Genomic DNA, 141,516 nt, shown 5'->3' with positions numbered 1-141,516 from the left:
CCTATTTTCTGAGTACGATTCGTAATAAATGAACGCTCGCACGAAACTCCGCTGCATGTACTCGTGTACTTTGAGATGTAATAAAAAGTCGACCGCTTAATTATACCTAAACGGCGAAATATCACAACAGAGGACGGTCTCGAGTTCACAACCTACGTGATGAAATCAAAGGAACCCTCAAGATCGAAAGCAACTTGGACGAAGTTGACTACCGAGAATAATCGCTCGACTGGAATATTCTCCTTCGCGAATCTGGAACATAAATGTATAACGAACTTTCTTGGACCGGAAGGAACTTTCGTGAAACTGGAACTTGATCGTGAACTTAGGCTTCAACTATTCAGGACGACAACACTGTCTCACGCTCTTTCGGATCGCCATCCAATTGTACTTAAAACAAACGCTTGAAACAATTTTCTATTTAAGTCCGTGTGTCTTTGACTCGTACCACCGTTATTATTCCATTCTCTGCTTCTAAGGGAAAGTTTGAACTACAGAACAGAAGAAATTTCTACGCTAATTACCATGCGTTTCATTCGATAGACATCGTACATTTCGCTTATTCGTTTTAACCTCGCCCCGTTTAAACAACGAGTCGACGTTCCAGTTGACAGCCAAAGCTACACGTACGCGATCGAACGTTCGTCGAAAGATCCTTCGATTTTCTGGCATCGAACTATTAGAAGACCCTTTCATTCGTGGAGAATAAACTGCGTATCTGCGTAAGAGATGTACTTCTCGATCGACGTAGAATCGTAGCTATATATAGTATATTTTAATGGAGCGAATTTTATTTTCCAAACGAAGCGTGAATATGTAAACGCGTGACATAGTTCGGCGAACCGTACAAGTCGTAGGTCTTGGATCGTTAAAATTTAAGGATTAATCTGTAACGTCTCGTCGATGCGGATACGTATATCATTGCCAACGTCGAAATTCCTGCGATAAAGATTACCGTTCGAAGCTGCTGTATCGCTGATCAAAGAGTGTCTCGACAGTCTGTGAGCTTGCCTGGCTGCTAAATTTTTGCTTTCTAAACTCACTATTTCACTGCAACGACCACAAGAAAAAAAAAAAAAAAAAGAAGAGAAAGAAGGGAAAAGGCAAGGAAATACCTCGGTGTGTAAAGAATTTTACGATAAAGCTAGAAATTTCGGTTGTCGTGCAATGTTGTACCCGTCGTGAAAATCGATCGGCAAGACACGATACCTATACACGATTCTGGCCGCCCGGCCAGCTGTTAACCGACTAGAAGCAAAAACTTATCAACGTATTGAAACGTATTTTACGATTTACGTGTACTCGTACTTTAACCACGATCGTTTCACCGCCAACTCGATAGCGATCGAAGCTCGAGCAGACTTTTCCGTTGTTATTCAGAACCGTGTACACTTCGGAATAGCTGGCGGTCGTTTTTATCCCACTGGGACATAGGTGGACATTAAAGGTGTAGGGTATTCGGTATCTCGATGCAAAATTATTGGTTCCGTGTAGATACGGAATATCGTGAACGATGATAGACCGCGGTGAGACAGAGCCACAGGCAACGAAAAACGATCGTAAGCTAACGATATTCGAATAGCTCTCGATTTCTTTTCGGACACGTTCGTTCGTCCGCTGTTTTTCAGAATCAAACTCGCGTATAAAAGAATATCTGCCATATTATATCTTCAGATTGTAAATAACATTACCTATATCGTTTACAGCTCGTAAAGATTTCCTTTGGTCGTAACAGTTGTATATGCATTTTTCGCGCGGTCGGAATACAGTGTATCTTCGTCAAGTACAGAGTATCACTCGGATAACTAAGTTTACTGGTATTTCCTCGTCTAGAGTTTGTCGCTGCCTCGCCTCGCCGTTTGCTAATTACGCGACTGCAATTACGTGACTACAATACGATAAAAACAGCTTATCGGTATTCGATCGAACGTTGTCAGAGACGTCGTTCTAATTTCTAAAGTCAAACTTTCGACGAGAAAAACCACGATCCATAGCTCGGCTCGTTATCGAAAGTAACCGACGTTCCGTGACTGAGAGACGTCTTAAATTCGTCCCTCGATACCATCAAAATCCTGTTTCTCAAACAGCACGAACGATATCTCTCTTTCGATCGGCCAACCAACAACGTTAAGCATTCTCGTTGGTGACACGATACTCGAGACATTCTTTATCCAGTTCGAGTCTACACAAACTTTTTCCTATTCGGTATATAAAACGGAATAGAAATGCCAACTTTGAAATAATAATCGATAACTATATATATATAATGCTCTCTAAAGTAAACGAGCAAATTTTTAGTCGACGCTCCTATGCTAAAGTTAATAATTCGTGTCAACAATTTCAGTTGCTGGCGTTAAAAGACACACTTCGTCTCTCGCGAAAGTACAGAGAGGCAAATTTAATGATACGATAAGATACGTGCGATGAACGAATTTTACTTTATGAAACGCAAAGACGCTATACTGACATTTACAACCGATAGACGGGCTCGTTGAGAGTGAAATCACTCAAGATCTCGCTATAATAACATCGGTAGCGTGACAGAACATAGAAATCGTACAAAATATATATATTTAGCCGGTTTAGCTGGTCCAGTTGATTGCACGTCGTACGCGGTCTTGCGCACGTGCATCGCGCCGCAACTCGGCGGAGCTCGCTTGGAAAAGATGAGAAGCCCGCGCGACGAGATTATTTTTCCGGCCGAGTGTACCCTGTGGAATTCCACGGTCACCCCGGTCGAGAAAGGTGACTGCACCTTGAATCGGCTCTCGCGCGCGGATCCCAACCGCGGAGAAGCTAAATTCCAGTTCAGGCCTTTGAACGAGCTTCGATTCCGGAATAGGTTTCGAGCAGCCATTCGCCAGCTATTGTTTTCGAAGAAGAACGAGAAAGTCCTGTGCGTGTTTCCCAATCGCTCTCTTTCACGCGGGAAAACGCGCGTGCAAATTCCCTATTTAAGATTTTTTTACTTCAAACGGACATTTTCAAAGAACTTTACTTCTTCGGGCGTGTCGCTTTAAATTGACGATATTTAATAATTTCGTTTGCTCGAAGAATTAGGAATCGTCGAGCGATTATACAGCGATAGGCGCGCGGTACGATCAGTTGCGTCGATGCTGGTAAATGCAAAGAGCAATTCAAACAGTTCACCATTCAACGCTTCATTCAGAATCGAACAAACTTTGTCCGACGAAATATGTCAGTATAGTATCTGTGTTGGCAACAAGTAGCTTTTAAAAATTCAGTATCTATCCGGTACATGTCAGTCCGACCCATCCGTTTCGATCGCACTATCGTGTTTGGGAAACTTTTCATTCATAAACGTCAGTGAAAAACATTTATTAACTCGAAAATGGATTAACACGCGTGTACGTAGTATTTTACATTTTGTTTGTTGGGAACGTTAAATCGATGACGGTTAGAGGCTTCCCAATTCTATACACGAGAGAGAAAAAATTGTGCACCGATATGCGTACCTGATACGTTTGATGTTTCGTTTAATCCCGACCGGTATCCATTCGCTTTAACTTGCGACAAAATGGTAAAAATAATTAAGCAATCCAAAAAGTTGTCCCGTAGATTTCGTTAAACTAATTATCTAAAATTACAAACGTTTCGTTTCATACAACCGAGAACGATTGAATTAAACACATGGATTAAATTATCAGGCGATAATTCTATATTCTCGAATAGTCGAGATTAAGTGACGGATCTATTAAATTTTGTATTTCGTAAAACGAACATATATATCATATGCTTCGTTCTCTTGCGTGATCCTTTAAATTATATATTTAAATATGATACTAGAAATCGCGTGCCATTGCAATTTACCCCAACAATTTGAAACATACGTACGTAGATTACGAGTCTTTCGTTCTATTCTATATTTTTTTGCCTACTAATCTATTTATTCTAATTAAAACTTGTTATCTCGTACTAAATTGGTATTTTTATGTCGCAATGTATGTTTCTTTTAACGTAACCGTTTAAATCTCCAAAGTGATTAATAAAATGTCGACTATTTCTTCAAAAATATGTTCGATCGATGTCTCGAGAAGCGTTACGATCAATTGTTCGCTGTTATAGATCAGCAATTAAATACCAATTACGAACGGACGATAGAAATATAAAAGGAAAAGATATGCGTATATAAAACCTCGATGTAGCGTGTCAAGACGTGTTTTCAACAAGTGGTTGAGAGATCATCGAAAACGGAATGAGTAATCAAAGTTGCGGCATATTTTACGAAGCAACCTAATATCTGTAATAAAATATTCATAAGCATCTATTATGCGGACACGCGTACTTTAAGAAACTCCTTTTTTTTTTTTTTTTTTTGTAGAAACGTTCGTATTTCAATTTTCGTACTTAATCTGGAATCCGTGCCAATCGAGTACAGATCGCCTTTACACGTGCACACGTGCACACACAAAAGTAGACATAAAATTTATCTCGAGGCAAAAGCCTTTGATATTTAAGATTTTACAAAATGTTCATATCCTAGCAGGAAGCAACGAGGAAGATAAATAAAGTTTACGTGAAAAGGCTGCAAGTTACATCGTTTCGCTCCGTTCGCTTTCAATTTTGTATCGTCACATGTACTGCCACTTAACCGAAATATCCGACACCCTCTGTGTTCATAAGAATCATCGTTTCGCGGCATTTTAGAAATGATTTTAACGCGAAATCGAATCGCCATTGTCACTCGAACGTAAACGGAATCTCGAGTGTCGACTGTTTCTCGTTATTCATTGTCGATTCTCGTCTGAGAAATCAAGAGACTAAATACGAAAAACAGGAAATCGAAGGTGATTCGCGTTCGAACTGTCAAACGGATCGTCATACGCGTTAGATCCATATAAAAGCGATCGGCCCGTGAGTAACGATGCATCTAGTTCCGTAAGTTGGACGCTTTCCAAAATACTCGCACAAATCTTATCGCGCGTAGCTTTTCAGTGGCTGAAGTTCGCTAACACCGGTAAAAGAGTATCGTATCGAGAAATCGACATGAACGCGTTCACTGTTGATCAATTTCCATTGTCGATGCCACTGTTCGCCAAATTATAATCTTACGTCATAAAATTATATCTTCCTTTCGTGCAAAATTTTGCATACGCATTGTGAAGAACTCTATGCCGATTTGAATCCGAGACATGATCTGTGAGCGTGTTGACCCGTTATTTTTTTTTACCTGATTCGTAATCATTTTCCCTTTATACCTAATATCGGATATGTATGTCTACATCACGTTGGCAGAATAATATTTATCTCGAACGTTCTTCTCTATACGTTGAGCGCATTATTGTCAAACGTTTATCAACGTACTGAAATTCGTTTGAGCGCGATATGTCGTGCGAAACGTATAGAATCGCGAACGTGAATCTTATCGATCGTCTCCGTTATCGAAAATGTAGTAAAAATTCGCTGATAAATTCGTGAAATTTCTTCGCAGAGATCGCGTAACAGGCGTGGAAGAAATGACGAAACGTGTTCGCAAAACGTCCCTAACGCCCCTGTTCTGTATGAGGGAGAAACTGCTGATATCCTATCCAATGTATTCCGACGAGATGGTCGGGATCGAATTCAAGTAACTCAAAAATTAATGTAGTGGTAAGTCAGCATTAAGTATATCAGATCTTATTTTTTAAGCAGCGCAAGAGTTTGCGGGCGCAAAGGTGTGACGCCGTGAGAGCGAGAATGTAAGAAAACACAGGGAACCGATGTCTGAATTTCATTCCTCGACATTGTTCACCCGTGTTTTCCACGATCGAATCTGCGAATGCATTGAAAGAACCCTAAGTAGAATGTCCGATTGTAATTAAATATATTGTAAATGTCGGGTCAAATGTCGTAGATAGACGGGGAAATATGTAGAAAAACAGAGTATTACTCTATCATGATAAAAAAAAAAGACAAAAAAATGGGCGAAGAAAATTGTATATTTTAGGATATGGCTGTCGTGTTAAGCAGAAAGAAGAAATAATTACGTAAACGAATTGTGTCGTATCGTATCGTGTTGCTAGTCAATCGACACGTGTTGAAAAATAAAGACGAAGGAACGACGATTCGGCGAGAGTGGTGTAAAGAGCAAGATCGAGTAAGTTAATCATCTCACAAATATTAAATTATTGTACAAAATTTAATGCCGATAGTATGTAAGGCCTATCGTTTTACTTGTACGAGATCCATTTATGTTTATAACGTACGACCTATACTACGATACTATCGCGCTAAGTTGAATGGCGCGTAAACTCGTATCTATGCACACGATTTATTCACGTTCCTTTCGCGTACGAGAGACAAGCTGGAGTTCCGACTGGTTCCCAAGTTTCTTCAACTATCGTACGCATTATGATTCCGATTCAACAAACGCAGATTATATAATATTTGAAACAGAATATACCTTCAACTATGATTTGATGATAATTTATCCATATTTTATATCTAACATGTCGTTGAAACAGCGAACGGCTAAAGTTGACTTTGGTAGCTTTTAAAAAATCGTGAGACAGGATTATATCAATGTATTTTATACCGACCATTTTTTCCAAAATCACGATCAATGACAATATTCCTACCAAATACCAAATTCTTTTTCCTTTCTTCTCTCTCTCTTTTCTTCTTTTTTTTTTTTTTAATACGTAAATAGATAAATTTTGACTATATTTAGCAAGATTTCTTCAAGTATAATCTTCGTATAAACATTCGTAGATACTTTTTATACACGAAAATGGTATTATCATTGAAACCGCAATCGATAGAATTAAAGAAAGATATAACAGACTGGAACAAGTAAGAACTCTCGCTCGTTTATCTATGCAGTAGCGGCTGACTTCGATGTCCATCCCAATTCTTCGACCACGTGCACTCTGAATCGTTTCCAATTTCAAACAGAAAAGACTAAAGGACTCGCGAGGCTTCACGAAACTGTCAACATGGGAAGGAAGGAGCGAGGAAACGCGTTAGAGGAGCAGCCGGCAAACGAAATCTAACATGCACGCGGACACACTGTACATTCGTGTAAAGCATAGCGGAGCCTTATTGAGAAAGCAATATGCATCCTTTAAAAAAAAAAAAAAACTGCTTAAAGTATTTTCAAGCTGCTAATTCTACTCGAATAATTAATTCCTATGCTAAGTAATATCGAGGCAGTCTGGATTCTCGAAAAATGGAGATCGTCTTCTGCGGCTTCGTCATCGCGAAACTCACTGAAGAAGATCACCTTTTTGGAGGACCACTGATGTAACCCACGGATAGCGCTTCAAACTTTACACGTACATTCTCTTCTTCACAACTAACTGGTCGTTTCGATCGTTCACACTGCCACCTAATTTTTTCACTATCCGTGTATTTACTTTTACAAAAAATTACCAAATTTAATATTTCTTTTCGAACGTACCAAACGAAAATTATATCGTATCGCGCAATATAATATTTGCATACATATACATATTTTTCGCTACCGTGGGCGCCAGTCAGAGCCCTCTCCACCCCGTATGTAAATACACTACCGAAAATAGTACGTATAAAAATTATTCATCGCCTATACGATACAATTTTCTCCTACTTATTGAATCTTTATTAAAGTATATAATAAAAACGTGAGTGCAGCCCCGGTTCCACCAGCTTCCTCTTCGCCGCTTTTGCCGCGGCTCAACACCGTCGAACATGTAAATATGTGTCGTGAAAAGACAAAATAGAGAGGAGGCCGAGGGAAACACGGCGGTGCTCGAGAAAAATAGTAGCGGCGCTCCGTATTTTGGCGTAAAAATTAAGCGAACGTGTAAACTCGTAAAACCAAACGGGGAGAAAGTGGTTTTAGCGAGTCCCTGGGCCATAACATAGGTCACTAAATATAATAATATTATAGGGATATCTCAGCGTTATTTTGTACATAAACAACTTTATCAACGGATATTAAGAAGTCATCAATAAATCTACATATAAAAAGACAATCCGTATAATTCTCTTTTCGACATCTGTTCCCCTATTTCATATATTTTCTCAAAAATATACTCGCTCCATACATCGGATTAATAAAACCAGATCGTTAAAGTGTTAGATTGATTCGTTTTAAACCTATTAAATTTATTAACAAACATATATTGTAGAAAAATTGGTATATAGTTTGTGATGTGTCTCGTGTGTGAGAATATGTTAATCGTATTATACGAATAATACAATATTTATTTAAGTATTCAAGGCGTAACGTAGGCATTGGGCATAGTTATGGAATATAGATCAGTGAACATAAGATGTAATACAGACGTAATATATTTATTTCATCAAAGATTTAAGTAACAATACACATAAATAAGACAATACAATACTTTTATTTTTATATACAAAAGCTATGTTTATCTGCACTGCGGTTTTGGCATAAATATATATATATATATATATTTCTTTTCACGTACGTGGATTTAAATTAAACTTTAAATCATCGATATCTTATTTATAAACAACTAAACACAGAGCAAAACACGAAACATTCGGAATGTCTTTCTTTTATAAATTAACGTATATATTATTAAAAAATTATTTTTGACAATCTAAAAAGAGGATACATATGATTTTATGATACATGAGAGAGTGTAATTGAGTTTACGAAAATCTAAAAAATAATACACATAAATATTTGTTACTATGTATTGCTTATATGACGTATTATTTGTTTTTCTTTTTGTAAAAATAAATTTGACATTCTACATTACGAATCGCATTGCAGTTTACTTAATTTGAACACAAGACTATTTCTTTCGTCCTGTCTCTTTTTTTTTAAATAAAATCTTTGGTGATGTTAATTAACAAATTGTATATAACACATTGTACAAAGTAACTATTTCACATCACACGATAGTCATAAGCTTTTTCACGTGAATAAATTAGTTTCTTTTGACCATAGCAAAGCTGAGGCCGAGAATACTTGCAATACCGATAATAACCCCTCCTGCAATGGCCATACCGTACAGACCTTCTGTAAAAAAAAAAAGGAATCCTTGTAATAATTAAAAAATTAACATTTTTGTCCTTTTTGCTTCATTCATATTACAAAATGCCATAAAGAAAAGTATATGCTTGCGATTAGAATCAAAGTATATGAAACAAACACAAGTTGAATACTGTAAAGGTATTGAAAAAATTTCATATATAATACTACTTTTATCAAATATGTAAAATATAGAAAGAGTAGAAAACACGGTTTTCTTTCTAGTATTAACACGAAGAGCTAATATAATTATATCGATAAGGAAAGGTCAACAGTGTAAAATGAATGCTCCTAATAAAATTGTATCAAGACCCATGTGATAAATACCGCCATCATTTTAGATGTACGCAAGTCCATTCTTTATTCGTTTCATTAAAATAATTCAGATCAAAGATATGCAAAATCCAATTTCTGTATCATTCAATACATACGTGTGTACATGTATACACAGGTACAGAGCATTTGTACTTTCCTAGTATAGAAAACATAACGAAATTATCATGTTCGTAATGTGCAGACTTCTTGATTCATTCGTGGTATAACATCTAAGTTATTTAGAGGTATAAGATATTAAACGAAATTAATATCAGTTAACTTTGACTAGAGGGAATGTAATAACTATTAACCCATGAAAGTATTACTATTGTAAGAAATAAAGATAAAATGATCGATTTATACTACATGCTGACTGTAAAAGCATCAAACTGGAACGAATAACAAACTTTATCTGTCTAAAGCAATAGTAATTTATAGAAAGGAAACCTTTTTCCATCTTTTTCTTGATCAACGTTTCCAGATGTTGTACTTGTTGATTTCCAGGTTCGACCTGAAGAAACGATCTGACATATGCTAAAGCTTTCGTATATTCCTATAAAGAAAATAAGTAAATACTAATTAAACGGTGCTGTTTATTTTGAAAAATTTCAGCAGGCTCGTAAAAGTCCATACCTTTATTCTAGCATTTCCAATAGCTAAATAATAGAGGCAATCTCGTTTCTCGCTGTCGTTATGATTGCAATATAAATCTTCCAATAACATTATTCCCTTTCTGATGTCTGCAGGATATTTGCTTCTAACAAGACACCAAGCGTATTCAAATTGTGCTTTTTGTGTTATAACTGATGAACGTAATTGTTCATTATATATACGTTCAAATTTCTGAAACAAACAGACAAATCATTTTTTAATCTCTCGGTTTGAGATGCAATACTTTTGTGTATCTCTGAAGTACAAGAAAACAATGAATAATATTGTCATTTTATTTCGATTAGAGCTTAATATATAATCTCATTACAAGCTTCGTACAAAAGCTATTATGTATTAAATATGACTACAAAATCTCTTAGAAAGCCTACCATAACTTTATATCAAAAGAAAAATGAATAGAAATCACATAACCTTTATTACTGTACAGACACATTCAGTGTTATTTTACAGTATAAGCAACTAAAAACTTTATTTCCAAATTTAATAATCAAATATTTAAAAATATTTCATACTACATACTTTAATTATATGCTATTATATTACTTATTATATATTTAAGATATGTGATTGAAACATTAAGGAGTCGACAAGTAAGAATGGTTTTCGTGTATCCTTTATCAAGAGAATGTACCTTTAAATCGTCAGACGAAACAACCTCTTCAAGAACGTCCTCCATCTTCTAATACAAATCCGCAAGGAAACTACGAAAAACAATTTATCCTGCTCTAAATTCTACCTTAAAAGCAAAGAACTCATTACAAAACTACCAACTTCGGTCCGGCAATTGAGCTGTCAAAGCCAAAGAAACAAGCAAGTGCACATATGCGCTTCCACTTACAGTCGCTACTTATTGGTAAGAATAGCAAGGCGCCATTATATGTATAGTTTAAACGACCATAAAGATGTACATGTATATTGAACTTTGTTCTTTTAACAAAACATTTTGATTTTAAGATGTTGGCAGTGCCAAACTAAACCAAACGTCTCTAGATTAAAAAATACGACTTTTCGCTTAATAACACAATAGGTATATGTTTAATCTTAAAATAAAGGAAAGAAAAAGTTCGTTTAATCATGCGCTGTGGTGATAACTCAAAGATATTAACAATTGATTTAAAAGTAAAGAAATTAATCTATTTTTCATAAGTTATATGTAAAAAGTGTTTCATATAAAGAATAAAAGATGATATAAAAAGAAATATACGCTGCTGCTGCAGATAAAATCCTAATGTGTATTTTGTGTTAAAATTAATATAAATAAGAAAATGGGAGACTGAGCGAAAGAAGATACAAATAACACAAGCTATCCTGTTTTCTAAACATTTATTATGAAGCCAAATAGTCGTAATTCGTTAATAATATGTATTTTTTCGTGTTAGTTATTACCAAACATTTCGTTTAATCGTTTTGTCAATGAATACAATGGCAAGCCCATTACTGTATAAAAATCACCGTCTATTTTTTCTATTAAACAACCGCCAAGTCCTTGTACGCCGTAACCTCCAGCTTTATCTCTGCAAAGAAAGAGACAATTAGCAATATTTTCACATTATTAAGATTATAACATTTACAAAACGATGAAATATTTTACTCACAGTGGTTCCCCTGATTTTATATATGCCCATATCTGTTTTTCTGATATGTCACCAAATTTTACTTTTGTAGATTCATAAAAATTTACTTCTTTCTTTGGCGTTTTTAAACATACTCCGGTATAAACTATGTGTTCCCTATTTGCCAAACTAAAATCATATTTTTTTCTTAAATTAAGTTGACGTTAAACTTGACTTATGTGTAAAGTAATATATAGTTATATCTTACCTTGATAACATTTCAAATGCATGTAAGTTATTCTTTGGTTTACCATAAATGACATCACCCATTGTAACCAAAGTATCTGCACCAATTATTAAGGAAGGTGGCTTAACATCTTCCTTTAATCTGTCATATACTTCTTGCACTTTATATTTTGCCAAGTCTTGCACATAGTCACCAGAATTTTTATACGCCGATCTATCTAAATTTTCATCATACGTAGATGGTACTACTTCTATATTTATACCCTAACATACAAAATAGATATATCCATGTACTACAGTACTAGTATAGTTATATTAGTACAGTTATAGTACTGTCGCAAATTAGTAATATTATTTTAATTAATCTAATATATTAAGGCTTATGACAAATTAAACTTATGTAAAGTTTGCTTTTTTAAATAGGTTATTATGTTATTTACTAAGGTTACAATAATACATAAATATTTCCTTATATTATAGTAACTGTGTTTATGAATGTTATAAAGAAGTTACCAATTGCTTCATTATTTCATATCGTCTAGGAGATCCGCTGGCTAATACAACTCTACCTGCTGCCAAGACTTGCACTGCTTGTTCAAACATTATTTTCTCTTTTCAGATTGCATTAATGAACTGGCTTTAGGAATAAAGTTTTGCAAAAGTTCAATATTATAGTTTCCTATGCAATCTTTCTATCGATGTCTTTTTATCATTTTTAAGAATACAAATTAATTTATTATTCAATCAACATGGTTATATAACCACTCATGAGGTACAGAATACAGAATGCATAATAGACCTATCATTGTATGGGTCAACCGACGAGGTACTGACTCACAGATTACAGACGTACAGAACTGTCCTTACAATTAGTCAATGCTGTCACATTATTGTTACATGATAAGATAAATGCAATGTTTCCAGATGTCGCTAGTTACGAAGTTTTCTGCTAACGAGTTTAATACTCCATAGAAAACTATTTGGCATTTTGAGTTGAAAGGAACATTTCATTTTTCACTGCAACAAATCAGATTTAATTTTCGATTTCAAGATCTTTATTTCTTTATCTATCTTAATATGATTATAGAGATTACGTTTTTTACTTATCTAAGTTTGGTTTCATTTATAGCATTCATAGAAAAATAAAAATAATTTGTTTGTTACGTAGGTAGACTATGTTTATGAAAAATTATATTTCAATTGGAAATTTGAAATTTAATCAGTAATAATTGGAGGCACATATGTTTAATTAAACACATATCTACATAAATAAATAAAAGTACACGAAATGTTGAACTTCTAGGAGATATCGCCGGTTGCATCGAAACAATTTCAGAAATACAAACGAGGTGGCATATAACAAGACATCGTGTAACCGTTTTGTCAGGTCGATCAAATTAAAATCGACTAAAAGTGCGTAAAAACGACGGGCATGGCAACACGCACTCGTGATATTCATTAACGGCTGTTACGAGAAAGCGAAGTGGAGGATAAGCGGACGGTTCATATCGTTCGAGCTTAGTCTTACACCTTAGTATACCTTTTTATTACTTGCTATCATAAAACGTATTTTCAGTGTTACATGTTTAATTTGTAAGTCAAATATTTTAATATTAATGGAATTACGGAATGGAATTAATTAATGGAATGACGTTTTAATGGAATCATCCAAAAGTTGGGATGGTAATCGAACGTGGATGACAAAAGAGAAAACGATTAAAAGCGTAAAGGATAAGTAAAAGGGGAATAGGGTGAATATATAGCGCAGCTTAAAAATATTAGAGCGGGAAGGAGAGAACTATTTTCTAGACACAGAAGATTCTAATACATCGTAATCGGTAAATTACGTAAATGCCGCATGCCATGAACGAACCTAAAGGTCAGTCAGTCCGAGGTCTTACATAATCGCAAGGCGAAAGGTTGACCCATCTTTACGCCGTAGCCTTCCAACTGAACAAAGATTTCGTGGCATTTTTTCGCCATACCTCGCATTGTTTCGACGGTGCAACGATCTTAACAGTTACATTAATTAATTCAAAACGATTTCTTGAATGGCGGGGGGGCGGGGGGAGGGGGGAGGGGGGGGGGAGTTTGTCACGATTCTTTTAATTAGCCTTACTTCTAACAGCATCTGTGATTCTTATCTGTTGTGTTATTTTATTTCATTATGATTTTTATTGTACAACAGACATTTCATAGTGATATTTGATTGACCGTACTCGAGATAATATCATAAAATTGAGTTCATTGTGAATAAATTACTCGTGTACTTAATTCTGTCTAGAATCATATTGCCGTTGAATTTGAAGACATTAAGAAATTATATAGTTTCAGTTATATAGTTATATCTAATTTACGGAAAAGATTCGAACCGATTAAAATATGTACTTTCTTTGCATAAAGACTACTATAATTTCAAAGAAATTGAAATCTCCGGAAACGTATTGATTGCAGCTGAAGATGCAAATTACCCGGAATTCTCGAAGATGATTTCATGAAAACAACATTGGTTATCTGAAGATCTACATAATCAAAGACTATGACGAGCAGGATATTAAAAACCAGTTATTAAAGAGTATTCATAGACAGAATGCCAAGATAAACGTAGATGATGTACGCTATTGTTACTTCATACGTTTGCCTCTTTACGGAATTGTAAATGGAAACAAAGATGTTGGGAGAGCGGGAAACATTCTTCAATAAGAGGAAATTTGTTGCAATTTTTGTAAAAACAGTGAAACTTAGTGTAAATTCTGCTAAAGCAGCCCCTAATAAACAAATCTGAGGTGTATCTTTGAAAGAAAGGAATAAAACTAAAGGAAGAACCTTTAGAATCCTTTTGTTCTCGATTACTTTTAGTTAAGGAAACGCGTAACAATAAGATATAGGATCTCGTTTTCTGTAAACCAAACATTATACTGATATATATCATATGATACTAATGTACTACGATACAACCAAATATACGTATATTAAAAGAGAAGGAGAAAGGAAGAAGAAAATATGATAGGTACATGTCGCTTTCTTTTTTTCGTTTTTCATATATTTATTTTCTGAACATTGTAACTTCCAATGAATGACCAATGATGGTAAGATATTATGAAAATTAAAAATTATGAAAGTATTCTCGGTCCCACGGAGAAATAAATTACGTTAATAAGCACGAAGCGTCTTCTCGTACTTTCACTAACTTTACATATCCTTCTTATCTCTGTCGAGTCTGAATTTGCCTCGTCCGTATCCTGGAAGTTGTTCCTTACCATATAATCAAGGTTAATAGGAAAATTAAGTTAAATAAGACAATTTTGGTTAAAAACTATGAAACGATGACAAGAATTGCATCATAAGTATGTGGTATGCAATCCTTGAGCCGACAATTGGAAAAGAAAGTGAGATGTTCTGGCTCGTCCAGTTTGGCGGATTTGCGAAGTCGTGTACTAAAAGTGGTGAAATTAGCGAATTAGCTAATAAGTGAAATTACTGGTATAGGTCAACCTCTATTTCCACGCGTATGATGAAACATTGCGTGGATATCGTAAAAATCGTTCGAGTAATTAATTATCACCATGCTGCACCGCATTTCTGCATTGGATATTACATAACAGTATTATATATCGAGTTTGCAACGTTATCGAATACAAATAACGAATTCTGTTGATACAAATTTGCAACAACTCGTGTTGGTTTTATCGCTGTTCTTCTCCTCTCGTTTTGTCTCTTCGCGTTTACACACCGTCCTACGCTTAGGCTAAAGTTATTGAAAGTTTTATCTCCAAAATTGTTCACTTTTTCTTCTATCGATCGCCATACCAAAGAACAGATACTACATAAACGATTGTACGGGAATTTTACGTCGCCAATCAACTTGCAATTCGTAAAATTCATTCGTAGAATTTTGCATATTTTATTACGAAAGTTGCTATTATGTAAGCAAATTTATTAGCATTGCTAATTTATACCTTGTCACTCGTAAAACGTCGCTGATTATACTAGTTCAATCGTGGGAAAAAAGTGCAGATAATTTTATCGAAGGAAAATGAACTTTTTTCAAAATAATTGTACAAAAGTCTCGTTATTGACTAAAAAGGTGATTCTTTAAAATTTCATTGCTCGTTTCATTAATCGTTACTACGAATTCGTATACTGCTCATCCCGTCTGTGAGTTACTGTCATTGGTCAGCACATTTTGAAATGTGCTTTTTCGCAGCAATTTATGATTATTTAATTCGACGTTGAAGCAGTAAAGATTCACCTTCCCGACATCCCTTAAGCCTTAAGGCGTCGTATGGTAAAATCAGGTAAAATCGTGGCTGGTGAGTCGAGATGCAGCGGTAATCGCCAGGCTGTCGTTATTAAATGTGATTACGCAACTCGAAAAGTGGCTTCAAAGGACGCGCATTATGACACTATGGCACGTAGCCGTTTCTATGGGGCGCTACGTCATGCCTCGAGGTGTCTGCGTTTAGCATTACAGCTAATACGCCTGCGAACAGGGGCGTATTCAGACGGAATTCGATCCCGGAAAACGGAGATCTTTTTTTTTTTTTCTTTCTCTACCGCGATTATACCTCGCGGATAATAAAATCACTTTGTTAGACTGGATACTATTGCGTCGTTTTTTATTTTCGTATAAGTTTTCCAGTGGAATTTGATACCGTAGGTAGTTTCAGAGGGTTATCGTTTACACATATATAGTAGTAGTTTACTATTATAATTAGAATTATAATTTTCATATTGAAAACTGTGTATCAGTAACTTCTTTCTTCCAAATGATGTGTCACGCAGTGTAGGTGTGTCTTTGCTCCGAAAGTGGAGGCGTTTCTAATATTTGAAGGACGTCAAATTTTTTTAACGCAGCTGCGGAATGGAATTTTTTCATATATCAATCAAAGTATCCCCTAGTTTTGTATGAAAAACGTATATATAAAATACTGGTGTCCGAAAACCATTGGTTTAAAGGGTGTTTTAACTTTAACGATGTAAGAATTAACGTAGGACGAGCAAGGTCCTAACTAACGTGTATACATACAACGTATCCGTAACGTTACGAACGAAGGAGAACAAATAAACGATCTGTTATATCTATTTTACGAATAACTTTTAGATATACTTTACAAAATTTTAACGAGATAATCTTTCGAAATACATCGCACAGAATGAATTTAAATAAACGAAACGAAATAAAAATAATTAAATCTACCATAAGCCAAGAATTATTTGCGGATTTATAGTTATTAGTTAATGGCATTTTGTTCAAACAGAGATTATCGAAAGTATTATAAGAAATAATTATTATTAATCCGCTCGTATCCGTCGATACTGGTGCTTGCATGATGTATATGAAAGATCTATTCGTATATAACTTACCTGATCGTCTTCTCATCTTCTCTCAGCTGACTCTACAGGCTATAGACAGCTGCATGATTTGTCCATACTTGCGTGTACAGTCTCGTTAGGCAGTTGCGCTTGATCGACACCTACTTTGAAATAGAAATGGAATGTAAATTGCACTTTTCGAATACGGGAAGATGGATTAAAATATCTCCAAGCGAAGAATGCAACATAGCTATTAAAGAAATTCTGCAGTCACATGATTAGGTAATATTACAAAATAATTACGAAGTGATGTAAAATGGGTTTGAAAAATAAATAACCGAAAATTGTTTGCTCAAAAATATTCGTTTACAGAGATGTTACATATGTACATACACTATACGCTATATCTGTTATAATTTCGTTATATGAAACGAATTGAAAGAACGTACCACTTCCCTTTCTACGTAACTTAACATTTCAAAGCACATTATGACTTTTAATTAGTCTTACTCTGATCGTTAAAAGCTACTGTGACCGAAGAGATTAAGCGGTCTTTGAGCGGATCATCCAATCGATGGATGTTGTTTCTTTCGACTGTCATCAGCAGCAGACCGATGGGAATTAATGAAAAAAAAAGAGCGCAACAATTGAAATCACGAATGATTTGTTGCAACGAATTGTTGCGATTCGACAAATTACCTATTGTCGAAAACATTCAGAATCACGAGATACTATGCGTCTCGCATAAATTTATTGCTGCCTGTTCCTCTGTAACATGTAACTTAAGCAGCATCAGCCTTCTTTTCGTCATAGTTGGTAACCTAATCTTTCTAGGGTTGTTAGATAGAAGAATCTTCCCTCGCGTATGCGTTAACGGCCCGCGCCTCCTCTTTGTACCTGAGTTTCATCATCAATGATATCACGTATATTTTCTCTCTTTCTTTCTTAATATTCATTAACTTCTTTGCATTCGCAACTAAGACAACTGCCAAACATTTATTGACTAATTTCTTTACTTTTACGATCACGATAATTGTGATATTAAACATTAGTGTACATGTATTTCAATCTACCATGATTCCTCCGAAAATTTCAAGACTAAAGGAACAAATAAATACGTTTCACATTATCACCATTGTCTCTGATAGATAGATAGATAGATAGATAGGTCGAACATCAAAGGCGCATTCGCAGACTTCTCGAGCATCTACATGACACACCTTCTGTCACAATAGCGAGTATTTTTCTGACCTTTCAGTTGTCATTAAAAAGAAAGAAGAAGCTCGGCTGACGTGAAACGGAATTGCGGTTCGACTAGTTTCAAAGCAGCGGTCGACCGCCGCGAAGGACTGAAAACACTGGCATTTCAATCTTCAAACAGATATACTCTGTCTACCCTTCGTTTCCATTTGTTTCTCTAACGATTCAAGGAAAAGGTCCTACCTACCATTATTCTATTAGGTCATCCCATAAGTAACGCTCTTCTTTTTAGAACTGAATTTAAAACGATAAGATAATACCAATACAAATAGCTATTAACTCTTAACGATCGGCAATTGCTGAACTGGATAGTGATTAATATTATCTTATTACATAGTCATGATAAATAAAATGTACCGAAATATAAGAAATTCTTCGTGCGTTTCCGTTTCTTTTGTTTTCTATAACGCAAGCGAGATGTATTAACAGCGGGGCTTCTCGATTTTTAAAGATTAATCGTTTATTTGCGCTTAATATATGTACATACCGTAAAAATCGTACTGCTTATGAGGCGAGCTAATTTCGCTTTTCATCCTGAACTGTAGCGCACGGTATGTAAAATGTAAAACGTCCTCGTTTGTCGCCTTGGTGATTTCCACTCGAAAAGACGTACAGATTCCAGGAGCCTAGTTGCGTCTAACAGCTGAATAGATGAACTTGTTACATTTATTAAGCGTACACGATTTCTCTAATTCGTGGAAGCAGATTGTTTTCCAAATGATCGTGCATACTGTACGACTATACTGTATAGTGTAGGACGTCGTGTCGCGTCACATGAATGACACGATGTAAATGTCGGTATATGACCGTGGAATCCTACGAGAAAGGCTGGTACATTCGAGCCGAACATTAATAACAAATCAAGATCTCCGGTCAGCATTAACGTCACAAATGAATTTCACCGAAAACCTCCACGCGATGATTTCGTACCGTACATATTTCAGTGACAAATTACGTAACGAATGCTCCCGTTTTGACTTTATGCGATCAACGTCGATCGCGCGCCGAATTTTTAAAAGCATAAAGTTGTACGACGAAGACGAGTGTGTAAGATATCAGCGAAACACGAATCTAACGAGAAATGAAAGTGATTGATCGTTGACTCTATCGAACAATTTAACGAACAACTTTGGTAGCTGTGATCGTTCTCGATTTAATTAAAAAAAGGAAAGATACGAGCGATAGAAATGGAAGATATAATTTGTGTTTTATTGTTTTCATTATTTAAAGTTTTGTATGATATTTTTAGCAACTTGTATTCAAAGATTTTTAAACAACAGCATAGCGGCGAAGTTTCACGTATACGCGGATTAAGACAATCTCCATGTACTTACATAATGAACTATTACCATTCGAAAATATTAAACAAATTGTCTGTAGTTAAATAGCTCGTGATCATTTCTCCTCTTTATTTTACAATTTATTTCGAGCTTGTTTTCTAAATCTTAAGTACGTTAGCGAAATCTCCATCGAACGATAATAAATTAATTTATTTACCGACGATTTTGAAAATACATATTACGATATTTATATACAGATGAAATTAGCGTTATCCGAGCATGTTAATTACCAATATACAAAATGCCTGTACGAGGTAAGATGATTTTACATGTCGAGATAAGAGATACGAAATCGGATACAAGTAAAATGTTCCTTTGTCGCGAGAGTCGATCCTCGAATCACTGAACGATATAACAGTGATTCATAATGCAAAATCGTCGATGATTGCTAACGATATAAATAAAACAGTTAGTTAATCTCGTATTAGAATTTATCCTTTAAATTATGACGCAAAAGCTAATAAACTTTACATCGTTCAATTTAATTGCGTAACAACGCAACATTGGACATAAAATCGAATTTTATATGTACATAAAAATCGTGGTATTACCACGACAGCATCAAACACGTAATATTTTACATTGTTCTCAATGTTCCGTCCCACGTTTCATTTCTATGCAAATTATTAACAAATTCAAAGATTACACGAATGAAAAGAGTGTCTACACAGTGAATTTCTTTTATTAAGAATTCGCTACAATTCCCAATCAAACAAAAGATTCGTACGATCATACCATATTCACCACGTATACAATATATCCATGGAACCGACAATTCGGTTCGTTATACTCGGATTCATGCGAATTCTAATAATTAAGTTACGAATCGATGGTCGAACCATTAATTTTCATGTTCACAAAACAATATACCTGGCGTGTATGTACCTTTCTCTTGTTTCGTGGCACACTGCCATGTAGATATGTTCATGTCTGCCGCAGGAAACGAAGACTAATAAAAATCCGTTGCACCTTTTTGCGTTATACTCGTCTTACAATGGTTCTGCAACGGTTAATCATTACGAGATCAAATCTATCACGTAACAAGAAATCGAAGAAGCATCGTACAGATTGCTCGTGCTATTCAAGGCGACGAAAAAAAAAAAAGGAAAAAAGAAAAAGGATAAAAAGAATAAAACCGATGCACGGAATACGCGAAATTACATCTTAATAACATGCGGGTGGGGACTTTGATCTGAGATAACAGGCGGTTATTTTTAAGACAAGAGTAAAGTTGTAATTTTTTAACTACGAACGTTGTTTGCTTAAATTAATGCCGTTAATTACCGTGATTCTTGAAAGGAAATCAATCTCTATTAAAAGCACAATTAAAAGCGATATTACGGTTTTTAACGATATTAGGTAAATTTCTCATTATCCAAGCGTAATCGATCTTCTATCGGTTAGTATATTTTCGATTAACGAATAAATAAATAATTCGGCCACGTTTATCCAAATTTGCTTGATATTATTTAGAAAATCATGCCGTGTTAGATGTAATTTTCACTTTGCATGTTTCATTCTGTAGTAAATGAGAGAAAGAAGGAAGGTTTGTATTTGGTAACTTATAAAGCGAGAAAAGTTACGATTCTATTAAAGGAAAAGGCATTTCTAATTATTATCGTATCTACTTGATGAGGCAAGAAAGACAATTATTGGCGAATTTATGAAAATTACGTTCAAATAGTCGTTGATGCATTATCGCCGATTGTAACGTACGCCGCAAATGTCAGGGTTAAGCAAACGACCGTTGCATTAGAACACCGATATTCCAATATCGCGGGAAATTCTGGGTAATTTACTTTTTTTTTTTTCGTTCGAGTTTCGTTTCGGTATCGCGTGCTTGAAACGTTGCAAATATTTTAATAGTAGAGGTGATACGTAGTTGTTAAATGTCAGCGTGTACTTATTGAAAATATTTTACAATTAAGACGAAGAAACGGCAGAAGTAACAAACTCGAAAGTGCAACGATAAGGAAAAGAGTTGCGTTGACCCTTTACGTCGATTCCTGCTGTCAATTTTTAAATCTCATTGTCGTTAAAAGTCGCTTCGATTGATCGGGAAAAGGATTCTATCTAAATATTATTTTAAATCGGCGAAACCTCAAAAGGAAGTTTTAATTCTGGGAATCTAGGTAGCAGATATAAATAGTTCTAGTGAAAAGACCACGTCGTTTCTACTTAATCAGATACTAAAAGACTTTCACTTGTTGGATTATCGAAGATTTTTGCTAAATAAATTTACTAAGGAAAAGAAGCCAAAACTCTGTCTTTTGAATATCATATTATTTCAAATATGCAATTTATTGTGAAATGGATATTTTTATTTGAAAATTGCTAAACAAATTATAATAACGATTCGTTATTTTTTTGCAACATTTTTAAACTCTCAATTACTATTCAAACATTAGAGTACGCTGTTATTCGTGTTAATTTTGCTAAAAGCAACGACAAAGCGCGAACTCTATATCGAAATTGCTTTTAAAAGTAATCGAAATGAAATTAATATTGCGTCAGATAAATGCAATGTTAATAAATGACGCTATATGTATATAACTCGTACATGTATACGTATAAACGTGTCATGAGCCGTGCGTGCAGAAACGATTCAAGGAAACGAAGATTTCCTCTTCTATAATCGCAGCTAACACAATTGTACGTGACCTAGACACTGCATCCCTTCATACATTCAATCATAGCCTGTTTCGTTCGACTTTATAAAAATTCTGAACAAATATCCGGTAGAACCTTGCAACAAATGGCAATTATCTTCCTACTTCTCTCGTATCTTTTGTATTTCTTGTTTGTATTTCTCTGTTATATCGCTGCATTTCACAATTGATGCTATCGACGAAATTGAAATTAAGACTCTGTCCAATGAATCATAAACTCGGGTTTGTTCATTGAAACACAGTTTTCACGCTACTTTTTTTACCGTACGTTATTTAATTCCGAATTTTCACATTCTGTCTTATTTCTTTATCCCAGTTCCCAGTAATTATTTAAAATTAATTGTAATTACTTAAAATTTCGATTTTGTTTAACGACCTATTCTTTGTATCATACGTTTATACGGATTTATTACGGTGACGCGTAAATTTGATCGCTTTTGAATAATATTTTGTTTCTTCTTTTGTTCGTAAAATAATTTATTCCTTAATACATTTTTTATCCAAGACTGATAAAAACATCTTTCATTTTAATTCTCGTCATTATATTTGGCATATATTTTTTTATTTAATTAATTTTACAGCTTGCTCCATACGCACAAAAAGTTTCTTCAATTTGCTTTCACATTTTAACGATCGTCTTGCTTTATCTGATATTTAAATCCTGAAATGTTTCATCCGTAAATCATTCCTTTAAACGGTCGAAAAGCAGCTTTTAAAAAATCTTTTGCCGATGTATAAGGCGACACCCGTCACTCGATTTCTGGTCCTCGTATGTTTCTCGAAACGTCCGAAATTCTTGGACGCGCTGCTCTTCCAGAGGACGAGCGAAGAATAAATCCGCCATGAGGATGATATCATCCGTAGTTACGAGTGATATAACGGATAATTTCGCTGCACCGAAATTAATAGACGGGCCATGCACCATCGTTGTACGTATCGCGCGTCAAGATAAAAAATTCCAATTCCTCGATTCATCCGAGCACATTTTTCCGAAGATGCACTGGTCAGAAGAAGTACATTGTGAAGAGGGCAGGGATGACCCCTTTCACTGTACCACGTTGCTACGGTCGTGTATATAAAGAGGCGAAGCATCTGACGAAGAAGCACAAGTACCAACCCATCTGCATCCTAACCGCTTCATCGCCGGTGTCCGTGTGACAGAGAGATTATGTTCACTATCAAGGTAGGTACTCAGTCCGTAATACACGCGCCCGACAGTAGTCCGCGATACACGGTTTTCATACGGCGAGATAAGTCCTCTGACTTGAACGCCACCGACTTGGCCCTGAATTACCATCGGTGTTAGGTACACGGGTCGGAGCTTTGATTTACGCTGGCTATGGGGAAAAATTGGCTACTCTCGTTGGTAGCGCGTCCCTCGTCACCCGTACATTTCCCGCGATCGGTGTAACACTCTAACGATAAGCACACAGCAAGGCCTATGGATATCGAGATATCGCTTAAACGTGATTTCAACTTGATTTCGAGTCACTGTTCGTTGTTACTTATATCTATGAAACAACTATCATATATTCTTCTTTCGTTCCTTTGTAGTTTGACAAGCCTGAAATAATATTCAAGTAGGTGTAGCAATCATTTTTTCTTTATTGATTATCTGGAATTTTGGACTTTACTTTCGATCGAATCGTGTAATTATTCTTATTTCATTCTTGAAACATGTCGGCCATGTGCATGCGAATAATCGATGTCGTATTAATAGGATTGATCAACGAACGAGTATTCCGTCATGAAATAGTTGTGCTAGCGATAAACGCGGTTATTTCAGAATAGAAGCAACAAACATTCGAAAACCCTTAGCGTTTGTTCCCAGTGATATAATATCGCATTTCGAATCGTATAATTTTTTATAAGTTTCATTTTTTGTTGTTGTTGTTGTATCGCCCTCCATTAACGCGATAGTGACACGCCGTACCGCGTTGCTATCAAAATTATCTACGTATTGTGAAACAAAACACGAAGGACAAACACAGGACGCGCGTGTAACGAAACGGTTTCCTCGATCGATACGTGTTTCTAAAAAATAAAAGGGATAGAAGGCTTGGAACGCGACGGTACTAGTGGGATATGTACCTGTAACATCGAAGTTCCCGCGAAATTCGATATTCGCGTTATAAATGTTAATATTGTATATTTATATGGTAAGAATTGAGTTTGCTGATAACGGAAGCTCTTCCGCGTGAATCGATCCGATTAATTTTTATAATTCTTGAAATATTTCGTATTACATCGTACAATAACCACAGTAACACAATACCAATATCGATCGTACACGCAACGTGGATGACATTTTTTACGTGCTCATTTTATCAATCTTTGTATTAATTTGTTCTTCGTTTCGGTGATCGCAAACGATAGCGAAAATCTTCGTGCCGCGCAAATGGAATTGCGCGTATACCCAAAATATTTAAATCGATACTGTTCTATTACAGAAATAACGAGACAGACAAATGATCATTGATTAATATCTATGGTTTTGCGTAAGAAAAAAAAAAAAAAAATACCGAGTCACGATACTTTCGCGTTCGAAATATCTGTCGTTATCGAATTTTGAAACTTGATTTCATGCACGAATCTGGCTTATTGACAGAAGTCGTTACTATCCCATCGCTCAGTGTATGTAGCTTTCGAATTAGATAGCTGTTACATCAGGATAACTTTAAAGCCGATTACTTGCTCGTGCGACTTTGATGCTGTCGTTATGTCACTTATATACGGATACGACTTTTCTCTTTTGTTCGTATAGCAGTGTCTTCGTCGCATCGCTGTTGCCTTATTAGCATCGAGCTAAAGATATTTTTACATACATCGTCAAGAATATTCTACGCGCAGGTATTCCATTCGAAATTTTTTTTCGTAACAGAATCGTCCTTCCTCTTCATTTACTCAACAAATTGTAGAAATTGTACATAAAATATTCTCGCAACGATAGTTGAAACGAACCTGTTAATCGAATTGAGCTGAAAATATATTTTATTAATAGAACTCGTAGTCAAACATGTACAAATAACACTTTGTGAATGATACGAAAAATATTCAGACTCGGCAAGATAAGCTCGTTATTCTTCTCTTACGCTACATGCGTATCTTTTTTTTCAAATCAACGATTCGTTCTCGATGCAGGATTTAAAAGGAGGCGTTCGAAGATCTTCATTAGCAATCGCTGTTGCGACTGCATACAATCAAAATTAACGGAATTCGAACGAGGGAACAGAGGACAGGCGTGAAATTAAGAATAGAATTATCATAACAATTACGAACGACTAGCACGATTGCGTCACCTTACACTCGTGTCGACACCTTTTTCTTCGAGGTAGGACAATTGCGATGGAATAAAGCATGACACCAACGAACATCCCGAATACTTTCGTATACGCGTACACACACACACACACACGCGTGCATTCCAATTGTGTCATCTCTCGCGCCATTTTGCCATTTAACTGGGCCAGGTAATACGCTCAACAAACGGCTATCGAACAATGAAAGAAATATTATTCATAGTTTTTTATGAAAAAAAAAAAAACAATCGCCGCTATCCCAACTAAAATCTTTTGTGTCTTATGTACGTTTTCCGCGTTGACGATCAAATTTCTCGCGAGTCTCAATAATGGAAAATCGTTCTTCCGCATTATCGAGGTTACAAATGATTGCTTATTGCAGTCGTGACAAGAAAATAATAGCTAGTTTCGAAGGCGACTTAACTAGTTTTAATATGCGCATATACATACACACACACACACACATTTCTATATGTATAATGTATAGGTAACTATACGGACAAAGTATAGCAAGGAAGTAAAGTATGAAACAAAGTATCAACGAAACAGCAGAAAAAGTATTGCAAATAGTATTATTTGCGAATTTTGAATAGCTAAAATTGATTAGAAAGAAACAATAGATTCTCGTTGTTTTCAATTGTTTGTCGTAAAACACAACCTGCAAAAAAAGAAGGGAAAGAAAATCTAAGGGAAAATGTTCGATGAAAAACAACGAATAAAATTCGACAGAAAGATATATGCATCCGTATCAAAAACATCGATCGCATATAAAAGTAAATACGAAAAAGGTACCACCGTCGAAGATCAAAAATGGTTTTGAATTAGTTTTTCGATTCGAAATCCAATACCAATATCGTTGCTGCACAACTACGACGGGTGGCGGAGCGATGGCGGAGCGATGGCGGAGCGAAATTGACAATCAACGAACGTATCGAAACGCGTCGGTGCACCTCTCAGACAGGGTCTCCTCGGTGATCGTTTGACCTTATGAATGAGAAGAAGAAGCGCCTTCGCGTCTCTCCGGTTCTTTCATAATCCGTGTGATTGCACGTTACGCGGCGCATCATTACAGCCACTGGTAATTCCTCCTTCGTTCCGCGCGACACTTGCGAAACTTTCCACGCCTTGTCATTTTCGCGGCTGAACCGCGTAACAACGGGGTCCGGTGCAATTAGCGTTTCAAGTAGCGATTCGTTCGTATCGAGATATTCGTATCGCGCGTCGCGATAAAGAGAGGAAAATCAAGACAGGCTACGTCCGCTTGTACGCTCCGGCATACCTCTTCGATTTCCTTCCTTGTCCTCTCCCCCTTGGTGACTGGCTTCGCTTGGCCTTCCGCGCGTTCCATTGTCTACGCGGTGAACACGACACGTAGGAAGCGATCGCTTGTTTCAGCTCGGTCATACGGTCAAGGAGAATCGAAATATCGATTACATTGTTACGAGAATGAAATCTCGTCTCGGATAGCGTTTCATTGATGTGGCGCTGTTGCTCGGGATTGGTAATTAGAAACGCGTTACGGACTCGAATAAGAGCCACGAGCCCGTAATTCGATCTCCGATCGTGCTAGACCGTCAGCACCTTGTCATTTGCGCGCGTCATTCACGAGTGCAAGTTTAAACAGTCGGAGACGGACGTCGGCAAAAATTTCTGTATTTCGCGAAACAATTTTGTGAAAGTTCGTCAGATCGGTTCGTACGTTTAGCGGTGAATAGAAGTGAAAATGTTTCATCGTGTTCGAAGACCGGTATAGAGTGCGATCTACGAAGATGGCCGTGCATACTTGCAGAGGACAAGAGTCAACGATGAAAAGCGATCCGATCGGGCTGACATTTAATTCGCGAATGTTTCCTCGAGCAGATTCACGGTTGACGGAATTCTTGAATGAAATTACACGCTCCACGGTCGTGCGGAGAAAAACGGGCACATTACACGGGTACCGCTTTCGTCCTGCCATTACGTTGTATTTCATAATGTCATTTGCAACTGATGTAACCGCGTCGTGCAGTCTCTAGACATTATCGTCTTCGCTTGCCCTTTGCAGCCGCACCACACACTGCCACGCCATCGTCGCCAAGCGCTACTTTCACGAATTCTATGAATATTTGAACGAAAGGTTTTACAAATGGTGTTAGCGATCGGCATTTCTCATGGTCTACGGATTTCCCAGGCGCTACCCCACTTTGCCAGTCACGAGAGACAATGCAAGTTAAAAACTCGTATTCCAATTAAACTTAATTGGTGCGAATCCCATTTCGACGCCAATTCAACAACGACGCTCACTCTATCGCGCTTATTTACGACGGCTTTGTTGTAACGTACGCCGTGCAACGTGTAACACGAGTGCTCGTAATACGATTGTTCGTCGAATTAAGACAATTGCAGGTTGGGTATGCGAGATTTCGCGCGATTTGTATATTCCGTTCGTAGCGTGGTCAGTGTAGCCGCGATCACTTTGCTTCGCAATTATTTTTTCACAAAACGGCCTTTATTCTTCTCCTCTTAAAACTACGTATTCCTTCGTTGTCCGATTATTTTATACGTATATACATATATATATATAAGTTCTTCGAAATTGAAAGATACATTAACGAGAAACATGATTGTTTCAGGTGTTAGTGGCGGTCGTACTTTGTACGACGGCGATATTAGCTCTTCCTCAACGACCTAGCGGTGGCGCTGACAAAGATGCGGTAATTACATCTCAGCAGCTCGAAGTCAACTTTGACGGCACTTACGTCAATAAGTAAGTTCATGGGAGAACATCATCGAAAGAAGTAATTTGTTGCAACTGATTTCTTACGGAAAGGTTTACAACTAACGGCAAACTCACCTCGTCGTTTTGTTTCTTAATGTAGGACGCTAGTTTTACAGAAGAAAAGTAGGTCAGGGCAACGCGGGAGATATAGAAAGGTGTAGCTTCTGTATAAGAGAAATTATATAATAGGCTTTTAATTTAAATGAGACGGGGACGATATTTTTTGCTTTCTACAAACAAATACGCAACATCCAAATATAATAAATGAAATTTTCTTAGCTAGATTTCTTTTTAGAAATTGAAGTTTCGATTTCATTAACATACTTTGTATAAGATAAATGTCGTGTGCCATTTCCTAAAACTTAAAGGATTTAATACGAAGTTAGTTCCTATTATTTTCGAGAGAATTTCGTTCTCATCGTTATTTCGTTCGCCACGGTAGAAACGTAATTTCATACCAGACCAGTTGCACGGATTACAAACGATCAACTTGCGGAAAGCGTAAAGAAAATCGAGTTCAAAGTTGAATTGTCTGCCGGACACTTTGCCACGTAACGAGTCAAGACGAGACCTTTCATCATTGCTAGAACGCGAACGTGCAACGAACAAAGTAATCACAAACGTTGAAGACAATAGACAGAGGATAACAGGTATTTGAGTCTAATGGCACTGGCTTATTCACACGATTCGCAATTGTCGCCAACTGCAATCTCTGTTTTGCATAAATACGTAGCTATCCGTAGGTAGGAGTGACGGGCTACCGAGCTGAATGTTTTTCTTTCAATTAGAATGCTGTGCCTCCTTTTTTTTCTTTTTTTAACGCCGTTGGATTCTTGATACGACAATTATTGTCGATTACTCTCATGCATCTTTACACTCAAGATCGACGAATTCGCTAAAAAATAAACCTCAGCTTCTCTTTATCGAATTCGTTCAATTCGTCAAATTCGTTTGCTCGTTCGTTCGTTCAAAATTTACCGAATAAATTTGTTATATCAGCGATCTTCTACTCGACATTTATATATGTTATTCGTTAGTCGGATATTTAAATGACATTATATTTACACAAGCGTTTGATAAAATAATTAAAGCGTGATTCTTTAAAATGTCGTAGCACTGGTCTGAAAATGAATACCGCCCGAGTTATGAAAGTTTAAAGTGTCTGTTTGGAAGAGCGTTTTAGCGTTACGTCAGCGTTGTATTTAGCTTCGCTCGACGTCTCGACGCGGCATCGGTACAGCATCGGTATCGTGTTAATGAAGCTAAATGTAGTACCGATGAAACATTAGTCTGCTGTTCCGAAAGGACGTAGCCTTCGCTGCAGACATTAAGCAGCGTCAAGCGTTAATCAAACTACAAATTATTGTTCAGCTTCGAGACAAGCAACGGAATCAGTCACCAAGAATCGGGACAACCTAAACAAGTAGACAACGAGACACCGGTTGTTTCGCAAGGCTCTGATTCTTACACGGCGCCGGATGGTCAGCAAGTCAGTATCACGTACGTGGCTGACGAGAATGGCTTCCAAGTGCAAGGATCTCACATCCCCACGGCACCACCGATACCGCCAGAGATTCAAAGGGCGCTCGAGTGGAACGCGGCTCACCCAGAAGAAGACGACGGTGGCCAACCACGACCACCTGGCCGAGGTACGTCTTCTTTTCCTGCCCTAATGACTAACGACGCATTTACGCTCTCCGGTTAGATTGTCCGTTTTCGCGGTTATTCTTACAGAATGCCAATTTTAGAGCAAAAAGTATTTCTTATCCTCTGGCATGCTTTTACATTTTCTACTTCACCGGCATATGTTCGTATTTTATATTATGGCCGAATGTTACTTCGTAATCGAGTGAAATAAATCGTAACGATACGTGGACTAAAATGAAATTTCTTGGCGATAGTATACGCAGTGACGTTCGGCTATGACAGTCAAAATATATGTTTTCCAACGATCGAGTCTAACAGGTTTCTCGTCCCGTAGGTTAATCAGCCCAACTATACCTCAAACGTGACCTGATTTCGAGCCAGCTTGCCATGGACAGAACCGACCCTGAGCCTTCGATGCGACCATAAAAATAAATATAGTGTGGTATATTAATCTAGGATTATACATAACAGAAAAAAAATAAGGCGCGAGCCAGCCGGTATATAATAACTGTATACTTCGAGATTCTTTATCTTACCTGTATAGATGAAAGTAATGCGCACTGTTCAGCAGTTTACGACAGGATCGTGCCGATGCGCGCACGCTGCTTTCACAAACGTAAAACGCGAAAAAACGACCACGCCATCGCAGCTGCGAAGACGCGTATCGAGCGTCGATAGTACATAATAATATACGTATACTTTAACTTGTGATTTTTGTATATAAATAAAAACGTTTTGCCGAAGAATCCTCTGTCTGTCTGTCTGTCTGTCCGTCTCAATGAATTCACACTTTTCCTTTCTCCTTCTCTTCAAGTGTGTTATGGCCCTCGATTATAGCATCATCGCATCGTGCGATGATAATTAATCCAGATTATCACGAAAACAATTGAGGCAACTTCTACAAGTAGCTTTTATACAATTTTGTTACGGTAAATGGAAATAAAACGTGTAAAATAATTAAATCGCTCTAAAATATGAGAAATAGGAGGAAAAAAGCAGACAACAAAACCTAGTTATCCGTAATTTTACATTATCGTTATATCTAATCGAAGAAACACGTACATCGAATAAATTTTTATATAATATCTTGCTGTGACTTGACTCCGAAAGCGATAACATACTATAAATTATACGTAAATCTCTCGTGGTGATATTATTCTAAATTTCACAATTACATACCTTTTCTCGTTATGTACTTGAAAATTGAAAGAAAGAAAAAATACGAAGATTATTTCTAATCTTCTTCTCATATTTAAAGTCAATTGCTACGTAATGTTTAATAGTTCCCAATCATCGGGCCAAATTTTACAGTAGCACGCTCGTTTTACATCATTTGAGAGCCGCGAGTTACGAAAGTCAGGCGTAATTTTGCTTCTTGCCTAGGAGTAAAACACGGGAATTATCACGGGAAGGAAATGTTATCGTTCGAAGGGTATCGATTACAAGACAGCGGGCATGTCGAAACTCGGCGGTAAACGCGATGGAAGCTTCAACGAAGATCCGAAGCAGTAACTTTGTGAAAGGAACCGAAAGACATTGTCAATGCCATTAATGGTACAAGCTATTAATTAATTAAAGTAACAACTTCGAACACGTGTCAATGCTTATATCAATTAGTTATTGTTAGGAACCTAAACGAAATTATACAACAGCGTTATACCTGATAGAACCGAAGTAGCGAGCTTGTAAAATCTTCCTTTAACTTTGGGAGAGAGCAACGATCGCATAAGTACGAGTTATACGCGAGGGAGACGTGTTGTCCTCCAAACTCGATTTAAAATTACAAATCTTCTTCGTAGAATTCATCGTCTTATCCTTCGAATATTTCTAGCTTGCCACGTTCGAAGCAATACATCCTCACTTTTGCTAATATCTCTTAGAAAAATTCCTAATTCTTGCTCATCGAGAATTCTTTTCTCCCTAGGTCCTCGCGTAATTTAGGTCTGTCAGAAGTTTCGAAAGACCGCTTGAAACCGTTCGAAGCACGCAAACTGATAGTTAGAGCGAGAAAGGTCGTGAAACAATTACAAAATTTCTAATAACCATGGTTGAGCCGTGACTCATTCGACATTGACCCATCGTTGCCTCACAGAGTTGGAAAAAAAGAAAAAGAAAAAAAAAAGAAACACGTGTTTCTTAAATCTTCTTCTTTCCTTCTACGAGTTACCCGGTGTCTCTAAAGTGCTTCGAATATTTAAATAAAGAGATGACTAATTGCACTTGTCGCAATGAAAAGTCCTGGATAGTGCTGTCGGACGGTATAATACCGTGTACGAAATATTCAAAAGCCACTGTTTCCGCTCATTAGAATTGTGCTTCCTTTGACAGATCATTTTTTAAAATAACCAGTCCACGATGCGCGAAACGTCACCGTAAATCACGAGATTAATTATTTTCACGTATGTATCATTGTTTGTTCAGACACGCGCGCTTTTTAAACTTTCGTTGTTGCTAAAATCTCATTCTTTCTTCTCGCAAGTATACCTTTACCAAATATGCCTTTCTTTTATAAAAAATGTCTCTACATCCAGGTTCGTTCCGAACCATTACGTAGGCGTATCACCGCTAAAAAATTAACGGTCGACGACGTCAGATATATATATCGTTATGAGGTAATACTCCTCTTTTGAATCTGGAGGTAGCTGACAGCAAGTATTTGTCAAAACGTAACAGCATTATCGATACGATTGATAACGTCAATAACAATACGTCAATAACAGGGAAAGCGCCGTACAGCGTACCGTACTTTATTTTACTATAGGGCAAACCTGTATTTATTAGATACTTTTATAACGAGCAAAAAACAAAGAAAGAGAAAAAAAGAAAATAGAACCAACAAATTGCGTTTTAGTACTTGAAATAAGAGTAAAACGAAAGCTTTATTTTTTCCTCTCTGGATTTTGCACCTCTGGAATGGGTAAAACCGTATACACTGTACGGTATTGGCGATTAAAGTAAATTAACAACGATAAAATCGAAGATAGTTAAGTTCTTCTGTTCTGTTCTACAGTTTTCGAGCGCCCCACTGTTACACCCTGTACGTACACCGTACCCAACTTTCTTGCAAGTGCCCCGCAACATATTCTTCCTGATAAGCACATATACCATTCAACTTGATTCTTCTCTTCGACAACTTTTGTTTCTTAGCCGTTGCTGGTTCCTATAAATTCGAAATAAATGTCCTTCTCTTCTTTCTTGATGTAGCGAGTGATTGATTTTTGTACACAGACTCGGGATCTTCTCCGTTCGATTGTGCCCCGAGACGCACGAGGATAACCTTTCGTTTATAATGTTACAAGAAGAACATAAACGTAAAAGTACCACGGTGTCCTTCCTTGTCCTTCGTACGACAAGTTTTGCAAGATGAAGATTAAACTGATCATTTTTCGACCCAAATCGAAGTACCTTGATACTTTTTTTGCAGGCAATTAAAAACTGTTACATTGGCATTGAAGCCTCTCTAAAGACGAATATAAAGAGAAATGAAGATATCTTGTTAAGTTTGGCCCATGAAGTCAAACAACTTTCATTTGAAACACTTTTTGCTAGCTCTGGTACTTCGATACCCTTAGAGGAACGATCACGCGTATACATTTAAAACTAACATACGTATGTGTATCGTACGATCGAAAAGCGAGAGTTTTTTGCTTTTTCAAGCCAGTGCAACGCATAAAGTTTTGCTTTTGTATTGTATAAAAACAAGCGAAATAAAAGGAAACATAGAAACGTGAAAACAGGAATCTGTTTTGTTCGTATATCGCGTAAGAAAATATGAAACTGGTCGTTCGTAAAAGTAATAAGCGATACATGAACAACAAACAAACTACATAAAAGTGACTTCTCACGCTCTTTAAAGAGAAGAAATGTAAACTCGTTGACACGGTGCTTATGCGTGTTGTCCAATCTACTCGAAGGAAGCTCCAGAAGTAATGCGATAGAAAATACAAGTTCCAAGCAATTTGTATATTTATAGCAAGTGTGTATCCACGGTAACGGTTATTATAATTGACGATCTAGGCGTGGATTGATTGCAGGTTGCTCGTGCCGGCTGGATAGCCGGGAAGGTTTTCTTTATTACGCGATACCGGTCATACGAAGGCTGAACCGGTATCACCGAGTGACATTTGAACGGAAAATGTCGGTGATAGCGGAGAGTATTTCAAACTATAAAAGGTGCATGCGATAGATGTGCACTCGTCAGTAGGGTTTTGCGTGCGCTATCTGGAAATTCAGAAACCGAGGTTGGACGATCGCGTCGACACCGTCAATAACCAAGTATGATCGATAGGTAGACTTTCGATCGTTATCTTAGCGCGAGCACGTTCCATCGATTACCGATTAACAGGCGTATCGTTGCAACTACTTACGCCACATTTGAACGCCTAACTTAATCATCACGTTCGTAAAACGACTTAATTGAATTAACCGGCCTAAACGGATAACTACTTCGTTACTTAGATTTATGATCGGACACTTGTCACGGTTTTAACGAGATACGCGATAATTAACCGACACGAAAGTATAATACGTAATACAGATAGAATTACGCGTATCTACTCGTCGGGGATACAGTACATATGAAAAAGATCAACATACAGCTGTTCATACATACATTATCGTTTATTTTCTAATTTTAGTGAATTTTAGTGGATTTTTTTTTTATTAATTTTTTAGTTAATTTTTAAATTAATTTTAATAAAAATTGCAATAAATACGATTCAGACGGACAAAGCTCTGCTGTTGAGTCAAATTAGAACGATATACCTTAACACGTTACGATATCACGGATATGCGTCACGACAGTAATGACTTTTTCCAGACATTTTTCCACTCATTACCTGCATCATGCACTTTCGGACAATTTGCCTGCTGAGTATGGTAGTCACGGCGCTAGCCGCGGACAAACCGATCGCCATCGTCAGTCAACGTCAAGATGTCAGTCCGGATGGAAGTTTTTACTCGAAATGGGAAACCGCTAATGGCATTGCCGTCGAGGAAGAGGGTGTTTTGAAGAATCGTGGTCAAAAGGACGCGGAAGCCGAAGAAGTTCGCGGCTCGGCCTCGTGGACCGCGCCGGATGGTACGAGAATCAACCTCGGCTGGTTAGCCAACGAAAACGGTGCCACATTTCAAGGGCCGCATCTGCCAACGCCACCACCCACGCAACCAATACCCATTCTCATCCAGCGTGCCCTCGACTGGATAGCCGCTCATCCCTCCAAAGACGCGAGAAACGGATTGTAGTTTTCCACTATGTTTCGTTCTTAACAGGACAGTATCGCGCGAAGAAGTCGACCGCGTGCTTTTTCCTCCGAATGATTTAAAGAATTTGACTTTATGCACGTACGTCTCTCTGGAAATTTGAATGCCTCTTGCCTGGAATTCACCGAATTACGCTATCCGTGTGTAAATCGTTCGAAGAACATGCGACGAAGAAAAGCATTTCGTAAGAACTAAGATGTAAAGACTTTAGATTAAACGTGTTACAGATCGATGAACCGATGTTATTAATTGATCGTCATAATATATTCGTACCTCGCTATCGATTAATTAAAAGATTGCTTTGTAAATAACGTAAGTAATATGGTACTTTTACGGTCGATTTATATTACAATAAAGTCGTTTGTGCCCGTGCGACGAGTATTCGTCGTTACTTAATTCCATTGAAATGAAATATTTTGACAAAAATATAGGAGTAAAATCCATACGCTGCGATTAGCAACATTCCGAATCATAATGCTAGCTCGGTGTACGATAAATGACAAACTGAAAAGAAAAAGGCGAACGTCGGTTGTGCGAGTTGTCGTGGCTCTGGAATCTCGGCGAAACAACACGCGGATTTCGTAGACGATCTATTTGCGAGCAAAATAGCTCGCGACAGGTGCAACGCGATAGCACGGAAGTCGAGGTCGAAGGTTGCCGTTGCGGCGAAGGGGACAGAGAAATATGGCGTAAGTGTCAGAGTAGGAAAGTTGCTCGTTGCAGCACCTGCATCGCTGCTGTCGACGATGTTGTCCTCGTTCGTTTGGATTACACGCGCCTTGGTAGACGCGGAAAACCGTTTAACCGTGTAAATAGCACGCGCCCATCGTTACGCCTATTTACGGATTATTATTCGTTAAATTGTTTGCGCTAGCATGGCGACAATGAAAATAGTATAGACTCATGCGCGTTGTAATACGAAAATGTCATTCGGTCCAAGTGTAATAAGCGGTGCCCACTTCTTCTTACGTCTTACGCACTGTGGTTACAGCGACAGAAGCAGACAGAAGTGCACAGTAGGTACACCGAGGCCCCGGGACACTCCTGCCAAACGTCGGGATGGTCACCGTGGGGTTTTATTCGGTTTGAGTCCGACACTACCCCGTCGCCTTCCAGAGGGCGTACACTAGCGTTCATAAGTATTTGAACATTTGATTCGTTTCGATCAAAAGGTTGATATTGTTATCATGTTTTCAGCGCTGTAAGAAAACGCCTCTCTATTGTTAATATTTTATCACTTACCGTAATTCGTAATTAAAATTAATCGACGACTAAATAAGTAGCAATAATTTGAGTCTTAATACAAGGAAGACAAGGGTGAAACGAAGATAATTCATGCCGGAAGAGATACTTGCGAGGAGAAGAAGAATAATTGCTATCTTTATCAAATTTTGTCTCGCGTACTAAATTTGCATCACCTCGCAATTTAAACAACGAAAGATATAGAAATAATTTATGTATCCATCGACAAGTAATAAAATATCATTCAATGCTATCGAATTGCATTATGCTATAGATGGGAAAATGTCCTGTTGCATTTATTAGAAAATCTCGATTTCCTAATGACGCGAACGGTAGATTCGGTGAAAAGTTTCTCAGTATACCAGGCACTAAAGTTTAATAGTTTGATAAGCTTTGAATATATAAAGTTTATTAGCTGGAACTTTGCGATGTTCTAAGATATCGTAAATGAAGCTGATTATTCTGTATCACGAAGGAAGATACGAAAATATATTCGGTAATTCATCTTTGTTTAAGACGTGATTTATGACTCTTGACACGTACTCTAACGATGCCCTAGGAAGGCTATCGTATATACTAAGATAAAAGTTTCACCGATGGTTTTGCATAGATGACAGAAGTTGGAACGACCAAGCATTATGTAATTCCATTGTAAACGTGGAACATATCTCAGGTATACTAACATAGAAGCGTATAACGCTGTGGTTCGTGAAAGTTCAACGAAAGTTTCAGACACAATCGATAATCCTTCGTCGCGTCATCGAAAAGACGTTGACGCACGAGACCGATATAAGACGATTCGTTGAGAAAGTTTGGCATTACGTGTGGCTAATTGACTAACACGTGTTTAGATCCAGCGATTAGTAATAATTAAGATCGTTCCATGACATTTCACGTCCATCGAACTTGACGAAATTTAAGAAAATAGAGAACCAAATACTCTAACGTTATTTGATTATTCTTCCTATTCTTTTTAACGTTTTGTATTTATAATATCGTACCGTTGATTTGAATGAAACGATGCGAACGCGTTAAGAAAACAAAACAAAGGAAAGGCATATAGGAAAACGTGCGTGTCCTCTTCATAAAAATGTTGTTTCTTATCAATCTTACTACTACTATGTTGGTTGAACTTTGCGTGGAATATAATTCTCAAGTTACGGCAATTTGCTGTTTCATTTGCAAGGAAATGCAACAAAAGGCAAACGAGACCGCGTTATCCAGAAGACGGTCGTCTTCGAATAAATTACCGGAGGACGTCCTTTATGTCCGCGGTATCGCGATTGATTAACGATGTCGAGGCAATTCTACAGCGAGCACGTGCTTAAAACGTTGTACTACGTCGCGTCGTGCTGAAACTTTCTATCGTAAATCAGCGCGTACCTTAGAGAGCACGGATCAAACGAGAACGAATCAAATTCCTCGAAGAAACTACGCTCCTCTTTCAGATTGCGCTCGGAATTTGTATTTTGTATTTACGATCGCAGTGCCGCGGGATTATTTCGTCGAAAGGAGCCGGCGCTGATATGAATAATTGGAGCGGAATCGTAAATAATGACAAGGAAGTGTCAACAGAGAAGAGAATTTCGCGTGCATTTACGACGTGACTCTGTAGTTGCAGGCTGCACCCGTAGCTGACCCGTTCTGTCCTAGCCTTTCCTAAAGCGACTGTAAACTAGCCTTAATTCAATCTGCGTTTACATTCGATCCAGCTAACAATTCCGGTCAAAGTGGAGAAATTCGGGGCCAAAGAATAAATACCGTTTTGATACAAAGTTACGATTGAAGTCAACGTTGACAGTTCGACGAGTTTGTTTTGCCAAGCGGAGAAGCAAATTGTCGTCAAATTTTCAAGCTGCGTCCGGTAAGCGAGACGTCTCGGCAATCAGAGAAACGTTTCGTACAGCTTGACGCAATAACGTAGGTAACGTTAGTTGTTTCTATTTTGTAATAATCTTGGTTAACGTAAAAATCATATCAGTCTCGAAGTACGTGAAAATACGTAAATACGACAGGCAAAGAGATTAGACGTGGGTGTGTCTTGAATTGCAACATTTATTTCGTACGCATCGTAATATGTACGTACCTGGCAACGATTGTGTACATGTTCGCTGCCCGTGGTACATACTCGCGTCTGCATGTGTTACAATACACGATACATATATAATACGATATAATATATCGATATACAAATACACATATACGTCCGTAAAAGTATACAATAAATATTTACAACAGATTGAACCAGAGTAGTACGCGTTTCGTTAGAGCTTGGACTGCAAGAGGTGACGACGGGGCAATTCATCGTAATTCACGTTAGAAGAAAATTGAACGTAGCTCGTTTTGAGATCACTGACGGTACACGTCTCATCCTTTATACCTGATTCTGGTCCTCCTTGCTCGGATGCGCCGCTATCCATTCGAGCGCCTTTTGAATGAGCGGCGGTATTTCTGGTGTAGTAGGTAGGTGAGCGCCCTGTGGTTGGAAACCTTCCTCGTTCGCAACATACGTCAACGAGATTTGTTGACCGTCGTCGCTCGGATAACTGAAGCTACCCTGAGCGTTCATCGCCTCGTTCTCTTGGCCAGCGTTCTCCAGATGACCCTCCTCTTGCGCTTTGATCCCATTCCCGGACTCGTAGCTCCATTTGTACGAGCCGTCCGGATTTGGACCCTCTTGACTTTGGCTGACAATTGGTATCACGTCCTCCGCTGGGGCAGCTGCCACGCAGCTTGCCAGTGCGATCACGGCTACCTGAACATCCGAAAAACAGAAATAAGTCGCGACTTTGCCTTTGTCGTTCTCGACGTCGCCGAACTGCTCTTCTCTTATCTTCTATTTCGGACAGCACGATAAATCGCACGTTCCGACGTTTTCACGTTGGAGCGCTACTCGGAACAAGGAAACCGACTTTCGTTATTTCCAAGTCGAATCTATACAGTTTCAGTAGGATGAATGCGGTTTTCGGATATCGTTTCGAAACACGTGGTTTCGCGTTCATACGATATTCTAGCAATTCGTACGATCGTAAAGGATATCCGATTCGTCCAACGCGCTATTAACTTGCGTATGTTTACGTTGCCCCGATTTGAACAAAATTACCAAACAACGTTCGAACGTCCCGCGCGAATCACTCTCCAGCTCGCAAATGACGCGTCTAGCTTTTGCACCTGCATCGAACTGGCACACGCGCGTTTGATCGAAGCGATTTCAAAGTTTGCTCGAGTCCTTAACGCAACGTTGGTCATTATAGCTGAGCGGTAAAACAAACGCGACACGCAATTTCGCGTAAAGACGTCAGGACAAATGGACCGGGGTGGAATGCTGTCGTGAACGCGCGAGCGCGCCTATGTATACATACGTCGCTCGCTCGGTGTTTACGTTATCGCGTTTAAACACCTATAAATTACGTCGCGAAAGATCGATTTTCACGCAATTACATGCCTGTGAAGCGCGATTTGAACGGCAGAACGGATCACGTATCGATTCGAGAAATCGATTGCGAGATTAATCCGTCGTTTGATTCGGCCGTGTGCACTGCGAGTGGCTCGTATTGTCGAAAACGGCGGGAAGCTTGCCGCAGTAGCGATACCGTTTCGAGTCAGCCACTACTCGAATGGTAGTATGACGGTTATTAAGTCAGACGTAGTCGCCGGCGTTTCGTAACTGTTCGAACGTTTATCGCGTTAATAACCTTTTCTGCTATCCGAAACTGCTAACCGTTTGCGTAATTAGACAAATATATAGGTAAAGATTAATCGAGACTGGTTTCGAGTTGATAACGAAAATATAACGAAACGCGTAGAACAGAGAATACTATTTGTAACAGGAAAACCAAAGGATTAATCGCGTGCCAAGAACGTACGTGTTTATTATCTACATTGTGCGGTGAGTTAGAAAACTTGGATCGACTATCTAACGAGATAATTTAGAGATCTCAAAGTCCGAGACGGATGTCTCAAGCAAGCGCACACGATCCTTGTTAAAACTGCAGGCATGTAGAGAGCTACATTCACCCTACTCACCTCTCGACCATTCGTCTCGTTAGACTTGCGTAGGAAATCGCAAAATCGAGCAATCCCCGAATCGAGCGAATCAAACGGCACAGGCAACGCGTATCACAGTATCCCGAAATGTATCACGCACAGAAACGAAACGAAGAAAACGTGGTCTCGACGGATAACTCGACGAATCTCTCTGGATCAGAGAGCTCACTCTGACGACGTTCCGATTGGTCCGGATTTTCGTTTCCGCGAGTTTCATCCTAGGTTTCCTCGTCCCGAGATCTTTCCGCTGGCGATTTTTCTCTTAATTACGCTTACCAGTGACGTGTACATGCTGCAGCAGTAATCGCTGATGGGCAAGTGTTTATCAAGCCCCGCAGCGCTCGTCGTATATATACCCCTGGAGGCATCACCAATACGATCGTTTGGCCAAGTAACGATAGCCACCGTGCACCTAGGAGGACGCACATGGGACACGACGACACGGCGACAGACAGAGAGGCACGATCGAGACGAACAGAGAGGGAACGATAGTGACACAGAGGTAGAGGTGCCTTAAGAGGGGTTACACGGATCCTCGTTTAACGCGTTCGTGTGTATCTATGCGAGGAAACGTACAGGGACAGCAACACATTGTACATCACCCGGAGAGAGATTACCTTGCCGGGGATCAGCATGTCACATTACGCTAAATGTCATCGGGTCCCCGTTAAAGGATGCTTGCTCAATTGTCATAATTTCTTTAACGACGCGCCACCATGCCGTCGAGGCCCTTTAGGTCGACGTTTATCGGACGAGTTCCAGGGTTGACTCGCGATCCATCGATTCGCGTCAAACCGATTACGGACAGGGTTACGAGTTGGTAACCGAGACGCGTAATAGAAGACGAGAGCTCTAATAGGAATACGTTGGATAATGATTTATATCGCCCCTGTCTTATATCGGGATTAAGATTCGATCGTATAATTCGACGCTGTACAACTAACGAGTAACAACGATAACTGTCCGAACATACCGATGTATATAGTTTAATTTCTAAAGTATATATGATACTCGTACTCATATATAATCTGTGAAAAATTTACTTTACCATTTTTATACCGACATTGAAAAAGGAGGGAGCATCTCAATTCCACGAGTTTATCTTTTTTAACGAGGAAAATATTTTCGACGTATCCTGAAAATCGAAACTATGCAAATTTATCGTATAACGATTATCGACGCAATCGATACCGACTTTATTACTTGTAACTTATTATTATCGACAAACCGATGAGACGACTCGTACTCTGACGATCGTGTAAATTTGTCTTATTCTAATTTTTGATTTAATTATAAAGTCGGGACTACGTTACCGATACCATCGAAGGAGTCTGAATATCGCGAATAAATCTTACTTATCCGAATATCGTGGCATTTCGTCGTTTGCGCTTGATTATACGCAATAATACGTAAGATATCTGGTCGATGTTCCAACTATTTACATCGTCGTTGATTTCCTGCTTGGGAGTAAAACACCTAAAACGAACACGTAATGCGTAGATAGAATTTTACGTCAATGACGATAATTACGTGACACGTAATAGCATATATCGTTTTGCTATTTTATTTAAATAGCGTTTAACGCGCAATTACATTCTATAATTCTTATGTCTCGCGTTTGCGTCGTATTTCGTTTCTTCGGCGTTATTCCATGCATTTCACTTTCGTTCCTTCTGGACAAAGTGAAGGTACTTTGCAACACTTTCTGTGTATCTTTCTATTCTATTTGAAACATACCAGACGCGTCACCATTACCTTGAATTAAGTATGGGCGTGCATCTGTTTGATCAATGTTACCCGATATGTTAACGTCGAGAGTTGGTCATCGATAGATATTAATCGATTGTATATTAATTATAATACTTTTCCATAGAAATTTGCTTTGCATAAAAAAAAAAAAAAAAATTTCTCTTGATCTAACCTGACCGTGGTACTTGCCGTACACGTTGTAATGGAACGTGGCATTTAAAATCTGCATTTAATCAACGATATATGTAGTTACGCGATGAAATACAAAAGGTCGTAATCCGATCGAATATTTACCTTTACGATTAACTTTCTGCGATGCCTCGGAAATGAAGAATGAGCCTCTCGAGAGAAAAATGAGCGATTGTCTCTAGTGACGTGTACTAAAGCGTAAATACGGTTTAAAAACTAGCGTATAATCGTGTTCGATGATATTAATCATATTTCCACTTGTAGAAGAAGAGTTTTCATCTCCCTTCTACGATCGCTAGACCTGACTATAATCGAATCAACTGATAAATCACTCGACTAAATCGTCCAAAGAACGATGAATTATATACCAGAAGACGTTATTCCGCTTCTTTTATGGAAAATACAAGGAATACGCGAAGCTGTAATAAATTCTCGTTTTCTTAGGAATGTCAAGTACCTTGCTGGAAACGTCAGTTGTGATAGTGCGTGATTCACTGAAGCACGTCATCGATATCTATGGACGATCTTCTTCGAGCAATGCTTCTGTCCGGATACAAGCATTTTTAACTACACGAGGTAGCAACTACGAGAAAAAATAACTCGTGGCTTCTCGGCTAATGGAAACGCTTTTTCCTACGTTTTTCTATTTCGTTACCCTTTGATATCAGAAGAAACTAGCTTTTAGAGTCCGTCGCGCATAATTAACACGATATGCTTTACGAGAACAATTTTGTTTCGTTTCTACGAAAGTTTCGAAAAACTTAATCGCTAAGGTTTACACGTGGTTGTTTGCGGAAAAACTTCAAGTGCAAAATAGACATAATTACGGCTGCTCTGTTGCAGCGAGAGAATTTCTATGTACGGTAATGTAATTGGGGATAGAGTGGAATTTATATGCCAGAGAAATAAAATTTCTGCCTCTTAATAAAACGAATAATTTTCTTTACGATTCGTTGTAATTTATAATCGTAAAGTCTTATAATCATCGTACTTCGCAGCCTTTCGGTGTGCCACTCTAAACAAAACAAACGACGAAAGCTGCAAATCACCGTACGCCCACGATTTACCGATTGACACGTTAAGATTCAAAATAAATAGTCACCGGTTCACCAGATACCAGATAGTAGCGTGGCAAATATAGGGGAAAGTCTGTCGCGATATGTTTGCAGTTTTAATTAGCTGGATTACGTAATATGACCAGTGTAAACAAAAGATACGTGCATAAATATCAGTCGTGAAAGTAGCGGACTAGGTACCATCTTTCGAGTATATATCGTTGTATTGACAGGAGCGTCGCTCGAGGGGTTGAACCGAGTCGCCTCTATATCTGCGTTCTTCTACTTTCTTACTTCGTTGGAAATTCACTTTCCGTAGCTTACTTTTTCTCGTACGAAGTTAAGAAACTTTCTAACAAGCAGGTCTGCCTGTAACGACGCATCGATGTAAAAATAATTTTACACGGAACGTTTGCTGTACGATGAATACAGTGAATCGATACTGCGATCTTAATCGTGTTCGATCTTACATACGCGGATATCGTACAACACAGATATCGTCTCCCAAGACGCGATAAAGTAGCGGGTAGCAGCATAAATTACAAAAGTAGCTAGATTTCCACTTTATGACGGTAAAACACCTCGATGAAATTGAAAATCAATCGCTGCTTTCACAAGATACGTATTATGAAACGTCGAGGAATAACAAAGGGAGCATCGAAAATTATACCACTATAATTTCCGAGCAAAAAGCATCGTGGCAAACTATTCTGTATTCGGTACACCGCGTCCGTGACTCGTTCGCGGAATAACTTCTTCCTCGAGATTAATACCCGGACTTCGGGGAGCTGGATTCACGGTTTGTAAATTATACCGCTTTGAATGTCAGCCCACGCAAGCAACAGCCACAGACTGAACGACACGAAACCCATCGATGCGAAGGAATCGTGAATTTTCGTTTCCCTAACGAAGCGCTGCGATTCTTTTTTTTTTTTTTTTTTTTTTTTTAATTGGTGATTAAACATGCTCGGTAGTCTCTCGTTATTTCGCTGCGGCGAAGGCTTTCGCGTTCCCTCATTTTTACCTTGTTTTTGTTTTTCTCTGTCCCTTGTCGAAATTCGTTTCGAAATAACTGACTCATCGAGAATTTGCGAGAACCGATCGCTACCTTGGAAATCTTTAATAAGGATCTGTTCGATTTTGTAAACACGTTATCTTCCTAGCGAGCCGACGATATTTACACATATTGTTTTCGTTTCCTACCATACACTTATTTTCACTTTCCATTATTCATTAGTATGCCGTCCTCTTTCAACGTGCTTTTTATATCCCGCGTCGTTCAGCGATATTACGCAAAATATTTACTAAATGCGAGATTAAAATTTAAGAGTCAACGGTAGATCGAAAGGTTATACGTATACACTTAAACATATAATAGTTTAGTGATGCAATAGCTCGAGCATTATCTTGTCTTCCGAGGGAATAACCAACATGTATAGAGTAATCAAATGTACTTGCGTCACGGCATCTTGCTTACACTTTGGTACAAACCCGATTAATAACGTTCTATGGCCTGAAGCGATCGATTAAGCGAATGACAAAACTGAGTTTAAAAACAATAACCAGTGTTATTTGTCACTGTTATAAAGCGCTATAGCTCGGTAGACAGATCTGTTAGCTCCTTATCCTATTACGATGTTTGTTTTCCTTTCTTGCAAAGTAAAATTGCGTTCCTATGGCAGAAAGCGTCTCCACGGTAAATACACGAAGGTAAGAATGAAATCGATATATGAATTTTGCAATAGTGGAAAGTAAAGCGATTCGATCTATGAACGATAACGACGATCCGTGATAGTCCTCTCCGATGAAGAAAAAAAAGAAAAAAAAGAAACAAATTTCTGATGTTACCAAGCAGATGGTCGAACAATTTCAACCTCTTTCTTACTTTAGGGGACTGCCTGGCCTAAAAAAAAAAAAATCCTCGGAGGAAATAAACGAAGGCATTGATCATCGTTAAAATGTCAACGATGAATACGAGAACTGCCCGAGAGTCAAGAGCCGACCATATTTACGGAACATGGAAACTCCGACGTTCGTTGGACCAAGTCGTTCGATTCTGCGAAAAAAAGGTAATCGTACGACGGATCAGCGATAAAGTCGATGATTCTCTTCGATCGTTCGTTGCTTTCATTGACTCGCTTGTTCGATCCCGCTGATACACTCTGACTTTCTCCCTCTCCCTTCCTCTTTTTCACATTCTTTCGCATTCTGATTCATAATCTTCAGTCATTCTATCTTCCTTCTCCCCCTCTCTCTCTCCGTCTCATCAACTTTTATAAATTTCACCTTATGCGCTCATACATATTTTAATTCATCTGCTTGCTTCTTTCTCCGTGTCTTGTTCTCCTTTCGTCCTTTTTTCGCGTCACGTACAACGTTCGCCAAGCCGGTATCTCCATCTCCGTCTCGACGTTCGTCCCACTGCCCCTCTCGTTCTATCCGTCTACATTCGCGTGGGGTTTTCATTCAAGTACGCATTCTTCGGAATGCGCAGGGCTCGTAAGTGCATCCGCGTGTAACCTTTCTGTAAATATAAAACCTCTATTGCAACAACCGTGCCGCGTATCGTACTTATAAGGCCGTTGGAAATGCATTACCTTGCCATCTGATATTTTAAATTTCCTCGCTGTTCTTCCTTTGCGAACTTTCGAAAGCAGTCTGCGCGGTAGTTTCAGACTCTTGGAGTCGTGCGATCGAACCCTTGACAACAATCTCTTTGGCGCTCGTTGTACTTATTCTCATCATGAGTTACCGGGTCTTTCCTTTGTAACGGAGCGTGAACTTTTTAAAAGAAACGTAATTTGACGACAATTTACTCGGACCAGCCTCTGTATACTTTTTCTTAACTTTTATACTTTTATATTTTTCGCATATGAAATGCCGAAAGGTAACGTAAAAGCGTATCTACTTAAGATAAAAATGTAATTTTACGTTTCAGATAGATTATAGTACTTATACATAAATTAGCAATTTACATTCATAAATACTTGCAGATAGAGTAGCTAGAAAATGGAATATTTTACGCAAATTACATTCTTTCTACATTACACTTTTGCTTATTCAACGAAATAGAATTCCAATAGAAGGAGATTATAATTTTGAGATTATAATTTTGAAAAAATTATTAACTGATTTATTTATTTATTACGTACGTTTCAAGCAACCACCCCACTAAATCATAGTACGCAGAGTACACGCTATGATTAGCACATAGAATATTATAGTACATAGTACGTTAGTAACATGGAAAAGTAAACGAGAAACAAATATTTTAAGAACTTGGAAAGGAACTTTAACGCCTTCAATTTGACGTCTGATTCATCGTCGATTACCTCAGCAATGTTCACACGTACCCTAAACTATTTCGTAGGTGTAATATCGAAACTGTATACACAAGTTACAACACCTAAGAACAAAATTTATTTCCATCTTTTATTCTAAATTCTAGCATTTTTGAAATTTGTGAAACGAATGGTCGAGGTTTCAGGACAGATAAATAAAAGAACGGCGGAACGATAGGAGGAAATGTCTATATCGGTCATGTACACAGAGGCTCGTTGAAGTTAGAAAAGTACGCTCGAAAGGCGGCCCAATCGATTCTTAAGTTTCAAGCATCGTCAACTGCTGAATTACGGATCGCGCCGGATCGACGATTGCCATGTAACGATCGGTCGAATCACTTTCTCGCTGAGCCTAGGCCCACGAGAGCAAACACAGGTCGATCGACGACTTTCCCAACAGAATTTTTTATGAGAATCGTCCTCGAGGCAAAGTATACAAAGATACACGTGCGTTCGTCGCACTACCTGCACCATGGATGAAAGTGAAATTGATTTTGGCACGGGTTACGTCTTCTAGCCTGCGGCTAGGCGTTCTCTTAGAATGCTCGCGGTATACGCTTATATGTCAAGGTCGTCTTCTACCATAACTTCTTCGTCAGTTTTACGATTTATTTGCGTTGCGCGCTCATTACCGTCTTCGATTCCCCCTCGAGGCTCGACATACTCGCGCGAAGCCGCTATCGATCATCTCCTTTAGAAATTCCTGATGCAACATTTTATTTTATCGGTCGATTTAAAGCGTCTCTTTCGCGCGAATTAAAGCCAAATCGAAGCCATGTTCGCCACGCTGGAACGCCATAGTCGAGAAAATCTCGAGGATTCTCTTAACTAAGCATTATGGAGGAAACGTCCACGAAAGGATGTCACACAGTCGATAATTAACCGCTCTCGAGTATAATATATTAACAACGTTTTATTAATCAAAACCGCTTTATATAATCCGACACTGCTAACTCGCACCACTGTTTATTTCCGCTATAAATAGTCAAAGATTACAGGGGCAAATACGATTCATTTCGCATCTCTCGTTTTAACCAGCCATGCCTTGAAACTAACTACTAATTACGAAAGAGTTCCCCTGTACTCGTTCAGTTTTTCGTTAACTTGTAGTTTTTGAAATTTAAAAAAATACCTAGCTCTTATACTCAAACATTCGCTTCACATTTTCAAACATATCATAAAACATGTATTAGAACATCAACGCTGTTGGAGAAACAGATATTTGAAGGTACACGTTCGTTATGACTGGAACAAAGGGAACAGGAAGCGCAACGCGTTCGTAACAAGTTGTTTCTAAATGTTATTTCTACCAATTAAAATAATGTTTCGGGCCGCCGCTGGCTACTATACCGGAGTATGTGTATTTCACTTAATGCGTTCTTATCCGGACGGAACACGTATGCGCTATCAGCTTTACTACGTGTTCCGCATTTAAGCGCGTAAATCCGAAAATTCTGCTCTCGCATAAAATTACTCTGAAATTTCAGCTACCCTTCGTCGTCGTCGTCGTCGTCATCGTCGTCGTCGTCGTCGTCTTTGGCTGAGAGTTATTCAGCTTGAAGGCACGACGAGCAGCTAGCAGGAGTTCGCTTAAAGGCTTCGTATCTTTAAAGTGTCGCGTTATTTACTTTGTTGCATAACATGACAATGATTTTCCACGCACCACCCGTTACATAATACGACGGACGAGCCACGAACCACTGTGTCATTATATCTCAAACGTATTTGCGCGTGCAGAAAAATTTGAGAGAGCGGGAGAACCTCTACCTCTCTTCCTCTCTCGTGTATCGTTTCCTTCTTTATAATCGAAGCCTAACAATTCCCTTAATAACGAAGTCGAAAAGATCTTTCGTTATTCCTTCTTACTCGTTCTTCTTTTACTATATCTTTATCTTCTTTCGTATCGAAACCCAATAATTTATTTGAAGAGAAACCAGAAACATCTTTCCTCTTTCCTTCTTTCTCTTTACATTCTCTCTTTTTCATACTATTTCCGTCGTTTTCATTTTTTCTTAAAATTTAATCACTTCGCAGATGAAGTCGTAAAATCTATCGAGTTTCGTCTTGTACATCTACCTCAGGCTCATAAGCCATCGAGATTTATAACTCGAGATTGTCAAAGAAATCTCTCCTCTTCCCCCCATACGGCTGACTTCAACGAACAGGTGATATTTAAGAAATGATTCGCTGAATAAGTTCTTATCGCGTGTCGGTTGCGATAACAACGCTCGCAGTTGTACGAGCATCGTTAATCGCGCGAACGATACTCCCTTTTACGTAATCTGTGGGCTCGAACCCAAGACAAACTTAATTACCCTGATCCATGTAATCTCGATCGATTCTATTCCATGTTAATTTCAATTGCTCTACCATATTTCCTAACGCATCGAATTAACTCGATATTTACGTAAGTGTCAAAACAATAGCACGCAGTCACGCCATCATGATCAGAGTAGAAAAATTCGACGTAAATCGTTCGACCCGATATCCACGACGCTATTCTTGCGACGTTTTCTTGTCAGTGGAATTCCGCGGATGTCGTGACAAGGAAGCGAAGAACGGGCCGCATCTCGGGCATGCAGACGATAAATAGAAGACTTTCTCCGTCGCTATGTGTCTTTGTTACGATCGAAGAGCTCGCTCGATACGAGCAATTAGATTTGCCGGTCTAGTTGCGGTTGCGAAATCTGGCGATCCAGCTTGTTGCACGACCTTTGGGACCATTCTGTCCGTGCGATGACGCGACCCCTAGCCACGAAGAGGATGCGGCATGATCGCCGCGCCGATTAGATATTTCCAGTTCTCCACCGATCCGCGTTCAGCGTGTTCCCGACGGCTGGAGATTCGTGCAAAGATACTCGTAACCCGCAACTCCATAAAGCCGAATTTACGCTGTTTCGTTTTGGAGGAACACGACCAATGGACGCTGCTTTCATCCTTGCTTTCATCGGGGATGAAAGCGACACGGTGTAAGTTCGGCTGAAGCATCGAACGTGAATTTCTACGAAGAACGCGCGAATCGAGGGAGCACGGCTGGTTCTTGATAAATGGATTGCACGACTGCGATTGCTAATCGAAGGGTGAATTATGCGTTCACCTTTCGCGAAACTCTCTTACCGCCGTCTATATATTTTTACCGACATTTAGCTGTATCGCGGATTTACCAGCCTAGTTGAGACGACTAATCCTTCGGTCCAAACGCAGGATTCCGTACTTTTGTCATAATTTCGCTTAAAATTAATATCGATATTAAAATTACTTGCCACGCGAAAGGAACATCTTACTCCCGACTTTGAGAAACAGAATACGATGCAAGCAAAACGTTCGTCTATACCTTGTCCTTATAAGGAAAATTATATTTCGTTAACTTCATTTTCAGTAGATCGATTTACCGCGTTTCTCTTTGTCGATAAAATTTTAATAAACGTCTCTTATAAAACGTTTATCGCAAGCGGAGGAATCATCCGCAGGAATAATCTCGTACCACGCTCAACGACTAATTCCACGAATACCATGCAGTAGCTAACCGCAGTTAACAGATTGACGATTTAATCGGCTTAATCGATGATACGTTAAATATGGAAAATAACTAATACATTAATTCCAAGGACATCGTCCGCGTAGTTACAAAGACTGGTTTTTCGTTCAAATATTGTTCGCTTAATTAGTTGTTTCTTACACAAAGTATCCAGAGGAGGGCTACGGTACGTAGTTCCTTTATAACTACGATAGAACTTTATTTGTTCGTCGTCGAGCAAACAATTCGCGTAACATCATACGATAGGAGTTCGTTGGTTCTTCTCGCTGATTCTAAGCTAATTTTCCTACGTCGATGAACGCGAAACACACTGTACAAATTTTCCTTTTGGAAAAAACAAATATACGAAGAGGCACGTAGCGAAAAAATTTAATCAATTCCTTCTTGCTCGTTTCAATTACGAACATTGCTTTTTAAATGCTAGACGACTTAGTTACTTCAGGTTAGTACACTTTGCTGCTTATATCGTTACAAATTACGATTGTGTGCACCGTCCAAAACTATACGGAATTCTTTCGGAAATCTTCAACTCTTCGAAGATGAAATAATATATCACTTTAAATACATCGATAGAAACTATCGTGATACGCTGATCTACGTATTGGGAAAATCATGGTCGGAAACGATGCCCGAAAAGAATTTCAACCCGTACGTTATTTCCATCCTCTTTTTCACATCGCGTCGTACAGGTCAACTCCAACCGTGACCGTATTAATTATAATTCCAACGAATAACGCGCGTCACGTGAAACACGCGCGACTTTCGTGGAACTCGCCTTTTTCTCTGTGCAGCTATGCATCACTGTCGTTTTATGCGTAATGTGTGACAACTCTGAACCGATGTCGGTCAGCGGTTAATGACGTCATCAGTCCCGTACGCCGAACACGTCCGTAGGACATGGCAGCCGTATATCTCTTGCTTGGATCCCTTCATTTTGGTTTCCTTCATTTTTGTTCCACGCTCGACGTTCGTTTCGAACGACCAGCTACACGAACGTAATTGAGACGAACGTGCGGACAACTGTCTCGGAAATGGAGCTCGGCACGTAAAACGCACTCCGATTCTAATTTTTGAAAAGTAACAATCGATAATCGAACAATTTTGAAAATAATTTTCCATTCGACAGAACCGGAAGAACGAGATTCTCTTTGTCGATTATAAATCCGATTATTATGCGAAACTCGGTCGTGCAATAAAATTCAATTATCACGAATGCTCCGTTGCATTCGCTCTGCGTATTCGCCGATCATTCTGTTTACGCTTTTCGATCATCGTAGCCCTGCAGCCACATCGATTGGTCGACTCGCGTTTGCCCGATCACCACACCCTACGTAAACTTAATTAGTTTCGATAATCGATACGACAGAACCGCGTTTATTTGAACTCGTCGATGAGGCAAAAACGAATTGCGTCTTCGGCAAAGTCTACGAACTTCTACCTTTGCGAATCGCCGATTAACTTCCATCGTATTCTTCTTAATAATTTAGATAACTATTTTGATATTTGCTTCGGTGATTATTATCTAAATCTCCAGCTTTGTTTACCAACGACGTTTATATGTGACGTAAGAAGCGTTAATCAGTTCCTCGAAGAAAGATCCGACTAATCCGCATGAATAATCAAATCCATGAGTCTAAACGCAAGGGTGATTTATCACCCGATTATGCAATTACGCGGTATTGTTCTATGATACAGAAGCGTTATACACGCGTTATACACGTATGTTACAAAATTTGACGTCGTACGTACGTACATAAACGGTAAGACCAACTTTCTCGGTGTATTAAAAATTGTTGGACGTGTATTTTCTCGTAGAAAACCGACTGGCGGTGAGATATCAGGAAACAACGATAAACGAATAGGAGAGAATGAGAATGACGAAGAATCAGGAATCTCGTAAGATCAGCTTAAACGTTTAAACATTTATTCCACGATACAATTGAAACCGACATATTTTACACAGATATTACGTTGTATATCGATGCTAGTAACGATAAGTCGTACAACATCGCGATGTTTACGCTGTATCGTCTTAAAACATAAATGTCAAGTGACTTTGCGTTACAGTTGCTACACGGCTACCGCTTACAATCGTTATAGCGCCGGACGAACATTCGATGACGAAAATGGAGAAAGTAGGTGAAACGAGTCTATAATAATACACTGCATCGTGACGGGTAGTAAAACTTTTGCACTTGACTCGTATCGTCGCGTCAATTATGTCCTATCTCTACTGTACGATCCCCCGCGTAACGAGCGATCAGCGTGCATTGTCTTGCTCGGGGTGCGCGGCGATGTATTCCAGGGCTTTCAGAATTCCAGCTGGGATCGGATGAGGGGTTGGAAGGTGTTCACCCTGTGGCTGGAAGCCATTCTCGTCGGCGATGTAACTCAAGGCAACAGGAACCCCGTCAGCATCCGAATAACTGTAGGATCCTTGAACGACGACCACCGAATTCGTGTCGTTGAGTTGTTTCAGTTGACCGTGTTCCTCTACCTTGATGCCATTTCCAGTCTCGTAGTTGAAGGCGTACGAGCCGTCTGGGTTGGGTCCATCGGCGGTGTACGCCAGGATCGAAACCGGTGTGTTATTGTCCACCGGCGCGGCGAACGCGGAAACCGCGACGATGGCGAGAACGGCGCAAGACTGGAAAACAGATTTTTTATTGCAATTTTATTGCGCGTGGATCGTATGGTTGTCCCTAGATCGATCAGTCGACTTGACTTTGTGAAATAAATATTGAGAATTTGCGAATAAATTCGGTGGAGGTAAAGCCTTTTTGCGTTAATTTGCCGTATTAAATCCTAATCGCGTATTAAAGCCTAAAGTTGGTTAATCGCGAACTTTGTAACGATAAAGTAAATCCGTTATACACAGAGAGCGAACTTGATTTTATAAACTGCGACGATATACGAACGATATATAAGCTTGCAGATTATAAAATCAATAGGCAATTATTGCGAGGTTAAATTTCTGCATAGATTATATTCAATTGAACGAATACTCTTCTCCTGATTCCTCGGTGAAAATACTTTCGAGGAAAAATGTCGTCGAGTACGCGGAACGTTTGGTCAGTGACATAACGTTATATAGTTTATGACGTTTAAAAGATACAATAATTCGAAGAAAACGACCGTAAAACGATGAAACGATAATAAGGAAGAACTACAAACTGTAAAGATATTATGAAAAAGGTATTCTGCCGTGTATGTATATATATATATAAAAAGAAGGATATAGGACACCGCAATAAGAAAACCGATCAGAAAGCAACGAATCGTTTACAAGAAATTTACTTGGAAATTTTAACTGATCGTTCAAGTTCGCGAGTCGAATACGATAAGAAAAATCTTTGCAAGATACGAAGGTAATAAAATTTGTAAAACGATAACACGATCTCCGCGACAGCCTAGGTGGCCCATGCACCTGGATATCGTGTGGAACTCACCAAAGCGTTCATGTTGATCGGAGTTGTTTTCTGGTTGTAAAGAGCTAGCCTAATGGACGCGTTTATATAGCGCTGCCGAAACCTTGCAACGTGCGAGGACCTCTCTCTCATTGATAGATTTCTGGTCGAGGCTTAGACACCGGCAAACATTACGAAATTTTCAGACAGGGGTCTGCATAGGGGGGCGACCAGAGTGCTGACCACAGTGCAGACGCGCGATGTCTCGTCAACGCATAACACCGTGTCCCTGCGACATGTTCATGAGTCTTCCTGGAAAAAATACTTACGTTTGCGTCGGCTTGAGAACTCGCGGTCGAAGAAAGTTTCCAACCACTGTATTACGTGAGTATAATATAGATGATTAACTTAAAAGAAAATTAAAAAAAAAAAGGGTTTTAAACTTTCTTGCAAGTATTTTAAAGATTAGAAGAATATCAAATTTATGTGATGTTGTTACAACGTTAGTTTGAAAGCGCTGTCGCGTCTGGTCGACGCAAGAGCAGTCAACGCGGGGATATTATCGAAGGGGTTGATACGTGTTCGTAGGATTCGCGTGGAACGTAGAGTAAGAGCAAAGTTTAGTAATCCGATCGTTGATATTATCGCAAGTACCGGAACGATTAAAGCGTAGTTGTAACGCTTCGGTTTATGTTTCTCCTAGATTTTTATTATATAATACCTTAAATAGCGTGTCGCGTTCCATCGTAACGTAGGGAGTACGTGAAAAATTCTGGAGAACTTTTGGAAATTCTATAAGAATTATTGCTTAGAGCTTTTGCAAAAAGTTGAGAATGTTCGATCGTGCGTACAGTTGTAAAATCGATCGGTTTGATTTGTTATAAAATTCCTATTCTTAAGGAGAAGTTCAAACATTTTTACGTTTCGCGTAAAAGCGCTCAAACTGGATTAACGCGAATAAAATTGAACTCGCAATGTTCTTTGAGCTTAATCGAAGCGTATTATGCCCGCAAATTCCATAATACGATACTTATTCGTCGCTATTCCATTAAATAATAAAGGTGTCGAAGTCGTTGTGTTTAAATGAGCTCTAAATTCTAATATCAATTTATCGTTATAGTAAGTTGTTGGTAAGACTTTATTCATGAAATCATAAATCCCTTAATTTATGTTATCTCGTCGATGGTATCTATAATCATCGATATCAATGACAGTTAATAAATTCGCTATTCTTTCTGATAAAGCTATTTTAACTTTATTTCACGCGTTCTAACGAACTTTCGTAAGTTTTAACGAGGAATGCGCATTTCCAAAATTCGTCATGGATTAAAAGAATAAGAAACGACGATTGGGTCGCGTGTCATATTTTTAAATGCTTTTTGAGGTTTGCACGTAAGGCGAATCCGTAAAAGGCTCTCCAAATATGGAATACATTTTCGATGCTTCCATTGACCCGGTGATCTCTTTGTGCGAATTTTCGTATTTCGCATTGTTTATAAATTCAGCCGTGTAACAAATCTCTGGAGCCTTGGGCCAGACCACGTGAACCGAATATATAAGTTAATCTATCTTCATCGTGGCAAGGGGATCGCTGTTAAATTCTTTCTTATTTAGGAAGTGTATCTGTGACGTCTCTCTGACCAACCGCATACACACCGACATAACGGTATTTACTTATCAAGGCATGCAGTGTTGCGTCGCTTTTCTTTTTTTCTCTCAAACTGTCATAAATTATTCGCGTCTTTCTACAATTTTTTTTATTAACTCTATTTTCTGTTCTTTATACTCTGTTTTATCTAGCGCTTTTCAGTCATCTATGCTCTGTTCAATAAGTTTATTGGTTGACAAGACGAATCACGAAATTGTGATTGCAAACATGAAATCCAATGACATCTCGATGCTATCTTTGCTAAACTTTTAAGATATGTATAACCTTACTTCTTCATAAATTTTATACGTTACCTTCGTTACACTATATGCGTACCTTATATAGTTGTATAATCATATGTTTAACAAGAAACCATTCGCAGCATAATAAAAAATGTCTGCTGACATTTGTCATGCCGTTTGTACATCACACGTGGCAAGCGCTGTTTCTCATAATTGCACATTAATACATTACGTTTATACTTCTTTCCTAGAACTGTTGCGTTTATTTTTAATCAAATCCTATATGTAAAAACTAGCAGAACGGTAAAAAGGCTAGCATAATATTATCGAGTCTAAAATTTATAGACACGTTATCTCAAAATCAAATTTTTATTTCATTATTATTCCGCTATCGCGTGTTTCCCGCATCTCTTAACCGCTATGTAATACTCTTTTTTCTTCTTCATCTTCTTCTTCGTCTTCTTCGTCTCAATAAAACCTTGCCTTGAACAGTTACACGCGTCGAGATACGTTTTGTCGCAGACGGTATCTCAAAATCAGAAGCTAAATGATCGAAATGAAAAATTTAACTTCCATTAAGAATTCTCGTTTATCTGCAGATTCTGATCTCTGTTCGCGATTCAACGAACCTAAACGAATTCCGCTTCTCTCGCAACTACTCGTCGAACGTACAGTGACATGGTTAAATTGTTTGCTCTTCAAATTTCGCCGTTAAACAGCGAAACTTCATTTCTCCTTCGTGTTACGCCTACATGCCGTACAAATGCACGTCGTCTTATGGTTCTGTAATTCGGCAATAAATCTTCGCGCGGAGAAAAGGATAGGAGAGAGGCAAAGGATGGCGCGCAACAGATGCGAACGCCGAGATGTCCTTATAACCCACGGCTATCGGATTTCTTTTTCTAAGGTTACGCGAAAACGAAGGTTTAACAGAAATTTGGTAACAGGTCATCCTCCTATGTTTGGTCATTCGAAATCTGGAATTTGATCCTGCGAGGTGATTTGATCGATAATGAACTTAGTATACGATGTGAAATCGTCTTTTTATCTATTTCGCCATGTTTACGAAAATCTACGACTCGCTCATTTCTCTTTTTTCTTTTTTTTTTTTTTTTTTTTTTTTTTTTTTTTTTTTTTTTTGTATTTCTACATCAAAGATTCGATCGCGAATGTTGCATAAAATCTACAAGCTATCTTTGCTGATTTTTACTTGATCGGTAATCAATACGCTTTGCTTTTTCGTCTCGAGAGACGCGGTGAACGGTGGAAGCGGACACTGGGAAATATGCTTTTGAGTCATCTACCAGTTTCTGCGTATGATTATTCGCCAATCTTCGTTTTACCGTCGGTAAGATAGAAAATCAAATCTGGTTGCAAGTAACGAAGGGGTCGAGGAGAAATTAAGCCAACGATTTCTTCAAAATTTTCGATATTTTTAGCTTCCGTTAGGGAAGAGAAAGGCTTCGGTATTTTTAGCATTGGAAGAAACTGAAGCTCGTTAAGTTGATTGAAACTTGTGCTTTTTCATTAATTTTTGTTAATTTTAATCCGTTTAAATGTGTGTTTTTTTTTTTTTGCTTGTTTATTATATTAGAAATGCAGCATCGTCCTTCTGTTTCGATACAATCGTCTCATTATTAATAATTATCTCTCGAGTATATTTTCCCTTAATAATATTCACGTATGAATTCTATTATTGGAAGTAGAAGAGATGTATCAATATTTTTTTTATTATTCGTATTAGTAATTTCTGGTATTAATACCGTTATCATTATTTAAATATTATTTATCGAACATGCAATTCCAACTGATTCTTTCGATACAATTATTAGAGGAAGTCAGTCGGAAAGAAAAGAGTTAATTTTCGTGATAATTATCTAGATTCTCAACTATTTTTGTAATGATATTCGGTTATTAAAATAGCTTATTCCTTTCACCATAAAACAGATAGAACGATTCTGTAACATCTACAAAAATTCCAAATAGGGAAAAATATGTTGCTCGATGAGAACATGAACGTTTTAAATCTGACATCTTAATATTCAGTTTCTGCTTTTCCCTAGGATTTTAATTAACGATTCGTAAAGCACCTGGTTTATTACCGTTATTATCTCGAAAAAAAAAAAAAAAGAAAAAACAAGAAATTCGTTTCTGTCAAATCTTATTCGGATACTGATGATTCCTAAGGCTTTTAAATGTTCTTCGTCTTCGTATTATCGTGGTAACGATAATAAGCATGCTATAAATTACCTTGATACGAGAACGAAGTTGCCAGAATCTAGCTTTTAAGGAAAAAGTGAATGGATCCCAATTCATATTCCTGTCATCCCCCAACATGTTATAAACCACTTAACGAGAAACCTTCGTGAGAATTCCACCTACGACCCTGACTCTCTTCGAGGTAAAACCTGCACGGCCTATAATTTCACCTATATACGCGACTTGACGCGTTAAATAATTATCACTGAACTTAAAAATATAACAAATAAATGTACCATCGAATCGTTCTATCAAGATGCGATAAAGATTCGAAACTCTTTCGAATACCTTCAACACAGATTTTAAACATTTTTAGGCAAATTTTAACCGTAACAACGATTACAAATAATACAGATAGAAATATATGTATGACCATGCCTGTAAAGTAGAATAACTGTTAGAATTTTTTCTTTTTTTTTTTTTTTTTTTCTTACCGACACACGCTTTTACATAAAATCGGGATAATCTTGTACATTGCCGAGATGACATAGTAACAGATACAAAGTACCGACGCATTTACAAATTACTATCTTTTGTTCGTTTCTTAATTGACTGCAAGTATGCAAACACCGATGCTGATACAACGGTAAAATGCAAAATACCAACATTCGAGTCGTATATTTGAACGTTGTCCGTTTTCTATGTATATTCGTGATGCATACGTGCTATCCATTTCGCTATCCTTGAAACTGACATAATCTGGCGATCGTACATAAATTTTACATCAGAATTTATCAGACTAAATTTGATTAACATCGACGAAACTTTATTTCAATCTCGAGATTATCTTTCTTGGCACGACGGAATATCCCACGAACACGTACATCTCGGCAACCTGAATCATCTCTTTCTACGGAAAACGGTTCAATTTCTTGTTGCACGCGCGCAGCTATAATTTTTCCATCTACATTGTACAGGTACAATTTGAAGAAAGGACGATGATTCTGGGTGCCGGTTATATCGCGTACATTTTCAGAATTAAGCGCACGGGTGAAAATTGATAAGAGAATCGGGCAAGACAATTTCTCATGGTCGTCGAGTCGTAATAAAAGCGGAGGTCTCGTTGGACGAAGATGGATCCACATAACTCGTCGTATGCGGCTCCTTAATCGTTGGATATGTAACTTTCGTTGAACCAACTAAAGGGAGTTCGGCTCATTCACCTCGTGAAAGTAAGAACATCGTGTAGTATTTAGGTTAGCGAGATGAGCTCCTCGGTACGAATTACGATGTCTTCTTCGTGTTTCGTTGCGTGCGAGCCGAACGAGACCTACTTGGAGCGCGTAAAGCCGGAAAGAATCAAAGCGTGAGCAGGGAGGACCGAAGGCGTTTTAATTATCGTGCCTCGTAAATTGTCTCGACGACGATGACCGTATTTATTAGTAATCGAGCAACGTGTACCGGGACACGCATATAACCGGCTGTTTTAATAATTCTGTAATTCGTCTCGTATAATTCATCCTGTCATACTCGTTTCTTCGTTTTTCGTTCTTCGTTCTTTCTCCTTCTCGTAATTGTACGTTTGTTAAATACATAACAAGTGAAATTACTTTCACCACGTTGTACAGTTCACTGCTGTTATTAATCGGGATAATTGATAACCGAGCGCGACGAACGAACGATGTTTTAATACAACCGTCTCGCGATACGATGGTATCTTGAAATATCTGGAATCTTATCGGCTCAAATTGAATCGCGTGTCATGATCTACAATTTCGATTTATTAAAAAGTTTAATTAATCGTTTGAATCATCAAGCCGTCCTCATATATTTCCACGAAGATCCAAAGATATATTTGGGTTGAGAAATGTTGTTAGTGATGTTGTAAAGATGTTGCGTGCCTGCAAAGATGGAATCGCTTAATTACGCGCCACTTAATTATTATTCCAACACAGCGTGGATCGAATGTTTTAAAACTATCGAATTTTTAGCTGCAGCAGAGAAATATAACTAAAAATAACGATCGTTCTGCAGAGCCACGATTTATTCATTACGATATCGATTCGTTTGGTTCCCCTTGATCGTTAAGTTTTACAAGAAATCGCGCTTTGAATCGCATTTCAAAACATCGATGAATACGAAAGAATTCTTTACATATGACGATGTATCGTGATCGCTACGTACAATTTTTAACGAATTAAGAGATAACAAGTTCATCGCGTTTTAACACGTACGTATAAATTTACGTTGTAAACGTTGTCGACGTTAATTTCATCGATCATACATACAATATAAGATATTCAACCGTTTAACGTATCATCGTTCTCTTGTTACTTGCTTCCAGTAGCATACGAATAATTACGATAATCGTAGAATAATTATGCTACCGATACCGCCGTATACGATTTGCATAAATACACTTAAACCGATCATTTGATAAACGATACACGTAGGTTGATATAATATACCTATTCACTCGTCGAGAAATAAAGTTACACCATTTTACATATAAATTTCTTAAAAAGACACTTGCGATTTAAACGGTTATTTCTTCGGTATAAGAAAGTCGTCAAATATCCCTAACTATCCTATTACGTCGAAATAAAATGTCGTTTAACCGGAGCTTGAATTTCACGAGTTGGCGTATCGTCCATCAAATTTCATCCTATCGTCATATTTACTTCCAGTAAAGAAATGAGAAATTTTCTATAACATGCGACTAGGAAATGCTTTATAATAAGGACAATAAAATTTTCTTCTAATCGTCGGCACGAATAATCGAAATATCCGCACCAATTTAAATTCTTATCGAGACAACTGACAGGGTGCGACAACGTATCAAAACGAAGAGACGTTAATTTTCAGATGCATTAAAAGTACCACGAATCTTGCAGTTTACTTTTACCAATTTCGGGATTGAAGGTTCTGCGTGTTACAAATTCGCCCCACAGCCTTAAAGCATCGAAATACTGCGCTTGTAGATCCGTTATATAACGTTACGCAAGTACGCAAATCAGTGCCGAAATCTACACTGCAGGATTATATATATATATATATAATTCGGATTACACGCGTCTTCCTAAAAAGATATCGAGTTATTTGTCATCGGCTATTCTGCATATCCTAAGCAGGGCATTCAAAAAATGCAAAAGATACAAGGCTTACCTTACAACTTCGACTTTCGGATCAGCCAACCGCTTTATCGTCCTCGGGCCACGTGTCTGGATCATCTGCAAATTTTGAAGGTGTCCTGTTCACAGAGTGGGAGAAAAAGGGATGGAGGGGGATTAAATAAGGCACCGGCTTGCCAGAAATTCACCGAATGTTCAGCTGATGGATATATAAAGGGATCCTGTGGCCCACGTTACGAGTCAGTATAGTTTCCTCCTTGTGGAAGAACCAGAATTTCTCTTTCGAGACTAAAAACAAAAAGTCCGAGGTATCATCATGAACCAGTTGGTGAGTTCAGTAACAGTGCCGGTGTATGGTGTTCGGTTTCATTTTAACGGGGAGGGGGGGGGGCGGTCGGTAGATATGAAATTTTAAGATTCGATGTTATATCATAACGCGTGGTACAGTGCCATTGCGTAATTACACGATCTGAGATGACCGGTGTGTCCGGGAATATTCAGAATATCCGTATGAAAATTTCCGAGAAGTAATAAGCATATAGAGTACCGCTTATTCCTAGAATTTCTTGCTCCGACATAGTGTTACTGCCTTTATAAGTGGCATACTAAAGTATATATTTTGTTACTCTTTTTCGTATTCAAATTCAGCAGTTACGGAGAAAATTGAGATCATCGTTCGTTCGTTCGTTCGTTACACGACTATATATTTTGTGAATTTCTGAAAATTTTCTACGCTCTTTACATGTAGAATATTCTATTCGAGATTAGTCATCTTCTATCGTAGATTGCGCGTTTAGACCAAGCAATTGAATTTACGATCAATTTCCTCGATAACCGTTGACACGAAACGAACACGATCTATGTTCCCACTGCTTTGCTCTAAACGCTCCTTTGCAACACGAATCCATTGTAATCCTAGCCTCTAACTTGTTTAAAAGTAAAATATTGGATTATTTAAAGAAAATGCGTACGTTTCAGACGATCGTGTTATGCGCCTTCGCTTCCGTGGCAGCCGCCGTTCCTCTGGGTGTGTACTCCTCTACCACGCCGATTCCCATTCTGAGGCAGAGCGCGGACGGCCCAAATCCAGACGGAAGCTACAGCTACAGTTACGAGACGGCGAATGGTATCCAGGCACAGGAGATCGGCTACCTTAACTACCCAGGCACCCAGGCTGAGTCTCGCGAGGCTCAGGGCAGTTACAGCTACACCGCGCCAAACGGCGAAATTGTCCAAGTGTCCTACGTGGCTAACGAGAACGGATTCCAACCCCAGGGTAGTCATATCCCGACCATTCCACCCGCCATTCTCAAAGCACTCGAATACATTGCCGCCCATCGGGAGGAGCATATCGGTGCTCAATGAAAGGAGACAAACGTGGATCCGTATGCGAAGTAAGAAGATCGGTCTTCGAGCTCCTCGACGTTTATATCTGAACCAAAGCCGAGGATGTACGTAATGGAAACGTTGTTCTTTATTCGGCGCGACTCTCGACCATTTTAGTAGCATTTTGACTAGAAATTCGTTCACGAATTTTCGGATTCGGAGTTTCCAGGCTCGATTCGTACGCTAGCTTTGTATTTATTTTTATTTTTCATACTGCTTACGATTCAGTTTTTTGTATTTTAAATAAGGAGATTGTAAGAGGACGTTAAGGAGGATTACTGTAAATAAATTGTACATTGATACCTTTATCTTTGTCGTTTTAACGATCCAAGAGAATATTTTACAGTATCGCTTAGATATCTTATTTGCTATTTATTAGTATTTAGTAGAAGTACGTAGGAGGTGGCGTTATTTTAATTCTAATTTGGCCCGTTGCCTCTCGGTGTTATTTCGATTCACCGTTATTTTTTAGAAAATAGTAAAGCCAAGAAATAGAAATCAAAGATGTTTCGAGTGAACCGAGTTGAACATAACTAATCTTCCGTGTAACTTTCCCTTTTCGTGACGCTAACGATATTTTCAAGATGTTCGAATTCAATTAACTGATTTTTGAAAACTGATTTCCCTTTTCACCTTCCTTTCCTTTCCTTAAATAACTTCACGAGCAAAACCACATCAAGAAAGACCATAGACGAGCAATACCAAGTATCGAAAATATCTTCTTCGAATGACAATTTCCAATTCTATATGAAATTATTTCGTTTAATTAACAATTTGATACATTCTTCATATTCGAATTATTTTATAAGCCTTATAAATCTTACAACGTAAGGAACATAATACTGATTTACGATATAAATAATATCAGCAGATTTTCAAGATCGAAAGCTCGTACAAGTATCATACAAACTTTTTAAGAAATATTCGTGTCGATAAGCAACAAGTTTCGTGAGAGAATTAAAAATTAAAATCTAATCTTTTGTCGATAGTCGACCCTCGTTTTAATTACAAAATATGCGCGACTAAGCATCACAGAAATAGCGATTCCCTCAAATTCCGTCCGCAGTTATGCAACGCGTGTTGTGAGTTTAAGTATAAAGTTGCACATGCTTGTTCAATTGCAGCCATCGCCTCTTTGCGCTCTATGTCGACAAATTGTGTTCTAGGTAACGCGTAAAAGCGCTTCTGTGGAGCGTGCAAGTATTCAATTCTGTGCGTGTTTGCGATACGGATAAAGAAGCGGAATTTTTTCTCCATATACATACGTATATTAGCGCGTTTATGGACTAATAAAGATCGTTCGACGAGAAAAGTAGAACGATCAAACGCCATTAGGAAAATCATTAACACACGAAGAAAAAGACGAATAATACATGGAGAAATCGACGATAGATTTTTTAGAAAACATACAGACAATTTTCACGGTAGTAATTTCCTACGTTTATTCGTGAGACCGTCGTAACACGTCGATAGTTAAACAAAGTTCCTGAACAAAAACACTTGAAAGCGAATCGAAGATGAACGATCGTCGATGAAACGAGTTAATTCGTGACAAATGAGTTTTCTACGAAAATACGAAGTTTATTTTGTACATTATAAAAACTAACATGTGAACTATTCTAACGTTCGTATCACAATCGATCAGTTTCGTTGATTCGACCTTAACGGTTTATATAGTCGATTAGTGTTGGCTGCTGGAACGGCGTTTTGTTGACTCGGCGAGTCTTTGGCGAGTTCCTCGGGTTCCGGAGTCGAGGGTTGTTTCGCGATCCAATCAAGAGCTCTCTGTATGGCTGGCGGTATTGGTGGCGGTGTTGGCACGTGAGTACCTGCTACTTGAGTACCAAATTCGTCGGCGGTCCAGCTAATTGCTATCGGAGTACCATCTGGAGCATTATACTGTACGGATCCTTGAATCAGTTGAGTTTCAGACGGCGTGCCGACGTACTTTCGGCTTCCGGTCTCTGTTTGCACAATACCGCCTTCGGTCTCATAAGCGAACGAATAGTGGCCACGATTGTCACCAAGGTTCCGGTTTTCGCTGACGATCTTTTCCGGTTGCCGGAAATATTCCTGGCAGTGAGCCACTGCGATAAGCGTAAGGAAGACCTGAAAGGTGAAGATACATTCAGAATAGCCTTAAGAAACAAACAGTCGAATGTGAAAAGCAAAACTAAACGATACGAAAGTGGCCTAAACGAAGACAGGCAAATATTTGACGCTACATATGGACTTTGAATCGACAAAACGATTCAGATCGACTGATCTTAACGATAATGACGTTGTCTCGAAAGAAACGCTGTCTATTTTGCCACGTTTAAAGCGATTTGCCTAACGTCTATTGACAAAATTGTGAAATATATTTATAAGAAAATATTCAAAATTTTACGAGGTTGAAATCAATTTTTAGAACGATGCTGCTTTTCTTTTAAAACTTGTAGAAAAAAAAAAATTTGTTCGATTGAATTACTACTTTATAATTAATTATTGTGCCGATTATAATATCGATTATTAGTAAATTCTCTGTTTCTTGTTCGCTTTCAGGATGTCGATGCTATTTTGATAGCAGCTGTTTATTCAAGTAGATAAACGGTAGCGAAATCATAGAGAGTTATCGTTAGCACGAACGCATCGATGTTTGACGTAGTCAAGCTGCATTCTACATAACGATTGCTTAAGAAAGCGCGGTAAGATCGTAATGGTTGCATGTATTATACATGCGCGCCAAACGTATTGAAAAATCGTTAAATTTTTAATCGGCAAAAATTTTCACTTAAAATCTTTATATGTCGATTCCTGCTTGAAATATTGCAAGATATTGTAAAGTTAAATAGAACCGAGCCACTCACTTCACTGTCTTCTCTACTCTATTTTTTTCTCGTTTACATTTTTACATCTTCCTTTGTCTGTACGTATTCGTTTGTTTTTGTCAGTCGTCCTTTATATCCGATTCTTAGTGATCGAACTAACGCGTAACTATGGAACGTTAAGAAACAAAAGTCGATACAGCTATGCTTTAATCTTCGTTACGTCTGTCCTGTAAATCCGTTGAAATGCCTTTCCCCGTGAAAGGTCAGGGCAAGACGAATGTCTTAGTAGGTAGGTCAGAATAGTCATTACGATTGTAAGCAGTAAAAGGGACGAAGGAAATCTGGCTCTAATGTCGTTATCCGCAAAACCTAGTTCAATCAATATATCTATAGTTTCTTTCGAATATTTTCTTTCTCAAATATTTTCTTTTCAAACATTTCATCAATCACTGTTGCGTACTTTATAGTCATATTGAATTCACCGTGCGAACTGGAAGAAAATTTCTTAGAAGAAAGATGCGGTAATATACAAAATTTATATTCGTTACGTCACTTGAAACTGTTTTCGTAGACTCCCTTCTTATGCTTTACATTTTCATTGTCGTATAATACATAATTTAAGTTAAAGTATCGAGTAATTTTTAGAATTAATCAAGTAATTTGAATAAATATTTATGTTTATAAGTTTTCGTAGAAAATGATAGAAAAAGTAGCAGAGAAAAAGAAAAGTACGACCACTTTATCAACGTAAATTAGGAACGTAAATTAGCTATATAAATTTTAATACTTATACATTATCTCTAGATATGTACAATTTTGGATCAGAAAGCGTTATATATTCTCCGTGTAGTTTTTAATATTTAATACTTTAATATTATTATAATACGAAGAAAATTGGTCGACATTTAACGACTGTATTTAAAACGCTATTCATGTAGATTTCGTAGAAAAATCTAGACATTATTACGTACATTATATTAATAAAAGATATAATTAAATAATAATCCTGCAAACTGTGCAAAGTTTCCTAGTAAAATTGTATGCCACGTAAGAAAGCATTGAACCTCGTACGCATCGTTGCTTATGCATCGACAGCATTCACATCTCGAAATGTGAATCGTACTGAACATTCAAGGAGCGAGGAAATTTTCTATCGATTGTCACGAATTGTAAATGCAATTTTAGAACATGCTCGATTCACGTTGAATATCACATAAATTGGACGCCTAATAAAACACTTAAACAAATGATTCGACATAAAACTGACCCCGTCGCGTTAAAAATTAATTACCTTTTGAAATTTCGATCTCAAATCGTTGGGTTTCACTGCGAAGGGAAGAAAGACGCGAGGTTTATGAATAAGAGCGACTTCGACCATCGTTTGCACCACGAAGCAATAAACGAAAGAGGAAGTTGAACACGGTGCAGGATAGGGCAATAGTGGCGCAAGGCAAAAGAAGATACTTACCAAAGAACGCATGTTGCCGAAATGACGCGACGGGACACGTGCCTGTGCAACGGTACAACGCTCTCTCGAGAAAGTGCGATGCTACGATGCGTGTGAACGATGGAGATAAGTCTGCGTCAGATAAAAAGGCAACGTCACATATAGAGCGTCGATGTTCTCCCGATGGTTGCTGGCGTGAAGTTCGTGAGCAACTCTTGGACTGTTGGGGGCACAGCCGACCTTTATACCGGCGAGTCTACACAAGCCAGTTGCCAGCCTTTACATAACCCGAGAAAGTTTATTTCGGGATATCCACGTCTCGCTCTAGAGCACTTCTAACAGCGAACGATCCACACCCCCGTAGAAATAAAAAAAAGGAGCAGAGATGATCGGTCCTTCGATCGTACCTGCGCGCGGCTTTTTAACGCGATTTCACCGGCCACTGTACTCGCCGCACCACGGTCATCCGTGGCTTTTCCCGTCCCAGTCCAATACCAAGAGAGTACTTGCGTAATCTCTCACTTGCGTAATTATCGCGAGTATTCTGGTATCTTCTCCTTTTTCCTTCCCGCCATCCCGAACAATGCACCGGAAGATAAAATGACGATGGTTTGTTTCTTTGTACCCGAAATGAAGCTGACAACGATTTTGGAGATCCGCTCTTGGTCCATTCGCGTATATGCGTCATTCGGGAGACGAAACTTTCCGGTAAACGTCGGTTCAATAAACGACGAAGATTTATGTAATTTCAATGTGATCGAGACAGCCATCATTACCAGATAACGCTAAAGTGTTGATATTTATGGTTATTTAATCGGTTATCCGACTAGTGGGGAAAAAAAAAGGTAAAGAAAGCTTTCTACTACTTTTATTGACGCTACCTTTTTAATACCGTACTCATATTCTATGTAAATACTTTGCAAGCATCGTCAGACGCTTAATAAGACTTTATGAATAAATTCATGAATCATTTCGGATTATCGATAAAGATGAAAACAAAATGCGCTCAAAAAAGCTTGATATATGTTCGTGTGGGCTTTAATGTCAAATGCAAACGAACCTTTATATCGCAGCTTGAAAACATCTTAACTCACAATCTCATGGTATTGTAGTTACAATCTAGTGTGCATCGTGAACGACACGATAAATAAATTTCTCATCTTGGTTAATACCGCGCGTCGCCGTCGTTAAATTCTTTCAACGTGATTTATATGTATTGCGTTATATTACAATATCAGAATCCTGAGGAGTATCGGATTATATTAAAAAGACCGACAACACGTTTGAAGAAACGATGATAATTCGATACGCCATGTTCTGAGTAAAAAATTCAATGACAATTACATTCCTTTGGAATCATTATTGTGCTTGTCTTTACATAGCAAAGATGCAATTGCAAGGTAGTAGCAGAACGAATTGAGATTTCTTCATCGGATCTCATTTTCATAGCTTTATCTAATTCACAATTCTGAATAAGAAGTTTATGTATCATAGAGTTAGTTGTTTTAACACGATGATCGCTAAACTAAAAATTGCTTAAACTTTCTTTTTTGAAAAAGCAGAATGAAACACTCTTCGAAAACGCACAAATCCTGATTGTTGAAAGTTTGAAAATAATTTCCAAAGGTAAATACAATAAGCACGGTAGGAAAACACGATAAAGATCTTGAAAGCTGTTGTCGGTTGACAGTTGTTCAAATTAGTTCGACGACATAATGTTTCTTTTTGCGAAACACATATGACTAGGATCGTTTTGTCTTCGTTAGAAACTAGAAGAAAACGAAACTGTTTACTCGGTCGTAAAATACGCTGAACCCACATTATTGAGTTACAAGTAAGCAAGAAATGTTACGTTCGGCTGTACCTGTTATTTATCAGGAGGATAATGACATCGACTCGACGTCTCGAATGCCCGTTACTTGCACTTCTGTGGGAATTGAACTCTACGAATACAAGTCCTTGGCACAGTGATCCTAACGGCGTGCTACGTGCGACAACCAGCGTACATATAATTGCATTAACCGTTTCCTAATATATGCAAGTCAATATTTATCTTTGCGAAAGGAAGATCTTAGACGAGAGACAACAGATTGTTGTACGTTTTTAATAAGAAGAAATAAAAACGATTTCTAAAAGTAACGAACATTTACAAACTCGTTCTCGTTTCTCTTGTTTTAATAGCGATTTCATGTTTATTTATGCGTTTCGTTATTGGTTCACTGAAATCTGCATACCAGGAACTGCAAGAAAATTTGTAAGAAAAGATTTGCGGAAGATACTTTCGTCGATACATTTCGACAATGTAAAACACATTGTTGGAAGGACGGGTTTTGGATTTAAAAATGGAAGAATAAAATCACCATCTTCCACAGGGGAGATACGGAGGTCAATATTACAGTTACAGTATACATTTATCAAGATGTGTACGTAATGTAACTTACGATTCGAGAAAATTGATTATTTAAAAACAGATATTACAATTTACTGTAAGAAAAAGGTAGGAATGGGTAGTAGTATTGTAGTATACATTAGCCGGTAATGTCCAGTTCGACAAGCTGTTGATACTTTTTTAGTTTTTACGAGCAAACCAACTTTACATTATTGATATCGTTGATCCTACTACATTACACATTATATCAAACGTTATTGCAGCCATAAAAGTTGCAGTTAACTAATTGACAACTAGATATGACGTGGGTACATATATGTGTATATACATATACCTTGTAATGAATATTTCTAGACATATATGTACATAAAATTATCGAACAAAATATTAGGTGACTTTACAACGATATTTGTGCATATGTATAGATTTTCTGATATATATATAGGATTACAAAAGTTTATAAAATTTATAAATAAACTTTATATTTCAATCTTGTCATTTTAGGAACTACGTAAATAACGTAGAAAAGTAAATTAAGAAATACTTTATGTTCGTTTCTTGATCAGACACTGTAAGTCGAAGTTAACGTGGTAAATTGACGTCAAACATTTGAAACCTTTTACATTGTGTTATTATACATTATATCGTGCCGGTAGATTGATTTGTTGATTTAGTACGACACGAACTACATCATTTAACTTGTACCTGACATTTCAACTTTCTACATTATAGTACTACTGTACATCCTTACCACGTGCGCTTAATCGTGATATTTGTGGTGAAGCAAAATTGCGAAACAGGAACCTACTGAAATAAATTATTAGATAATCTTTCGAATAATAAGATTTATTATATTTTATTGTTTAATTCAATTATTCAATGTTATTGATTGACCACTTTAATAGTAACCCATGTCTTACTTGTCTCACTGATTCCATTGCTGTACAAACGACATAGCAGTAGAATGGGTTGTCTATCTACAGGCAATTCTTCGCACGATTTAATAATGATCGGTGTCTTCGTTCTATTATGGACAAAATTTATACTTTACAGAGCAGAATTATACCTAATAGAATTATTTATTACCTTTGTTTGTTAAATATTTGTGCATCAATGTTTCCTTGTTAAAAAATCCTTTCACAGCGACATATTAAAATTATAGCACGTATCATGAAATAAATAACAGTAATATTCCTTAAGAATAACATGTAATATTTTCTGCATTGTTAAAAATATTATGTAAATTAATTTTTTGTTAATTAATAGGTTTCCTAATTTATTATCAAATCATTATAGAAAAACGATACAAATTAAAATAAGTATACTCAATTAGATAATCCCTATCACATAAAAGTTATCTTTCCCAGATTTGCAGTCAAATTTTATAAATTCGTTTACGTTTGAAAGAATATTCGCACAGGAACGCATTTTCTAAAACATTGAACTATCAGACTGCTGTTCGATCTTAACTTTCACCGAGACGAAGATTTTGAAAGACTTTCTTTTCCTTATCTATCTCCTCTATTTACATTCGCTCGAGTCATTCTCATCTCCGTCGTGATTACGATACTTGGAACCCTTTTCTAATGAAGTTACCGAATAGTATTCGTAAAATACCGCTTTATCTTCCATCGCTCGCCTTCTCAAACCGACTTTCTTCCCATCCGTTGCACTTTGGAAGACCCATCGATCACATCAACTAACGGCAAGAATCGTGTAGAGCGTCGATCGATTCAGCTACTAGAAAATTGTAGTGAAGTTAGATCGCTATGTAGTGGGAGTGTTAGCCTGACGAAAACTCACGAACGATTCCGACAGAGGTGCGTCAGGTCCGAGTCCCAACTTTCGTATCACTAGTACTCGTAATGTCCACAAGAAGGCACTGTCAATTGAAAACGCGATAGCCATGCATGTGTTTGTCACGGTTGCTGACGCAAGATCGGCATACACAACGCCGTTGTGACGCGACGTCGACGTATAGTAATCGCGTGCAGCCGCGACAACGGTCGTTCCGATTTTAGCGACTATTCCACCGGGACGTATTTCACGTTCCCAAACGACCACCGAAACTTTTGTCAATCACAAAACGTCACAGTTCCACGTGGACGATTGCGTATCCCTGTTATCAACTCTCTGTACATCGATGGATCTCAGTGACTTCGTTGGAATGCAATCGATCCGGTCGAGGCCCTCTTCGATCTGACAGGTACTGACTCGATAACACGTGATCTTTGTAGCTTCGTTGATGTACGCGTATCTTTGTCTCATAATATGTATTTTTCTGTGACATTTTACGCTAGAAGTATCAAAAGTATACGTCTTAATTTTTGTTTCTCGTTTGCTGCATGCTTGCTGTGTTTACTGCATGCTACAAGAAGAACATTCTGTTCGAATTAGTTTTGAATGAATCGTTGCATCGATTCAGAGCTGATGTTTTCATTCAACTCGGTGTTTATAAATTTCGGGAGAAGACGACAGATTCTGAGTCGTAACTGTAGGCCGTCACGTCGTGCGGTCTTTGATATCATCACTGTAAATCTTAATACGACGCGATTAAAGGTGCTTCATACACTTTATCTTTGTGTACGGTTGCGTTATAAGTACAAACGTATGTTGGTAAATGGGTCCATCGCGTGAGATAAAAATAATTACACGTATGGTAATTAAAATCTTTATTGGTAATAATAAATCATCGTAAAAAATTGATAATTCGAAGTTTCAAGCGATTGTGATACTGTGAACATGGAGAGCGCAAAAGTCTCGAACAGTTTTTCACTGCAATCGTGTAAGGTAAGGGTCAAATCTGATCGAATCTTTTAACGAATTGTCCGTGAATGTTTTCGCGTTTCCTTACATCAATGAAATTACCGGAAGTTCGTGCAAGTATTCTGTGTAGACTCTTCTCTGCACAAACAGGCGCACACACACACACACACACGCACAGACACACATCGCCTCTTTCTCCCTCTCTCACCTGGGCTCACTCGATCGCTACTTCTGTGTGTGTGTGTGTGTGTGTGTGTGTGTGTTTCTCTCTCTCTCTCTCTCTCTATATATATATATATATCTATCTATCTGTCTATCTATCTATCTCTCTCTGTATGTGATTCTCCTCTTCTCTCTTTCTTCCATTAGATCGCCATGCCATCATGAATGCCACGGACAGCAACAGCGGCGTCAACGGCAACGACAGCAACAACACGATCGCGGGCAAGACGAATGCGCACGGCAACAGTGTTCGTCTGCAGAGCGTGATCGGCAAGCAGAGCAGCTGCGTGCGCAAGATGAGCACGATGCCGGAGGAGGAGGATACCTCGGACGATATGGATCCTGATGTGATAAGGATAGAACACCAGCACTATCAGCATCATCAGCATCACGACGTCGATTCGGATTCACCGTCCGAGGAAAGGGGTCGTTTACTAAGTGCTACCGAGTCGACCGCTCGAAAGATCATCATTACCCCTACGAGCTCGAGTATCCTGCACTGTAACGGCACCGTAAAGAAAACCATCCCTCGAAACGACAGTAGCAACAGCGTCCACGAGAAAACGTACTCTCGACTTCAACAATCAAAGTCAGGGGACCAAGTCGGTCAAACGGAGAATAGGCTGCATCGCGACATACCGCAGGGTATACTTAGATCCGTTCGAGGGATCGACTCGCATGGTACGCGACATCGCTGCTCCAGCGTAAGATCGGTGAAATCTAATCCGACGATGGATGAACATCAGCACCAGTATCATCCACCGGCGGCCAGCTGGGCATCGATCGTGTTCTCTGATGGAAACGGGCAAACCCACGTGCGAACGCTTCCCGATTCCGTCTCTATACGCTCTCTAGCATCGATCGGCATGGGTTCTTCCAACGGCCGGAAGCTCACGATACGTAGAGTTCTCACTTCGCCGTCGGAGCTGCTTAACATGGTACATCCGCCGCCGTAAGTGAGCTACATTATCTAACGTGCGCGTCTCGGCGAGAAGCGTCGGAAGGAGCGGACTATGAATCATGTTCCGCAGTTCCTCCTTCTCCAACTTCCTGCATGCGGTTTTCATTCGATGCCTTTACGCTCGCCGGAGCTTAAGCTTTGCTCTATAGCGAGGATTACTGCTCGTTGGCCGGAAGAGGATTCGGTTCGGCAAGACTAGGCTAGGCTGATGGAGTTTGATAAGATAGCCGTTATCTTGCCGTTAGCTACTCTATAGTTACGATGTTGTTCAGTGATAATTGGTAATTGGCGATGTTAGATGCAGATGATTGATTGTTATTGTTTGTTTCTCTACGTAACGGGGTAACTCGGATGAAGTCGGCAAGAGAGATAGTTTTAACGATGAAGTAAGTTTACTTTAATTAAAAATTGTTTAAACCATGCTTACAACTTGTTGCAGTTATATGCAGATTATACGTTTCATATGTAGTTTAGTTTATACGTGGATTGTGCGATGTAGGAAACAGAAGATATCCACTAAATGTTACATTTCGATGATTCATCGATGTACTGAAAAAAAAAAAAAAAAAAGAAAAGAAAAAAAGGATCGAATCGCAAGTCAAAAGAAGTCAGACAGAATACTTCCAAGAAGTAAAAAATAATGTTCATTTTTCATGGTTCTCGAATGATTCACATTTGCCGCCTAACGATAAGGACAAACAACAGAAGACGCTGTTTTCTTTTGCTGCGGTAGCTTAGCTCCGTAAAAGTGAGACCTGTGATGCATTTGGTTCAGTTGGCTCGTAACACGCATCTCGCGATATATAGTTCTCGATAACCAATAACCTTCGTTTCAGTTATCTTCCCGTACTTAAACTTCTCTTCGTTAGACAAATATTGGCGAGTAGTATCTAGCAAATTGTATTTCGAGTTAAGAGTGAACAGCACTTCGGATCTAGGAACACGTAAGTTAGAGGCAGTGCGAATATAAGTTCTTATCTTGGAAATTGTTTAAAACGCGCTGGCGATGTAAACGAAGCTGTTATGCTTGTCTAAGTCAAGATTTCGGTGGCAAGAGATGCCGCGTACATCCGAACTGCTTGTAAAGCATGGTCTCGTCATCCAGGCACTGCAATTCCAGCGTATTGTCCCAGAGACGTAAGTGGATAATAGGTGTACAATGTAAGTCCATACTTTTGTTATAAGTAGGTGTTCATGCGGTATATTGTTGTAGCTGCCTCGCTTCCTCCATTGAAATCGGAGTGGTCCGTTTAAAGAGTCGTAATTGCTGTTCCACATTCGAAATTTCTATAGGCCGCGGTAATGAATTCAACGCGAAACGACTCGCCTAATTGGCCGTGTTGACTTCACCTGCAGCTAGCAGATTCTAAACGGGTCTATTTATCGTTAAGAAGCAAATACTTGCGATTAGAGAAAAATGAATCCAACTTGAAGCTAACGTATAGCGAATTTGATGATATTTGATAGGTATTTTGCTTGATTAATTTAGCTTTGATTCTCATCGAAAGTCAATTTCTCGGTCGAATGTTAGAGCGCAGTTTGTATTTTCGTCGAATTATTCAGTTATTCCTTAATACGTTTCATTGACAGTTTTTGAACATTGAACAATCGGTAACATTTAAAATACCGTTTAATATAGATTTTTTTTATCAAGTTTATTTTATTAAACTCGTCCTCATCTTTATTGCGATTCGTTATAAGAATTATCTACATAAAATTCATACAAATTTTTAAATTCAGTTTTCAAATCATCCATTAGGAGGTCAAATGCGGGAGATGAAGAATTATGTAAGATACTATTTAAACTTTTTTCTCAAGTTAGAAATCAGGGTTCGCTAAGTTCAATCAGTATTAAAACATTTGAAATATTCGAGAAGAGAACGGCTGTAGGGACAAAATATTTGCCTTTATATCCAAATAGCTTCAAAGCATTGTACTAATAACAAAGTGTTTGATTAGACGCGTGATAAACGAGTTTACATATCATAAATCGATTGATTCCAATTTCAGTTATGTCATGCGCAATCCTTCCGTAAACGCACTTAATTACCGTGATATGCTAACCAAATATTAATTTTTTTGTTTGATTTGTTTCCCGCTAAAATTTACTGTATGGATAGGACGCACGGTTAATAAAATTTACTGGATTCGTAATATCATAAAAATTAATTGTAATCGTCATAAAATTGTTGATTATTCTGTGATCAATACCGCGCATTCCGTATTTAAATATTATTATTCTTTCTAGAATAAATTCGTTTATCATGGACTACGTTTTTCAAAAGTGACTTTCAATCTACGCGCAAATCGTTAATCCAATTCGTTATCACGTCTGGCGAACCTGCAGGTTAAATTTCACACGAAGAAGGCAAAGATTTAGAATTCTATTTTTACGACAGCTGTTCCTACAGCTGTTAACGCGCTTGCAAACAAAACAACGTCGGAATTGCGCTGCAATGGATGTTGTATCTTCGTTTGTAATTTAGTTATGACACGTATATGTATATGTAATAACTTATTATTATTGCCCTGCAAGTCGCATAGCCATTACACATTGTTTTTACATTACGAAATGCCCGGGGAATTTGCACAGGTGTGTCGTATGTATTATCGTGCTCTGTCAATTGCCATAACTCTCACCGTCATAGTACGACATCACTTCTGCATCTACCGCGTCGGATACCATGAACACGATAAACTCGTAAAAATTCTTCTTCATTCTTGCCGCTTATATAATACACGGGTATCAAGGTTGTTGGTCGCTACGGTTGTAGGTACCCCTGTTTCGCACGATCGTTAATCATAATAAGGACCCCTCGTGGCTCGATTTTCATTCTTTCTCCTTTCTTCTTTTCTCTTTTTTTCTCTTTTTTTTTCGTTGGCGTTCATCAAAATAAATGCGCGGTAAATTTTCACGTCCTCCTAACGATTATGATAAATCAAACACGTAAACCTCCGTTGGTTTAGGATCCTTGGTTCTAGAAGAAACGACGGATAAAGATAACCGGTTTGTCATAAGTTTCGTAAGTACATAGAAGGACGTATGTAGAAGAGAAGAATTTCTGAATGTAGCATAAATGGAACTCGAAATACTTTCCATCGGTTTTTTAACCATAGATGTTCGTAAAGTACGGTGTCAGTTAGTATCATGCCTGACGTGTTTGACAGAAGGCATGTCGTCTTCAGATCGACAAATAGAACGTATGTATATCGAGAGATTGATAAACTTGCATAATGTCGTTCGTTATATGCTCTGTGTAAACTGATTGTCCCTCCAATATCTAATTTATGTCAAGTGCGTTCGAACTGTTTTGACATTTCTAACGATGTACGTGTAATGGAATAGCATGTTAAAATTAGAATATGGCTTGTTTCAATGATAACACTATACGTACATATAGTATGGAGATACTGTATCTGTTCTCAGACAATCTTTATTGTTTCTATTTTTTTAACAAAGCAGTTAAACAAGGGGTATTGTATTAAATTTAAACTGAAATATACGACTTGCGTTGTTAATAATTGATAAAAAAATTTTTAATTATATTTCTAACATCGGTTTCTAAAAAATATATAAGTCTATGTTCTACTTTCTAAAATCTACGATAGTTCTTAAATAGTAAGAGATAATCAGTTTCTCTGGTTAAAATTGTATAAAATATTTGAAAATATCTTGCTTTTTTCAGAAAACGTGTCAATTTTCTGCATTTTCGATTAATTTTACTGCAAAATTCTATATGATCTGTACCTCTGAATAATGTAATTCACATATTATGTATTTCTGTGCATGTATTTCTACATAATAATCGAAATGGGGATATCGATTCGATTTCAGATCGTTCGAGGATGATCTGTCCGTGTGTACCAGCTTCGATGATGCCGAAGATGACGCTGAAGACCCCGGGGACTACAGGCAATCGAGACGCCCACACTGGGCCAACAAAGTTCAATTTGTCCTTGCTTGTATCGGTTACTCTGTTGGTCTCGGAAATGTTTGGAGGTTTCCTTACCTGTGTTACAAAAGTGGCGGTGGTGAGTATCTGCATACGTTTACATAATTTCACTCGGGAGGATAACAAGCTTTCTCTCTTTTCGAGAAAATTTCACTTTTACTCAAGTCGAAATCTAGTAATGCAGAGTCTGTAATAGATTTACGTTCTACTATTTCTAAATAGCGATACAAAATTAAGTAAATGTCGAGATAAACAAATAGAATCTAGAACGAATAGTAAAATCAGGCAAGTATAATTGCAATTAGTTCGAGTAGGTTTGATCGCCTCTCTCGTAATATGCTTTGATCGCGTATTTATTTTCGCGACAACACTTCAAGCAGATGGTTTAAAACAAATTTGTACGTGCTAGATTATCGTTGTGACATACATACGCTCGCTATAAGTAGCGTGCCAGTGATAAGAATACGTGTTTAGTATTGTCATTGCTGGTGTTAGACGTGACACTTAAATAAAGAACGAACGAATAATTATCGAAAGAAAAATTTTCTAAACCAATGCGTTACATAATATGTATGAGTTTTCAGTCTTATATCGCTGCCTGAGAGAGGCCGTTTAAAATTTCACGTGTACTCGTAAATTCGTACTCATTTCGTAGTTCACTTTAGTAAAAAATCGAGACTATAACTGTTTTACTTTAATATAAACGAAAAGTATAGAAAATGTATAGAAAAAAGAAAATGATATACTCAATGTTATTCTCCTGTAATATATAACATACTTCCTGTGCAGAGGCGCGCATTAGTGCGCGATATATCGCATATCTTATGCCATGAAAATAAAGGTGCCACGCGTTCAAATTAATGTTCGTACGGAACTGTTTGATATTTATCGCGGTATGGAATCATTTTTTTTCTAAACGTGTGCCTAAAATAGCAAGAAAATAAATACCGCAGTATTACCTTTCTAATTGTGAAGCAGAAGACAAAGGAGGCGATAGTTTTCCATAAAAATATTCCCGCGGATGGTCTGAATGTCAGCTGTCAAGGGCGTTTCGCGGCCATTTTTCTGCAACATCCCTCTTTGCGCGACATTATACCAAACATATTCAGAGCAAGGACATGCATTCTCTCTGTTCGGCAAGCCGTAACACGAGTGCGTATCTTGTTACCGGTAATTTTCAAAGTACGAGACCATCTCGACCAAGTCCGGACATGGAGCAATTCGCCCGCGGAACTTGATACATGACCTTGCCGGAACGTAGCTAAACCAGCGAGCATCGTAAATGATTTCAATGACACCGGTGGAAATAATCGGTCAAGTATCATTTCGACCAACCGTTCGTTAAATTGGATGACCGGAAAACCAGAGCGTGTGGTACGGTTTGATTTTAACCTGGCCAACTAGCATGCCTCCTTTAATAACAAACGGCGATCGATCCCGCTGACCAAAAGATTCGGTTAATTGTCACGAGCATCTCTAAATCGAAGTTGGAAGTTGGAACACCAAATTAACATTTAGACATAATGATTTTCCAGAGATTATTGCTGGTTATTTTCGTTTATAACGGAATGATTGTTTATCGATATCTTCAAATACTTCAAACTAAAAGTTTGGTTGCTTATAGCAAAAAAGGATATAATTAATTAGAATCTCTTTTTTAATCCGCGAATGATATAAATATAAATAAATAGTATAACACAATTGAAAAAGAATAAATAGACATGTAATTTATACATATGCTTACCGCATAGCATTATAGTGGATCCATGAAACGAAATTTATTTATGCGCAACATTTGAAATAACAGTTTTTAATAAAGATAGAGAAGCGTGGCATTTTTTATTTATGAAAGAGATCGTACTTTGTACGTCATATAAATATTTTACTTTCTCAAAAAGATATAAAGAATGTTGAAAAAGCGTTGACTGAAACGGAGATTCATAGAACACGAGATAAAGTACTCTGATTTGCATGTGGCTCGTGGCGCATTTATGCGACCGGTGTTCATTTACGTTTTCATAGAAAAATCCGCGCCAGAAGGAAGGAGTGAATAACTCGACGAAAATTAACGTTATCACTTCTACTTAGAGAGATACATATATATTAACAGTGCCTGCTGAATTCTCACGTTCAAATATCCGCTTCTGATCAAAGAATGGAATACTGGAACTTGCGAGGCTGTCCCTACGCTCATAAATTAACGAAATACGAAGAATATTCGACTAGTGGACCAAAGATAGATGCGAGAAAATTAAGAAATTCTTTTAAAAATCACAATCGAAGAAAAATCGATAGAACGATTATCTTATTAATTGAATTGCAGCGTGAATCACGAAGTCAAATCAGACTGCTGCCTGATTTGTTCGACTAGCACGATACAACATTCGTAGAATTAATTTACATGTGCGTGAGATGCAATGATACGACACGAATTATTTCAGTGCTACAACCGGAAACGATAATCTCTGTAGTATGTAGAAAATGAATTCGAAATATTGCAACAGGTATTTCTTGAAATTTATTATAAAATATTTTCTAGAGAAAATTAATGAGAAAAATATTAATTCGGAACTCTGAGACAAAAGAGTGATCAACTTTTGCGAACTTTCGCGAACTTTTGCCTTCCTCCGAGAGAACACAAATACGCATATTCTAATATCTTTAACCCATCTATCTAGTTAAATCATCTATCTTTCAGCTGTTTCTAACTTTGTCTAATTGTTTCTAATCAATTGCACGACTAACATTCGTTTGAATGTTCTCGTTCTGAAACATTGCACTAGCACGGAAAAGTGCTTCCGTATCTATTACGGCATTCGTTGAGAAAAAGAAGCGAATAAATTTGCTCAGTTCGAGAAATTGTAGGACCTCGCGGCACGAGCCACCACTCACGAAGCTGATCAATATGAAATATGACAGTATTTTGAAAACGAGATTCGTGCGTATACAACCTGTCGTGAAAAGCAATGACGCATTTCAGCAATTTGGCCGAACTAAATGCCTGTTCCCAAATTAAGTCGTAATCCACCGGACTGTGATCGTCGTTTATTACGAATAAAGAGTTACATCCAGTGACCTTGTTACTGCCCACAGAATGACGATTAACGAGGAGTACTATTACGTATGAGTCGTGTTTAATGCAACCTTTAATATATCCATATTACACGCAGATTTAGTAACAACGTTTTTATTTCACGAACACGTAAAGGGATTAGGAAAGGTAGGATTAATCCACAGGAATGCCAGGTCCTACACTATAATGACGAATTATAAACATTATATGTAATTACATTTTATAGATGGTACAATAACATATGCTTAAATATGTCTCTTTTTAACTCGAAATAAATTTAAACTTCACAATCATTGACATTGTCATAAACGCTGGCTTAAAATACGAGTAGAGAATGTTACAAAATTGTTAGATAAATTTATAAAGCTTTGATCTCATAGATTTTTTGTCTCGTTTGCGAAGTTTGACTGAAATATATAGGATTTTTTCAGGCTTTTCAACAATTTTTAATTAACGGAGTTATAGAGAGCCTGCTGTTTTTTTCTATTTTGTAGCAGTAAATATAACTTATATAGAGTGCCTTATTTAAATCGACCAGTTTCGCAACTATTAACGATACGAGAAACAGTTTCAGATATAAATTAAAAAGCTTCGATCGACGTATAATCTGAACTGGTATTAGTTCTCTTGTGGATGGACACATAGAAGAAACACGAGGGTGATTTAATTTGTATCTGAAACATTTTTCGATATCGTTGTACGTTTAGGAAGATAATATGTGCCATAAATGGCATGCGTTCTTATAAATCACTACATTGAAATTATTTTCAAACGTCTCGACCGACTAAAGTTGAATGATATTTTTTATCAAATTTTTCAGGGGTGTTCTTGATACCTTACTTCCTAATACTTATAGTATGCGGGGTACCATTATTGTACATGGAACTTAGTATTGGACAATTCACACGACGAGGACCGATCGGTGCTCTCGGTCAAATTTGTCCTTTATTTAAAGGTATCGTATCAACAGTTTATTTCTATCATAGAATTCTATAACATTAGTCTTATTTACGATAAAGATATAGTACTCTTTAAACAAAACAATCGCTTTCTTTCAAAGCTAAAGGATGAATTAAATAAGATATAAATATTTTAGCGACAGAAATCATTTTGGATACTTCCTTCCGTGACACCGTTTCTTTGGTGTCAGTACACATTTGCAAGATAATATTTTTGTATCGAAATTTGTTGACAGTAGCACGATCATTATTCGCTAATCCTTCCATAATACTAGAAACCGAACAAAAACAAATCGATTTTGTGTTTTTAAAACAGGGGCTGGCTTGTCTTCGGTAGTAATATCATTTTTGATGTCAACCTACCATAATGTGATAATAGCCTACGCCATATATTATTTCTTTGCGGCGTTCAAAGCAAAGCAACCGTGGTCTGAGTGCGGCAACTCATGGAACACTCTGGCATGTTGGTTACCTAGTTACAGTGCCATCGATAATAGAACAAGACCAAACGCTTCTAGAACGCCGGCCGAAGAATTTTTTGAGTAATCTTTTTAGTTACGAAATTAGTTATCGGTCACGTATTTCCAGTCATTCTGACTTTTAAATAAGTTCCTACAGGTCAGAATAGTTTCGTCAATATTAAGTAACTGTTCAGAGTATTTAATTATAATCGCTTAGAATCGATTGTAAATTGTGAATATTCATTTGTTTTTTTCCCCCCTGTCTTTTGGCAATTTAGCAACAAAGTTCTTCAAATTAGTAATGGAATCGAAGATTCCGGGGCCTTAAGATGGGAGCTTGTTGCTTGCCTGATTACTGCCTGGATTATGGTATATTTCTCCGTTTGGAAGTCTATAAAATCGTCGGCACAAGTGAGATACCTGACCGCGACTCTGCCACTTCTTTTAATCGTCGTCTTCCTCATGCGGTCCCTTACCCTTGAAGGTGCTGACAAGGGCCTGCAATTTTTCTTTCACCCACGTTGGGAGCTGCTTGGCGACGCAAAGGTAACCCAAGAAGAAGTCTTTCTTCGCTCTTTAAAATACGCTCGATAATATCGCCTTGACAATGCACGCAGGATCCGAGTTATTTTAGCGTGACAGTCTAAAGCTAACAAAGAATATAGCTAATTTTATTTACATGTTTCAAGTCTTTATCTTAATCTTTATCACCGTTAACACTTTAACTTGTATTCATTGTTCTGTTAATCGTTCAATTAGAAAAAGCATTCTGACAAAAAGCATTAGCTATACTTTTATCGATATTAACCAAGTTGGATAATAAAACATTTTTTATATTAAGATAGTTGTTGTTGGTTTTGTGCACTTCGCATACGTAAATGTAAAATTATGGTAATTATCATGGTAATCTCATGAAATTATTGTGTCGCGTATAGGTTTGGATCTACGCAACCGCTCAAATTTTCAATTCTGTAGGCATAGCGTTTGGTTCGATGATATGTTTTGCCAGTTACAACAAGTTCCATAACACCATCCTAGTGGATAGCGTGGCCGTTTCTCTCATAAACGCGTTCAGTAGCCTACTCGTTGGAATATTTTCATTCGCAACCATCGGCAACATCGCTCTCGAACAAAATATGTCTGTCGAAGCTGTTTTAACAGATGGTACGTAAAAACATCTATCTCGTACTTAGCAATTAATTTCAGTCTTAATATTACGCTACAAATAACGTATTCCAATAAAATGTTTTAACGTCAGCGATATGTATACTATTTTGAATACGATGATGCCAATGAAATTACCATTTCTTGTAACATTCTATATTTCTTTAACACATATCGTTACTCATAAAAATAAAACTTTATCATCCCGAAACACATGATGTGTGAAAATATTGATTACTTAATGAAATATAACTAAAATATTCTATATTTTTTTCGTCTGGGTGGTGTCAATCAATGTCAGATTAACTTCTCCTACAATTTTATAGACAAATCATAATTTCCGTTCAAGGACCTGGCCTCGTATTCGTTCTTTACCCGCAAGCGTTAGCCAAGATGCCAGCATCGCAAGTGTGGGCCGTGTTATTTTTCTTTATGCTAGTCTGCCTCTCTTTGAATAGTCAGGTAGGGATCACTTATTTAATTACTTATAGCGTGAAAGATTAACACCAAGTTCACAAAGATCGACAGTAAATGCACGAATAATTTTGCTGTTTATATTATAATTTTTCTGTTTTACGACAATTTCAGTTTGCAATAGTGGAAGTGGTTGTAACGTCGATACAGGATGGTTTTCCGAAATGGGTGAAACGTCATCTTTTGTGTCATGAAATGTTAGTACTTTTAGTATGCGTCATATCCTTTCTATTTGGTCTGCCTAATATCTCACAGGTAAGATGCTTTATTAATAATGTTAATTTAATTCGTGATTGGTAGGATTAGTTGGTTCTGAAAATTCGCGTATCGAACTTGACTCTAAAACCTATACCTTTCTATCATGACAGAGAAGGGAACTGCCTTTTTAAACGTTATATAAATATTAAGCGAATAATAATCAGAATTACACTAACGAAATTTTTTGTATCGTTTCTATTTCCAGGGAGGCATTTACTTCTTTCAACTGATAGATCATTATGCCGCCTCGATATCGATAATGTTTCTCGCTTTCTTCGAAGTAATTGCGATATCCTGGTGTTATGGCGTAAGACGATTGTGCAATAACGTAAAAGAAATGACTGGACGTGCACCGTCCTCATACTTCTGGTTTTGTTGGCTTATCGCTGCACCCCTTCTTATCATGGTAAAGTTAATTATGATGTTGTTAAAAATAAGTAAACAACTAAATTTATCCGAACAAGTAACGGTAAAAATAAAACTAAATTGAAGTAAAAATAAGAATTAATCATGGAAATTAGCGTTAATTAATCGTATCGATTTCCTTCGTTGCCTTCACTTTGTCCTCGTTATTCGTAATCTCCTCATCAAACGATTTCACGACTAACAAAAAATATTACATATAATTATATATAGACATTGATAACTGGCAGCAAAACATTGAAAACAATTTCATGTGCTCTCTTGTCATCCTTCTAAATGTCATCTTTTTAAATGATATATTATCAAGATGTTTTATATAAAGATAGTTTAAAAGATAAAGTCGTAAGTCATATTTTATGACAAAGAAATAAATTTCCCCCGAAGTTTGTTTTTACGAATGTACTCAAGAAGCTAGAAACTCTTTGTCAACATTTTAATTAACTTTTAAGAAGTAATAATCACACGTTTCATTTTGAAACATTAATATTCTTCCAACGATTCGAGCTCTCATCGTAAACATAAATCTTAAAATCATAGATATGAATGTCCCCAAGATCGATTATGTTAATAGCAGTCATCGCAAATGACCACATGTAAATGCAGATTGATAAGTATAGAATAGATAATTGTTAAATATTCTATTTTGAAACTATATTTCAATGCATTAATTATATAAAAATAATATATATATATATATATACATATATAATTAAGAAATCGGTGTGGAAACGCATGTCATATTTTCGTCTCAACGTTACAATTGTCAACGTTATAAACACGTGATAATTTAAAATTGTACGAAATCTCATCGTCGGCCGCACACCACATTCCCATAAATCTCTGTTTCAGGCTGTGTGGGTATTCAGCGTAATTGATTATGAACCACCGACCTACCACAACGGCGAATACAAGTACCCGTGGTGGGCAGAGGCGATCGGTTGGGGAATAGCTTCTCTTTCGCTCATTTGCATTCCCGCTTTCGCTATCTACGAGTTCATCAGAGCCAACGGCAACACTTGTGCGGAGGTACGATAACGCGAACCATGGCGCGAGCCACCGATTAAAATTTCATTCCACGCGCCATCACTCTCCGTAATTTGCCTACTTTGTCTTTCAGAAATTACGGAACTCTATTAAACCGCATTTCGAAGCATGCAAAATTTGTGGCCAAGAATACTGTAACGAGTCCTTGCATAATTTTGAGGACAACATGATCAAAGAGCAACAGGACGCGAGCAGTCCGATACAATTGAGCATCACTACCCCTTTGTCGAAATCCCAGACATGATGCCCAGACAGACATGGATCATTCGAAATTACTTATTACGAGTCTTATAAAGTGTTTACACAGACGAATGATGCGTTCAGCTGATAGAGTTGATGTCCGTTAATTTTTTGTTCTTCGTTAGTATCACACGTGAGTTTATTAGTAAAAATTTTGTAAAACGTACAAATGCTACCAAAGCCAGCAGTAAGATGGTTTACGAGTATCAAAGTTGGCGAATTCGTAATTTTTTCTGACTCTTTCTGCCATTAGTCGCACAAAAGTGTCACAAATACGTAAAACCGTTTTTTAGTGCCGAAGGTAATACATAGTAGTAATTCAAAGAAAATTCGCTCTGTATACTACGCGCATCCACCAACCACGGAAGAGGCTCGTGGACGTTCGCGAGCCACTTAGCGCGGCCGCTGGATACATGGTTTTACGGTAAACAAACGATTAAAGTAGAATAGTATTGTTTTGCTCAAACCTACCAGCGTTGACGTTATACTCTAGCAAACAAGTGAATTTATGATAAGATTAAATACATTCATTCACATTTACCAGTAAATTTACGATATTACGATATATAGTGTCACTTTCCTCCCTTTTTTTTTTTTTTAAATTATTTCTTGGAAAATTGCGTACGTATATCTGAAATGTAACATTCGTATTGCAAATATTTTGTGGTCTGCACTTTGTATTTCACTGGTCGAAACAAAATATCGTGTAACGTCTATAATATTTATTCATTTTCTATTAAAAAGAAAATTATGATACTCCACAAAGCCGATGGAGGACGATATTTAAACTGACTCACGTTCCCGAAAACATTCAAGTGCATATTCTGCTTTCACATTTTAATATGTCATTTTGAAATGAGAACTCTTTCATACATCCATATAAAAACTAAATCGATATCATTTATGTGTATGCGGATCGTAAAGTGAATAAAGAAATGTGCACAACATAATAAATCGGAAGCATTTACCACGTAGTAAGTAAGTTACCATGAATATGGTTACGTATCGTTGCAGTAATTAATTAATACAATATTATTTTTTTGTCCGTTTTTCTGTTTACTTAAATGAACAAAAACGCTATACTCCATAACTTTTAGGATCACTTTATATTAATACATGACGTTTTCAAATCAATCGATATTTAGTTATTTCGATAGGACTGACAATGAATGTAAAGCGCAATAAATTGAATGTAATATAATATAATACCATGTCGGTAGGTTAGAATAAGAAAAATCACCGTTAGGAAAAATTGTAGTTACGTCTGACAGCGTAGAGGCACGTTACCGTATTTTACAAACTTTTGCCTGCTTTGTATACATAAAGACATTGGATATTTCATCATACTTTACAATTATTAATTCGCATACGTGTTGTTGAATTGTTAGTCGAAACAGAGCACTGTTACTACCATCGTTGATCATTCCTATTACGTAATAATAAGAATATCATCGTTCGACTTAACATCGTTCGTAATAGAAAGGTACCTTGATAAGATACAATACAAACGCACCGAAAAGGTAAAATAATAGTCGTTTAATATACTACGATTAACGATAGACGTATATTTAGAGGAATATGTTAAACAATAATGAGTACAAATGCTAACGTTTCGTCGTAATTGTACATTTTATTCATTTTATTGGGTAAGTAGCGCAGCCAGAAGCGACTATTAAGCGAAGACGACAAGGAATGACTGCGTAAGCTTGTTAATAACGTGATTGTACACGTGATAAGAACAAATATCGTCGAGCGTGATGCGTCGTGTACAAAATTTAAAAGACAATAAAGTAGTGTACAAAACTAAGTTGACAATTACAAAAAAGGCATCGTGCACATTAATTTGTGATTGTTCAAAATAATAATAAATTATCCTATTCCCACGTTACCATTACCTTCAAACATGTTTACGACAATCTTGTTAAGAGTTTATTATTAAGAGTCTTATGTATTATCGTCCTTATTTTTAAAAAACGCTCTACCTCCATCAAGGTAGAATTAAGAACTATCTAAGAATTGATCAAGAATTATTTCCGTTCTTCCGCCTTTTCCTTTTATAAGATGGAAAAATTGGTTTTTGATGCATTTCGATGTGTTTGATGTTTACAAAATCCGATGCATCGATCTTATGTAAGTTAAAAATCTGTTACGCGACGATCTCCCTACACAGTCGCGAGCGAATCCTCATATAATGCTAAATTGGATTTGCCTAATCGCATTATGAGCCTTCGTGCACTGTTTCGCGACAGAATCGAGCCATTCGAGTCTTCTACCATCCCAAGTTCACTTCAAAATAATCAGAGGCTAGATCACCGCACTGTCGACAAATCGGAAAAATCGGCAACATGACAAAAAAGTTCGAGTTCAATTGGCGAATCGAGGTACCGGAACTTTTGAGAAATGGTTCAACGTTCGATCGCTGGTTCGAAGACAAGGAAAACACCGAATATGAACCAAACTGCTTATTTAAAGTCGATGAATATGGATTTTTTATCTATTGGAAGAGCGACGGCAAGGTAGATTTTCCAAGTCACTATCTATCCCGTGTTTCAAAACACAAATTTTGCATAGATACTTGTCCATTTCGAGATGAGATTCGAGTATTGTGAAAAAATATTTTCTTTTATCAAATTGGATATGCAGTAAGTAAGAAAATAGAAATAGTATTAGAAGAGAAAACACAAGCTGATCATTATATTTGTTTCACTTAATGATATTTCGTTCGAATAAATATTTCTCAATCGCAAATCTTGTTGCGCAGGACGGCGATGTAATAGAACTGGCTCAAGTGAGTGATATTCGTTATGGTGGCACGCCGAAGGTAAATAATACGACAACTATTTGTTTAAGGTATCGAAAATGGTTGTATAATATCTAATCGATTTTTTTATACATACCAGATAATCCGTATATATAATGTGTATAATAATCAACGATAAAATTGCTTAGGATCCTAAATTGTGCCATAAAATAAGTAAACACGGGACAATGGAAGAAATAGACCAGAAGAGTTTAACTATATGCTCGGGTATCGATTACACTAATATTCATTATCAGCATGTTATTTGTGCGGACGCAAAAACGGCTAAGGTAGTAAAACAGAAAAAGAATATGCTGTTCTTCTTCTAGATCTAATCGAGAATTTAGATCATATTTCTTAAATTGAACATCATTTATCTGGTCTAGGATTGGCAAGTTGGGTTACGATTAATTACCCACAACACGAAAGCTTCGAACGTTTGCCCGACGATACAACTAATGAAGCAGTACGTAACGTTTACGTTAATTTAATCGTCTCCGCATTATCATCTAGCTAGTCGCTTGAAGGCTGTTAACCTTTTTCTGTACTTTTATTAGATTGTACTATATTACTACTACAGTACTTGCCATACATTCGTAATCGTTATAAATAGGCTGCGAGTTCCCGTTCATGAAATTTAACCCTTTACGCTTCTAATACACATTTACAATAATTCTTTTCTTAGCCAAGAATGTTATTTCGAAACGAATATCGTTATAAATTTTAGCAAGTTTTCAATATAGGCGATGTATACGCGTGTTATTAAGGGGTTTAAATTATAATTTTATTTATATATTTTTATTCTTATTTTTATTATTATTATATATTTTTATTGTTATTATATTTTTAATTGTATTTATATATTTGTTTACCAGTTGGATGAGATTGAGCTTTCAAGTAGATCCTAAAGGAAAAGTGCCAGTGAAAGTTATATCAAAGACATTTGCCTCTGGGAAAACAGAGAAATTAGTTTATCAAGGGCTAGCAGACATGGGCTTACCTAGTGGAAAGGTGAGCTTCCTCTTCAATACGCGCAATCTTATTATCCTTGTAAAGATCTATATAGACAATGTCAAGTATTTTTAGGCTGTGAAAAATAAAAAGAGTAAAGTAACCGTGAATATTACACGTATTAATATTACGTTCGGTTTATTTAAACTAAACCTTTTGCCGCTGTCTCATAGAATTTTCAAACATTACTAACAGAAATACTAGGTTCTCAATTTTAACGATATGTTACCCCATCCGTGCAATAAAGTTAAACGATTAACTGAACAAAACTTCTTTTTCTCAAGACGTTGATAATTTCTTTAAAGCTATTTACTTCGAACAGAAGAAAGTTTACAAGTAAAAATTAGTCGGTAATAATAATAATAAATTAAAAGATAAGAAATAATAGAAATAATTACATAAATATTATCATTTTCAGAGCGATAAAATTGAGCCTAAGGATTTTACGTTCGAGAAGTTTAAGAATTTGTACTTTAAAATTTGCCCTCGAAACGATATCGAGGAATTATTCCAATCGATGTAAGTACCAGTTACATAGAGGTAAAATTACTGCGAATGGCGTCATGAATCTTCTGAAATAACGTTTATTATGGTACTAATGGTATATTTCAGAACCAAAGGAAAATCGGATACGATCAGTCTGGGTCAGTTAGTACAATTTATGAACGAGAAACAAAGAGACCCTCGACTGAACGAAATTTTGTATCCCCTTTACGATGAGAAACGATGCACAGAAATAATCAACGATTACGAACAAGATGAGAAAGCAAGGAATGACAGTACGTTTATTTGCTGAAACAATTTACGTTCTAGAATCACGAAATTTCTTTCTCTTTTCCCTCCTCTTCCTCTTTTAGTTGGTTTTTAACGTCACACCTAGGCTACATCGATGTAGTCGTTAGTCACGAAGATATATAGAACTACGATCTATTACAAAGTCACTTACAAAATAAAATGCCTTCGATATTTATGTATTTTCTTCTTTATGAAATGCATACATTGGAGTTGTGTTTTGTACTTTTAGTCCTATCGTTTAGAATATTAAAAACTGATATAGTGTGGCAAAAAACGTTAATAAATCTAGATTAAATTAATTTGTTTAAAGTACGGTTAGAGGATTAGACGAGCAAGAGAAAATGCATATAATTTTATATTTTTATTATGTATGTATCATTTTGTATGTAGAGTCCTTAACCAAGGAGGGTTTCATTCGTTACCTAATGTCTGATGAAAATGCACCTGTATTTTTGGACAAATTGGAAGAATGGATGGACATGGATCAACCTCTTGCCCATTATTATATTAATTCCAGTCACAATACTTATCTGAGTGGCAGACAAATCGGTGGTAAAAGTACCGTTGAGATGTACAGACAAGTCTTGTTAGCTGGTTGCAGGTAATTATTAATCAGTAGTAATTTATAACATTTCAGTCACGCCAGGACCGTTTTTAATTTTTAATTTCAATGACAGTTGGATATTATTAGAAATTCTTAATACAATCGATATAAATTCTATTCGTATCGATAAATCATCAATGTTTAAAGACATCAGATTAAACTGTAGAGTTTATTAAATCGGACCAAATCTTTTTCTATATATTTTACATTTTGACTCTAGTTATGTAGGAGAAATTAATTTCTACCTGCTTATATAAAAGAATCTGCTGTGATTATTATTATTTTAAACGTACTTGATTAATTATGATTAAAAGTTAATAGCAAAAATATTTAAAAACTATAAGGACTATTTGTATGTTTAAATACAATGCTTTACATCTTATATGTAGGACAATTGTTCTATGATTTCCGTAATTTTGACGATACGTATTGCAAATGATAACGATCACACTGTTTTTTGTGTAAGTTGGGGAAACTTTTTATATTTGATAAAGTTATCGAGGGAGCAAGGACAATTTGAGAAAGGATAATGAAATATGTTGCCCGGCAGATGTGTAGAACTCGATTGTTGGGATGGAAAGGGAGAAGACGAAGAGCCTATCATAACTCACGGCAAAGCTATGTGTACTGATATCCTTTTCAAAGATGTCATATACGCTTTGAGGGACACAGCGTTCGTCACATCGGAGTATCCTATAATTCTAAGTTTCGAAAATCATTGCTGCCTGAAACAGCAATATAAGCTGGCCAAATACTGCGATGAAATACTGGGTGACTTGCTACTGAAAGAGCCTCTGAAAGATTATCCGGTATGTGATACTCGGATTTTAAATTTCTTGAATCTCTTAATACGACGCTGAATAAAACAGTAATATATAATATCGTCGATATCGTACAGACGATAAATCTTCGTTACGCATTTAACAAGTTCTTCTTGCATATAGCTTATATTTATAAAATCGTAAATAATTTCGTTTCCACATACTGAATCGAAGAAGTTATCTCGAATAGCATACTAAAGAATTTGTTCGACAAACGAAAATCGATAATTGCCTGTTTCCTGTTGTCTCAATTTATGAAAACATTTTTCCATTCGTATTTCGTGCGACTCGATAAACTCGCGTTTTTCCTCGCCAACGGACAAGTAATAGTAACAGCAGCAGAATTTTATAAATTTTTAACACGCCCGCTGGAAAATACGAGTTTGCCCGATTCAGAGGGAACAGATCAAATGAAAATATGAGAAGCGTGCTTATCGCACGGATGAATGTCCCGCGAGAAATACGTTTATTTTGTAATCGTAAATAAAATGGCACAGCTTGAACCGGGGCATCCACTTCCACCACCAAGTGCACTGAAACGAAAGATATTAATCAAGAATAAAAGACTGAAACCGGAGGTAGAAAAGGTGGAGCTCGAGTTATTCCGCTCCGGGCAATTCGAGGCGAAAGACGAAGTAGTGGAGGATCCCAGCGCACCTTCTGGACCACCGGAACCGCCAAAGGTGTTCCTATGATTATGTTTATCGCTTATTTAGAAATTATCTATTAGAATATAACTAAGATATAATTTATCTAAGATTTATCAGATTTTCTTTCGAAAATTTTCTTTTGAAAATCATGTTCCTAAATTGTTAGCGTACCGCACAGCCATGTCATACAGCGCGTCTTTTTTTGAAAACAAAATCTTGATGACATTCTAGGAGGAACCACCACCCGAAGCTGCACCAGCTGAAGGTGCTGCACCAGGTGAAGGGGGTGCTGAAGGAGAAGCGCCTCCAGTTCAATATACCGGCAGTACGATGGCGTGTCATCCATGGCTCTCTTCTATGATTAATTACGCACAGCCAGTGAAATTTCAAAGTTTCGAAGTTGCGGAAAGTATGTGAAGCGTGCTTTATTTTCATTTATATTAACATACAAACGTTATATTCATATTTCAGCCTTTTGATAAAGTAAGTACAATTTATGTATGTGCATACGATTTATCATCGCATTCGCCATGTCTTATATCTTGGTCATTGTACCGGTGATACAACGAACGAATAGTATCATTCATTCTCGTATTTGTATTTTTATATTAATTTTATACTTTAGTACTATCGAAATTTTTATGATAATATATTTATCACGAAAGACAATTAAGCAGTAAGTAAGTAAAATTAAAATGCAATCTGCATTACGAGTTTGGATCTAAAGTTAGATATATAAGCGCTATTATTGTTGCAGAAAAAAACATACATCATAATATGTCCTCGTTTTCGGAGACTGCGGCACTCAACTACCTGAAAACGAATGCCGTGGAGTTTGTTAATTATAACAAACGTCAGATGAGTCGAATTTACCCAAAAGGTACGAGGGCTGATTCGTCGAATTACATGCCACAAGTAAGTCGTTAATTATAGCTAGGAAAAATTGATATTATTCGGTACATCAATCAGGTTTGTATTTGTTTAGGTCTTTTGGAACGCAGGCTGTCAAATGGTTGCGTTAAATTTTCAAACGCCCGATTTGCCTATGCAATTAAATCAAGGAAAATTCGAGTATAACGCAACAACTGGGTATCTACTAAAGCCTGATTTTATGAGAAGGTCGGATAAAATTTTCGATCCGTTCTCCGAGGACGTAGACGGCGTTATCACAGCTCAATGTTCCGTTCAAGTAAACTTTGCATATGCAACATTTTATTTAGTCGGAATATTTTTGGAGGATATTTGTGAAACGATTCGTTTTATTCGAATAAAAATTTAATTTTACTATATACAAGCAATTACAGTAACGATACGAGCAACAATTTATTAAGTATTATCGATCGACTGTTGCCTGTATCATTAATACCGATATTAAAAACGTTTAATCACCTTTAAAATAATAATATAAACCAATTAATAATAATACACATTATTAGTTAAGTAAATCGAGCGATGGAATAAAAGTGATCAATCGTTGATTAATTCTACTTGTCAGGTAATAGCAGGACAATTCTTGTCCGACAAAAAGGTCGGCACTTACGTTGAAGTGGACATGTACGGTTTGCCAGCAGACACAATTAAGAAAGAATTTCGAACACGAATGGTTCCTGGGAACGGATTGAATCCAGTTTATAACGAAGAACCGTTTCTATTCCGTAAAGTTGTACTTCCCGACTTGGCTGTACTCAGATTTGGTAATTCTATGACTCTATTTAATTCTAACATTATTGCACATTATTAATGCACGTAAATTTTTAATAAATTCATCTATCGTTACTTTTATCTATAGAAGAATCATCGTTTCCAAAAAATTAATTAGCTGCACGTCTTTAATTAGTTAGTTTCCAATTCTATTGGCGTTCTATTAAACATTTTCGCCGATTCAAAGAATGCAATTTCACGCTGCAACAGCGACATAAATTGACATTCGTTGTTCGCATAGGTGTATACGAAGAGAGCGGAAAATTGTTGGGTCAACGAATTTTACCACTGGACGGCCTTCAAGCTGGATATAGACATATTTCGTTGAAAACCGAGGCGAATTTTCCCATGGCACTGCCGATGTTGTTCTGTAACATCGAGCTAAAGATTTACGTACCCGATGGATTCGAAGGTAATCTCTTGAGCGAGTTCGCCGAGCAAAAATAGAAGTGTATCACGATGCCTCTGATGCGAGCCCGCTTTCTCGACTTGTAGACTTCATGGCAGCCTTGTCTGATCCGGGTGGATTCAGCAAAGGAGCAGAGAAGCAAGCCGAAACTATGAAGGGACTAGGAATCGAGCAAACCGACGCGAAGGCCGAGGCGAAGAAGAAGGAAGAGGAAAAGGCTAAAAAGGGTATACCATGTTTTTCAAGTTTTCATTCATAAAACTTAAAACGGGAAACGAACGTTTAATGCGCCATTATTTGAAATTGTCGCCGGTAAATTAAATTGTTTGCTCGAACTGTTAGTTTTATTGAGATTTTAATCAGTTTGTAAAAGTTTCGCGACGAATTGGGAAATGTTTTTATTAAGGCAACAGTTGTAAGTTAATTCTGTATAATAAACCGTAAGACTATATGATACCATATTTATATAATTATAAAATATTTGTCGGTTATCGAATTTTTAGAGGAATGGAAGCCAGAGCCAATTACGATAGACACGCTAAAGAAGGAGAAAGCGTACAAACTGGGGAAAAAACAACAGAAGGATTTGGATACAATGAGGAAGAAGCATCTGAAGGAACGACAGACGATGCAAAAAAATCATTGCGCTGCCATTGATAAATTGGTGAAGGGAAAGGAGTACGTAGCGTACTGAAACATTACTTTCGCTAACTAGAAATTACCGAATTGCCGCGATTAACGTCGTTATCGCAGCTAATCCCACATGGCAATGACAAATCTCGCATTTACAGCAAAAGCGCGCTGCTCCAGGACGCGAACGTGAAAAAAGTTATAAGCGAACAAACCGCGCAATGGTCCGCCATGGTAGAAAGGCAACGAAAAGAGGAATGGGAGATGTTGAAGAATCAGACGGAGGCCGGTCGGGAGGAATTCAAAAAATTAATCGAAATTGTACAGGCCTCGCAGGTTAAACAGCTACAGGCAAAACATGACAAGTGTGTAGATTCTATTTGTAATTTCTCTTTAGTATTTTTATTCGTTCGCCTCTCACGCAAAATTAAATCTCACGTAAAATTAAAAATGTTCAAGCATACGTAAAATCGAACAAAGTTTGTACTTGACATGTAACAGTTGGTTTATAAAATTATTCCTTACCGCCGGGGTAATATAATTTTCGGGATGATGAAAGGTAGCGGTGTGAAGCAGTTTCAACACCGAAGTAAACGTACGATTCGATATACTAAAACAACTGTAAGCTGCAACGGTACAGCACAGTACAAAACAATTCAGCTACACATTGTCCGTGCATTTTACGATCTCTTTCGCTCACTTTAGACAATCTACTCCGACATTCTCATGGCATGTTTGATCACGTTCATCGGAAAGTTTAGGCGACAACCATCTTTGCACTCTTCTTTTACTTTACTTGAAACTCGCAACTAGTAATCCAACTAGTTGTCCAAAATTCCTATTCCTACAATAATATCCTTTTTCTTTCTTCTCAGAGATATTAAAGATATGAATGCGAATCAGGTAAAAGTATCCGTAGAAACGGCTAAAGAAGTAATGAACGACAAAGCGTTAAAGACAAAAGGAGACAAGGATCGTCGACTTCGTGAGAAGAAGGAACAAAATACGAAGAAATTTATGCAAGAAAGGAAAACCGTGCAAATCAAGCAAGGCCGTGAAAAAGAAAAATTGAAAGTCTCTCACGAAAAACAAGTGGCAGACTTAGATGGCAATATTAACGCGGTAATGCTTCATAATTTTACTTTAAAAAACGACTTCTTCTTAATTTTGTATGATCATAAGAACAAGATAATCGACAAATTGCATAACATTCTTCTAAATCAATCGTTGATATCGCGTGTGAGTGTCGCGTATTTATTTTCGTACTTTTTCACCAACGTGTCAAGCTCGTTTTTTTTTCTCTCTAATAGCTGATAATACTTACAAGATTATCGTTTTGTTACAGACCATTGAAATGTACAAGAATGAAGCAATTCACTTGGACATGTCGTCTAAAACAGAATTCTTTGTATAATTATTAGATCTCGAAGTTTTCTACTTGAAAGTTTGTACTTAATTTAAAAACATATTTTCTACCTATACTTACTCGATATACATACCTTGGCACTGTTGTACAATTTATTAAATCTTTCAATTTTTTCTTTCTCTTTATGCACTGTTCCATTTTGATCACATTTTGAACTACTTCTAAGATTCTGTATATAATATTATTCGATAAATATTACAATAACGATTCACGGATGTGTGACTCGTTTCGTATTCCTTTATAAAGGATAATTATTACGAATTATATATACCTCCAAGTTTCGAAATTATACGATATATTAATATATATCGTAGGGTTTGCATTAACTTTTAACATTTAATATTCTTTCAGTTGTAAGTCAAACGATTTCTTTTCCAATACTATATTTATTGTAATTATGACTAAATTTTGCTTACTATTGTAAGCCTTTGTGAGATGATTTGTTGCGTTTCAAGTCTTTAAATTCTTTAAAAGTCTACCACATATACCGTCGCTTCGCCAAATATCTCAGAATGTAATATTTCCAATTTATTCGCAAAACTTTTATTTGTACTTTTATTGTACAGTTATGATACATTATGCTAATTACACGCATCGCTCGCTATGGATAATTTTACACTAATTTCAACACAAATCATCGTAGCACTATCATCACCATACAATATCTAAAAATGTATTCGTACTTTGTAAACGTGCGAGGAGGGTGGCCGCTTTCGAGAAATTGTTTGTGCGCAAATATCGTAACAATCTGAGAGATTCGATACAAGTATGTATAAACTTAGACGTTACTTCGTAGAACGGTAACTCAGACAGAAAACAGGGAATAAGATAAAACAAACAACGGGAAAGTCGGGCAAACAGAAAACCAACAAACTCGTGCAACGACCCGATGTTTCACTGTCGGTGACTTAAAGCGTTTTCTCTTTATATTGTTCCACATACCGTTGAACAAACGGTAGCCTATATACTCGTAAAGAGGCGATGGAACCCGCACACGCACCCACCCAATAGACTATCACGTGCTCTATAAAGGAAGTTCCTAAACATCCGTATTTCAAGGAGGTGGCCAGCGCGGGATTGAAGTAGCCGCCGGAATAATCGAAAGCTGAAATCAGCGTGAAAATAAATCGAGTATAAGTGTATCAACACGATCATCAACAGGTGTTCGCATCGAAAAAAAGACTCTAATCTATGACCATGACATACGATAATACAGAGTATCTAATACATGCAACGAACAGATTTGATTGCTCGCGAGTATTTTCAGTTCTTAAATTGCGAAAAGTGTAATACCTTTTCTTTAAGATGACAGATTTACTAAGGTGAAAGGAGCGTAGTGAGGTGAAATCGTAAAGGAACTTTTCTCAAAATAAGAAGGAAAATCAAATTATTCGAGTTATTCCAAGCAAATTTTTAATCGTTTCTGGGGAAACAAACAACTTGTGAATTTATTTTTCGCATCTGTAAAAATAATAAAAAATGTAATAATTCAAAGGACTTTAAAGTGTTGTCATGTTCGTACTTATTACTGCTCGACAAGAGAAATTTCTTCGAATGATCGAAGCAGACGATTTTCGATGGAAAACTTACATTATTATACATTATTTGAACACGAAAAGGATCATATTTACGATTCGAATAATTCAGATATATCCCTACGTTCGAAAAGTATATACACAATATCCACATTTAAAGAAAAGAGTTGAAAGAATTCGAGAGTGAATAAAGAAATATATATTATATAAGGATACACATATACAACGTACGTGCATGTATTCAAAAATATGGATCGATTCAGCTGTTATCTCCCATTAGTTTATATTAATTTGTTAAAGGCGATTGCGTTCACCTATTAAAGTCATATCAAACGTCTAAATCTAAATATTTATAAACCGCGAAAGAATATATGCACAAGAACTAATGAAAGTTTCTATTTTTATACAGCTTAGATACCCTGTAGTTGGAAAAGTAAAAGGGATATGTAAATGACTAAAGATTAACGTAGGTAAATAAATGAAAAAATATTTTTTACAAGACGAATCGTGATATAAATTAATCAAACCTGCAATAACCAAAGTTGTTCCAACGAAGGAATCAAGAATAACACTAATCTTCGAATTTATTTCGCTCAAGCCACGTGAGACCACCCTATATATACAAGTTGCCACGCATTCTATAAATGCTCCAAATATTACAGGCACCTTAAAGATAGAAGAGACGGTCGCATAATTTTCGCTAGAATTTATGAAAACTATGATCTCTTAATCTCATATATAACGTTAAACGAGAGTATTATAATAGTCTTAAAGATTCACAAAAAATGTAGTGTTTTTTTATCTTATGTTCTTGCATACGTCACTATCGCGAAAAGACTATTTTTGTTAGATTTTCGAACGAAAGAAGCGAGCCTATTGCAAACAGTTGGGAAAAGTTTGTAATTTATTATCGCACTTACTTGTAGATCGGTAGTACAATCTTCGAATGCTTTGTGTTTGTGCGTCGAAACGATTTCGAGTGCCCAAAGTAATTGAACGTATCTAAAAACGGCAAGACCGCCGACAAGTTCGGCCCATATTAAAAGGAAAGCATCGCGCACTGACTTCGTTCCATTGACAACGTCTTCGATGTGCGTGTAGGGACAAGCGGTAGCGTCTTCCCAATTCATAGACCACCAAATCGTCAGTACGAATAAATATACGCCATACATAGAAACACCCCAGTTATCCGCAACTAAGGTACATTATAATTAAAACAGAGAATATGTACTGAAAAATTTATACCGAAAACATATAACGTTCCTATAATTTGACGCTAATAGAATTGTAATTGTACATAGTATTCCATTAAAAGATATTGGCTGTTGCTGGTACACATAAAAAAAAAAAAAAAGAAGAAAAAGAAATAAATTTCGTATCAAATTTTATAAAATTTATGGAGTTACCAATTAGAAATTATTGACGATAAATTCGGTAGACTTACTTATTATTAATTCGAAACATGCTCCGCAAAGTTCACCGGTAGCAATACCTTCTAAAAATAGGGACCTTACAAACGGATCCTGTATATAATAGTTGGTGTATCTTCTCATCCAGTAAGCTATGAGACTTGTAAATACAATGTACAGTGTAGAAACTGCCAAAGCAATTACCGTTGCAGCCATGGTGTTGATCGAATATAGTATGCAGTAAAAGCTCGATATCGTAAAACGGAAACTAAAAAACAGAACAAAACAAAATTACAAAATCACGAATAAATGTTTATATATGTCAATGACTGCTGGTATAATGGACCCCATACATTACCTATACGATCGTAATAGTGGAGCTTAAAACTTGAGCACATATAGCGGGAATTCGGAAAAAGAATAAGAAAACACCATATGAAACCAAAAAAATATGTTAAAGAGGCTGTGCGAGAACAACTCGTTAACAAATGTTAAAAACTTCAATACGCTTCATGCCAAATAGAATGCCAACGATTATTCGTGGAAAGGGCAATCTTACAAAATATTAATTGTAATATAAATTGATGATAATCTATCGTAATGTTCGAATACTTTTTTCCCTTATGTGAACGTTCGATTGTCATAAGTTACAGAGTACCGCAGTTAACTCTTTTACTTTGTTATATTTATTACTTTGCCAACATTGATGTATAACGTGCGATCATCTGTATATCAATGTAATTATTAGCATAAAGAACACAGTCTTCCCCATTTTCACGTTCATACTATACGAATGCTTTTAATCCAGGCTGCCTATATCGTGGCCCAAACTACAAGCATAACAAGAAATCATAATGCAGTTATTGTCAATGTTTCGTGCACTAAAAAAGTTGTTACAAAACAATCTACCACAATAATTTAATCGTACTCTTACAGTAACGATGCGCGAGTATATTGTTACGTGTATTCTGGTCTAGAAAAATAATGTATTTAGCATCAAAATATAGTTAACTTTAAGTTTGTAAATTATTACACATTAACATTATAATACATGTATGTATATACAAAATATAGGAACATTATGCAACAGCAAAATATTACGCAAAACAGCATTCGACAAACTATAGTTTCAAGTGATTCTCGTGAACGTAATATAAACTTACATATTTACCACCAAATTTCATTCGCTTTTCTCATCTCTTCCCGAGCAAACATTCACACAATACTTGTAAATCTATTTCTCGATCTCTTCCTTTCTTTCGCGCACAGCGAGATTTTGCTTAGCTGTTATTTAAAACCATCGAGTGTAATTGAATATATTTGTGTGAATATGTCGCGTAGCTTTAAATAGCTGGTCTCCCAAATTACCTGGTTGTACATCCGCATCACGTTATATATCGAATATGTTTCAAAATAATCTTACGACGAAACTGAACAGTCAACACTTTTTCGTAAATATGAATAACAATTATACCTGTCACCAAGTATTATTCGATTATTTTGCAACTAACTAGAAGCATTTCATTCATTTGATTTATTCCATTTACTTGTTCATATCGTTACTTTGATTCGTATTTCAAAAATCGAAAAGCAAATTTATTTACGCGTTTAGAAGATTAAATTATAAATCTTCCATTCATGCTTTATAACAATGTAAATTTAATGCTTACAAATTGTGTTTGTATTACAAACTTTAAAGGATAATTTGATCTGATCGGTTATGAATTTGTAATTCCATAACATTCGTTCGTTTCCAAACAATTCACACTACCGAATGCAGTAAATTCTACACCATAACGACATTGATACAGTTAGTTGGCCTGAATTGTAACGAAATGAAACCGGTACGCCCGAATGGAAGTACGAATTTAACGCTCAACCAATCAACTAAATACTTAGTTTCACATATTTAGAGTACTAAATGTTTCGACTACTCGAGGTTACAAAAATGTCTTTAAAGTGCAAATGATAAATAAATTTTATAATACGATTGTCTATTTCTGACTAACACAAAAATAATCGTTGTAAAAGCAAATAAAACTTTCGGTGTATACAGTTATGATTGGATGTTTTTATTCGTTTTATGAAGTATTAACTACATTTATTACATAGGTAAATGATTCCATGTTTATTTATGAGTGTGGACTAACTTTATCGTTATAAAAAAGAAAGTAACATTTATTTACAAGAATCAAATGACTCTCCTTTGTGCTTTTTGGCCGCTTGAGAATCATCTTGATTCTCAGTTTTTATCATTAACCTGGAAATCCGTTTTGACTTTAAGTAGGACATTGTTTCGCTCGATGATCTGCAATTAAAATTAATTAATTAAAGTTTGTCGGTTTTATCGCAGAATAATTTGTATTTAACAATAGTTTAAATTGTAAAATTTTGTATTTACCTTGGATGTGGAGTCTTAGTCTCGGTAAACATTTCTGTTGAATTACTTTCGGATGAACTAGAACTTGTACATGGAGAATACGGAATGATCTGGTATGTAGTTCTACCAATTACCTCGGTAGTTGGTTCTGTATTTTCTGTTTGATTTGGCATATTATTACTAATACGATTTTCCCCATCTAGTATAGGCTTTTTCTTATCTTCAACATCTGTTTTCACAGATTTTATATCAACATGATTCTCAGCCTTAGTTTTTAGTTTACCATCTTGCGTGGGAAAATTTACAGTTGGTATCGTTATGTTCTTATCTCCTTTTCCTGCAATCATTAAGTTAATCAATAGTTTAGAGAGTTCTTCCCTTTTCCTTGTTACTACTATTTCCTCAAACCAATGTTTCAGTGTCTTTATTGGCAACGTATAATCTTTAATGGGATTCTGGAATAAAAATTTATTATTGTACAATTTGTAATGCTACCTCGTCTACCAATTATACCAATGATATAAACTAAAAAAATAAACCTACTTTAAAGAAGCTCTCTACGTATTGTAATACATATAATCCGCAATCAGTGAAATTTGATTGCTGAGGAACTTTCAACGATGCTCCTTTAATAGTATCTTTCGAGAACACTTTCTCATTTCCCATTTTTGCAACGTACTCACAGCTTAAGTAATCTCTTAGTGTAGCTACTACACGTGCTCTGCTTGCCCCCGCAAGAGAGTCAAATATTAATATGCAGGGTCTACGAAAAAATAAAATAAAAATATGAATAAATATAGCATCCTATTTGGAACGTCACTTGTTTTAAAAGTATATGCAAATACTTACACTTTTATAGTCTCTTTCTCCTGCTGTATATTTGGTTCGACATTCGAAGATAAACCTTTGTTTTCTGCATTTTCTGATTCATCCTACATTAGAAATTGCCAATAGCATATACTTTGATACATCTATAATTTATTATAATCTATATTAAAACATAACTTAGTTTGCGGCACACTTACATCATCTTCGCTATCCATCTCCATTTCTTCATCATCACCTTCAGCTTCGTCTCTTTCTGAACCATCATCACCTTGATCTATGGTCACAGTAGTTGTTACTGGTTTAAGAGTTGTACTTCCAATCGTGACAGCTTGTAGCTTTACTTCCTTTAATTTTTTACTTTTTTGTACAGTCTTGTGAACATCATTTTCATCACATCGTTTCGGCTGTGCAAAAACTTTACCCACCAAACCAGGGAAACAAATAATAGCCAAAAACCAATGGGCACTGTAATATTATTTTACATAACAAATGTCATTTGGAAATATTTTAGATTAAATACAGACATAGAAACAGAATTGACCATTTGAGAAAGATAAGTACTTACTGCTCATTTATAGGAATTATAATGAAATCTTTTTCAAATATGTTAACGTTTTTCGTCCACTTTTGTACTCTTGCATGTCTCTTGGCAGCGGGTGAAAGAGGTACATTACTTTCACCTGCTTGAGCATGTGGACTTGTTAATCGTTTATAAAAATATGAACTGAATACATGAGTTCTATGTTGATCAGATTCTGATAACACCTCCAGTGTCAAATATTTTAGATAGAAGTCTATAATCACATCGTTTAAAAACTGATCCTCCCCAAGGCATAAATAATCTTCAGTGTTAATCGCTATACCGCCTTTTGCAGGTGGTGGAGGATATACAGTTATTCTGTAAATAGCAAATCGTACATTATACGAAAAGTGAAAACTGTTAATTGTAAAAAGGAAATGTCTCAAACAAAAGTGGAGAATATTAGGAGAAACAGATTATGTTAACATTTATTTGACCAACTTTGAAAAATATCCAGAGAATGAAGAAGTTTCAATATTAGTTATAGAAACTATAAATATGATAAAAAGTATAAGTTTCAATCTAAAAAATTAATTGTTACCATCAACTCGTTCCTAAGTAAAATAAGAAGAAGAAGAAGAAGAAAAAAAAAAGAAATAGTATAAATATCATTATTTATACTAATTCTGTAATTAAATTTGTTTCTTACGTCTGTATACCGCCATTGACATTTGAATTAGTTGTTGTTCCAGTTTGATTTTCTTTTCTAGATGAGCTTTGTATTTTTAGCTTCTGAAAGAAGACGAATTATATTTGAGAGACAGTAATTTTACATACTTATCAATAACATATATTACACACATCTTTCGGCGATGCTCGTACAAGGATATCATTTGCCTCCTTTGAGCTTAATTCTTCTAACAAGCGTCTTCGCGAAAACAAAGATTTTAGCACAACTTTCGATTCTTCGGATAATTTCTCGGGTAGTAAAGTTATCCGTTTGTGTGTATGATCTGTAAAAGTGTTAACATTCTCATTTCATTTATTTATATATATATATATGTAAAATATATTATAAACTATAATATATTTTAAAGTTGATACCTTTTCCAGCAGGATCATAATATGGCCCTTTTGGATCCTGCATTCCTAATAATTCGCGAATCATAGCTCCAGTATTGGTAGATGTATAAAAGAAAAGCACTGGCATTGCTTTGCCAAAATGAATTAGCACTTTTACTATATCTTGGATTTTAACTTCTAATGCTACAAAAGTTTTATCTGCAACAAAAATACGCATAAAAATAGTCATATTTTTATATGACAAATACCTATCAAAATAACACATATAATTATGAACATATAATAATTAGTAAAAGATTACCATCTTCTAATAGGGGTACACCAAATCTTACTCCAGTTTGCGAGATTATAACTCTCTCTCGAGGAACATATTTATAAGATCCTATCCTTACTGTTCGACACAACAAAGAAGTATGCGGAGATTGAAGAGAATTATCTGAAAATATTTATTTTCACGTTTTCTCATTTTATATATAATTACATTCAAAATGCAATAAATTGGAATCAACGTATTTTATAGAAATCATTTACATATGTAAAATGCGTAAAATATGAAGCATATTGCAAGATACCTTTAATATCTTCACTCTCCATAGCATAATCAGAACTGATGCTAGAAATAGAATTGTTCGTAATTACTGGTTCCTTCTCAAGAATGGTTTCCATTTCTTCACTAAAATTATTACTTGCGTCGTTTGAAAATATATTGTTAGTAGAGCCGTCCGGTCTTTTAATTTTGCCTTCCTCCTCTTCGTCAGATGATATTGTCAGACACTCTGTGTAAGAAATATCATGTCTAAGCTGTCTGTATGTCATAAGATATTTAAAAGAATTCACCTCAAAATTTTTATTGTATATAAACATAATTATAGTAATAAAGATCATTCGATTCAATTGTAAGACACAAAAATACGATAATAGAAACAGTATTTTTCTCAAGGTCGTTCGTTCCATGTTTTTCTAAATTATTAATGCCTTTATTCAAACCTCTAGCATTACAATAAAAAAGAAAAGGAAAGTATTAACTTACTTATATATTTAGACACATCGCGAAATAATATATGAGACGAGACCTACGACACATTTATAGTTCCGAAAAATTCGGAAAAAGAAAGAAGAAAATATAAAGCTTTAAAAAATTTACAAATTTAAAGAAACATAAACCGATTAATATTTTAGACGACAATAATAATAATGAAAATTAATACATATGTATATGTAGTAGTGTTTACTATAAATTATGTCATTATTAACATGGGTGTTATCGTCATCGATCATTTAACAAGTAATCAAAAAAAGCTAAATATGTTACTCCACATTATTATGATTTTAAACAATAAATCACTTTTAATCATGAATGTAATCTCTTGTGTAGACATGATTATTATATTGTAGATATTACTTGAATAATGTGTCAAATATACAAAGTAGTAAAGTTAGGATGTACATTCAAATAAGTATTTCTTAAGCATTTATTTCTATATATCTTTCACATCAAATATCTCGCAGTGTGTTAGGCATACAATGTAAATACATACCATTGATTTTTGTTTTTAATTTCTCTTTAGTTCAAGCACTAAACAAAACATATGGTTCCATTTAAAAAAATATTGATGACCTTGAAAAAAATATTCCTTCCGCTATTATATTTCCTTTTAGAAAATTGTGTTATTTTGCTCATTTTTCTTTCTGCTATATTCAGATGCGACAGAGATGTTCAGCCATACTGTTTAAACTTACACAAGATAATATTGTATCGTTGAATAAAATCATATAAATTGTTTTTTTCTACCTGGCTCTTTATGAATAGGCCTTGGTCTTGAAACGCCGCCTCTTCCTCTTCCCCTTCCACGTTTATACACAGATCCATCTCGCTCCAATTTCTCTAATTTTGCCGATGAATTTCGTTCGTTATTTTTCTTGTAAAAAGTCTACAAAAAATTAACATAATAATATAAACCTAAAGATTTATATTATAAATTATATTTGTATCATAAAGTATTTATATTACATTTCGTACAATAGATATTACAATGGACTTTAAATTAAATTTATACAGAGATGATAAGTTAATATCACAAATTTTAATCTTAGATAGAACTAGAATATTGATTTCTTAGAGCCTTATAATCCTTACGTCAATAGTTAGCATTGTTTCTTTCTTTTCTTGCATACCCATTGTCATTGATATAGATTTCACATCTTTGGGTAATTTTCTTTTACATCTTAGACACCGATTAAAGTCAATAGAACTGATACCACAATGGGAACAGACAGCCAACATTCCCTCAATGTATATAGGTTCCTGCAAGACATATAGAAAATAATAAATAAAAGATATGAAAAATACATTTATATTAAAAAATATATCGTTATTATATATAAAAGAAATAAAATTCATTGTTATGTCATATGTTACCGTATTATAAATAAATATAATTCTGCTATGATAATGGAATGATTAAAATTTACGAAAAACGGTGGACTATTCAATGTGTGCACTGTAGTCATAATTTTAACATCCTACGTTCTACATTTTTGTTCATTTAATTGTTTCAATAATAGTATTTGTCTATATGACAAATGATGTATGTAAATGATGATTTATATGATGTTTCTAATTAACACGTTCGTCGCCCCGCTTGATTCGACTAAGTTTCCTGCGGGGCCCAAATCCGACTGCCGGTACGCAGAACGTAAATAGAGCGACAAGCGGGAATTCATTGTTTATCGTCTTCGTTTATTGTTGAAATGGAGAAAGCGATAAGCTTTCCAGCTAGATTTCCGAGGGATCTCATGGCAGATATCTCATACCTTTCATTTAGTCAAGAAGCATACTTATGAGACGTATGCTGTTCAGTAAACAGTGTGAAAATATATTTGAAGGTGAGGATAGTAATGATGACGGAGTATACAACTATTGTTCGAAGTGCCCAAAATCACTCCAAATGTGTTTGGAATGTTTTAACAAATATTAATATTTTTATGTTGTATATCCTATATATAATATTTAATTAACTCGAACAAGAAGAGCGTCACCATACTTTGATGACGGGACCCCCACGGAAGTATACCCGTCACATAGATACGTGCGACGTGGCGACGAACATGTTAATAATTATTTTTGTCAATAATTCCGTTAAAATTTTTAGAAATACCATGTATATGCCTTTAATGAAATAAAAATTTAAATTTCGTGCAAAAAAACATTCTTAGCCGAAATATAAAAATTAAATATCTAATTTACACTTATACTTAACAATATAACTGTATCATTTAATATATAGATTTAACAATTCATGATAGATGTTACACGTATATTGTTATACGTAGATTTTAAATTAAGGTAATAAATTTAAAGAGAAATTTGATGTGTAATTACTCTCTAAAATTAATCTCTATGTGTAGCTTTTCAATGTTTAAATATATAAGCAATTTAAAAAGAGGCTTCATGCATTTTACACAGTGCTTTGTCAATATTAAATAATTTGTTACTTTCATACAATATCAATCATTACAAATACAAAGAGATGCGTTATATAAACATTTCTGTGAAAAAATGGTTCAATCAAGACATTGAATACTTCTCAGCATGATTTCATTTTAGTTAAGCAAAACATGCTTACAGTGTTACTGCTTTTTATGCACAAATATAAAATACATAATTATAAAAATGTTTACATAAACTATATTATTACAAACCAAAAATTAAATAAATGTTTTATATATTATCGGAAGTTGTTGTATAAAACTAAAAAATTACAACTTACCTCATTTTGTTGTACAGGATTACTATTCTCATCTGGCGAACTGAAATGTTCAATATAATATATAAAAATATTTTATGTGTTAACTTCAATCAAGTGATATATTTAAAAGCTTACCTATGAGAATTGTCTAAATTAGTATTTGCACTATCTTGAGAACTATCATTTTCACTCATATCATATGAAGTAACTGCACCAGGGCCAGCTTCTACAATGTAATTGATACCCAACATAGGATCGGAAACTAAAGAGACACTTGTCTTTCCACAAAATACAATATTTGCCTAAAAATGCGAATCATTTTTAACTAATTCAATTAATAATCTTTGTAAAATTTCTTCTGGTGACTATTAACATACCTGTTCCAGTAAATCTTGAACTGTACAATCTTCGTTAGGTATGTCAAATGTAATTAATCTCTGTTCACCATTCGAAAGCATAACTAACATTTTTGCAGTATTTCCTTGTATTTGAGGTTGAACTTTAGTATTTGTCGGATTATGAATAACTTTTTCAAGATAAGCGATACTTTCAGTAGAACCATTTTCTGAATCAGTTTGCGAAGGAAAACTTTGTTGATTTATTGGATCTTTTTCACTTAGTGATGAAGATTCCAGAGATTCAACATCCATAGTATTAAGCACATTTTGAGATGGAGGTGAAAGTGGTGATTGTTCATACTGAGATTTTTGCGGTGTGGTTTGTTTCTGAAATTGTAATTGTGATGACGATGACATTTGTTTCTGTTGTACTGAATTTGTAGTTGTTTGTTGTCGTGGATTATTTAATGAACTTTGCACTGATTGTGAAGCAATATTTGATAATCTCTGCATATTATTTCCTTGTAATCTTTGATCATTTTGCACTTGTCTTTGATTTTGTAATTGTTTTAATCTTGTTTGTTCCATTTTAGGCTGTTGCACTTTTAAGGAACTTTTTGGCAAGGTAGGAGCTTGAGGTCTACTATGAACTGTACTCAAAGGAGAATGTACTTGTGTAGAAATTTGTGTCACATTCTGTCCAATGGGACTAACTGTTTTATTACAAAATGGCGTAGATGCTCTGATAGACGCATTAGCGTTTGGTATTTGAGTTCCAATGTTATTTGTTACATTCACCCTGTCAATGGATGATGTTCCTATTTGTACACTATTTGTTGATAATCGATTTCTGTTTTGGTATGATTTAAGCGGTTTTCTTTTTACAATTTCAGTATTCGATGAAGATAATTCACAAAGTCCATGTAGAAGATTCTAAAAATATATAACTGTTATTGCACTTAATAATTTGCAAAATAAAACTATTATGATTCTTTACACTTACTTGCGAAGAAGTATTATTTTGATTTTCATTTAAATTGCCAGTTTGAATTTTTTCTGATATCAATGCATTCTGCTTCGAAACTGCATTTACATTAATACTATTTTCTTGCATTTTTATCCATTGTATTTGTTGTCCATCATTATTACAACCTATAAATGTTTTGGAACCTAAATAAGAAAACAATGTTCTTATAAGTTGCTTTACTGTTTCATCGTAACCATAAAACTCTTCCTTTTACATATTAATGTAGATTCTTGGATTTAATGCACTATTAAGATGCTATACAAATTCATTAAATTTACCTTTATTATCCACAATGTTTACAATGTTCCCTCCTACAGTATTATCATTTACTGTCGTAGCCTTTAATACACCTTGGGGTGAAGTTAATTCATTTGTATTTGTTTTGATTATAAAAACGTTTTGTCTGAAAGTAAAAATGCATCATTTCAATAAGTTGAAATAAGAGAAAACTCAATGTAACAAATATTTTAACAAAATAGTGCAAACTACTTCCTGTCTGAGTCATTAGTATTACATTTATAAATCAACTAAACATATTTCTAATGAATGGTTCTGATGACACATAAATAAATTGTGATTGAAGATATGTTTTATGGTCCCTACATGTCAATTATGTGTATAATGTTTATAAGTGAGAAGCACGAGGAAAAAGGGGTGCATTGCTATATTTTTAATTGCATTCTATAAAATATAATTAATTCTTCCATTTCATATATATTCCGATACAAATACTATATTACCAAATATGAAAGTTTTAATTTTATAAGGTCAGCACCATGATACTTTAATGAAAATACTATTAAATGGATTATGTTAATAAAAAGTACATTTTAATGTACCTGTATTATAACTTAGTGCATATGAACTTTTTAAGATGAGTTTGGTAATATTATTGTTATGTGAACAATTAATTATAGAATCCATAGAGCTAACAGATGCATATAAATCATTAAAAAAAAAATTTAGGGAAAACAAATTTCAAAACACAGAAAATTTAATGTAATATAATTATACGTATACATAAATGATAAATATATATTAATATTTAGTAAAATAAAGAAGTTTAGAAACATATATTTCATCGTCATATTATTATTTAAAAATATTTGGTTTATTAGTGTATATTATGCCTTATATTCGAAATTGATTTATTCTTTCATAGTTATGTGTTCCTATCATGTTATATGATTATAATTGTATGATATTTTATAATTTTAGCAAATTGTTAATACATTCTATATTCAATGAATGAATGATATAATTACACTTATTTGTTGTGTTACATTTCTATACTTGTTTGTTGTGACTTATTTCATAAAGTGACACGAAGTGAATAATGAAATTGATATGATATGCCCAGATTTCACATGCTTACATTTAAATTTACTATGATTTAGATCACCAGAATACAATATTTCATTATTAAATCAGCTAGAAAACCTACTGTGTAATTACAAAAGATTTCTTTGAGGCACACATGTACAATACATATACATACACATATACATGTACACACATATATGTATGTGTGTGTGTGTGTGTGTATATATATATATTAGTGTAATATATTTTAAATTTACATTTCAGTGTTACAAATAAACAATGCACTGTTATTCTTAATAATTTTATTAACAGGAGCAAATTCATAACTTTTTTTTAATACATCATGTTTCTACATATATAGCTAGAAGACAACCTTAAGAAGTTTTTATTAATATGCTATATTTCTATAAAATATATCAAAACAGACATAATTGTCTGTTAGAATTACAAATTTAAATGCTGACAGAATATAATTTTATTCTAAACACGTTATACATATACATGAAATTATATAAATCTATTTACAAAATTGTGTGTAATTGAAATAATTTATTTAAATTATTATATAATTGCAATCGTATTACATACTATAAAATATATTCTCACAATGCAACATGAATAAAAATATTTGTTATATTCTAATAACATGCTGAATAATTGATATTTAGTTTTCATAATAAGCACCACATACCAATACCCCCTTTGTTTTCCTCGAGTATCTAATAGTTTTTATATTGCAATATGTATATTAATGTGTGTGTATGAGTGTGTGCGTGTGTGCATGTATATATACACACACGCGCACGCACGCACGCACACACACATACACACACAAAAAAAAAAGACTAAAAGCACGAAGATACTACACTGCTACTTCAATATTTGGATAATTAAAATGCATGCGCACAAATTACCCTTGATCCAATTGTGTTGCAGAAATTTGACTCCCTAAATTAATTTGCTGTGAAAATATCGCTTGCCCGCTGTTTTGTGGTGCAGTGGTATAAGCCAAAAATTGTTGAGAACCATTACCACCATTATTTATATCTTCAACAACTAATTGTACACTTTGTCCCTCAACAGAGCAAATTCTCTGCACTTCTTCAAGTGTTAATGTACCACTGGCATTGGTCACGAAATTATAATATTGTGCCATAGTATTTAAGACTTAAATGCTTGCAAATATGATTTTTTGTCAATCAATGTAGATCAAATGAATCAATGTCACTACTACGCCAAATTACACCAGTCCATCAGTATCATATCTGTAGAACGATGAATTAGTATCTGCACAATAAAACCTATTAAAAGTAATTTAAGATTACTTGTGTTTCTCTATGATATATGTTTACATAAGTTAAGCTTTATTATTTCATAGAAAATGTGAATATAAAAATACATAAACAAACATTAAAAATAAAAATGTATTGTAATATTGGATCAGGTTAAATTAACCTTGGTTAATGATAATATATGTTTGTATCACTGCTTTTTGGAATGCATATCATATTAAATTTTTGTTCAGATTTGTAAAACCAAAGAATAATAACATTACTGATGATAAAACTGTTTACCTATATCAAAAGAATTACATATATCAATTATAGATAAAAAGTCACATATTTGCAAAATGTAATTTATTCCCAAACTGAATGGCAATTATTCTTTCTCTTAAATTAATACTTTACATTTACTTTATAAAATCTTTTCTTTAATTACATTTCATGTATATTATGATAGATGTTTGAAATAGGTATTTATATAAAATATGTATATAGAAACTAGAATAAGATCTTATTGTACTACAAAATATAACATTAAGAAATATAAAAAGCATACCAAAAATATTTTATTTTATTTATAAATGGACATAAAGTAAAACGTTAAACTTCTTAAGTAGTCTCCTACACACAGCTTTTTAAATATTGTGTAAGACCGCCTTAAATCACATCACAATTAAAAATTAAATCTAAACATAAATTTCTGTTGCATAATCAAACTATATAAAAATTGTTGTACAACATGTGCTTCAAAGATTTACAATTTTAACAATAAAAAGCTATTATTTTCTTCATGTAAAGAATATATTCTAATAAACCTTATAGACAAAAATATCTTTCTAATTTATAGTAGCATGCAAAATTTTAAGAAAGAGAATTTGTATGATCTTGAAATTATTTAAATAGCACACGGACAAATTTACGTGAATAATAGATTACACAACTTTCTGTACTATACAATGTTTAAGAAGTTTCATAATATATTTAGATTTATTTTATTTCACATTGTGAGATACGTCCTATTATCAGATATGTAATACGTATTCTCATATAAATAGCAATAGCTTAATGAAAATGTGAATAATATATTATTAAGAATATGATGTTTAATGTCCTCTATAAATACTTCATTAACAAAGAAAAAGTTTACTACAAAACTCCTATATTGTTAGAAAGTAATGATTTCACTATTCTCTAATAATATTAAGTAACTAGTAGAATTTACATGATAGTTTGATTTATATATAATTAAAACTTTTATGATTGTCTAAGTATCTTTCAAAATTTCGTGTATTTTCGCTAAAAATATAAAATATTTATATATATCTTCTGTTTACAAAAATGTAATACACATATACATACAGTATATCTTGTTTATTTGTACATACGCTATATTTCCTTAATTATTGAAAATACTAAAAGAATGTTTCATATTAAAGTTGTTTGATTTCATGGGAGAAACTTAGTAAGATATCGTTTACATTCTTATTTAAAGAAATGTAACTTCTTTAAGTGGAACTACATGTGTACATTTTTCTATACATTATTTGACGCATTTTTCGACTTTAATCTATTAAAACTTATCCTATGAAAGACAAGAAAAGACAACGCTGTGCTTTTATGTTTATGGTTTCTTTGTCTTCCAAACAATAAGTTTTACAAAATTAAAATTAAAATATCTTTTAAACTAATCATTTTTCAACCCAAGTACTTTAATATGTACTTTCCTGTAGAGAATTAAAGAATGCATCACGTGGTATATAAAAAAATACATAGTTCAATTTAAAAAACATTATATTGGCATTGGAAATCCCTTTAAATAAAAAACTAAAAAAGTCTTGTTCTCTCACAAAATCAAACAACTTTCATATGAAACATTCTTTTAGTATTTTCAATAGTTAAGAAAATAATAGCTTGTAATCTGCTAAGCAGAACATACTATATATATATATGTATGTATTCAGTAATATTAATAATTAAAATATTCTTTTGATAATAAAAATATGGTTTTTTCACAAAATTATTTTCTCCATCCGATTATCAAAATTACCTTTGACTAATATACTCAAATACTTCATAGAGTGCTTCATAGAATATCCCATAGAGTACTTCTGAATAAATGTGAATAATATAGTTCACAACATACATGTATAAAACCATATAAACCTAATCAAGTACAAAAAATCATCGAAAACATAGAATACAGAGAAGAAATTTGTTAATAAAATATAGTTAATAAAATATTGTTAAGTATTGTTAATAAAATAAGCATTGTAGTAAGAATGTGTTTCTAAGATATTTTGTTTGGAAATTTGTATATTTTAAACTATACTATAATAATTATTATACAATAATTATAATAACTATTATTCAATGCAATAAAAATACATGATTTAAATACAAGAGATATGTTGAAATTCAGATGAGGAAATCTCTAACGAATTATTGGAGTTTTTATAACACATGTGATATAAATTAATAATTAATATGATATATTGAATTATAATATGTAAGTATGTAAGTACAGAATAAAATTAAATGTAAAAATTATCTCTACTATGTGCGTGTAGGTGTGTGCGTACGTGCGTGCGTGCGTGCGTGCGCGCGCGTGTGTGTTGTGTGTGATTTCTAACATTATTATTGTTTTTACACTTGTAAATACAAAATGAGAATTTGGAATAATATCTCAATTATGAGAAATAGTTAAGTTTCACAGAATCATAACCTAGAAAACAAAGAAACAAATCGACCTGGTTTCCATATATCCGTTATAAGAAATTAAAATAATAAATTAAAAGTAAACACGTGCACTAGAAATACACATATTACTATGTATAATAAAATATATTTACAATTCAACATCGAAACGTGCGAAGTAAATGACGGTAGAACTGTTTGAGAATTTTACCATAACCTTATTTCAAAATTTCAATTATCTTAAGCAAAAATTATAATGAAATAGCACTAAGAACATTTACATTTTGCTATGTTATAAAGCTATTTTATTGTCAATTTCATATAAAAAAAAACATGCGGAATTACCGACTTGAATATGAATCGACGTCTAGTGCACACGTTATAAATTTTTTATTAAATTGACAACCGTGATACTTACAGTTGCTTGTGGAAGAAGAAATAAATACACAATCCCGAATTCGGCAGTAGTAAATATTTCTTAGATTGTATTCTAGTTATTTCGTTATAGTTCGCGCAAGTAAATAACAATTCCAATTCGCCATTTTACGTTACCGTTTACGTGAAAGAATCGCAAAGCAACCGATAGACCGCAAAAGATTACGCCACTGCGTCACTGAAGTAGAATTTCCGGGTCCGGTTTTCTAAAACATTAACGGCGCGAAATTTGGTATGTTATGCCAACTACAGTTTCTGCGAGACGCCAATACAACGTATACTTAATTTGTGTTCATTATTTAGTGATACAGTCGTTATATTGTTAAAATCTTACTTCACTCGCGCATGTAAATAGAGTTAGTAATGAATATAGGTAATAATTCTCAAACCTTTCTAACGGAAATTTCTTAAAAGTGCATAATAAATTCCACGTTATAATACTGCAATTTGTTACGAACGATTTATTTTTTAGATTTTAATGTCTTTAGAGAAAATGAATTATAAGATAAATATATTGTTCACGTTTTTAAATTTACAAAGGAACTAGGAAGTAAAATTCACAGATGCGTTTATATTATATTTCTATATACCTAAAATGTACTTAAATGTAATTAGAAATTTAATACAAATTATAGATTATATTTATTCTACTTCTATAATTATGAAATTTTACATATTAATATTTAGAATTTATAAGTATAACAACAAATTTGCGTAAATCTCATATACTTTTTTATTAAATTAAAATTTTACATTTTATACAAGTTTCCAGATTTATTTTAGAAATATTATATTTGTCTGATCTAAAACAGTATAATATTGTTTTTGTAAATATTCAATTTAGGATTAACCCTTAGAGTGCTGAATACTCGGGGCCTATGCGCCGTACGGACGGTGCGCGGCCAGCGCTGACGATCGCTGTGGACTGAATACCTTTTCGCTATACTGAACTCTGTTGATTGACTATTCAAATCGTAATAAGTTATAGTAATTCTTTTGCACGAGATTAAATGATTCGAGAGCGTTATTTTTTAGTATTAATTATTTATTATAAACATTGAAATTTACAATAAACTAGAATTTTGGTAGTAAACTAGAAAACAATAAACTAGAAAACTAAATTTAGTAAATATAACACAAGTTAATAATTCAGTTGCGCGATTACTGGTCGTATCTTTTGCCAAGGGATCGTCACTTACTGTATTATTATCGTTAAAGTGCAACATTTGTAATAATACCATGTATCGATCTCGTGCTATTATTTTGCAGAAAATATTGCTTTTCAACAGTTCGTCCGTAGACCAATATTCTCTCAAAGACAGTTTCAATTCTATCAAATGTCCAAATTGGACAAATTGTGAATGCAAAGTATTAAATAATAATAATAATAATAAAAAAGACAGTTTCTTCGAACGTGGCATTAACATTGAAATGCATTTATATTTATCTCACACAAACGTAACAGTATTACTTCTGCGTAGGTGCTCGGAAAAATTGACAAACGCATATATGCGTCCTTAGTCCACATCGATGGCTTTAGCCAGACGCATATATGCGTCCTTAGTCCACGCTGATGGCTTTCGCCAGACACATATATGCGTCCATAGCACTCTAAGGGTTAAAAAGATGATTACACACAAGTTAAATTTTAAGAACTAAATCTAATATTCAGTCATGTATTCAATATCTTCTCTATATTTCATACTTGTTCTATGTTCCCTGCTATTAACGTTATCACGCAATACAGGAATTATCCTCTGTCCACTTCGTTGTAACGTATAAGAATTAAATGGGGAAAACATTTCAACTGTAGGTGCTGTTCCTTTTTTACTATCGAAAAGAGGAAGTTGATTCCGTGTATTATTTTCAATTACGGTATAACAATATGCTAATTGATATATTCGGGTAATTTCTGCAAAACTATGCGCAATTTCAGGATGACAAGCTTTCAATGGGTTCAGTTTACAAGTTATAATTTTCGCTAAATCCAACTCTTGTAAATATAACATGTCTGAAAGCAAATAAACAAATAATATCGAACGCTAGTAGAATTAAGAAAATATGTATATACTGTTTCATTAAAATGATGATTATTTACATTTTTTTGAATCAGGATAATCATTATGCCTTTTAGTAATTATAAGAAACAGTGCTTCACAAACAGAATAAAATACACTGTGTTCTTTATTTTCATCCTCCATATAGTTTGAATGATCCTGCATGTTGATATAATCATGTATCCATTTGGATATTTTAAATTGGACTGCTTTAACTAACCTAATAAAAATAAAATATATAAAATCTATATGTATACCTTTTGTATTATGCGTTACATTATTAAAAACATACCCGGTTGTAACGAATGTCGCTGCAACAAGTAAACTAGCAATATATGCTACAGATGATTGTCGTATAATAGAAGGTACATTAGGATTGGATGCTTTCCGCCATAACCAATCTACAAAAGCTTCCGCAACAGCTGTTTTAAAACTACAAATATAGAACATAATATACTGCACGTATTGACTCGCATGAGTGGGTAATATTACTGTTTCAAATATTTGCAATATATCAAAATAGAGACTTCTTAAACATTCCACTTGCAAAACTCCGTTAATAAAACAACAGTTGTACATATATTTTAGGATCAGTTCCATACACATATCCAATTTATGAGCTATTGGATGTATTTTATCTGTTTCTGTTATATTATTTTCTTCAACAACATTATTCACATTACCAAGCATACTGTCACATTCACTGGTATCATCCATTAAGTCTTCATCTTCTTCATTTTCTATCTCTAAACGTGGTATATTTACATCTAATACCATCAACCTATTACGAAACAGAAATCACTTACAATAAAGAACTTGTTTTTCATCCTAAAATGATAAAATTAGATTACAGTGATATTACCTGTTAATAATTAGAGATAGAATATCAGATCGTAACTGCGGTGCGTAACTTAATATTTGAATCAATGCGTAAACATAAACTTTATGCGTACGAGCTCCATGAACAATATAAGGGAACCTTGCTCTAAGAGATTGCAATAGAAGTTTGCTTGACCTTAAACAGATTTTTATAGAAATTATTATATTTCTAAATTTTACTTATGAATTATATACATGCATTATTTATGAGAGAGAGAGAGAGAGAGGGGGGAGGGGGAGAGAGAGGGAGAGAGAGAGAGAGAGAGAGGGAGGGGGGCAGAGCATATTTCATAAAGTACTAAGAATGAGATAGTAAATTCTTACATTGGCACAACTTTCAAAATTTTTTGTAGAACATTATGTATATGATTTAATCTTTGAATATCTTCTTCTTTGCAATCTTCATTTTTCCATTCAGCGTCGTTATCCTCATCTACTCAAAATAAAAATTTTAGTTACGATCCATCGTTACAGCCACTTATATAACAATAATTTCTTAAAATATACCTGGTTTAAATTGTTCAACTAAATTGTCTATTGTATTTTTAGCATAATGAATTTGCATGCAAATTAAATCTTCAATAAATGCTTTGTAAGCAGATGCCACATCTATAGAACGGTTTGTCCATTTTATTTGTAGAAGCGTTTCTACAAATACTTTGTGGATAGGACCGAGTAACGATATACATTGTCTTACATTTGATAAAAATTCTATTAAATCTGTGTCCTAAACCGAAAAGTAATAGATTCAAATTAGAAATATCGAATAATCTTCAATCGAATAAAACTAGGATAATATAAACTATTTCAATAATTACTTAAATACCTTTATATTTGAATCTCGTAGAATACATATTAAATCTTCGTAATCTTTTGTTCCATTACCAGCTTCAAAATTATAGATAATACTTTTGAGATCTTTTGGAAGTTTGAAATGTACTCTATTAGATTGTCTAATAAGTTGTGATCTAACTCCAGGAGTTTTTAGAATCGACGAGACACTGCTAACTCTTGAAGATACAACTGACATCTGTTGAAAAATAATATATCTATCGTTTAAGGTAATTTATCTAAAGCATCATTCTAATATCACAAAATGTACTAATATTAAAACTGTTAAAAAACACTATGTAATGCTTATAATATTTATTAAAACTACCAAGCGCACGTATGCGAAAAAGTAAGGAGGTTATGATATATGGTAGCAGAAAATTTGAGCGATACTTACTTTTACAATTATATTTATAACTTTCTAATGTGATAATACTTTTAATAATTTCAAATCGTACATCTGTTTACATTTCGAACTCGTATTACTGTACAAATATCACTAAGTATTCCCACTCGCCTTTCCTTCCTACATGTGACTGGACAGCCGCTTCCACTGAATACGTACCATTTATCAAGTACAAGATAGACCTGATACTCAATACGTTTTCATCTACCACGTTTTTGGCGCCACTTGACCATCTTTTATAATTTTTGTATCGTACGCGACATTATCGATTAGGTATAGTAGTGGAATGTATATGATAATTCACCGTAACAAATCACAGAGAGCATTAGAAACACTCTGATTGTTTGAAGTCGGTATTTCAGACACTGTATCTGCCTATGTGTATGTGCGTACGCGTATGCTTATGCGAAATGTGTATATATATATATATATATTTACTTTGTCGCGTACTATTTAGAACGTGTCTACCTTATCCTTAGTCGTAATTATTAATGTTATGTAAGTAGTAACTACATGACCGTGATATATACATATCTACGTCATTATTTTTTATCTACGTTAACTTGATTTTAAAAAAGATTATTTTAACTAGAAACATTAAATAATTAATTCTTTTAAGGGGAGCGAATGTGTACCTATCCGTTTTGTATAAAATTTTTATAAAATTCGTATGAAAATAAAAAGGAAACATATTATCAAGTAAATATCATTACACACTAGAAAAAAAAAAAGGAAAAAAGAAATCTTTTTTAACGAGTAAAAGTTTAAAAATATGTTACATTTCTATAACAGAACAGAAGAATGTATTCAATAATAAAATATAACGTAATCATTTTGGTTACATTTGGGTAAGTATAATGCAAATAATTAATTACACCAACCAATTTATAAGTGCAACACAGTGGGCATGTTGAAATACTATAATCAAGAACAAGTCATATTCTGTATTATATATTTTTACCACCATTATCATAGTAGGAAAAATATAATACATATATATATATATGTATATATTAAAATCACATGATTGGGTTTTTGAAGTAATGAAAAGTAACAATTAAAAGTTATTAAAAGGTGATGACAAATTAATCGCAAGCATTGCGATACTCTATGACATCATTGCACCATATGTACGATCACCATATTAAACGATTATAATTATCATAATGTAAAGTGAACATAACTGATCGAACGCAATTTTCATTTCTTCTGCGAACATTTTGTGCACGTTTTTAAAATGTAGGTTGTTACATTTAACATTGGATCTTTTGGTGTTGCGTCTTATACATGTTTTATGTTATGCATTATGTTATATTGCATTTTCAGTTTAAGTCAGGAAATATTCAAATTTAAAACTACGTGTCGTACTATTTGGAAAATTGAACAATTTTACAAACGATATAATGTAGTGACAAATCAATTCATTTTTTATTACTTATGTCAAGGATTAAACTATTGTAGCTAGTCTTTTTGTTGTTCTAACAAGGTGGTCAGAGCTTTGTCTATACATTCTGGTAAATGATCCAATAACATCCGTGGCATCACAACTAATTCCGTAAATTCTTCTGGTTGTGCCCATCGCATCTCGAATTTCTTTTCTTTCTTATTTTGACTCTTTCTGCAAGAGAAAATGTAATATACGGTTAATTATTCCGCGTTCCTAAAATATTCTTCAACTTTGCATAAACTCAATAAATAAGTGCCAGTATTATAAATAAATTAGCATGGAGAAAATAAATAATGGACAGAATATGAAATAAGTGACAAACCTGTTTTTTGACTGTTCGGTTTTACATTTGATTATGTGAAGTATTCTACCACCTGTGTATAATTTTACTTTGGAATATCTCCTTTTTGAAATATCTCGCTCGTATATCCTACTTTCCTGTAACATAAATCATTTTTTTTCTTTCTTTCTTTTTTTCCTTTTTTTTTTTTTTTTGAAATATATTATCATAACGCAAATTAGGTTTTATACGTGGATAAACAGGGAAGTGAATAATTTAAATTATATGAACAAGTATATAAACATATACCTCTACTGTATTTATATCTCGGTCGTTGAGTAAAGGTGTTTCACCCGATACTGTGGTAATCATATTATAGGCACTCCATGTATTTTCAAGATCTTTCTCAGGAATGCCGAATAAAATGTAACCTAATCCGTTTAATACTACTCTATACTGCAACAATAATATCAAAGAAATAAAATGTAAAATATTTCGGATAGTGTATACTAAAATAGACATATCAGAATACTCATGAAATACTCGAAATAGGATAAAGATCGCACCTTAGGTAACGGGCAAACCCGAAGTGCCATGAGCAAAGACGTTCGAAGATTTTCTATGCTATCAACACTCAACCTCATTACTAAGTCATCTCCAATGCCTACTGTGAAAACGAATTCTTCCGTTATTCTGGCAAGCTCCCTTGAGAGAAGGCCCGCTAAACAAAAAGTGTTTCTTAGCGAAGGTTCTTTAATAATAATTATTATCAATTAAAAAGAATTGACCATATAAAGAGGAAGAATCAAAGTTTCCGAAGAATCCGTACCTGGTGTGGAAAATCCATAGACTTTCAGCGATGGATATCGTGGACGTAATAAAAGTCCTAACAGAATACCTATACCAGCACCTAGACTGTGACCTGCACATATTTTCTTACATGAAATTGTTGAGAACATGTAGATAAAACTTTATCAGTAAATTTAGATGTTGTCTCTCTAAATTTCGTTTTAAATTACTTGTTAAATACTTAAAAAGTATCTATTATTTTGGCATGATGGCGTTTTTGAGAAATTACATTAAATTTTTGATGTAATTGACCAACGAAAAAGATCACAAATAAGTAGATCGCGTGTCATTTGTTATCTATACACGAAAATCAATCAGGAGTTCAAAATATAGAGACCTGCTGCTCGATTCTATACAGATTTTATTTCCTTTTTCATTTATTTTGTACGTAATTTAATAATCTCGTAATATACATATATCGTTCTAACATTTTGTCTACATAATTAAAATATTTGATACCTGGAAAATACGATTGTTTTCAATTTATCGTTTCTCTTGTCAACAGTAAAGAGCATTTTATCGTGCAACCGAAAAGAGTAAGAGAGAAAAGTATTCGTAAGATAAAATTGAAAACATGGAAATATTATAGGGACTAATACGTGTAAACCTATATATAAGGAACATTTTCTAGCGCGCATATAGCATTCCTATTTACCTGTAATAACCAAATCGTAATGAGGATATGTATTGAATGCTCGTTCTAAAATCTTGTCACCATCTAACTTCTTCAAAATCAGCCTAGCAGCCGTTATCATGCCACTGTGTGCCTATACACGTAACATTTGACGGTTATGAATAATTTAAAAGGAAACACAAGTTAAACTCAGCGTACAATTTCGTATTGGACTCAAGATACTTACATGGCTGTTTGATGGAACACCCTCGCATACAAAAACATTAGAACCTGCGGCAATATCAGTTATCAAATCGCGCATCGAGAGACTACCCCGTATAACAATGACAATGTTATTTTTCTTCTGATCTGCTATTATAACGAACGGTATCTAAAAGTATTTTATAAAAACGATTAAAAAAGCTGTTTCCTTTTGTTGAATATATAAACATATAATATTCTTCTTTAATACGAACCTCGCATAAATAGTTTTTAAATGACGCGTACAGGATGTCATCCGTCGATAAATCTGATAAAGTTTTCATACCGGCTAAATAACAGTAGCAACAATTGTCGCCGATAATTGGAATACGTTTTGTTCTGTAGTTACAATGAATTGATCAAGATAGGGTCTCGTGATATTAGTTAAAGTAGTACACGTTTTATACTTTTTTTCTTTTCTTAAAGCGCAGTACAATATCGTTTCTATATTTTATAGTATTTTATTTAAAATAATATTTTACCGAATCGTATTTCAACTTTGAGTCTATTCTTCTTCTATTTTACTATTTTAATATTCTCCTAATCGATTCCCTTTTAATTAATCGTAATAATTCTGTTCACTTATCTCAAATATTTGACAGAAATTTGCAAATAATCGATCTGATTTCTTCAAGAAATCATCATGATCTTTCTACTTACCGAAAACAAGCGCAACAAGTCAAATTCGGCAGAATATGAAAACACCCGGTGCATATATGTAAATACATAACTAATAACCATCCATAAGCAGCTAATGAGAGTTTTATATAGTAAGCCGCGTTCTCTAAAGACATCCAACTTGGTGCATTCTTAAAAATTACAGTTTCATCTAGAACGATAATATTAAGATCGTTTATATTATTTGTAGAGTTTCGAAACGGTATAATTAACTCTTTAGTTACATGAATTCCCGCAAATTAAAATTTCAAAAAAATGTTAGAAAATCTCGGAAGAGAATTATGATAATCAAAATATATACCGGAAGTATATCTTGGAACAGGAAGAATATTTAGCCGGTGCAATTCACGAGTTTCTCGCTTCTGTCGAATTCTTAGCAGGATACACCCTGCGATAATATCCGAAGGAACTAAATCTGTTCCCTGGTACAGAGAGCTTAGCAAACCTATAAAAAAGCAATAATTTCTTTATCATGTCAAGATTATCCCTATGACAGACGATAAATATAAGATTGAAAATCTTGTTGCAGATACAGATAGATAAAAAAAAAAAATGTAAAATGTGTTAGACGTTTGGCGAAGCGTTAAATGGCAAATATAGTCAAAGATAGATAGTTTGGTACGGAGAGGTATGCGATAATGTTAAAGAATCACGTTGTTTACTGTATTTACAAGTTTGTAATATTGTCAGTAACGGAATGACGACGAAAAGAAATGCTGACAAACTGTGTTAGATTCTACAAACATTGTACATATTTCTCTCTATCAATAGCTATAATTGTTTAGTAAAACAGAGAATGTTACACTTCCGGAAAAAAGTTCTGCCTTTAAAAAGTTCAGCATAAACAGAAAGAGATCAACGCCGCCAATTGCAAATATCGTGACATATAAAACGTGTGCGTTGCGCACGGTACAATACATTATTTTTACTATCCTGCAGTTGTCACGTTTAATTCGTTATATACATAATTCATTACATGCCTTATACCAGTTCGTAAGGAAGTGTACGTAGAAGTTTAAGTACTGATATATATTTTATTTATGTATATATATGTATATATATATATATATAAATAAATATATATATATATATATATAAATAAATAAAAAGTCAAGACAAGAGCTACACCAAGTGGAAGAGGATAGAAGGTCGTTGATCAGTGTAAATATTGGTGATAATTTTTTGTACACATTGATAAAACATGTACTTTGTATATGTAAACAGTTTCCTAGTAGAGATTCTGAACTCCTATCTACGCATATAATATATGTCTTGACTTTTTATTTTTATGTATTACAAGTCGATACAAGTTTAAGCCAAATCTCCGTTCGTTTAGTTTAATCCTTTTTCCGGCGTTGAAAGCTTTCTTTTAAAAAATATACGACGAAGAAATGGCGGTTTCGATTTCAATCACGACAGAACCTTTTTTAGGCCAGTCGTACCTATGTCTCACCAGCAACTTGTTGAAAAGTCTCGTTAGCGTTTTCGTCTTTTCTCATCCACCAGAGAAACTTGAATCTCCGTTGCCAGTTCCTTGAAAGTTTTCCATATTCGATAGAACTTTCTAAATGTTTCTTACTTAATAAGCCTAATGGGTCAAAGATTAATGCCAAGCCGAAAACGGTGAGACCTATAAGAATCCAGTCGAAGAACACCAACGCCTGGATTATTATGATCGTATAACGTTCGTAAGTACATTCGACATTTGATCCGAATAACCATAAGCTTCCTAAAATATTCCATGATATCTCAGGTAGGAGGAATAATATTCTGTAAAATCATAATAATATCTGAATTATAATTTTAGAAAAGAGACATCAATTTTGGGAAGAACGCGCTCTTCAAAGGCGCCTATACAAAGTGTCTCAAGACGAATGATAAAATACCGATCAGAAAATTATTTTACCAACAAAGATGAATTGAAAACGTAGAATGAAAATTCAGTTCGAAATGATAGTACTCATCGATACTTTGTCGACGACTGAACCGTTACAGGAGATGTATCGTACCTAGTTAAAGGGGCAAGAGTTAAGAAAATTACGAATGGGAAAATGTTATTCGTAGAATCGTATTTCCTATTCAATTGTATAATCCTTTATAAAACATCCTGCATATTAGAACATCTGCCTTTCGAATTTAGAGTCAAGTAAAAGATTTACTAATTATTCAGATTATTTGCGCGATAAAACTTTACACTATTCGTATTAATATGAAGTTGGACTTGGAATTTCTCGAATAACGTTCAGATCTGTACAACGCGTGCAAATTTGATATTACAGTCAAGTTTTATCGAATTGTAACAAGCAACGAACCTATCGAAAACGATCTTATCGGAATAATAAATTATATATGATGATAATCTCGCATTGTAATATTCAGAAATGGTGTATGTTACAGAACCTATCAATCGTTACTAATGTACGTCAATAAAGTATAATGCATCGGTACTAAAAAGTGAAAAGAGTTTACGTCAATAGATATCGTATACGGAATTCATTTTGTATAGCAATTCGTTAATTGCCAATACGTAATTACGGATAAATGACGCCGTTTATGATCGATGATAGTGGTTGAAGTTTGTACTTGCAATTAGAAAATGAATAATAGGAATAATAAAAGTATAAAGTAGTTCGTGAAGCGATGCATGTCAGAACGAACAACATTGTTTTATTTCAGCGGTATTTTATAATGAATGACGTTGTTCGTCAACGATATGTAAATTGCAGTATAATTTTCAAACGTCTACTTACTTAACTGTCAAGAATGGTTCAACGTGTTTACGAGCGTGCGTTTCCATGATAGATCCTTTTGCGCTCAGTCTTATAATGATGAGCATGAAAAGTATAGACACGACAAGAAATGCAACCTCTCCTAAGAGATACACGCGAACTAACTCTCCACCCAACTGACAACTCCATGTATGCTCATAATATCTGACACAAACGGTTACGATCAGGGATAACCTGTGAACAGAATTAATTACGTAAGGATTGAGATTTATTCAGATTTGTATAATGAACAAAGAAACTCTTCTTAGTAGCGAGGATAATTATTTAGGGATGTTAATTGTAACGTTCGGATAACCGCGGTCTCGCATCTTTTATTATAGTCAAATATAGTCAAATAGTGAAAATCATTCTGAAGCTAAAAGTTTAGGTACAAAATCTGATCGCGAAATTAAGAAATTTATTCAATCGATTTAACCATTCTGTAGGAAGTTTTAAAAGGAATTTTACTATGTATTAGTGGCATGTAAAATACCATAATTTATTTTAACAAATAAAGAGAGACGATTAGTTATTTACATAACGTGAAACTATTTCCCGAATAATTCTACCTATGTAGAATTTGCGTACGTATGCGTACATGTTCGTCATCTTCCTGGAATAATCGAGAAAATTTAAATAATGTTATATGTGTAGATACACACATTATTTAACCGACTAACCATCGCTCTATAAATACTATGGATAAATATTATGGACGACTTGCGAGTCTCCAGTTCGACAAAATCCTCTAATGATCGTAAAATTTGCATAAATACAAAATGGCAAGGAAATGGAAACAAAATGTATAAGTATAGAAAGGATCGGTTCCTTATGCTTCGGTGGAATAGACAAACAAAGCAAAGAGCTGTCAGATCGTCATTCCTGCCAAGAATATATATCGAAACTAAAGCTAAATTATTCGATACTAGAATTCTGAATGTGGTCAGTTTGATTATTCCTACTCTCCTCTTTTTCGCTATTTCGTTATTTTTCGGAAGGAGAGAGGAAAACACATATTTATATGTTTCATTGACTCTTAATCAACGAGATTTTCATACACATCGATAAAAGATTTCAAAATCTAAATTTATAAGTTATAAATTTTATTTTCATGCCTCGAGGGCAAAGTTATGACCCTGTTTACTGTATTTTTAATCATTTAGAACCATCATTTCTTTGCAAGTTGGCGTTAATTTACAATGTATGGTATTTTAAATGGAGTACGTCGATCAGTCGAGGCTTTAAAGACTACGTAGAGCCTATACGATCTCTAGCAATGCTGCACGTAGGATGAAATTCTCAAGATTCTAGCGTTGAAACTGAAAGAAGACGAACTACTTACCAAATGGATCGAATGAAAATTTCAAAGATACCCGGATAAACAAGGTCGTCGCTCGCAGCTAGCCATGTTCTGCCGAAGAGTTTTATCGCAGGCATTTTTCTGTGGAACATATCGCGATTTGTAAAATTACTTTCTTTATCGATGCTGACTGAATTTTGTATCGCGTAAAACATATTTGGAAATGGAATAGATGAACGAAACGATACGCGTTTGTTTGTTAGCGTCTTACGCCAGTTACTATCCATATAGTTGAACGAATAAACGTGTAATTTAATGTTCGGATCAACGTTTCATAATATACATAGCAGGTTCAAACAGCGTGCAATAGTGACCACGATGTTCTACGAGTATAAATTTTCATAGGATTTGGATAACCGAGTATACCGTGACACGCGTATTTCTTTGATAGTAAATTACGCATCAGAGAAAGCGCCGAGAGAAAGTCTTTGTCTATCCTACATCCGAGAGTATTGACATAACTTAACTGCGATCGTAACTGGACCCTGACCCTGTTGAACATCGAATCTTTGTCTGAAATTTTTTTAGGGTTACCTGGACACGCTTCCGTTTAAAAAAGAGATTCGTCTTTCCTCCGTCGCGTGACGTTTCTCCTTTTCAATTCTATATTATTGATTCAGCACATTTTCTACGTCGCATTGCTTAATTAGATAGGATGACTATCTCTTCGATAAGGAAACATTGATTTAACAACAACAGAAGATTTATTATATCCTCGTATGCTCTATATATTCTTACATTTCATTTACAGATAGATGAAATCTATTTGTCGGTGATATATCATCGTGAGCGAAATCGTAAGCTGTCCGTTGCAGACCTATATTCGTCAATGATTTTATAGTAACTCTTTGACATTGTTATAATATGCTGGAATTTCACACCACACTAGTTACTAATTATACGCCTTATCATCGTACACGCTTCTTTAATAAACATGCTGAATCTTAAGATATTTATAATATCAGATATAGTGTTTACTTTATTATAGTATTTCTTCTAAGAATATTCTTAGAAGCGGAAACATCTTACGGTATATTCGATCTTCGAGGAATACAACGTTCTCTTTGCACTCAACTATTATAGTTGGAATAAATAATTCTATTGCATCTCGTTCTATTGCATTTCGTGTCGTAAACGCTGACATGAGTTTAAAATTGCGCAAAAACATTTTTCCATTAGTCTGACAACATCTTATGTAGCAAAGTCTATCCTCATATAGCAAATAACCGCCGTTCAATTTTTTGTTTAATTTAAATGCGTCGCTCTCGCGTGCAAAGCCTTGAGAAAGAAGCATAATATTCGATTGGCCCGATAAATTGACAATACTATTTGCGCGTTTCATGAAACAATATGAAACGAAAGAAACGCTTAATCGATTGAGAAAATTCGAATTTTAAGATATATTCACCTTTTGGAGAAAAACTCGAATTTCAAGATATATTCGCTTCTCGAACAAAACGTCTCGTTATCTCAGTAGAATTTCGGATCATTCACAACATGCCACTTTTCCACAAGCACGATCAGGTATTCGAGAGTATCGTCGCCAACCTGGTACAGGATGCAGTCCGGTATTTACCGTTTTAGTTACTCGCACGACGAGTTTTTGATTTCTTCTAACGAGGGAAAAGATAAGACTCGCTTGCACCGACATCCATAGTCGTTCACGATCTAACCATCGATCACGATACGCCGATCCAGCGGCTCCAGTCGATCCAATGGTATCCGAGTGATCCGGCGTACGCGAAACGTGAGATAGTGTCGAAAGCCGCTGAGGTCAGTTCGCAAGGAATGTGACGCCTTGAGCGAATTTTCGTCTGGCTGCGAAGCTAGCGCGAATTAAAAGGAAGCGGAGTGCAGCTCGTTTGGTAGAAAATTACATCGGCTCGCGACACTGGATCGGCAAAATGCATATACAATACACTCGTAACCCGCTCACCTTGTTTCGTAGCATCCCGCGTCGAATCTCACGAGCTAGTTGGCGGTGACTGTCCGGCACGGCCACAACTTTCCCTTCGTTCCTCTCGATCACACGTTCCTTCGCTTACGAAAAAACCAATGGCTTCTCATGGGGATATACAGTAATGGTAGGAGTACGTGTCCCTAGTATCCCGCGATTGCAACAATCCGACCACTTTGATTTTTCACTAAAATTGTGAAACCAATTTATCATTTATATCATTTATATTCGACTTTTATAAATAAAGTATGAAAAAGTTTTATATATTTATATTCCATAGAATATACAATAACGTAACGTTATTAGACACGCTGTTTCTTTGTTCCGATGACGCATGGTTGTTCTTAGAGCAAAGCATAAGACTTATCTTCGCTCTCTGCCTGCGTATCTGTATCGTATATCGTTTGATAAATTTTCTACTATTTCTTACCTATATGAAATTTTCCGCGATATTAATATTAATACCCATCAGCATCAGTATCAGTATCTATGCTGAGTATCGGTGCGACACCCTGATAAACTCAACTGCAATGTTGCCGAAACGTCGGAATTCTTTCCTTTCTGGACACGGCCGTTTCCCGGAAGCCTCAAACAGCGTTGCACGAAACAGCGTTAATTGGATCAGTGCTAAGTGTAACAGTCTAAATACCATACCTAATCGGATAAAAAATATTTTTTCTCGAAAATAACCAGTATTCTAATGCAACAAAATACATTTAATATTTTAACGTACTATCTTTGTGTCTCTCTTTTACGATTTACACGCGAATTCGCTACAGCTACGGGATTTACACACGTTTAAGAGCATAACTGTTCCACTTACGAGAAAGACTAGCGGCCTTAAAATCCTCTTTCATGTAAAAGAGATAAACGAAAGCAACAATGTTGCTTTACTAAAATACTTTAATTTTATCTACCATTTTTTATTTTATCTATAGCTCCAAAAACAGAAGCTGTGCAACGTCATAGATTTTCTCCGAACTTTTCGTTAACCGATATCGCGTACATTTTTTCCGGATTAATGTGCAAAAGTATCTCTGAAAGGTCAGAAATTTTGCATAAATGGCTATCTTTGCTACGTCTAGCGATATACAATATCCTTTTGCAAGAAAATGTTTATAACGTTTTTCAAAAACTATAAATTCTTGTGAATTCTTTCAATTTCTGTGATAAAAGAATGCGGAAAAATATTTTCAAAAATATGACTGAATAATATAATAAAGTACGTAATAAAGTGTAACGCAAGAAATAATAATTGATTTTAGTAAGCAATTTATATCTAGTTGGAGAATAAATGGTAAGATGTAACATTTTCTTTGCATATTGATCACGTACCTATATACGAACAGTCCAGCATCCACTTATAAGCAATATTAAATAAATTTTCATGTAAATCGATTCACGTCGATAAACGGCATTCGTAACTATCTTGTTTGTAAATTATCTGTTGAAAACTCCGAACTGAAGAAACAGCGTCAAAACTTATGAATATTCTAAAATAAAAATAAAATTAAATAAAACAAAATATAAACACAATTTAGCCTGTAGCATGTCAGAAAACAACAAGATTCAGAACTTAAATTATTTCTATTGTGCGATACATTGATTATAAGAAGTGTAAAAAGTATTGAATTAACATAGAATCTATAAACAACTTTTTGTGTAAGTGATTTATATATTCGCTTAGCATTTTAAAAGACAACTTTCAACAAGGTAATTTAAACAATTTACATGTTCTTTTAGTAATTTATCCGTGAAAATAAAAAGTTTAATTATAGGAACGGAGATAAAAATATTATGCCGTAACAAGATATTATCGTCTACTTACGAAAAAAAATATGAATCAAGCCACGAAACTATACATTTTTCTATATAAAAGATGACTCCGCTTTCAATGTCTGACTACATAACATCCGCACACGTATAAATAATTAATGAATATTCCATTTGTTCAATTTTTTCTCTTTTTTTCCATCTCATATACATATTTCACTTTAACTACACCGATTGTTGTGTATGTATAAATTGCGCTCATTAAATATTCCTACTAATATTTCACTATATACGTATAGATGTATAGCCTGTAATATTGATTTGAGCAAGTTCTTTAAAACGTTGTGCCAAAACGTTCAACGGATTAAGGAACGTGAATTTTTATATTTTTCGTTGATATCTGTTTACGAATTTTAATAAATATCCGCCCACTGCTAGAAATTAGAAAAAGATACGTCGACTCGAGTGTAATACTATAAAATAGCCTTGATTTTATTGAATCCGTTTTATATAGCGCTATAAGCAAACAGCGTAACGAAGCTAATGAAAAACTAGTTCCAAAATGGTGACAGATAGATATCGTACGTCAGATGCATAATTGTTTGTTTTTTCACTAGTTCGATCATTACTAATGCATTAGGATTCCACATGGACCATCGATAAAATTCATTGCTTACGCTCCATGTTATATATAGAAATAAAATTAAAAATAATATACATTATTTAATATTAATTTTCCAAATATCATCTTGCGTAGATTAAAAGGTAATTTACACGATATATAATAATATAATTATCCAATACCCAAATATTTAAGCATAATGAATAAACTAAATATATACAAAACAATAATCAAACCAATCCGGACATACGGAGTCCCGCTATGGGGTATGGCAGCAATGAGTCACATAAATAAAATAGAAACAGGGCAAGCAAAAATCTTAAGGACAACAGTTGACGCTCCATGGTACGTCAGAAATGAAGGCATACGAAAAGATTTAAAAATTCCAACAGTCAAAGAGGAAATCGCCGGATATGCAAAAAAGTATAAAGAAAGACTTGCAACACACCCAAATCAGCTGGTTGCTGAAACGAATAAAACCATAGTAGAAAGAAGACCGAAGAAGAAGCATCCTGCAGACCTTGCAATAGAAATGCAATAAACAATCTGGAAGATGGAGTCCCGCTGGAGGTAACCATCCGCATGCTATATTTTACCAAATATTTAAACTATAATATTTTACCAAATGTCCTACTGGACAAATTGTAAAATTTAAATAAATAATAAAAAAAGTACTTATTCTCTTATCTTATCTTATTTCTCAGTAAATTACCTCATTATATCGTTATATTTTACAATCTTGTATCAGCAACGCATATCTAATGATGCAGACTGAACTCTAGTGATTTATACTTGTTACTAATATTTTAGTCGGGTTTTATTAATAAAGTTTAATAACGACGCGACAATTTTTCGAATTTTTAAAACGACATTGTATTATCGGACTACCTTTAAATGCACTGTGACAAAAGCCATATGTCTTTTCTTGTCATAAATATCTCGCTGGATAATTGCGAATACAAGCTTCATTTCACCGCTTCGAAATAAAAATGAACTCTTGAATTTTTCCATGTTTTCGTTATCAAAAAGATCTGGTTATTTAAAAGCATAATTTCTTTCCAGTTAAATTTTTTGTAGAATATTTATTATGCTCTTTGTATAATATTCTCTTGTTCAATTAATACGATATCGTATCGTAGTAGAATAAGATTGGCATGTGCCCGGTTTCTGTCACTATCTCACGAGGTCGCGTATTTCTTCATTTTCGCTCTGAAACGAAAAATGACCGCCTTTATAACGTTAACTATGATAGACGAGTTACAAGCAAGCTACGTTACAGTTACAGTTACTTTAATTACAGGAAGCAAGACGATTTTTACGAAAGTAGACCTCGGAGTCAACGTTGTTGTACCTCTTGTGAATCACTTCAACGTGTTCAAGTTAATTACATACCCTTTTTCGTTGGAAGCAAAAGTATACAACTGTAGAGGAAACAAAATAGAGCATTAAAACGAAGACAGTCTCTAAATACATTAAAAGTACAAATTTATATGTCGTAGAAGAGAAATGATGCAATTGTTGAAACTAATTATAATCCGATAGACGCAAGCGATATATATGAAAAAGTTTTTGTAATGGGTAACGTAACATAAACATGACATTGTACCGGCAATATTTCTTCCTATCATATTTAATTACAAATAAATTACGAACGAACTTGAAAGTCGTAATTATTGAAGAATCGACTATTCAATTTTTGTAATGTAATCGAATGTTCACGTGTAGATCATGCTTTAATAGTGCGAGCTAAGAAAATATAGTGTTCGAATAGTCGCAATCCGTTCGACGCGGTATGTATAATCAATGACGCAACAAAATTAAAATAATTTTGACATAAAAAATTGATAAATAACATATACGTGACAGCTTAAAAACTGAGTTTGATTATTATTCAACCAAACTGTTCGGTAGTATTCTACATGGTCATCGGTACAGGTGTAATGTAACCTCGACTTTATTTGTAGATCTCAAACACTACCTGTTTCCCGGTAATCTGAGTAATACCCGGTAACGACTCGGTCAATTTTACAAACAAATCTATACTTTTCCATGAAAAAAATTCTTTTTATATAACTATTATATCACTCTTACTATATATATATACTTACTATATGTACGTTCTTTATATTATATCGTATTTTTTACTCAGTCTTGTTTTGTTTGATTTTTGTCTGCGTTACATCGTAAGGTCTTCTGCATCCTATCTGTAGTCGGGTCGTATAGAGCGCATTTACAGTATAAAGGTCTCAAATCATCTTGCGCAACTTGTTTTATATTTAGAAAGTCTATATTAATAATACATGTTTGTCATATTCTATTGATTTATCACAACTAATACGTGAAAAGAAGCGATTCTTCAACGTCTGCTCGAAACTACATCGATGGATCTACTATGTTGTCTATTGCATATAACAAGAACAGCTTCTTGATCCAATTTCCATCGGTAATGACGTTAGAAACAGAATTGTCTTCTTTCTATGCAGAAATTACGTAAATAACAATATTTTTACATTAATCGAACGATATACATGTAAAAAATAAAATTTCATATTACAATGTCGTCATGATTTGATAACTAAATATCGTTATCCCACTGAATAATTGATTCAATGATCCTAGATCATTATTTTAAATGTTTAACTTCATATAAATAAAGTTTATCGGTTATAGGAGGACCGACGATTAAACAATTTGATTGATATTCAGAAAATCTAAAAAGCAGTCGTTCGGGAAAGCGTCAACTTTGGTTGTTGCGAATCAAAAGATTATCATTGTGTATCTCGTGATTCTACATAACATATATATTAATAGAAATTTAAGATACGCAAGTAAAAGAAGAAAGTATAACACTATATTAAATAGTTATTCTATGGCGATAACGTTACCATCAGTCGATAATTCGCAAATCGCAGCAATGTTTCACATATATACGCATTTAGGTTCTGATTCTTACTTCGTTATTATAGTCCCATTTTTGTTTCTCGTTATATTTTATTTTCATAACAACTAATCGTTACAATACAGTTTGCTGTATAGCAAACATGCCGTATAGGAAGTAGAGATCGACCCTATAAAAATACAAATTAATCGAAAAGATCTGCTGAACATAAATTTCCTTTACTATTAAAAATAGTAATTTGCGAAAGTAAAGAACTTGGTTAAACATTTTTCGAATTACATCTAGAGTAGCTTTCTGTTAACGGAACTTCCGATAGATGGCTCCATGGGCATCAAGAATATAAACGGTATATTACGATTGAATCGTAACACGCGCGATGCATATAACGCTAAAATAAATAGTGTCTGTTGTACAAATATATATGTAAATATTATGTAAAAATTTGTGAGAAGGCACTCGATTTTAATTCTTTTCGACAAACAGATGATTGTAATCGCGAAATAACGGATAGATTACAAGACAAGAAGAAAACATTTTCCCAAATAAAGAATTAGTAACGAGCTATACTTAATTAACATAAACAATAGCTTTTATTAACTAATTGTTAAGTATATTATATAAATTGTTTTCGAGTTCAGAAGTGATACGAAGTTGATACTTTTCATTTGAAACAACGCTCTGTTTGATCTGTTTGAACGATTAGGTCAATCGTTGTCTAACAATTGGTATTATCTGTAACATAGTGCGTACAAACTTGGACACCAATAATGTTATTAACAAACGAATGACAGGGCAAACAACGATCGACTATTTCAAAAACGCTGTTACTTTCAATCTTACAGTATATATATAATCTTAGAATAATGTACATATATCCGAAACATTATACACGTTTCACATCCATTTACCACATGTAATATACGATTGTTATTATTAAAAAATATCTAGCCATTATTTAAAAGAATCCACGATCCTGTAACTAAGCGGTAGATCTGAAGTCAGACCATAGTCACTGGTCTGATTAGCTACAGATTCGAACTACTTCGGCAAAGTCAATGCACGCGCTTCAAGGTTTTCATAGTGGCTGTCGCAGTGATTATAAAGATCTGGAAATAGGACAAAAGCTCCGATCTGTATCGCACGAAATGTACGACAAATGAACTCGTATTCCTTAATTTCTTCTATTAGCTGCTGCTCGTCGTCGTCGTCGTCGTCGTCGTCGTTGCGTATTCAAAAGCGTGCAACTTGTCCACGTTTTTTCATCCGCTTCAAATTTTGGCGAATTTCAAGGAACCACGCTATACGATAGTCAAAGGATAACGCTTCGTATTAGACTGTGGCGAAGATCTCAGCTCGTACAGTTACAGTTTCGATCGAAACTATCCGAGTATCGATCGTACAACCTGTAACATCGTGTTACGCTCGGACGTGTGTACTACACTGTACACGCGATTCATCGCACGGGAGCAGGCGACACAGGCACGTCCGTGTGAAAAAGTGGTAACTGGTAACGTGTATACACGCGTATTACGTGTGCACGCGGAAAAGCTGAAGATTAAAGAATGCACAAAGGAGAAAGGAGGTGATGAAAAACGGAAGAGTGAGATGGGGAAGGAGAAAGAGAAAGAGAAAGAGAAAGAGAACGGGAAAAGGAAAGGGAAAGGGAAAGGGAAAGAGAAAGAGAAAGGGAAAGAGAAAGGGAAAGAGAAAGAGAGAGAGGGAGAGAGAGGGAAGAAGCGGTCCGCAAGAAGATTCTTGGAGTCGCGGATGGTAAAGGTTCGGGCAAGGGTAGGTGGGTGGTTGTGTCGGCGAAGGAGAGCCACAGGAGGACTAGAGGTGAAGAAGGAGGTAGAAGCGAAGGTGGAGGTTGCCGGAGTAGGTGGATGAGGATGAAGAGAAGGATGAAGAAGAGGAAGGGGGAGGGTGGTTTAGGCGATGGTGGGAGTGGGCCGAGCTAAGACGCGTAATGACGCCCTGAATCAATATGTGAGGCACTGAGATATGCATACGAACTAAGACAACCGCACACCAACCAGCCACAGCTCCTCTGCTCGGCGTCGCGGCGCGGCGTCCGCGCCGTGGCGCAAAAGGAGGGGAGAAATTAAAGACGAAGCAGGCACAAAAATAACGACCCACCGGCAGTACCGTCTTTCCTTCTTTCACCTTCGCTATTTCCTTTAACGTTCCTTTCTCTCTCCGCTTCTTTCCCCTCTTTCTTCCCTCCTTCCCACTCCCGCCCACTATCCTCTATCTTCTTTTCTCTTTCTTTCTGTCCTTTAAACTTTCGCCGCCTCTCTTTCCTCGTCTCAGCTGAGATTCTCTCCGTCTTTCTTCGTTCTGCTCTCTCGAAGACGTGACTGCACGGCTGAGATGAGACCATAGGCAGAGGGATACGATGCTGCTAGTCGGTGTCAAGAGAGAGAGCAAGAGAGTGGCAGAGACGGACAGAAAGACGGAAAGAAAGAAAGGGATGGAGGAGGAACGGTGACAGGGGAGGGAAACGAGAGAGGGTTGACGAGTGGAGGAGACGATCGGTTAGTAGATCGTTTCGATCGGGACAATGGTCCTGGCTCTCGAGTGGATCCTTGAAACGATCTTATCCGTACAGTCTTAATCCACGTCCCTGCTATTATTCGCTTTTCCCGGCACAAAGAAATACAAATGCCGTTCCCGTAATAGCCTGCGAATGTATGTATGTATACATGCAAACCGAGGGCTCTTGCCGAAGGGATGGCTTGGTGCCGCGATTAGACGAGAATGCAGACAGAAATGACGTCGTTGTGTAGATTTTAATACGATAAATGGCTCGCTTCTACTACACGTGTTCATCTTCCCTTGCAGTTTCGGCAAGCCGATTTAATCGAACGATACAGCTCGTTAGCGATTTTTCTCTCTTCTCTACAACATTATCCGACATTTCCCTCTTTCCTTTAATCTCGTTTTGTATTTCGATCGATTCATAGATCCGCTATTCGTCCATCTATTCGTTACGCGTCCTATCCGCCACATTTACATCGGTCATCGTTGATCCAGCGTCTTCTTTTCTACCCGCTGCATCCAACGTCCTAACAATCGCCTACGCATATACGTATCTCCGGTTTCGATATTTTCTCCCATCTTACCATCGTACTCTTGTATCTCACTAGTGGCATCGCACTGGCATCGATCGATCGGTTCGCTATTCGATAGTTATTCTAAATTTCTAAATTTCAAATTAAAACGACAAACCGTACGCAATTGCCATCTTTTTCTCTCACGAACAAACAGAATCGCGGTTATACAGGCTTAAACATTTTTAATCGGCACACGTGCGTTTCTATAATTGCAACGCATTACCACCCCGTTTCACCCGTTTCACATCTAAATCGATTCACGTCCTTTACGAAATTATACGACAAAATTGTCGTCTACCTTCGTACAGCCAACATCTTCCTACGTACATGTATACAGGCATATGTATAGGTAAATCTCGTGTCAAGGAAAAACGTTAGTTATTTGTTAGTACGCTATACAATGAACCGTTAGACTGTTGATCAATTGCCAACGGAGAAAACAGTCGTAAATATGTCCTAGATATATTGTACTATGCAAGTAGGTGGACAGAGAAAGATATCGCTCGTGACTCTTACATACATCTGTAGACCTCTGTCAAAGTTTTCGCAATTAATATTCCCCTTGTTCCTTCCTCGTGTTTTTCGTGCTTCGTAGGAAAGAATCTTGGCGAAAAGCGAGAAAACAATTCGTCGATCGATTTCCAAGAGACGAATCTAATTATTCGACGCTATCGAGGCAACGTTATGCGAAAAAGCGCATCCAATTAAAATCCCGGTTTACGTGCTTTCAGAAGAATATACGACAGATGTCGTTAGAACGCACACGACTGTTTCGTTTGACGCAAGATACTTCAGATACGTATTATCATGCGATATATCGATAAATCAATTTATCTTCTGACTTAAATACGAGTCAGATAAATTTCGGTTATTTACGATAATATAGGTATACTATTTTTAGCGATATTAGCATTTAACGAGCCACGGTTCGAGATAAATGATTTATGTCGTGTTCGTCGTTAATTTCGGACAATATGCTTACAAACAATAGGAAAAGAGTCGGCGAAGGGAAAGAAGAGATTTATGAGTTTCATTTACATGTGACCTAATTCGTCCGAACGTAATCAATGACCAAGACATACAAATCAGATTAAAACTCTGATTTGGTTAACTACACACGAAACAGTAATAACCCCTCCTAGGTCGAATTTAAGGCACCGTAAGGGATCGTATCGATCACGAAACCCGAAAGTCAACGATCGTCGTGTTTCTTTTAATATGCGTCACCCTGCAGTACTTCGTAATCAGGTCGCTATTGACAATGTTACGATTCGATTTAACGTTGAAATTTGCTTCGTTCCATTGCCAAATTAGTTTCCGTTTTTCATAATAAATTTCAAATTAACGAAAACCTTCGATACTTGGTTACTTTTCGAGCTTTAGTTGACAAAAGAGCATTTCAGAAAGGATATGTTACAGATTTTTCCCTTTTTTCTATCACTATGTACAATCGATCGTATCGATACTCGGACACTGTACGAAACCGAATAACATTTTTAAAATTGGATCAAACGATTTAAGCTTGTATAAAAAATGAAAAGGATCACTACTTTTATCCGTACCTGTAATGAAAATCTGGACGATGCGTTTTGTAGATCTACGTCGATCATATACGTGTTGTTCGCCACTTTTAACCGATAACTGCGATAAGATTCTTACATCTTTCCACGCCAATTGCGTGTTGCCGTCCGTATCAACCGATTTCGATAAAATTTTCAGCACGTACAATACATAACCGACAACAGTGTTGTTACTAATCCCTCTCGCTTTTCGATAAAGGCTCGAGTTCGTTCGGTCCAATTTTAAAAACGTCATTCCTGTTTCAAAGAGTGTCGCAATATTACCGTGACCGATTCTACGTGAGTCTATTACACGTGTTCCGTTATTGTAACTTACGATGCCAAATATTAACTTAAATTTGGACAAACCTGTTAGAGGATAGGAACGTGATCTATTGATCTTCGCTACTTCGCCCAGAATCTCGTATTTCGCTTATTCGAAAAATATGTTACAAATTAAAAAACTGACGAAAAATTGAATTCCCCAATGCATTGTTCGACTTTCCGATCATCGGCATTCTTGTCAATGAAATAACAGCTAGAGAACGTGACATCGTTAAAAAAATTTTTTATCGCATTCTTGAGTCGCAGAATTCTAACAATTTTATAACACAGAATAAATATGAAAATTTTATCGCCGATTGCGGGAATTTCAACTTTTATACAAACTACATGTCCAATAATCTAAACTAACAGCGACTAAAAACGACCAACCGGTTTTATCAAAAGTATGGACACGCGTAATCACTCTTGAATTTTCATCGCGCTTCCTATCCACCTGCGGGTCTAAGCGTCTAGTTTATCGGCGGCGCGGAGGGATGTCTTGGACGATGATACTCGTCTGCGTCTCGAAGAAACCGACCCACGAGATCCGACGCGCGCGGTGATCATCGTTGTTGCCAACACGAAGCGTTTATCTCTGGCGTGTAATCGATATTAAAAGTCTAAAATGTGTAGCGTGTGTGGCAAGCTGGCCGCGTGTAGGGGTCATAGCTCGACGTTGGGAGTTGGGTGAACCCCGCGTTACTGGTTGAAAGGGGAGGGTGGTGGAGAACAGGCAGGCGACCAGGGGGTGAGAGGGGGTGGTAAGAGTGGTGAGCAGCGGCGGTGGAGGCGGCAGCAGCGGCGACGGTGGTGGTGGTGGTGGTGGTGGTGGCGGTGATGGTGGTGATGGTGGTGGTGGTGGTGGTGGTGGTACGAAGAGGTGGAGGTTCTCATTAAGCAGCCCGGGCACCGCGCTCTGGGGGTTTAAATAAGAAGAAGAAGCGTTGCTCTGTGTATGTGTGTGTGTGTGCGTGCGTGCTCGCGCGTGTGTGTGTATGTGTGTATGTGTGTGGAAGAAGGGAGAAAAGGAGAAGAAACCGGTAAGACTAAGGCAGTAAGGGTGAGCAGGCGAGCGAACGCGAGAGGAAGTGGGAAACAGAGAGAGAGAAGAAAAGGAGATAGAAAGTGAAGGGGGTCGGGGAATTATCAGGGCTCGCGCTCTTCGCGAAGGGTTGGGGGTACCGGCAGGCAATATGGCCGCTACTGATGAGTGATGCTCGTAACCCTTACTGCCATCCATCCCTCACTGATACGTCAGTCAGTCGGATCTCTTAACATACTTGGGAATTATGCTCGCCACGACCCTTCTTTATCTCCATTCCTGCCATTGTTCTCGTCCAAGGTCCTCCGTATTCGGTCAATGTTGCCGTGAATCGCGTATCAATTACTTTAATTAGACGGACCTCCTTCGTGGTTGATTTTCCATACTTTTCTTCCCCGATGAATTTTCTAATCGGACTTGGACATGCATCGAACCTTCCGGAGTAAGAAGACGATCAATTATATCGTTGTATCGTCGTGCATAGGTTCGTTCGACGAGATAGAGAAAGATCTTTCTTTCGAACGATACGAACGGTGGTAACGAATCAGGTATCTGCAATTAGGATATATTGTCGCGCAACTACTCGAAATTATTTCCGTGATCGCGAATTACGAATACGCGTAATGTGGACGGGATCGAACGAATCTCGCGCTGATCCATCATCGCGCAAATCATCAGCTTCGAATTTATGCAAACGTAAATGTCAAGTTGCGGTTAAGAACGGCAGCAGCGTCGAATCGTTATAGAACAGCTCACGGTGGAACCTTTGTTACCAAACGCGTCGGCTATACGTTTGTATTACGGAGAATTTACATTGGGGGAAAAAAGGAACGGATCGTCGTTGTAAATTGAAAAGTTGTTTCGTGATTTTGCCATTTGGGTGGTTAGCCAAAGCCGTCTGATTGGTCGGAGCTGCGAAAATTACAAAGTGACGAGCAACGTCATAGCCGTTTTCGTAACGAATCAAACTTGAGTCGCACCATACATCCGATAGAATTATCGATACAATCTTCATTTCCCACGGACTAATCAGAACACTCCCCCAAGGGCAAATCATCTTTCCAACGAAAATATGATTAGAACAGATCAAGGGTGTCCATGGAAGTTATATAAGACACGGATCGCCCTGGCACCTTTAACCATCAAGATCCAAAGCGTATAGGTATACAAGCGAGCCCGACGAAAGGTATTAAGAAGGTACAG

The 141,516-nt window shown here is 35.9% G+C and overlaps 15 protein-coding genes and 3 long non-coding RNA genes across 34 annotated transcripts in view; 6 read left to right on the top strand and 12 right to left on the bottom strand.

Annotated features, from left to right (window-relative positions):
• The window catches only part of LOC122577760, a 10,142-nt gene extending 2,187 nt beyond the window's left edge, over positions 1–7,955 (top strand). Inside the window, exon 1 of the mRNA XM_043749309.1 lies at positions 1–7,955. This exon is cut by the window's left edge and continues 2,187 nt beyond it. The gene's annotated coding sequence lies outside the window, so the exon portion shown is untranslated.
• Positions 7,956–8,258: 303 nt separating this feature from the next.
• On the bottom strand, positions 8,259–10,861 carry LOC122577761 (mitochondrial fission 1 protein). 2 transcript variants are annotated; one of them, XM_043749311.1, is made up of 5 exons: positions 10,748–10,861; positions 10,608–10,677; positions 9,938–10,147; positions 9,752–9,857; positions 8,259–8,977 (listed from the first exon to the last, which is right to left on the bottom strand). In XM_043749311.1, exons 2-5 carry the CDS (start codon positions 10,650–10,652, stop codon positions 8,886–8,888), a joined length of 453 nt encoding a protein of 150 aa, XP_043605246.1. In that variant the 5' UTR covers positions 10,653–10,677; positions 10,748–10,861; the 3' UTR covers positions 8,259–8,885. The 2 variants fall into 2 exon arrangements, with proteins under 2 accessions (XP_043605246.1, XP_043605245.1); XM_043749310.1 differs by having other exon boundaries at positions 10,608–10,837.
• Positions 10,862–11,282: 421 nt separating this feature from the next.
• Positions 11,283–12,584, bottom strand: LOC122577759 (probable bifunctional dTTP/UTP pyrophosphatase/methyltransferase protein). The gene is made up of 4 exons (XM_043749308.1): positions 12,289–12,584; positions 11,798–12,039; positions 11,572–11,718; positions 11,283–11,490 (listed from the first exon to the last, which is right to left on the bottom strand). The coding sequence occupies exons 1-4, from the start codon at positions 12,376–12,378 to the stop codon at positions 11,352–11,354; spliced, it is 618 nt and encodes a 205-aa protein (XP_043605243.1). The 5' UTR covers positions 12,379–12,584; the 3' UTR covers positions 11,283–11,351.
• Positions 12,585–15,800: 3,216 nt separating this feature from the next.
• Positions 15,801–21,033, bottom strand: LOC122577762. The gene is made up of 4 exons (XR_006320416.1): positions 20,577–21,033; positions 18,839–18,994; positions 17,143–17,252; positions 15,801–16,632 (listed from the first exon to the last, which is right to left on the bottom strand). It is a non-coding gene; the product is annotated as an uncharacterized LOC122577762 (long non-coding RNA).
• A 2,369-nt stretch (positions 21,034–23,402) lies between these two features.
• LOC122573501 (endocuticle structural glycoprotein SgAbd-1-like) lies at positions 23,403–30,810 on the top strand. Of its 2 annotated transcripts, none has more exons than XM_043739934.1 (4): positions 23,403–23,543; positions 28,272–28,405; positions 29,789–30,066; positions 30,399–30,810. In XM_043739934.1, exons 1-4 carry the CDS (start codon positions 23,529–23,531, stop codon positions 30,401–30,403), a joined length of 432 nt encoding a protein of 143 aa, XP_043595869.1. In that variant the 5' UTR covers positions 23,403–23,528; the 3' UTR covers positions 30,404–30,810. The 2 variants fall into 2 exon arrangements, with proteins under 2 accessions (XP_043595869.1, XP_043595860.1); XM_043739925.1 differs by lacking the exon at positions 23,403–23,543 and adding an exon at positions 27,673–27,863.
• Positions 30,811–34,144: 3,334 nt separating this feature from the next.
• On the top strand, positions 34,145–37,292 carry LOC122573595 (endocuticle structural glycoprotein SgAbd-8-like). Its single transcript, XM_043740184.1, has 2 exons — positions 34,145–34,339; positions 34,884–37,292. The coding sequence occupies exon 2, from the start codon at positions 34,910–34,912 to the stop codon at positions 35,306–35,308; it is 399 nt and encodes a 132-aa protein (XP_043596119.1). The 5' UTR covers positions 34,145–34,339; positions 34,884–34,909; the 3' UTR covers positions 35,309–37,292.
• Positions 37,293–38,605: 1,313 nt separating this feature from the next.
• On the bottom strand, positions 38,606–42,005 carry LOC122573591 (endocuticle structural glycoprotein SgAbd-8-like). The gene is made up of 3 exons (XM_043740170.1): positions 41,971–42,005; positions 40,892–41,027; positions 38,606–39,323 (listed from the first exon to the last, which is right to left on the bottom strand). The coding sequence occupies exons 1-3, from the start codon at positions 41,988–41,990 to the stop codon at positions 38,943–38,945; spliced, it is 537 nt and encodes a 178-aa protein (XP_043596105.1). The 5' UTR covers positions 41,991–42,005; the 3' UTR covers positions 38,606–38,942.
• Positions 42,006–45,201: 3,196 nt separating this feature from the next.
• LOC122573478 (endocuticle structural glycoprotein SgAbd-8-like) lies at positions 45,202–63,778 on the top strand. Of its 2 annotated transcripts, none has more exons than XM_043739881.1 (3): positions 45,202–45,318; positions 45,499–45,677; positions 62,093–63,778. In XM_043739881.1, exons 2-3 carry the CDS (start codon positions 45,567–45,569, stop codon positions 62,477–62,479), a joined length of 498 nt encoding a protein of 165 aa, XP_043595816.1. In that variant the 5' UTR covers positions 45,202–45,318; positions 45,499–45,566; the 3' UTR covers positions 62,480–63,778. The 2 variants fall into 2 exon arrangements, with proteins under 2 accessions (XP_043595816.1, XP_043595825.1); XM_043739890.1 differs by lacking the exons at positions 45,202–45,318; positions 45,499–45,677 and adding exons at positions 54,173–54,278; positions 61,244–61,442.
• Positions 52,390–54,072, bottom strand: LOC122573467 (cuticle protein CP14.6-like). The gene is made up of 2 exons (XM_043739870.1): positions 53,937–54,072; positions 52,390–53,134 (listed from the first exon to the last, which is right to left on the bottom strand). Exons 1-2 carry the CDS (start codon positions 54,045–54,047, stop codon positions 52,748–52,750), a joined length of 498 nt encoding a protein of 165 aa, XP_043595805.1. The 5' UTR covers positions 54,048–54,072; the 3' UTR covers positions 52,390–52,747.
• Positions 59,826–62,200, bottom strand: LOC122573496. The gene is made up of 3 exons (XR_006318752.1): positions 62,086–62,200; positions 61,149–61,213; positions 59,826–61,062 (listed from the first exon to the last, which is right to left on the bottom strand). It is a non-coding gene; the product is annotated as an uncharacterized LOC122573496 (long non-coding RNA).
• A 282-nt stretch (positions 63,779–64,060) lies between the features above and the next one.
• On the bottom strand, positions 64,061–67,207 carry LOC122573487 (endocuticle structural glycoprotein SgAbd-4-like). The gene is made up of 2 exons (XM_043739903.1): positions 66,779–67,207; positions 64,061–64,609 (listed from the first exon to the last, which is right to left on the bottom strand). The coding sequence occupies exons 1-2, from the start codon at positions 66,788–66,790 to the stop codon at positions 64,142–64,144; spliced, it is 480 nt and encodes a 159-aa protein (XP_043595838.1). The 5' UTR covers positions 66,791–67,207; the 3' UTR covers positions 64,061–64,141.
• Positions 67,208–69,593: 2,386 nt separating this feature from the next.
• Positions 69,594–71,051, bottom strand: LOC122577683. Its single transcript, XR_006320402.1, has 4 exons — positions 70,950–71,051; positions 70,233–70,886; positions 70,067–70,170; positions 69,594–69,953 (listed from the first exon to the last, which is right to left on the bottom strand). It is a non-coding gene; the product is annotated as an uncharacterized LOC122577683 (long non-coding RNA).
• Positions 71,052–71,124: 73 nt separating this feature from the next.
• Positions 71,125–86,094, top strand: LOC122577681 (sodium- and chloride-dependent GABA transporter ine). 3 transcript variants are annotated; one of them, XM_043749148.1, is made up of 12 exons: positions 71,125–71,352; positions 72,282–73,086; positions 76,931–77,127; positions 80,942–81,076; positions 81,397–81,622; positions 81,820–82,087; positions 82,477–82,705; positions 83,055–83,167; positions 83,294–83,434; positions 83,643–83,843; positions 84,710–84,886; positions 84,978–86,094. In XM_043749148.1, exons 2-12 carry the CDS (start codon positions 72,296–72,298, stop codon positions 85,146–85,148), a joined length of 2,649 nt encoding a protein of 882 aa, XP_043605083.1. In that variant the 5' UTR covers positions 71,125–71,352; positions 72,282–72,295; the 3' UTR covers positions 85,149–86,094. The 3 variants fall into 3 exon arrangements, with proteins under 3 accessions (XP_043605083.1, XP_043605085.1, XP_043605084.1); XM_043749150.1 differs by lacking the exons at positions 71,125–71,352; positions 72,282–73,086 and adding an exon at positions 73,144–73,481; XM_043749149.1 differs by lacking the exons at positions 71,125–71,352; positions 72,282–73,086 and adding an exon at positions 73,690–74,232.
• Positions 86,095–87,386: 1,292 nt separating this feature from the next.
• On the top strand, positions 87,387–96,064 carry LOC122577680 (1-phosphatidylinositol 4,5-bisphosphate phosphodiesterase-like). Of its 2 annotated transcripts, none has more exons than XM_043749146.1 (20): positions 87,387–87,660; positions 87,906–87,965; positions 88,094–88,234; positions 88,331–88,410; positions 88,820–88,955; positions 89,374–89,474; positions 89,568–89,734; positions 90,141–90,351; positions 90,905–91,163; positions 91,673–91,858; positions 92,057–92,234; positions 92,583–92,740; positions 92,811–93,014; positions 93,321–93,519; positions 93,768–93,938; positions 94,022–94,162; positions 94,439–94,613; positions 94,727–94,930; positions 95,441–95,687; positions 95,911–96,064. In XM_043749146.1, exons 1-20 carry the CDS (start codon positions 87,490–87,492, stop codon positions 95,977–95,979), a joined length of 3,258 nt encoding a protein of 1,085 aa, XP_043605081.1. In that variant the 5' UTR covers positions 87,387–87,489; the 3' UTR covers positions 95,980–96,064. The 2 variants fall into 2 exon arrangements, with proteins under 2 accessions (XP_043605081.1, XP_043605082.1); XM_043749147.1 differs by having other exon boundaries at positions 87,579–87,660; positions 88,045–88,234.
• Positions 96,065–96,518: 454 nt separating this feature from the next.
• Positions 96,519–100,831, bottom strand: LOC122577682 (aquaporin-11). 3 transcript variants are annotated; one of them, XM_043749155.1, is made up of 6 exons: positions 100,099–100,831; positions 99,294–99,765; positions 98,971–99,203; positions 98,447–98,721; positions 98,054–98,192; positions 96,519–97,096 (listed from the first exon to the last, which is right to left on the bottom strand). In XM_043749155.1, the coding sequence occupies exons 3-6, from the start codon at positions 99,149–99,151 to the stop codon at positions 96,900–96,902; spliced, it is 792 nt and encodes a 263-aa protein (XP_043605090.1). In that variant the 5' UTR covers positions 99,152–99,203; positions 99,294–99,765; positions 100,099–100,831; the 3' UTR covers positions 96,519–96,899. The 3 variants fall into 3 exon arrangements, with proteins under 3 accessions (XP_043605090.1, XP_043605088.1, XP_043605089.1); XM_043749153.1 differs by lacking the exon at positions 99,294–99,765 and having other exon boundaries at positions 100,107–100,219; positions 100,304–100,831; XM_043749154.1 differs by lacking the exon at positions 99,294–99,765.
• Positions 100,832–100,986: 155 nt separating this feature from the next.
• Positions 100,987–114,758, bottom strand: LOC122577679 (sentrin-specific protease 7-like). 5 transcript variants are annotated; one of them, XM_043749140.1, is made up of 20 exons: positions 114,579–114,758; positions 111,098–111,484; positions 109,139–109,263; positions 108,837–109,003; positions 107,873–108,766; positions 107,631–107,797; positions 107,517–107,556; positions 105,884–106,051; positions 105,539–105,677; positions 104,319–104,522; positions 104,048–104,182; positions 103,768–103,944; positions 103,525–103,676; positions 103,373–103,455; positions 102,709–103,041; positions 102,341–102,608; positions 102,165–102,247; positions 101,859–102,078; positions 101,337–101,770; positions 100,987–101,243 (listed from the first exon to the last, which is right to left on the bottom strand). In XM_043749140.1, the coding sequence occupies exons 2-20, from the start codon at positions 111,337–111,339 to the stop codon at positions 101,114–101,116; spliced, it is 4,161 nt and encodes a 1,386-aa protein (XP_043605075.1). In that variant the 5' UTR covers positions 111,340–111,484; positions 114,579–114,758; the 3' UTR covers positions 100,987–101,113. The 5 variants fall into 5 exon arrangements, with proteins under 5 accessions (XP_043605075.1, XP_043605079.1, XP_043605078.1 ...); XM_043749144.1 differs by having other exon boundaries at positions 103,373–103,452; XM_043749143.1 differs by having other exon boundaries at positions 111,098–111,470.
• A 1,364-nt stretch (positions 114,759–116,122) lies between these two features.
• Positions 116,123–119,552, bottom strand: LOC122577599 (RNA polymerase I-specific transcription initiation factor RRN3). Its single transcript, XM_043748979.1, has 8 exons — positions 118,760–119,552; positions 118,358–118,561; positions 118,039–118,258; positions 117,856–117,964; positions 117,515–117,667; positions 116,945–117,433; positions 116,694–116,872; positions 116,123–116,606 (listed from the first exon to the last, which is right to left on the bottom strand). The coding sequence occupies exons 2-8, from the start codon at positions 118,559–118,561 to the stop codon at positions 116,257–116,259; spliced, it is 1,704 nt and encodes a 567-aa protein (XP_043604914.1). The 5' UTR covers positions 118,760–119,552; the 3' UTR covers positions 116,123–116,256.
• A 617-nt stretch (positions 119,553–120,169) lies between these two features.
• Positions 120,170–129,160, bottom strand: LOC122577597 (diacylglycerol lipase-beta-like). 5 transcript variants are annotated; one of them, XM_043748976.1, is made up of 15 exons: positions 128,433–128,942; positions 127,559–128,302; positions 127,007–127,105; positions 125,647–125,859; positions 124,350–124,666; positions 123,198–123,341; positions 122,879–123,047; positions 122,434–122,557; positions 122,205–122,348; positions 122,000–122,111; positions 121,325–121,417; positions 121,062–121,216; positions 120,805–120,951; positions 120,538–120,653; positions 120,170–120,386 (listed from the first exon to the last, which is right to left on the bottom strand). In XM_043748976.1, exons 3-15 carry the CDS (start codon positions 127,099–127,101, stop codon positions 120,230–120,232), a joined length of 1,986 nt encoding a protein of 661 aa, XP_043604911.1. In that variant the 5' UTR covers positions 127,102–127,105; positions 127,559–128,302; positions 128,433–128,942; the 3' UTR covers positions 120,170–120,229. The 5 variants fall into 5 exon arrangements, with proteins under 5 accessions (XP_043604911.1, XP_043604912.1, XP_043604910.1 ...); XM_043748977.1 differs by lacking the exons at positions 127,559–128,302; positions 128,433–128,942 and adding an exon at positions 128,961–129,160; XM_043748975.1 differs by lacking the exon at positions 127,559–128,302 and having other exon boundaries at positions 128,433–128,941.
• Positions 129,161–141,516: the final 12,356 nt, after the last annotated feature.

This window comes from Bombus pyrosoma, linkage group LG2 (assembly GCF_014825855.1).
Source record: "Bombus pyrosoma isolate SC7728 linkage group LG2, ASM1482585v1, whole genome shotgun sequence".
Lineage (NCBI taxonomy): Eukaryota > Metazoa > Arthropoda > Insecta > Hymenoptera > Apidae > Bombus > Bombus pyrosoma.
This window is presented reverse-complemented; position numbering and strand designations above follow the sequence as displayed.

What these genes read in the sequence shown, in the direction of transcription:
- LOC122577761 (XM_043749311.1), bottom strand. Translation starts at nt 10,652, where the DNA reads ATGGAGGACGTTCTTGAAGAGGTTGTTTCGTCTGACGATTTAAAG. An exon ending in TTTCGTCTGACGATTTAAAG is followed by an intron (nt 10,148 to 10,607) that starts GTACATTCTCTT and finishes TGTTTGTTTCAG; the next exon opens with AAATTTGAACGTATATATAA. An exon ending in TTGGAAATGCTAGAATAAAG is followed by an intron (nt 9,858 to 9,937) that starts GTATGGACTTTT and finishes TTTTCTTTATAG; the next exon opens with GAATATACGAAAGCTTTAGC.
- LOC122577759 (XM_043749308.1), bottom strand. Translation starts at nt 12,378, where the DNA reads ATGTTTGAACAAGCAGTGCAAGTCTTGGCAGCAGGTAGAGTTGTATTA. An exon ending in ATGAAATAATGAAGCAATTG is followed by an intron (nt 12,040 to 12,288) that starts GTAACTTCTTTA and finishes TTTGTATGTTAG; the next exon opens with GGTATAAATATAGAAGTAGT. An exon ending in ATAAAATCAGGGGAACCACT is followed by an intron (nt 11,491 to 11,571) that starts GTGAGTAAAATA and finishes CTTTCTTTGCAG; the next exon opens with AGATAAAGCTGGAGGTTACG.
- LOC122573501 (XM_043739925.1), top strand. Translation starts at nt 27,810, where the DNA reads ATGGTCTACGGATTTCCCAGGCGCTACCCCACTTTGCCAGTCACGAGA. An exon ending in TGCCAGTCACGAGAGACAAT is followed by an intron (nt 27,864 to 28,271) that starts GCAAGTTAAAAA and finishes TGATTGTTTCAG; the next exon opens with GTGTTAGTGGCGGTCGTACT. An exon ending in GACGGCACTTACGTCAATAA is followed by an intron (nt 28,406 to 29,788) that starts GTAAGTTCATGG and finishes ATTATTGTTCAG; the next exon opens with CTTCGAGACAAGCAACGGAA.
- LOC122573595 (XM_043740184.1), top strand. Translation starts at nt 34,910, where the DNA reads ATGCACTTTCGGACAATTTGCCTGCTGAGTATGGTAGTCACGGCGCTA.
- LOC122573591 (XM_043740170.1), bottom strand. Translation starts at nt 41,990, where the DNA reads ATGCCACGATATTCGGATAA. An exon ending in ATGCCACGATATTCGGATAA is followed by an intron (nt 41,028 to 41,970) that starts GTAAGATTTATT and finishes GCGTCCTCCTAG; the next exon opens with GTGCACGGTGGCTATCGTTA. An exon ending in GCAGCATGTACACGTCACTG is followed by an intron (nt 39,324 to 40,891) that starts GTAAGCGTAATT and finishes TCGGATGTTCAG; the next exon opens with GTAGCCGTGATCGCACTGGC.
- LOC122573478 (XM_043739881.1), top strand. Translation starts at nt 45,567, where the DNA reads ATGTCAACGATGAATACGAGAACTGCCCGAGAGTCAAGAGCCGACCAT. An exon ending in TTCGATTCTGCGAAAAAAAG is followed by an intron (nt 45,678 to 62,092) that starts GTAATCGTACGA and finishes CGTACGTTTCAG; the next exon opens with ACGATCGTGTTATGCGCCTT.
- LOC122573467 (XM_043739870.1), bottom strand. Translation starts at nt 54,047, where the DNA reads ATGAGAGAGAGGTCCTCGCACGTTGCAAGGTTTCGGCAGCGCTATATA. An exon ending in CGATCAACATGAACGCTTTG is followed by an intron (nt 53,135 to 53,936) that starts GTGAGTTCCACA and finishes TCTGTTTTCCAG; the next exon opens with TCTTGCGCCGTTCTCGCCAT.
- LOC122577681 (XM_043749148.1), top strand. Translation starts at nt 72,296, where the DNA reads ATGAATGCCACGGACAGCAACAGCGGCGTCAACGGCAACGACAGCAAC. An exon ending in AACATGGTACATCCGCCGCC is followed by an intron (nt 73,087 to 76,930) that starts GTAAGTGAGCTA and finishes ATTCGATTTCAG; the next exon opens with ATCGTTCGAGGATGATCTGT. An exon ending in GTGTTACAAAAGTGGCGGTG is followed by an intron (nt 77,128 to 80,941) that starts GTGAGTATCTGC and finishes CAAATTTTTCAG; the next exon opens with GGGTGTTCTTGATACCTTAC.
- LOC122577680 (XM_043749146.1), top strand. Translation starts at nt 87,490, where the DNA reads ATGACAAAAAAGTTCGAGTTCAATTGGCGAATCGAGGTACCGGAACTT. An exon ending in GTTATGGTGGCACGCCGAAG is followed by an intron (nt 87,966 to 88,093) that starts GTAAATAATACG and finishes AAAATTGCTTAG; the next exon opens with GATCCTAAATTGTGCCATAA. An exon ending in AGCCTCTGAAAGATTATCCG is followed by an intron (nt 91,164 to 91,672) that starts GTATGTGATACT and finishes AAAATGGCACAG; the next exon opens with CTTGAACCGGGGCATCCACT.
- LOC122577682 (XM_043749153.1), bottom strand. Translation starts at nt 100,150, where the DNA reads ATGTTTGCTCGGGAAGAGATGAGAAAAGCGAATGAAATTTGGTG. An exon ending in AAAGCGAATGAAATTTGGTG is followed by an intron (nt 99,204 to 100,106) that starts GTAAATATGTAA and finishes TCTGTTTTTTAG; the next exon opens with TTTCCGTTTTACGATATCGA. An exon ending in ATTGTACTACCGATCTACAA is followed by an intron (nt 98,193 to 98,446) that starts GTAAGTGCGATA and finishes TCTATCTTTAAG; the next exon opens with GTGCCTGTAATATTTGGAGC.
- LOC122577679 (XM_043749140.1), bottom strand. Translation starts at nt 111,339, where the DNA reads ATGGCACAATATTATAATTTCGTGACCAATGCCAGTGGTACATTAACA. An exon ending in ATCCTGTACAACAAAATGAG is followed by an intron (nt 106,052 to 107,516) that starts GTAAGTTGTAAT and finishes TATGTCTTGCAG; the next exon opens with GAACCTATATACATTGAGGG. An exon ending in GGAGAGTGAAGATATTAAAG is followed by an intron (nt 104,183 to 104,318) that starts GTATCTTGCAAT and finishes AAATATTTTCAG; the next exon opens with ATAATTCTCTTCAATCTCCG.
- LOC122577599 (XM_043748979.1), bottom strand. Translation starts at nt 118,561, where the DNA reads ATGTCAGTTGTATCTTCAAGAGTTAGCAGTGTCTCGTCGATTCTAAAA. An exon ending in GCGACATTCGTTACAACCGG is followed by an intron (nt 116,873 to 116,944) that starts GTATGTTTTTAA and finishes TATTTTTATTAG; the next exon opens with GTTAGTTAAAGCAGTCCAAT. An exon ending in TTATCCTGATTCAAAAAAAT is followed by an intron (nt 116,607 to 116,693) that starts GTAAATAATCAT and finishes ATTTGCTTTCAG; the next exon opens with ACATGTTATATTTACAAGAG.
- LOC122577597 (XM_043748974.1), bottom strand. Translation starts at nt 127,179, where the DNA reads ATGTTTTACGCGATACAAAATTCAGTCAGCATCGATAAAGAAAGTAAT. An exon ending in TTACGATTTGGTTATTACAG is followed by an intron (nt 121,418 to 121,999) that starts GTAAATAGGAAT and finishes AAATATGTGCAG; the next exon opens with GTCACAGTCTAGGTGCTGGT. An exon ending in CTATGGATTTTCCACACCAG is followed by an intron (nt 121,217 to 121,324) that starts GTACGGATTCTT and finishes CTTTTTGTTTAG; the next exon opens with CGGGCCTTCTCTCAAGGGAG.